The 144,179-nt window shown below is 42.3% G+C and overlaps 1 protein-coding gene across 4 annotated transcripts; it reads right to left on the bottom strand.

The window, feature by feature from the left end:
* Positions 1 to 68,772: 68,772 nt before the first annotated feature.
* Positions 68,773 to 128,573, bottom strand: FAM107B (family with sequence similarity 107 member B). 4 transcript variants are annotated; one of them, XM_017807852.1, is made up of 5 exons: positions 128,422 to 128,536; positions 126,502 to 126,622; positions 77,958 to 78,141; positions 73,784 to 73,937; positions 68,773 to 71,794 (listed from the first exon to the last, which is right to left on the bottom strand). In XM_017807852.1, exons 3-5 carry the CDS (start codon positions 78,083 to 78,085, stop codon positions 71,678 to 71,680), a joined length of 399 nt encoding a protein of 132 aa, XP_017663341.1. In that variant the 5' UTR covers positions 78,086 to 78,141; positions 126,502 to 126,622; positions 128,422 to 128,536; the 3' UTR covers positions 68,773 to 71,677. The 4 variants fall into 4 exon arrangements, with proteins under 4 accessions (XP_017663341.1, XP_017663343.1, XP_017663340.1 ...); XM_017807854.1 differs by lacking the exon at positions 126,502 to 126,622 and having other exon boundaries at positions 128,422 to 128,573; XM_017807851.1 differs by lacking the exons at positions 126,502 to 126,622; positions 128,422 to 128,536 and adding an exon at positions 84,029 to 84,128.
* Between the last annotated feature and the right edge of the window lie 15,606 nt (positions 128,574 to 144,179).

The raw sequence follows: 144,179 nt of genomic DNA, 5'->3' as shown, positions 1-144,179 counted from the left end.
CCTCTCATCATTTCAGTTGTGTCACAATCAGCAAGGGCAAAAGCAGGAGAAAGCAGGAGGATGTGGGAATTCAAGACACTGATATAATGAACAAAATGAAAAACTGCAGCTCAGAATAAACCCTGAATGCAAGTGCCAGCTCTGCCGGAAAGGTGACTTCAAAATCCTGCCTTGAGCATGGGTCTAGATGCACTAAAACCCATCGTGGGAGGAATGTCTCCATGCAAGCCCTACATGAGCCCTTTGCAAAGTTCCCTGGGACCTGTAAAAGCCAAGCAGCAGCTCGCACAAAATCATCCCGTGGATTTGGAGCCCTGAATCCATGCGGTGCAGCTCCCCTCTCCCACCCCCCCTTCCCAAATGGATTTCAGCAAGCACTCACCATCAGCAGGCTCAGAGCAGATTCGGGAGCACGCTGCACAGCCATCTCCTCTCTTCCTACATACAAATCCTCCCCACGACTCGGTCAGCCCTCGGCCCTTCGTCACGGCAAAGCATCCACAGAGTCCACAGCTAACTGCAGGGAGAGAAACCCCAAATCAGGGTCGGAGAGCATTTGCAAGAGGAGGAGAGGATGGATGAGGGGGTGGGGAGGAGAGGAGGGAAGGAAATAACCTTCACAGCCAGGGAAAGAAGCTTAAGCTAGGCCAAATTTTACACTAGAGAGAAGAGGAAAATGAAACAGAGAGACGGCTGGAGAAACAAGATATCGAGAACTGCAGGATATTTAAAGCTCAGGCACACGCCACCACAGAAAGCTGCAGCAGCACAGGACACATATCAAACACCTACATGACAGGTTAGGTCCAAGCCATCCTCCCCCTGCACTCGGACTGTCATTAATTGCTCTTAATTGCCACTCTCCTTCCTCCACCTAAATAAATCCTAGGTAGCACAGAACTGCCGTGCCCCTGACTCTGCATCTTCGTCCCTGCCCTGGTGATGCTAGCGCAGAAACAACGTCAAACACCGACACGTACCGCTTCCAACAGGGTCAAACCTCTTCTCTCTTCTCGCAAAGCCCTGCTGCGCCTGGTTTGGAGAGCAGACGCCTGCATAACACAGACATGAGCAATAAGTGAGAGCAGCCAGAGCCAGGAAGCACCCGGTGCTCACTTGAGAGCAACAATTACCTTTATCGTATTCGAGAGAGAGCTGGGTTACCCACTGACCCTTTTCACCTTACTTCCCCCCCGCCCTCCCCAAGAAAGTCTCTTCCTCCTCCTCCCCTCTAAATGGACTCAGCTCCCCATGGAGCTAACACACTTCCCAGAAACATGTAATTACACAGGCTGTTGTGTTAGCGCTCTGATCACGCTGCCTGTACCGCATGGAGACGGCAGCCAGGCAGCCCCCCCTTCCCTCCCTTCGCAAGGAGATGCTGCAGCCTCCCGCCGGGCTCCCGCGGCTCGGGGGGGACACAGACGGCTAATTGTGAAAATGTGGCCGGTTAAGACGGAGAGACAAATTAGCCTTGAAAATAAGCCCCTTGTTTAAACGTTGGGTGTAAATGGAAGATGGCTTTTTAAAGCCTTCAAAAATAAACAGAGCACCCTGGCAGGAAGGCCAGAGCTCTGATGCAGGTGTGCCCTGACAGACCTCTCAGACCCCTGTTTTGTGGGGCTCAGAAGCCTCCTGGATTTCGGTCTATCCACACTCATATCACCCCTCTGAACAAGCAGAAATTTGGCTTCATTTCCTAAAATGTTAGGCTTCATCTAATGACAATGTCTGTTCATCTTACAACTCCCACGTGCATGTTCCCCCCCCTCCCCCCATGATTTTGGAAACCAATTAAAAGTTTGAGACAGATTCAACCAGAGTTGAATTCTCTGACACATGTCATTCCTGCAACTTTTATAGAAATTGGCAGCAGGATAGAAAAGAGAATCAAATTACTGTCTCCATGTAGGCAGCAGCAATCCTTCCTTGTGCTCTGGAAGTTACATCTGGCAGGTCAGCTCTGGTATGCACAACATCAGAGCACTTGCTTGTCCAAATTCTCTCACTCACCTATCATCTTGTTTTAGCAAAGGGGACACAGTGACATGAGAGATTGCAGACATTGCCCTAGGAAGGTCGTCCAGGATATCTGTGGCATATCCATACCTCCAAGAGGTCCAAGGGGGATCGCCCTTGTTGAGAGGGGTGTGGCGTACAGGAAAACTCGGGGTTTTTTTCATTTAAATCCACAGACCAGGTAAATGCACTCCCCTCCCCACAAGCTGCAGCACCAAGCCTGAGTGTTGTGTGGTGATGACAGGGGTTTCCTTCCTCCCAGCAGGTTCTCCATCAAGAGGTGTGCGAGGGGGAAGCCACTTGTACACAGAGGGGTCACCTCTCAAGGGATGGTGTAGAAACACTCATGGGCACACAGGAAAGCATTTTCTGGGGTCCTCCCTCCTTGGTTTTGCATTACAGATATCAACATTCAGGGAGAGTCCCTTGTCCTACACCTGGGGGTGGCATTTAGTGCATTGTTTGAGAGACCTGATTTTTTTCACTGCAGTGAGTGTAGCTCCTGTGAATGCACACGTGCCAGCAGTCATGCTTGTCTCCACCCTTGGATATAAGTAATCTCCACTGACAGAGAACAGGGTCTCAGCTTTGTTAAATGCATTAAGGTACCTAAACACTGAAGAGCTTTGGGCTTCAGTGATTTTCTTCAACCAGACCAGAGATCTGAGGCAAAGATTCATGGTGCCTTCTAATCACAGGGCCCATCTTGACTGTTTGCAGTGGGTCACCCTTTGCCTCACAGCCATCTGAAGCAATGAACTTCATACAAAATGATCTGTTCCCATCCCTTCAAAGTGATTTGTCTTCATCCCTGAAGATGAGCAGGTTGTTTGCTGTTACAAGGAGCAGAGAAGAAGGCTACTTAAATGTCTCTTGAAAGGGGAAAATATGCATAATACAAGATTAAGGTAAGTTTTAAAATATATCTTAAGGCATCAAATTATAAAATATGTAACTAAATCTATTTCAACAGCACTATGACAAATATCCCAAGGCTATTACATTTTTCCCTACACTAACCCAACCTGAAGTACTGTAAGGAGGGACTTCAGAAACAACACATTCAGCAACTCTTGAGTCTGACAAGCAAGGTTTCTCCTTTGCCAAGTGATTTTAAGGAGCCAGCCTAAGCCTACATTTTTGGACGAGGCTAAAATGAAGAATCTGGAAGTGTGGATGTTTCTTCCATCTTTAGCTCCTGAATTCACTCTGCAGTTGAGCAGGGTAAAATCCATCAAACACCGGGAGCTAGTTATGATTTGTGGTGTCCTTGAGAAAATTCTAGGATTTTCCTGAGCTCTGCAAGTCTCAAAGTAATGATCATCTGTAGGGAGCCATCTGTGTACAAGTATATGATCTATGACTTCAAGGTATATTTGCAAACTTACCCACAGGTTAGCTGTTTTCTACTATTTAGGTGAATAAATTTTGCAGCACAAGAGGAAAAAACTTAGATCATTATTCACTGCAGATTGTCAAGAGATAAGAACAATTTTTAAGAGGAACTTGCTGGACTAAAACTACAGACTTGTGGTTTTGTTTCAAGGCCTAAAATTATTAGCAAAAGAAAAGAGTTGATTAGATGTCTCGTTTTTTTTTCTCCCCCTGCATTTTAAGATAATTAGGTGCTACAATTGGTTAATAGATTAACTGCTTGAAATTACTGAAAGAAAAACTATTATGGCAAACTTTGGATCTTACTTGATCCCAGTAAGAAGACATAAAGCACTGCAGACTGGTGTATATAGAGACAGATCCTCCAAATCCAGTGTTATCACCATTGGTGACAGGGACAATAGAAGCATAAGTATGCCATGCATCTTTAGGGCTGGTGGTTGCTGGGCTTGTAAGTTGAGGCTCTGGTAATACCAGGTAGTAGGAAAACCCTCTGCATGTTGTTTATTCATGGACATACAGAACCCAATGGGCACCTGTTCTCCTCAACAGGAGGCTGAGGAGAAGTTGTTATTAAAGGTATGAACAAAGGCAATACAGAGCTCAGGGTTAACTGCAAGACTTGATTTCAGCTGGTACTGAGCTTATATTTCTTATTGTTTCCATTTTTTTTTTCTTCAATGAGTAAACAGGAGCTCAGGTTTTCAGTGAAAGTAAATTTTCCATGTATTGCTACTATGTATGTTTAACCACTAAAAGTCAAAGTCCTCCCTCCAGTCACCTGTGACATTTGTGAGAGATGAAAATCTTGATATGAATTGTGATTTGCCTTCTTCCATCACAGATGTGGGTTAGAGTGAAATGCTGTCTAGTGACATGACAAGTGCTAGGAGGCCACTTGTTTCAGCAAAGGTGTAGACAAACAAAATTATTTTATCAAAAGAAGTTAAAGTCTTTACCTCAATTTACAAGGAGTTAATAAAGCAAGTCCTGTTATTGTTGTGGCAGGAAAATAGTATATTAAAGTTGATGATACTACCATAAGAAATGACGTGACCTGAATCATACCCATTTACAAGACAATCACACATCCAAGAAACCAATGGATAGCCCAACAAGCATCTTTGAACCTTGAGATATGTGAAAGTTCATGCCATGCCTGTAAATATTTAACCTGAAATTTAAAAGACAAAGAGCTCTCAGAGGTGTGAAAAGAATATATGATGTGAAAGTATGAAAAGCTTCTGAGTTTATTGAATTTCCTTTAGCCACTTGAGTGTTCCTCATGCATCTCTATTGTTTGCTGAATGTTCAATGATTATTTTCAAGTATGTGTTAGTCCCAGAAACTGAATTTGCATTATGAATGGCCATGGTAGAAGTGCTTCTACTTTAATCCGCAAAGGAGGAACCACTTCATACAACAAACTGCAACAGGGAACACAGATGGGAAGTCTAAGATGCTTATCCAAGCTATAGGGAAGTACACAAAATAAATATTCACATAATTCAAACACACAAATTTGAGGACCTACATTTTGCTTGTAGCTTATCCCCAAAGAAGATAAAAGCCTGATGCCAACAAGTAAATTATTCATTGTGAATTATTCACTCAGCTTTAAAAAAGATCTAGAAGGAACTTACTGAGTTTGCTTTTCTTCTTACCTTCCTATGCTCCCGTCTATCAACCCAATTGGTCTAAAAGTCATTCTTGTCATTCCCCGCAAACAGATCCCAGCAGGGTTGGGACTGTTCCTTGAAAACTCTCTTAGAAGCTTTTGATAATTATAAATGCAGTGATAAGGATGATTCTTCAAGCTGCCAAAGAAATACTATGTAGGAAGAGAAATGTCATTCCTGGAGCCGTCAGACTGCCAAATGAAGCCACCACATGTAGATATATGAGGGGAAGGGTCTCAGGTTAGCCTCTTCCTCCACTTCCTTCACTCTGGAGGGTGAAGTTAGTGAAGGATTCCCTTCAAAGTGCTAGAGAAATTATTGTCTTTCCTTCCTCAATGAGAAGGTATTACAGAAAATATTTCTAGAAATCTATCCAGGTTGGGTGGACACCTAGAATATGACACAGGCTGAGAGAAGGATTGATTTCAAACTCATCTCTAATTTGCTGATTGGCACATTTCCCTTGCCTTGCTTTTTTTGGCAACTGTTCACTAAGAAAGTAGTGCTGTTCATGAGTGATATAAACCAGAGGCTCTGGCTCCATCTGAGTGTTGAAAGCTTCCCTGATTGAACCTCTCTGAATCATTTGTCTGTAGATCTGTGCAAGCAACCCACAGGCTGCTCATTCATTGCTAAGCAGTCTCACTCCCCAGATGACTTATGTCTGAACACTAATTAGGTTTGACAGACACGGCTTTGGAATAAGAAGAGTCCTAGAAATATCATCTGTTGTAAGGACAAGGGCAAGATACAACAGAACTATCCTGATATACCACCATAGCTAGAGACAGAAATATTTCTTGGACCCTCTGAAGACACTTCCTTGTGATGGTGATTATCACTGGAGTACAAAGATCCTTCCAAAAATTTCCACACTTCTTCCACAAGTGTGAGGGTGAGACCTGGCAAAACAAGAAGACTGGTCCAGAGTCCTCTAGCAGACAGCTACCTGGGCTGGGAAAAGAACCAAGGCTTCTTGTGGCCTCTGTGCCAATCACAAGGCAATGTCCAGCCTTAGACCACTTTCAAGACACCTCAGCAGGCCAGAAAAAATTCTTCTGTGTAAGTATGAGAACTGAAGTGTCCAGAGAGAGTTATGCCAGTAGTAAGAATTCTGGTTTACAGCAGCATACCATACTCACATACAAGAAATATGAGTGGGAAGCAGGGTGGCTTCCCATCAGCAGCAGTGGATGTACTCTGACCTATGAGCAGACCTACTGTCCTTGCACAAGGCTAGGTAAAATTGCATCTCTCAGTTTTGAGATGAGGTTGGTCTGCCGCCTTCAGCCTCTCAACATGAGAAAGATGCCTGTCTTCCAGGTCCCCCTTCAGCCTGTGCAAGATATCTGGGAGACAAAGCATCTCCTGCTGGTCATTGGGAGCTGACACGCAGTTGCACCTCCTGCATCTCCCATCCATCAGCACCAGTTTTCTGTTCTGAGCTCAGCAGGAGCTGGGCAGCCTTGGCCATGAGCTATTGCTGTCCTAAATGGGGCAGGTTCAATCAGACTTGGCATCTCCCATCACCCATGAACAGCTGTTCCAGCCCACAGCTGGGCTGTCTTCTGTAATGTTTGGCACTCATACAGAATTTTGTCTGAGCTCCCATACTCCTATGTACCCTCACTCAGTTATCACACCCCACACCAAGCAAGCCAGAAAAGGAGTCCAGTTCTCAGCAAAACTCTGAACTTCCTCTACTTCATGAAACAGCCTGTGGCATTTAAACCTCTTGAAAGAAAAGACGTAGATTAAAGGAAAAACCTGACATAAAAGTATTCTGAAAGCTGATCTCCAATGTTCTTCCAGCTTATGTTCTATTTAATTAGCATGTGAGAACTTAACATTAATGGTGTACTGGGACAACCCTAATTTAAAAAACCCTGAAGGTTAATAACTAGAAAATAAACATGTCATAACTCAGAGTATGACTTAATAGTGGCATAGTAATTAACATTCAATAACCATCTTACTCAATTTGAAAGCCCTGGGTTTCATATTATGATTGTTTAATATTAATTTGACATTTATACGATTATGGCCTCAGTGGACTCAGATATCACGAGTCCAGCTGAACACAGAGTCCCAGTACAAGCTGTGGAGTCTGCAAGTGTGCATCGCTGCTGCAGTTATATTTGTTTTCTGGAAATGCATTCCCCAGTGCTGTGGCATGATCTGTCGAGCTCTATTTGTGCTACTTGACGTAATTTGCACCTGAGTAATTGAATTCAGTGAAATTAAGCAGTACTTTTCAACCAATTCAATTTTTTGTCGTTGGGGTGGGGTTTTTGTTTGTTTGTTTTTAGTTATAATATTCACTTAAAAGAGCCTGGAGGGAGTGATCTCTCATCCACAAAGCTAGTTCCTCTTCTGCAGTCAAGCTTTGCATAGTTGTGCTGAAAAACTTTTCAGGTTTTGTTTTACTGGATAACTAGTACTTAATCTTTGTGCTGACACTATATTTCAAGGAAGTAGCTCTAGCTCCTAATGATTTACCTCTAGATGCCTTTGAGATAACCAAACTTCTTCTGAGCTTTTGTTTTGCCTTCTATGGATTTTCCAGCAGTCTGCTGAGCAAAAAACTGTCTCTTTCCATTAGAAACCCTTTGCTACCCAGATCAGTTAGGATTTATCTTCCCTGAACAGCACTAACCAACACCATGTACATTATTTCAGATGAGACCTGACACCTTCGCTACACTGTGCCTCATATTTCTACATATCATGCAATTTTCTTTTCCTCTGGGAAAGACTTGAGCATTCAAATCCTTTTCTTCTCAGTGCACCTCATTATGCACTCACTCACCTCTCAAATACATTTTCAGGCTAATGCATTGCACCCATCTTTAGGACCATCCCATTAAAAAATCAAAACACAGAGATGAGTACTTATGTACAAAACTATATGTAAGAAGCTAGGGATTATGGAGGGTCTGGAACTTCCAGTCTTTGCCCCATGCACTGTCCTTGGGTCTGAAAGGTGTATTTGACCTTTGGAAACTCCTTTAACAAAATCCTCAGTACATCAAGTTGACCAGTTTCAGTGCCTGGGAAGTCAGGGTTTGAAGGCTCTACACTTTGAACACAAACCCCATGGGTTGCCTATATCCTCAGAGACAGTCTGTAATGCAATCAGGAGCTGGGTGTTCCTTTCTTCAATCCCGCCCATATCTCCCCAAGAAACTCCTTTCTTCTCCTCACAGAGCTTCTGCCTTTCAGTCTTAGAACAGCTTCTCCACAGAGTGGACTTCATTCAGATTTTGTTTGGCTGGATGTTAAGTAAAGTGACTTCTGCTACATAATGCTTTAGGGCAGAAAGTCAGTCAAGTTAAATCAAATAATATGTACCTGAATGCAAGTGTCACTGAGAGCAGTCTATTTTCAGCTTCTGTCCTTAGACCAGGAGTCACCTAACATAGTAAAAACAATTTATGACTAAGATGTCTAGCCAAAGATAACCCATTAGAGCTTCCTCACCAGTCAATGGACTAATACATGCAGCTCCAGAGAGTAGGTTACACACCCCATTAATCTTCAAATGGAACGACTGGTCTCTGGAGAGCCTGGACTCTCTGGATACTACAGAATCCTAAAGGACTATTTTAACATTGTCAGCAAATCTCAGCTTGAGCATCAGCACTGGGAGCTGCCCTCAACTTCCAGTGTTGCTGGTTGCACATGCTGTGAACATCCCAGATCAGGCCTTGCAGCCTGAGCCAGGAAGCAGCACTGCAAGTGCTGGGTGTGCCTTGGGAGGTGCATGCAAACCACAGACTCAGGTCCTGGGGGCTCTGACTGCTCAGGATGCTTCCATTTGTTTACCATTTCCTTCTGCCACAACTTAAGGCAAACCCAGAAAGAGACAAAAGTGATTCTTGGGAAGGTTTCTGTAGAAAAACAAGAAGACCATACCAAGAGCTGTAGCAAGGATGGGATATGCAAAGAGGTAGGTCATCCCTGTTGTGTTGAGGAGTTAAAATAGCACAGGCTAAAAATAGAACATCTGCTCTTGATCTCCCTGTCAAAATTATTTGTTTGTACCACAGCTGCATTTTGGATATTCATCAGAGATTTAGCTGACCCTGTGGCATTAGGTGTTGTACATATACCTTACTAGACCAGAGATGTTACTATCTTTTTACCACTCACACTTCAGGTCAGATCATGAGTGCCCTTCACTTCAGAGCGAAGTGTGGGCTTAAAGAAAGGGAAAACAATGAATACTTTCAAAACCCATTCACCTGACTCCCAGCACAGTACTGGAACCTCTCAAAGCACCGCGGCTGTTTCGGCAGTGATTGCTGAGGCATGGCCTAAGTAAGATGCATTGCTCACACTGTGGAGTTGACAATCCACAGTGAGATGGAGGGACTAACAACGGTTTTAGAAGGGAAAAAAAATTGCACTCACGGCAGTAAGATGCAAAGGCTTTCTGCATTCAGAATATTTACAGCAATCCGTATATTGGTGCTTGCCAGTGCAAGTTACCGAAGCGTTAAGAGTTTATCATTCAGCTGCTGTTTCATAATGTAGTCTGGGTAACAGTGTCATATTTAACAGAAGTTAATTTTAAAATAAAAAGGAAAATTAGTTTTATTCATTTATGAATTACTGCTACAAGTAACTAATTTATAGGACCAGTAATAAAAGCAGAAGTGTGTTCACTAGGTAACATCTACAGTTCCAGAGGAGTACGGCCATTAACAAACAGAAGTGAGTGCAGAATTTTAAGTACCCTTCCTTAGCCCAGAAATATGTTCTGTGAAAACCTCACATAAGGGAGTGAGCAATTCAGCTCAGCCCATTAATTGCCTTAAATATCATGGCTGGTAATCTGCAAATTAGATTATAAAACTTCATTGCATATAAACAAATGCCAGGATAGATTGCCTCTGCTTTCTCGGCAATTAGTTTGCAGAATAGTTACTGTATTTTATGTTTAACAGTATTAAAGAGCCAACAGTGATTTCACAGTAAAGCAGCTTCATAATGAATATTGTCTTTATGAATCCTAAATCCAGTCATTTACGGTTGCCCGTCTAACTCAGTTTTGAGAGATACTTCTGCTCTTTATCTAATCAGGTTCTCCCTACAAAGCTCTGGGCACTTTCTTTTTCTTCCCTTCCCTCCGCCCTGCCCTGTGCCCCCCTCCCCCCCCCCCAACAACATAAACTGGTGCGATATTGAGAAATTACCACATCAGCCAGGGATTTCTGGACATCTGGTGTCTCTGACAAATGATGTAGATAGATAAGGCTCTGTCTGGGATGTTCTACACCTAGAAATCAGAGGTGACCATAGAGCACATTATGCATAGTAGCTTTCACATTCTGGGGAAAGCTAAATGTTTGTAAATCCTCTTCTAGACCACAGCAATTAACAAGTCCCCAGAGTGACCACCCCTTCAGATCTGCTGTGAGTGTGAAGGCAGTGACATAGGTCTCTGTACAGACCTGTTCCTCACAACTTCTCCTCTGTTGGTCATGAGTGTGGCACCTCACACATGAACACATAAAGAAATTAATCTCTTTTTTAGGAGATCAAGTTAAACAGATCCATTTTAAACCATTGGAGAAACTGTTACTTATGTAACCAGTGTACCAGTGCGCAATTGGGAAGGTCACTTCCCAGCCCTCCTGCAGTTGTAGTTTATTGCCAGAGAAACACTGAATGTTGGGCTTTGCCATTAAAGCAGCTTATCAAACTTCTCTTTCTCACCATCTCTCAACCATCAGTTACTGGCCCCTATCTCAGGCACAGGCCAGAGAAGTGACAGTTCTTAAATGTTAGTGTAGCGTGGGGAGGACACTGGAGGGCTTGACACCTCAAATCACATCAGCACAAGGAACAACAGGATGCCTTTAAGCTCCCTTCAGGAACCTAGGGCTGCCAAATGGAGGGCCAGCATGTTCCATGGTGCTGAGCAGTATGGAAAGCTTTTCCATCTCCTCATATTCAGAGATGTTGGCATCCAACTGAGCTGATGTGGTATCAGAGGAGTCTGCAACCCAAAAGCCCCTTCTGGGCTCAAGCACCCCAACGGATCTTTTGGAACCCTGGAACACTGCTCTTTTCAGTGCAGGAAGGTACAGATGAAAGATACTCAAAAGCATTGCCTCAGTCAAGCACCAAGAGGCTGAAACACCCCAAACAGTGTGTTACACCATGGACTGGTGCCCACAGTGGACCACTGAAGTTCCAACTCTTGTGATTCTATAGCAACCCAGCTTGGTTGTCTGCAGGACTTTTTGGCAGTGCTTAGCCACCCACAGTTACCTCACCCTGCCTTGCGGAGCATGGATGCATCATCTTGCAGATGGAATTCCAGGGGACTCTTCCAGATTTCAACATCTGCAGAACAGCACAGAGTTTATCTCCAGTCTTCCTCACTCCAGAAAAGGAGCTCAAACCAAACAACTTGTCTCCAAGATCCCACAGAGGCTTTTCTTTAGAAGACATCTTCTTATACATTATTGCAGTGTGCTCTGGGTGGGATCTCCCACTGAGTTTCAATAAAACATTTAACAGCGTCAACAGGGTGGAGATGGGAGAGCTGCACTTCACCCTCCTAAAGCAAAATCTTGAGGGACACTGATGGCCCGTTTGGCTCCACATGTACATATAACCCTGATGTTTTATAGTGTAATTCTGTTGCATTTTCCTTTCCTTATTTTTCCAAATTCAAATGAACATGGAGTTCTCTCCCCCAACTCAGACACAGTTGTTTCAGTACTGTCAGCCTTGCACCAGCAGTTTAAACATGTCATTTCACTTGCACAGACAGCTGAAAAAACACAGTTCGTTCCTTCCAAAGCAAATACATGTGGAATAATATTTTACTCTGCATTTCAAGCTACACTGGGTGTCTAAATTAGAGTATGCTGAGCTCAATGGATTTTCCTACTGAAATTAAGGAGGATTTAGATCAACTTCTCACTGAGAAAATATATTTCAGCTCTTCTACGTGCACACAAATAGCCGGTAGCTCAGAGATGTGCATTTTGCTTTGAGTGCCTTCCCTTGGATAAGCAAATGCCTGTTAATTTCCGCAAGATGTTGCCGCTCGGTGAAGTACATGCTTGAGCTGAGGGCAATGTTATCTCTGTGACATTGCACGGTCCCAGTGCTACAATGTCTAAGTGCTCAGATATGCAAAGGCCGTGCTGAGACGCAATATTCAGACCATGAATTTTGCACCATTACCACAACTTGACAGCTCTCATTTCCCCAGTGTCCTCAGCACAATGTGGAGTGGCACAGGTAGAAGTGTGGAGGAACAGTGCCTTTGGAGTGGTTGTTAGCAAAACACAGAGTCAAAGCTTAAAAAAATGTGGTGTTACCTTGGGTCTGTGTCACCGGGGAACAACACTCCATTTGCATGAGTAATACATGGGATTTTTAGAAGAGAATAGGAATATTTGTCATTGCATTTCCTTGAAATCCTGAGAAGCGGTTCTTCAACACAGTCTCTCCGAGTATCTGTGCCATGGCTCAGGACTCCTGGATGGACTCCATACTCAGAAATGCAAGTACTCTCCCTTCTCAGTGGAGGTCTACACCACTGTTCTTGTGTTCCACGTGTCCTTGAGGGCTCCACTCCCCTCATGGTCCACGTGATACATGAGATCATCACGGCACATCCAGGGTCATGGTCAACAGCCCAATCCACCCAAAACCCTCCTGAGCAGAGCTCCTCTCCAGCCCCTCAGGGTAGATGTATCCTGATTACCCTCCTTGGGTTCAGTGACAGAGTCACTCTCTTGGCCAGTATTGCTTTATAATCTGAGCAGACATGGGTGGTTATAGTTGGGCTTCCCCTGTTTGAGCTCTTTATAGCTCCATGCAGGAGCCACCTTAGAGGAAAGACATCCCACTGAGGTATAACAGACAGCTTTCCGTATCCTGGTTAAAAATCAAGCAAATAAACAAACAAAACCCACACCAAGCTCAGTTGGGCCAACTATATTTTCCTTGGCCAGGAGTTTGACGAATTGGATGTCTTTGGGAAGGAAAAGCCAAGCCCAGCATCTGGAAATTAGGAATCAAGCAGATGAAGATCATCCATGAAACCTACATCTCCCCTCTCCTGGCCAGGGAAGTGCAACCCATTTGAATTCTTCCTTCAGGGTATTAGATTTGCCATACAAACATAATGTTGTGAATTTATACCAAAACAAAGCTGTTTCCAAGGCCAATGAGATGATAGACACCTCACTAGTATCTCTGATAAAGACTCTTCCTTCTTTCCCAGAAACCTCTCTCCACATCCCCTTTAAATGAAAGAGTATTCATTTAAAACCTTCAAAGGATTTTATAATCTGTGGGTCAGTCTCACCTGGGAGAGAACACCTGAACAAGAACAGGTGCAGCTGTGTCCAAACACCACCAAGGCACCAGACATCTCCTGGGAGTGAGAAATAGCTGGGGAGATGCTTTTTCCCTTGGAACTTGAGACAGTGCTAAGGCACTTTCCTATAGGATGTGCAAATGCCAGGCAGGATCTGTGTACATGGATGGGTGCAGGAAGTCTCGTCCTCTGGGATGACAACACGTAGAGTAACCCCAACCTCCTGGGTGCAACATCCACCTATTTGTTAATAGATGGCCTTGTCTTTCCTTGAGGGGCAGTATTTGAACAGATAACAACACACAGAGGTGAAATAGCCCCTTTTCCTCCTTGCACAGAGTTTAGCAAGAGGCAGGTACGTAAATGAAGAGAGGAAGGAATTTCTCTGCTTTGTATCATCAAACAAATGGTACCAAATAGGGATGTTACTTCAAGCTAAGAAAAAGTGAATTCCTACGTACCCTGGTGGAATCTTCATCACTCGGAGACCACTGAAATCAGTGTCCTCCAAAACCTCATCTAACCTTTTGTCATTAAGGATAGCATTGAGTCTGTGTCCCACGTCTCCTTCCCCACCATGATGAAAGCACCTCAATAACTGAATGCATTTAGTCACTGAACATTTTTTTTTTTGATGTAAGGAAACTCCTGTATTCTTGCTAGTGAGAAAGTCTTAAAGAGAAAACAAGGGAGAAGTCTGAAAGTGTTTAGATGTGTTCCAATGAAAGCATTGAGGAATGTGGCCATGTCAACAAAAGACACCAAAAATCCCACAGAACCAGACAGACTAGAGCTGTTCACAAACTGCAGTCACATTTGGCACACAGTGTCCAGAGGAAAGTCAGTTGGAAGAAAATAAAATGGGAACAAAATATTTTATTTCAGTAAATGTTATACTTTATAATGAGGTTTAATGTAGAGATTTAGTTAAAGTTATACCCCATAACATAGATGTAAAAAAATTAATTAAAATGAAAAAAATTACTTTTGTGTTGACCTAAAATATTCTTTCTAATTCTGAATTTAATTAATTAGAAAAATCAAAAAAGTCAGTTATATGCTAAGCCTTGTGAGTGACACACACAGAAACAGGTGATTGAACTTCAGCTTCTCAGATTTACTATTTCATCCTCCCTTTCTTCAGAGACAAAGAACGCTGGCTCTTTTCATTAACATACAGTTAAACACACTAATTCTACTAATGCAAATCTTTCCAAGTGTTTTTGTTATTTAAGGAGGTCTGCTTAGAAGTATGTGACCTTTTACAGTGCTGGATCTAAGCAAAATGAAAACAATCTTCTTTACAGTCATTCAGAATGGGTCCTTGTGAATTAGATAATGACAATTTCCTTTAAAATGTCAGGTTAACTTACAATCAATTTAGTGCTCCCAGTCTGCATTATGACTCAAGTGTTCTTAGGAAAGTTCTTATCCAGACAACATATTTAATGCTATGTTTACTGCACATGGCATACATAAAAGCATATATAGCTCAGATTAGGTAGTGGTGTTTGTTAAACAAAAATGTGATGTATTTGTTTTATGTTCTGGGAATACATCTAGGAAGCAATTTGTAGCCTCAATATTACCAATGGCTGAGTGATTGCTGCATGAGTGTAAGTGCTGTGTGCCTTTTCACAAATAATGAGCCAGAATGTCTTTATTGCTTTGCTAATTAATACAAAGTTTAGTTTAGGGCTTTAACTTAGCATGAGATGTCATGTATTTCCTCAGCACAGGAGTGCTCGAGTTTCCCTTACTGAGTTGTAAAGACAGGAGTATAATTTCTACAGCATTTCTGGGATACTCTGTGGAAATAAACAGCTTGGATAAAATTTTCTGTTTTGTTTTATCAGAGACTGTAAAATGCTAAAAGTGAAATGGAGGGTCATGTCATTGCTGTTGCTACTAGAGCCATTTAATAAGGCCAACAAAAAACCCCACAAGAACAAAAGAAAGACAAAAAATCAGAAAGGAAAAGACAAAGAAAAATCAGATAAGGAATAGATAAAGGAAAATTTGACAGCACTTTTTCAAAAGAGTGAAAAAAAGCCATTGAAAGAACAAAGGATGAAGAAAGATTTTAGAAAAAAAAATAGATTTTGGCCGTTGTTTCATCCAGAAGCTCCCTTTGAAATCAGAAGCACCAGTAAGTCACTCTGAGCTCAGCTGACACTAGTCAGCATGGTTTGAAGGAATTATAACAATGTATGTGTTTGTGTGTGCCAGAGATGTAAGAGTGACATGAAGAAAAATAAAATGAACTCTAGGAGATCAATAAAATGTAACCCTTTGAACCTGTAGACGATCACTGTCCATTTTTCAGTTGGGTGATAAGATCAGTACAGTATAAGGTTTTAATCTGGCCATTACTGCTATCTTGCATCTGTGAACTTGTGCATTCATTTACCACACAGATCTATTTTTGAAGGTAGATATAGTGACTCTAGAGAAGAAACCAAATTCCCAATTGGTATTAAAACTGGCTTCAGTAAGATTAACATTTGTACTCAAACTGTTACAGTTCTCAAATCTTATCTCAGGAAAAGAGAGGGCTCTGTCTTTTCTGCTACAGAAAAAAAAAAAGGCAAGATAACAAGGAACGGAGCAGATGGAGTAAATTTTGAGAGCTGTGTGTAGGAGTCAAACATTCAGATCCCATTAACTAATATTGGAGTTGGAAGATCAGACTCCTACTCACCAGGCTTCAAAAACAACAGGTTCACATTTCTCCAGTTTCACTTGTTTCTTACGTGTCCCTGACGCCATCCTGGCTCCTCTCTACCAGGGTGACATTTACACAACAGCACAGGGACAAATGTGTTTTACGCTTGGGACAGGACTCCTCAACCAGCAAACAGAAATGGAAATATGTGAAGAATAGGTCTGAGTTTATGTATAGACCACATGTGCTTATGAATGTGGTACAAAGGACCAAAAAGGTGCAATGTCTTCATCCCACAACCAGAAACAGCCATACATCATCAGTATTTTGGTAAAGACACTCCTTTGGAACACACGAAGGCTGAAAAGCAGGTAGATGCAGTTGGTATAGGTGTTCAGTGATGTTCCAAGGTCTCTTAAATAATGTCTGACTGTATATATCTCAACCTTGCAACCCCTTAACCATGAGAATTGCACTATTCAGGTCTATGCAATGCCCTCTGTCAGTAAATGTGTCTCGTACCAACCTCCTGTACAGGAGGAACTAGTTGGCACAGCTTTTCCCATCTGCATCCAACTCCTCCATGCTGGAGATGTGCAACAGCCCCACACATTCAGCTGGGATGGGCGTGTGTTGTCTAGGACTTGTCTCCTCCCCTGGGTCATCTCCACAGTTTTCTATCATGTGACAAAAGATTCTCTTCTGAAAAATCAGGTTCTCTGTCCTTGACAGGTAATGGGAAACAACCATCTTCAGCTCCACTGTGTTTTATCACAGTAGCTTTATTTTTGACTGACTTTAATCACCTAATTATTAAGAGTGACACAGCACTTACACCCTATCATTGCAATCTAATTAATTTCTGATCCTATAAATCATTCTTGTAGTTCAAGAACGTAGTATCTCTGGGCTGAATCTCTTATTTGCTCCACAGGGACACTTGGTAGCATCAGTTACAAGCAAAATGCAGTAGAAATGAAGAACAAAACAATTCCTGAAGAGGAGATAGAAGAATTCTCTTTCTTCCCTCCTGCTAAGCTTAAAATACCTGCGGATGGGCAGGAAAAAAAAAATTACCTGGCTGCTACACAGGGCACTCCAAAACACTGCACCTCCCCCAGAGACCTGAGGGAAAGAGGGAAGACAACTGGGATTACTATTTATTTCCCCATTTCTCTGCATGTAGAGGATCAGCAAAGATGGCACAGACTCAGGTTTTGGTAACTTGCAGCATGGACCCGTGAGATGTGGTCTCTCGACCTGTGTGTGACAGAGGCAGATGCCTGGTCCTTGTCCTCTTCAGTCTGAACTAGGAAGGATCCTGGGGTCACTTCTTCAGAGACACACTTTCAACAGCACCCTCAGAAGTAATCTCTTTGAGTAACAGCATCCTAGAATTCCTGCAAAGCTTCTACCAGCAGGTTTAATAAAACATTTGTTTGTAAAAATACTGACCAGCACAAAATCCTGGGAAATCTGTTATAGGAGACCTCCTGGGGACATTCTGGATCCAGTCTCCTTCCTCACCCCAAAGGCTCTTCTAGACAGCTCTGGTTATCAGAAGACACTTCTTCCTCTTCCTGACCTTGGAGGAGCCATATACAAGAGATGTCTTACCACTTCACATGCAAACCAGAAATCTCCAAAATCAAAACCAAAATCAAAAGCCAAAAAAAACCCCAACTAAACAAAAAACCCAAACAAACCAAACCAAACCCCAACAACTAACAAAAAAAAACCCAATTCAATTGTGATTATCAATACTCATAAATTATATAGATTGAAGAAATGAAAGAACAGAAGGAATATGCTTGAACAATCTGGTCATAGGGAGATTAATTCTTCCTGGTTTCTTTGTCTCTCTCTCACAGCATCTCAACTGCATAAACCCTCCTGAGAAATCCTTTGTCAGGGGTCCAGTCTGAGCTTCACCCTTCAGAGAACCTGTTCAGGGTAGATGACACCAGATTTTATAGATAATTTTCCTTTCGAAACCCGCAGGAATGTCTGGACAGATTTACCCCTTCCTGTTGAAAGATATTTATTTCTAACATCTCCAGGAGAAAAAAACCCTGATGTGTCTTTAATACCACCAAGCATTGCTCAACTTGCTTGGAGATGCCAGCATAGCCTTGCTAGGGCAGATGTCACATCCTTAACAGTCCTGGACTCACTGAGAGAGAAAATTTCCCCTCCCTCCTCTCTGTATGAAGTGTATCCATAGCCTGGACCTTATTCTTTTGTATTAATCTGCACAATAGCAAACTTAGTCTCAACATTTGAATGCAGTGACAAAAGTGACTGGCTACAAACATCCTTCTAAGTCTGTGGGAGTGGTTAATAATCCCTGCATTAAAACATGGGAAGTAGAAATGAGGAGGGGGTTTTGACTCACCCTGGCAAGGCAATCAAATGCCATGGGGTTCAACAGAAGCCATGTTTCCAACATGAGACACTTACCCCAGAAGGACATGGGCTCTGATTTCATCCCTGGAGGAAGGTGATGACCTGAAGTTGCAAGCAGAGCATAAACATCAGGCAGGAAACCCACCTGAGGAGCAAGGCTGAAATATTGCTCCATGCAACTGCATCCCCCCACCCTCGGCCTGAAATTTTACAGATGTGGGTGCAAGAACGTCCACCTGTCACTGCACCACACTGTCATGCAACTCAGGGTCTCCCTTGCCAGCGCATGGTGGTTGTGCTGCTGCAAGCTTGCTCACTGCAGTCACATCCAATGAAATATGATGGCCTCAGTGAAATCTATTTTGCTTCCCTTGACTAGATGATCAGTGCTCCTAGCAAATCTGACAGCTTCAACCATCATCAATTACTGCTTTCTCTATGCAGTGACTCTTTCTGTCAGACTTTCTATTACAGAGACCTTTGAAATCTGCTTTGTTTAAAATGGGTAGAACTAAACCAGGAAAGTTCAAAGTAATTCCCCTTTTCAAATCAGTCTCCTACCAAATATATTGCACCTTAATAACAGGAACCAAACTAGAGTCTTACCTGATGTGGGAATTCTTCCTCACAAAACTGGCGGGCTGCCTGTTGCAAAGCTATTCTCAGGAATGCAAGGCCATTACCCACGTCATTTTGTTCTTTATAGCTATGGGTTTACTGCAGCGCAGAGTGAAGCCACCAAAGCAAGTTCCTTGCCTGCAGAAATACCCTGCAGAAAATATCCTGCAGAAAAGTTTGGTGGTGTTCTTGGAGTATCACTGTTCCCCTGTTCCCTGGGTCCCTCCACAGCAGGGTCTGATGCTGCTCATCACAAAGGCAGATGTTTTGTGAGAAGACTGAATATGAACAGCCTGACAGGCATGATACCACTGAGAACAGAGGGCTACATCTCCATCCTGCATGGCTAGAGGGAAGGGCTTGCAGCGTTCCATCTCTCCACTATGTAGGGACACCCACCATGTAGGGTCTCTTTCCCAGGAGGGAGAATGAAACCTTTGCCATAAGCACTGCATTGAGGTGAAAGAGAGCTGAAGGGCTGATTTCTCCCAGGACATGCCTGAGGTACCTGGCAATGTCTCCCTTCTCCACAATTCCATTCCAGGAATAACCACTGCAAGGCCAGTGAATGTGCCAAGGATGAGGCAAAACAGAAGACCAAAAAATCACCCTGAGAGGATGCTTTGCTCTCAGGCAGCAGCACAGCAGGATTATCTGCCATCACAATTGCTATCTGGGAAGCAAAAGAGCTTCAGTCTTGGGAAATAAACATTTACTCACTTCAAACAAAACAAAAAAAAATCAATGCAAACACTAAGTTGGAGTATACAGAGATCAGGAGTCTCAACTGAACTGAATTAGGCTTCAGAAGACCTGGGCTCCATTTCTAGCAGACCCACTGGTCTCTGAGTGACAGGTTGTTTTCCTGCTCTGTGCTTCAATTTCTCCTCCTGTGAAATAGGGCCAGTGATACAGATTTGTATCCGCAGTTGAAAAATCTTATATAAGTACTAGTATTATTTTTCCCCACCCAAACACAAGCTGTGATGCTTTTTTCAAATATCCTTAGCAATAAAGAAAATATGATCTTGCTCCCTAAGTGTAGGTCTGTATGAAAGCATTTCACAACAGCTTTTCTTCAAAGTGATCCAAAGCACTGGGGTCTTTTTAAGGGATGTGATTTTCCTTCATATTAATTTCCTGCTTAAGGATTTTTCACAACAGTTATGTGTTATGTTTTCCTATATACAATACTGAGCTACCAGCAATCTCAGTTAGAGTGGTTTAATTTCCTAGTATGAAGATCAAAATAAAAGCCAGTGAGGAGGCTCTACCATGCAGGACAGTGTGTGTCACAGCTCTCAGCCTCTGAGCAAACCTGGCAGCTGCCTCCAACTTGCCAGCTGCCTCCCAGCTAAAGAAAGGGCAGCCCACAACACCCCTCATGCAAGACAAAAAAGGAGAGGGACACAAAAAATTATTTCACAAGGTCTCATTCAGATTGTGAGAATTGTGGAGATTGTGGAGATGAGAAAATTCTTGAAGTTGTAACACTCTTAAATGTCTTTTAAAGGCATAGATCTATACCTGCCATCTCCAGGGATACTGAATCCCATGGTTAAGGTTGCTGTTAAGTTTTGGACATGGGGACATCTTCCAAACATTGCAAACTCAGTAATTAGACATCCTCAACTCTGAATGCGCAGGGACTCAAATCTGTCTAAGTTCAAGTTACCTCCTTCTGTCATAGGAAGTTACAGGAAAAACACCCAAATCCCTCCTGTGCCTGCTGCATGCAGAGCAGAAATCCCTGTATGACTTCCAGGGCTTCAGCTTGTCCACAAGTCTTCATATAAACTAATCACTGTGCAGTATTATTCCACTTGTCAACAGATTGGGAGGAATTGACAGATTCTGGTTTAACTATTTAACTCTGCCAGGGGTAATAAGTTCCCTCATGCATTAAATTAAAAATGACACTTGAAAATAAGTACATTATGGACCAAATACAGCACACAAATGGGGGGCAAAGATTTAAACTGCTGCCTGGTGGAGGATTGACACTGAAGCAATAAGGATCTCATTATCCAGACTTACTCTGAGCACATCCACCAAGAGGGCCCTTTGCATATAGATGCATTTGCTGTGGGCAAATGCCTGCTATCAGCCTGGACAAACACAATTGTTTATTTTCCATTGTAACGATGTTTGAGTTAAAAAACCTGCCAAGGGCTCCTTATGGTGGGCAAACTCTGTATGAGGCTGTCCCTGCTCACACTCAGCCCCATCATTCGTGCCTTACAGCCCATGGTCTGTTGGCAAAACTCTCCTTCTGCAACCATTTGACAACCAAGGGAAAACTGAACTCCTAAGACACACTTACTTAGTAGGATGGGATAAGAGAAGCAATAACATTAATAAAGACAATTTTCCTTGTAAGTGGAGTTCCTTTCAGAGAGAAGGAAATTTCTTTACAAGCTTTTGGTTTGTTGGTCTTGAGTTATGCCACCTTCTTCCACTGTTCAAGGTTTCTCTTTCTCTTGCAGTGTCCCCCATGCCATTTCATACACAGATACACACCTCTATTCACTCCTGGTGCTTGAGCATGTTTCCAATCCATTGATAGACCTTTGAGGTGGGGTTTGTACCTCTCAATTCAAAAATGCTGTCATCTCTGTGAGTTGGTGCCCTTGAGAGTCAGTGTGGAGTTACAGCAATCCGAAAGGAAGAATTCACTCAGTCTTTCTGAATGAAATTAATTACCCGGGCAATAGGTAAGTCTTATGAGCTGAATCACTCCACATTTTTCCAGGTTGTATGACGGAAAGACTACGAATAGAAAAAAGCCAGTTGGCTCAGGTTTAGCCATCACTTCTGCAGACATCTGGAGTTAGGCCACAGGTATCCCCTAAGTTATAATTTTGAGTGAGAAGACAGCTCAAAAAGGAAATGTTGGTTGAAGAACATGTGAATTGCTCAGGGCCACTAACATGAGCTGAAAAGCAGGAGGTAAAAGGAGATGTGATGAAGACTCAAGTTTGCTAAGTGCTGAGTCACAGGCTGGAGTTGGGACCATGCAAGGACCAGCCTTCATAGTCAGGTTGGCAGCTGTGACAACTGACATAGGTATTTATATACCTTCTATGGCAGGATACAGACATACTGAATTGCTTAGGCACTTCAGGCAGAAAGCAAACTCCTGCAGGCAGGTATGTGAGGGTGTATCCAAACACCCCCAGTTAAGTGTTGGCTGTGTGCTGTGCCCATCTGTTCCAGGAGGAGAAGAAAATAAACACCAACAAATTATTCTTGCAATTGCTGCTACTTTCAAATCTTGCGTGTTCTCCCATAATAGCTTCAAATCTTGCATATCCTTTGAGAAATAGTCACAATTGCTAAAAGGTTGCAAGCTGATTATACAAATGCTATTGAAAATCTATGCCCTGGGAGAGGATATTGAAAATTCTTACTGAAAATGTGTTCTCTATTAAGTGGTGAAGATTTGTAGAATAAAATTGTTACTGATTGGACACCCTTTCAATTCTATGAGGAATATAAAAGGAATTATCTTAATGAAAACAATCCTAGTCAAAGTACCCATTACACTGAGGTTGCAAGGAGATATTGGGATATTTCCTTTGACCAAATGCCCACTGAAAGTAGGAGAGAGACATATATGAATGTTTTTGGGGTCAGTGCCAAAGGACACTGAAATCGTAATCCTCTTTCTCTAGAAACTGAGGGGGACACCCAAGCACCCCACTCACAGCTGGATCATTACTTTACATTAGCTGAGCTCCTGGCAGAGCATCCATGGTGACTGGTTCTTACAGGCTGTCGTGATTTCATCCCATGAGCCAGAGAGACCCACTGGCAGCATTGAGGGTCTGGTGGGACTTCACTGTGCAAGAACTCCCTGAGAGGGACACTCACCTTGTGTGGCTGAAGGGGAGAAATTAAAACAAATTTCTTCTCAGCAGTCCCTGTGTGTCGTGTCTCAGTGCATTGCTGCTGTGCTGGGCTCCCTCAAACAATGCCTCAGGTGCAAACAAAATTCTCAGAAATCCTTTCCTGGATTACTCAGAGACATTCATATTCATTAGGAGTTATCAGCACGCAAGCAAGGCTCACATTAATTAAATATCTTTGGCATTTGGGAATTGAGGAGTTTGGTCTTGTTTTGTTTAAGTTTGCTTATTTATTAGAAGTATTAACTTATTCTGACCCAACTTTCTCTGAAATCTTTCCCAGTTGCAAGAGTACGGGCTTATAAACCCAATAGCTGAAAATGCATCCACAAAGATGCAGACAGCATAGAGAAAATGCTGTAAATGAAAACTCCTACCTCCATTTTTTAAAGCTCATTTTAAGGCATCACATGAGAAAAACATGGGGGACATTCTTCCCCCCTTGACTCTTTCTCAATAAATCTTTGTACCAAGAATGCTAAGTAGCTTTGAACCTGCATCTAAATAAATGACTTCCACTATCAAAATAACTTATATAAATAATCCCATTTCACTAAAAATATATTCATAATGTTAACACTGTGATGGATGCACTGAACCCCTTAACCAAACAAGCAGAAGTTTGCTACAGTCTCCAAGGGAGGTAAAGGCCTGCATGTTTTCAGGGACATGGTGTGATTCTTGAGGTGTCCAGCATAGGGACAGGAGTTGGACTCCACCCAATGATCCTGATGGGTCCCTTCCAGCTCAGCAGGTTCTATGATTCTGTGAGGCATAGCTGGGCCAAGAACTCCTCCAGGAAACCCACAAAGGGACAGAGTGATCCAGTAGGCATCATGAGCTGGATGCACATGAGCTTGGAACACTGATCATGAATATCAAGTGATTTTTCCAAAACTCATTTGTCAGGGAAAAAAGAAAGTTGTGGGCACAAGGAGCCTCATGCATACCCTTCCCATAGGATGCAATTTGACTATGAGTCAACCACTTTATCCCATAAATGTGACAGCCTGAGTGAGCCTTCTTTGAGACCTCTCTGCTAGGCAGTGTGTCTATTTGGTGGGTGATCTTCCCTTGAGCTGGGACACCCCTCAGAGTTTCTCCTTGAGGCAGAGAGACCTTCTGTCAACAACATGTGTTTGGACAAGTCCAGTTCAAACTCTTTCTCAGTTACAACGGGACTTCATGCTGGTGACTCTCTGCTTGTGCTGGGATGTCTCTCAAGGTTTGAGATTCTTTACCTGAGGCTGAGACACCCTTCCTTTTCCAAGGTGAAAAAACTCCTTATTCACAACAGATCCTCAGTAAGTTGCTGGTAGCATGCCAAATCAATGCTAATCCATGTAGTTCATTTCTTTAAAAACTGTAAATAAAACAGTGTGAATAAACCATTGTCCAAGTTTGAGACTAAGATTGGGCCTAGCCACACTTAAGCTCCATCAGAAGTTTAGAAAGGAAGGGGATCTACTCTGGACCTTGTGACTCAATGGTAGCATCTGCCTTACCCTTTTGCATCTCTGGTCTCTATGTAAATCATTCTAAATTGATTCTTACTCTGTTTTTCTTTCAATGTTTCATGCATGTAGTAATAGTGTGAAACTTGCCATTGAAATTTGTTAAGGCACATTTTGATAAATTCATATAAAAACCATTTTATCAATACCTTTAGTGGTGATTCTTGGAGCGACCCTAAATCACTCATTCACGACAAACACACCTGGCAGTTTAACAGCATTGCAGTCAGAGGTGTGCATCTCCTAACAGATCTGCTGTAAAAAGGCACATTCCCCCTGTTCAAAACAATCATTTCCACAAAGTTTCATTGCCTGATTTTATTTTCTTTAAAAGCATTGGTCTTTGTTCCTTAACACAATACCATTATCTACATGGCCTGCAGGGGCCTGTTTCAGCAATAATCCTGCAGTGGCTGCACCCTGGCATTGATTTATGCTTGCATTTTTGTAAGATAGAAAACCTTTCTATCATAATAGTTTCCTTGTTTACTGAAGGGCAGAAAAACCAGCTAAATTATTTCAAAAGCATGAAGTAATTTGTAACAGGTGCTATTTTACTGATATGAAACAACTGCTCTAATGGGGAATAAACTGCAAAAATATTAACCATTACACAACTTTGCATCACAAAGAAACCATTGCAGAAATCTTTTCTGCAGAAAAATGCTCAAGCCTACCTCACCCATGAAGTCACACCCGTGTCATTATAATCCCTCACCTCATGCAGCCTGAGCTCCTGGAAGGGCAGAGGATTTGAGACAAGGGTTGAGACTTACAATTAAAGGTGAAAAAATTATATAGGAAAAGCCTCCTAATGCTGCTGGATGAGACTTCCGCAGCAGATGAAGGGAGATGAGTGGGAAAGAGTAAAACATATCTCAGTCCCAAAAGGAATAGCAGAAGATTTGGACTACGGAAAATCACTGCTTTTTCCCTGCTCTTTTTTTTTTCGCTAATACCAATTTCTGCTGCTCCTATACTAATAGCACGTGACACTCTCCTCTGAGCCATGAGAGTTACAGATGCTTTATACACATATTCATAATGAAGTAGAATTTTTATTAAACTTGTCTGTGGAAGCTATTGTGGAGTCTGAATTTTATTTACTACTATATAATAAATTTCCGAAGCAGTGGTGACACCATGGTAACAATATTGCTAATGTAATTATTCCTACCTCTAAAATAGTCAAGTCTTTGTCACATGTAGAACTGCTACACAATAATTGAATACAGTTAGGTTTCCTTTCTTCTAAGCAGGAGGTGAGGGACTGAAAATACACTTCTCCATGGTAATTTGAATCAGTAATTATTTGCAGAAATCAATGTGAGGAATTACCCATTCACACCTATTGTCTCCTGTTTGGTTGTTTTCCCTAAAACAACTGCAACTTAAAGGAGAGATTTTGAACCAGGCATCCTACCAACTCAGGAGTGAGGTGTCTTGTTCAGGTGTGTGCACACACACAGGGAATTGTAGCTGCTGCAAATACAAATTTTTGCAGAGCTAATCAAATCAAATCTCTTCTATAGTTTGCATTTTAACATTGTGTGGCAAATTTCTGGAATATAATGAGGAAGAAAGACAATCTTATTCACGTAGTACGATGAAATGTAATTCCTTAGCTACACTGCCAAATTTAAACTTCACATGGAAATACTTAATAGAATTTTATAAGCCTTCTTAACGGCACTGGGAGAAATGTCTGAATGAGGAGGAGCCATGAAATATCACCAAAATGTTCATCTGTAAAATAACCAATATCAGTACAACATTTAGAAGTCAATGGTAATTTTTTACTAGCCTCATTAAATCAGTATAACAGTAATCACATATCTCTGCTCCCATGATATAAAAAAGACATGAAAAAATGGGCACATGAGCCCCTCAAGAAACATTAACTTTTTAAGCATACATTTACACATACAGCCACCAAATGAAGGCTGGAATTACTGTGCTGGGACATACATTGATGTGGCTCAGCTGAAGGCAGTTAAACTCCACTACAATCTGCATGAGAAGATGCATCTCCCTCATGCATTTTGCTAATGAGGAGAGAGAAGTCTTTCTGAAATTATCCGTGTTAAAATTCAGTTTCCTCATTTAGTTTCACCTGTACAGAGAGAATGTATTGGATGGAGTGGAATGGAAATCTCATGGAAAAGGGGCCACCTGTGGATTTCAAAATGTTCTATGCACATTTGCTGAACTTAGACCTTGGCCTCAGAAAGAGTAGGAAAACAAGAATATTATAAGGACTGTGATTAGAGGAAAAAGCTGTATTGCATGTGGAAGCATGTTAGTCCCTTGAGTGTGGCAAAAGAATTGGCTGCATTTTAGGAGGTGTATTCATTGGTCACCTTTGTCCGTGCCCTCCACAAAGACTGCTGAGCATTTGTCACACCCCTGTAAATACAGTCAGGAAACACCTGAAGGGAGGCAATAAAGGGACCTCTATCAAAGGAGACTATTTTTTCCAAATGCCCGTTGCAGTCAACAGCATTACTTGCAAGTTTAATGTTAAACATGCGCTAAAGTGCTTTGCTGGACAGAGGCCAGATGGCTCGATGCTTTACAAAACTGAGCTCTAACCAAGGCTTCTCTGGGGTCTGGCTGTCCTTCAGTATGGTCCTCCTCGGCCTTGTCACAGCACATGTCTCCAGAAACCAAATGCAGATCTGTTTTTCAGTTACACTGGTTCAGAAATGGCCCAACCTCTTTGCTGTTGTGATCATGGATTACTACAATAAATTGATGCAAGTAATGTATTTGTTAAGAGAATATTAATTTGGGGTTACTTTGGCCTCTGATAGTGTAATTAGACATTGTAGAGGCTTCGCTGCAGATAGAGGGGCACTGCAATTCCCTCTGCAAAGTGTTTGGTGGGTTGGGGTCCTGTTTCAAAGGGAGATGGCAACTGGAGCTAAAAGCTCCCTATGGGTAGACAATGCAACTGGTGATCATGGGAGTGCTTCCAGGCCTGCCAACAGAAATCTCTCAATTTTTGGATCCCAATGAGCACTATTTCTTGAGCCTAGAAGGTCTTTATTTCTCACAAGAACTGAGCACATTCCCATTTTCTCTTTTTAAAACACATCTTGTGATGTAGTCCATCTTCCTGTCTTTCACTCTGCGACCAGCCTGGAGGCTCCAGCTGTAGGAGGCTTCCAGTAAATGTATGTGCCAGGGAGAACCCATGTCTTTCATGAAATGACCCCAAAGACAGGGTCAGAGCAATGTGTGCTGCAGCATCCTCCTGCAGAGTCAGCAGGAGAAGCACTCAAGGCCAACAAAGAGCAAGCAAGACTCAGCAGCAGGACACTGGCCTGGGACTGACAAGTCAGGGGTACTCCTGGGTTTTGCTTCATGTAAAATATATAAAAGATTCTGAGCACTGACAGTCATCCACAACTTTCCTTTTTCAGGTAGATGTGCTAATGGTCAACTTCAGTTTTTGTGAACACTCTTTGATCCTTTGCTTTTTCAGAGCCTAAGCAAACAGAGACACTGAGTTACTTCCATTTGGATTACAGCTGGTGAACTGCAGCCAAGCGGTGGTCGAGGTGATGTTGATATGATTTCCTGTACCCAGCCCAGAGATAAAATTTCAGGAGTTCAAGTGCAGGGGAAGGGAAATGAGTCCTTGCACAACACTTTGTACTGAAAAAAAAAAAAAAAGAAGGGTTAAATAAAAGCTTGTTTTCAACTAAAATTAAAAAAAAAAAAAAAAAGAAAAAGAATTATATTGTTTCTTACCTTTAATTTCTAACCTTACTGCGAGGGTGATTCATACAGGGGCTATCTGACTGTGAAGATAAGGATAGATGTGATGACTGGTCTGTACAGTGATATATACTTTATTGTGAAGCCAGGTGCTCACTGAAGTCAATAAACCTCATAAGCTATTGATCATGCTGGAAAAGGAAATTAATGCGGACAAGGCTTGCTTTTGCAATATGATAGGTACGTCTGCACATCATCACCTGACAGCCTCGAGCTGTTTGTCCTTGTTTGAGTTGGATGGGAGGCAGCTATCCAAAATCTCAATAAATATAAAAATCAGCGGTGACCTTTGTGAAACTTTAGAGTTGTAATGAACATGTCGAGAAAGGTATCTCGGAAGTAACTTAAGGAATCTTTTTTGTTCAACATGGCACATTAATTGGAATTGGAATAAGCACAGTGAGAAGTGCCCCAGCCAGCATCCTGCCCCATCTGTCCACGTGAGCTCTGATTCACAGTATCTACAGACACCCAGGTCCACATGATTTGCAGCTCTCATCCCCTTCTTTTCATGTCTTCCCCATCTCTTTGGCAGTCCATAGGACCAAACTACTCCCTGTTACGGTCCACTCCATGGCATTCTTAAGTAAACCATCCCAGGACTGTCACCCAGGTGGGCACCAGTCTCAGGTGCCAAGCAGCAGTGCATGGAACAGCCAGTGGAGCACCATCGGCTTGTTTAACAAGGGCTTTTCATTCCCAAGCCTCAGCCCAACTCCTCTGACCTGCTGTGAATCTGCAGGTCCTCCCCTGCAGACAAGAGATTTAGATGGATGGAAGGAAACTCTGCCTCTATGACCACTTATATCAACCATACAAGAGACATGATTTCCATGAGTTTGAAAGGTCAGCCCATGTGTTTTGATTTCTGTAGGCTTAATAAGTGGAGCTTTCCCGTGTGGCTCTCCAGTGCTGCTTGGAAAAGGGTACTGTTGAAACTGGCTGTTTCTAGCACACAAGTCAGGCAGCTCAAAGGAGTTTAAGACTATCTGAAACTGTGCTGCACGGGGGGCCTAAGTAAACACAGAGCACCCTAAGTTCATGAATTCATATTCATACTGCTCATAATTATAAATCATAGCAGTATCCCACTCCTACCCAGTCTCATATAGATTGGTGTTTTTATTCACAAGCACGTCTATAGACACCAAAGTCAGTGGGGAGAGCATAATATTTGCAAGATGCTTCCTTTACTTTGTTCAGGGTGCTTTTATGAAAGATATTACAGATATTATAATAAAGTTCCTGTTTTTACACTTTGGTACATTCCTCCAGTAATCCGTCACTAGCTATGTCAGGGAGAAACCCAGTGAACTTATTCAGGTGGAAGTATTTTGTTTTTCAAAAGAAGAAATTTCCCCTGAACCACAGTGCATTATGGATTTTCCAGCCCTACTAGACCGACAGAATGATATTTGAGTCACAGTGAGAAATGGAGTTGCATGGTTGGATAAAAGCAGTAAAAACAATCAAGTGCCTTGCTGAGCATGTGGTGCTGCTACTCTGCTTGCTCCAGCTCTCCAGGAATTATTTTTAGTTTTGCTACATCAAATGAAGGAAGACACATTGGAAAACCACTGTGCAGAGAAGTCTCAAGTCTGCATAGATTTCTGGACTTCTTTGGTAGGTCATTTAGGTGCAAAAAAATTCCTATTCCAATCTTTCAGTCTACTAGTTTGCAATTTCTGACTGGTATCACACAGTCTGTACAGAATCAGCATATACACACCCGAATCAAAACAAAAAATCACACAGTTGTACCGGTGCTGGGTGTTCCTCTTGCTGGTGCTTACAGCAGTGGAGATGGGATTAGTAACAAAGGACACAGTTACGGCTCCTTGCAGTCTCCGTGCTGCCACAAGGCAGGAATCATGATCCTTTTATCTCCTTTTGCAGCCCTGACAAGTCTTGGGCCTGCAGAGGTTCTCTGCAGATATTTACTTGTCCCATAGCCTGTCCTGCCCTTGGGTGACCAGGCACTTGTCAGAGATAGGAAATAGGAGCCATCAGAATTTGCCTATTTTGGAGCAGGGAACCTGCTTCCCAGTGCAGCCAGTGGCTTCATGAAGTGCTGCAGACAGGAGAGTTGGACTGGAGTCATCATGTGCCGATAATTCTCATTTACAGCCTTTGTAGTAAGCTTTAATCTTTACTAAACAGCTCTCTATGGCTCCAAAGGGATGCATCTGAATGGCCCTAATAGGTTGTCATCATTTCACTAATAGGGGTTTATTGTTTGACTTATGGACAGACCTAATTCCACCTCTCATCACTGCCCTGCAGAGTGTGGTCCTGATTCACCTTTTCCCCTGCCCATACCTCTCTGCCAATAAGTATGATTGTGCTGACATTAGGAAGGACTTCAGATGAAGAACCCAATTCCCTTCCACAGTTTAACTAAACAGAGGACTTTGACCTCCAGAGCTTTTAGCAAAGATAGGTGGGAGGAGAATTAAAACCTTTCCATGACCAGATCCATGCACTATTTCTATTATTTGCTTCAGTAGTACTACAGAATCAAATGAAAGCTATCTACAATGTAATGTCCAGTATCTCATTAGAGCAGACATGCAATGCCAGAAGGTGCAATGAGAGGATAAAGCTCTATTTTTAAAGTTTTTTGGGTGGCTGCTGTACACAGAGACTCCAAAGAGAGAGAGTGGACTGGGCTCTTGAGTAGGTCTCCCTTGAAAATTTGCTCCTCATTCCCTGCAGGTCACAAATACCTGGAAATCTTTCACTGGCATTATATTTACCTGCTGTTTTGCCTATGGTTATTTTCTATATTTTTTAAGGGCCTTCCATTGGAAGAGACATCAACACTTTCTGGCATTAGGGAACAGAAATATTTTCAGGCTCCAGGTGCCAAAACCTACAGCAGGGCTCCAGGAGAGTACCTGTGCTGCAGGATGCCTTAGAGCTCTGTGGCTAACGCTGGACCAGTGAAGACACACCTTTGTCTCAGACCTCTTTGTTGCTAGCTCTCCAACTACCTGCAAAAGAGTTTGTACCCCGTTCCTCCATAGATGCTTTGAAGAAAGTTTTGGGAGGTTGGGGATCAGAGTTCTTCTTTCTAATGGTGAGGATATAGATGAGACAATCTCAGAGACAGTTCTCAGAGTTGTCCAGTGAAAGTCAAAAGTTACTGAACAAAAGCTGGAACGAAGAAAGATAGAACTGGTCACAAGAAAAGATTCTTCCCCACAGGAGTGGTTAAGCACAGGAGGAGGAAGCCAAAAGAGACTGTGTAATCTCCAGGCATGGCAATCTTCAGAATTCAGTTGGACTAAAAGCCCCAAGCAACTTGACCTAATCTGAAGTTAGGTCTGCTCTGTGCAAGAGATTGGACTTTGGACTTCCTGAGGTCCCTTCAACTTTTATTAATCAATGAGCTGCATGGGTGGTTCAGAAACTGGGTTACCAGGATTAATACATTCAGAATTATAGAACACCTTGTTGTCAGCCTAGTCTTTTAAAATGACCCTAAACTTCGGAGAGATGAAGCTTAATCCTAAATCTAAAACTCAAAACAAAGAAGACCAAACTATCTATGCATTCAAAGATCTAATTCATTCATTCCTTCCTTCTCCATGACCATTTGGGAAGATGAAGACATACCTCAGACAGAGTATGGTACCCCAGCCTTTGTGCACACAGTGTATCAGGGTGCAATTACAGGTGAGGAATCACTGGCAGTAGATCTTCATATTAAATCATTTTCCTGGAGGGTCTTAGAGTTTTAGTTCACACTTTTCCTTCTCAGTCCATAACCCCCTCAGCAGGCAGATTTAGCACTCTCCACTACAAACATGGGGTTGTCCTCACTTGGGAGATGCCTGTACTCCTTTGAGCGGGTTAGATCCTATAGCCTTCACAAAATCCTAATAAGGACTCACCCCCCTTCCCTAAGGAAGTGATGCAAATATCTCAGTGCAAACCTTTTCTATGTGTGATAGTTTACACCAAGATGTGATCTCCAAACCTAATTTTTGATTACTCTTCACTTTAGAGGATGCCATTTATCCCTTTAGCAAAGGCTGGACCCACCTTGCATTTCTAGGCAAGAGAAGAGAAAAGGTGGGGACACTGCAAACATCAGTAAATGAAAAGGCTGTGGATGTTCATCACTGTTTAATGGCAGCACACTGCTCAGCATGCACTAATTGACCTAGTTTTTCAGCATCATGTGACAGTAATTTCAGTTAAATTGCTCTGAAAAGAGTGCCCTGACCTCACACCTTCTGCTGGAAGGGAAGTCCTATGTCAAACCCACATCCTGGCCTGAATTCACCGGGGCTCTTATAAAAGCAGGAAACATATTAATGTTAAACAATGCTAATGCACAAATGTCAACCCAGCAGTGGGGATCAGCTGTAGAAAAGTGAATCCAGAGTATAAGCTGTAATTGCCAAGTCCTGTCTATGCCTCTATCCCAGCTCCAGTCATTCCCTAGGCTTCTACCTGTAATTTTCCCTCAGGTTTCCCAGCTATCTCTTTTGCAACAAAAATGTGAGAGGCTTCTACCCTGTGGGAGAGGTAGGGGAGATGGTTTGGGAAAGCTGTACTTACCCTGCATCCACTCTATGCTCTGAAATTGGTTTTTCTCACAGTTCCACGACCCTGTAGCTCTAGTTCACTGATGTCATGTTTTTCAGCTCTATGTGCTGTGGAGTGTTGTGTTGCATTGCTGGAAAAGTGCATCTATTTTCTTTAATACCCCATCCACATAACACATGTATCAGTAAAGAATTCAATTTCACCGTAAAATCTATGTGTTTCATTACGTGCTCCATATGATCTATATATTCAATCATGAAATGTTGCCCTCTGTTTGCTACTTCATGTTACATTTCTCATGAGGTTATCCTGACTTTCATGTGGCTTCTATACTAGATTTTTTTTTTTATGTCCACATAACCTTTTAAGATATACATAGTTTTTGTTACAGGTACAAAAAGAGTTAGGTTCACATATTGCAGCTTTTATTAGTGCTCACAGAGAGGTCTCATTACCCTGAAAAAACCAATAATACCTGCTTTAAGGCAAGACTTTATCTTTTCAATGGCCATAGAGGTTCCTGTTGTTTGCAAAGTAATTTTTTTTCCTTTGGTACTAAACCAGGAAATGTGCAGTGAAAAAAATGGCCTGTTCTTTATTGACTTCACACAGTCTTTTTCAAATCATTTCAAGGGAGGTAAACCATTGCAAAGGCAGACTTCACATCGATGGTGGGAGCAGCATGTCAGATAGACAACAGTCCTGAGACTTTGCTGCTGAAAAATCAATTCTGGTCCATTGGAGTCGAGAGCCTAGAATGGCATAAATGAGAGGAGCAACTGACCTATTTTCTTAGCACAACTTTTCTGACATGACTAATTAATTGGCTTGTGGACACCCTTTGAAATCACAGCCCTTTGTTTTCCTTGACCTTGTCCCAGTTTCAGATTGTTACACTGCCACTGCCAAAGTCACACCAGTCAAAGTGGGTAAGATGAAGTGCTGAACCATTATCCCAAAGTGCACAACACGAGCATGGATGTGATGGCCAAGGAGAGACACAATTTCCTTGGCATTTTGTAAAGGTGTGACCAAACCTGACTTCTTCAGCAGGCTACTGTGTACCTTGAGCAACATCGTGCAGTGGTAATGAAAGGTGACTCCCACACATGATGTGTGTGGCAGCAGACAGACCCTTATTACAAAGAGCTCTAAGTGATCTTTCCGTGGGAATTGCAATGTGGGAAGCTGGCAAGGTGTTTGAACCCATGTTGTGTAGACATTGTGTATGTTATTCCAATCCTGATAGTTTTTAGTTTCTCTTCTTATCTGAGATGAGAGCCCCACAATTACCCTAAATCAGCTATTTTGCTCACTTTTTAGTCACTGGACAGAGAGACGTGTCCAGGGGGCAGTCCAGATCTAAGGGAAGATTAATTTCTTTCTGGAACTGTCTCAAGAGGGAGCAGACCTCAATGGCGTTAAATAAATGTCATTAATCATGAGACAATTCTGAGCCACTTCCCTCAAGGTCAAACATGGAGCATGGGGTAGAAATAATGACACAGAAGAGAAGTTTTCAGTTTAGGTCTTGTCAGCAAAAGGTGTTATCTAACGTTATCTAATGCAGGCATCCACATTGCATCTGGATTTTAGGTACCAGTGGAGATGTTCTTTTAAGTGTCCATATACAATGGTGAAGGGAAACCAAGACCTCCAGAGTCATACCAAAAAATCTGTTTGGCTCTTTGATCTCTGTCCCTCCACTTTCCTAGGATTCCTAGCCCATGTAGGTTTTTTCTTAGGGCAACAGGATCAAACTGTGTGATGAGTGGTCTGAGCTCTGTTGTACAATGTCTAATGACTGAAAAGAGATTCAAGAGGAAGCCAAAGAATGTTTCATTTTTATCTGTCCAACACATTTATCATGCGACTTGCAGCAAGGCTTTTTTATTCCTTCTGGGTCCCAATCCCCTGCTAGTATAGTAGAATTTATACTTCTCAAACTCAGAGGATTGTTTTAAGGTAGAAGAAGCAATATTTGTGAGATGTTCAAGCTTCATACTGAGAAGCTTCACAAAGGTTGTATGGGAAGTTCTCTGTTTTCAGTGCAAGAGAATTGTTGATTTAATTTTTTGTTGAGGCATAAATACACTGAATTTCATACACTGACTGAAGAACATGTGAAGAAATTCAAAACTGCTACACTGCACACTGAGAGCACGTTTTTTAAAAAGATAGTGAAAGTGCATATATGAAAAGGGGCGGAACTGGGATTAACCAAGTTATCCTCATTTTGCCATTTATTAACTCCTGAGCTCAGGGTTAAGCTTGCCTGCCCTGGTGAGTGGAAGAGCTTTGCCAGGAATGTTAATAAGAAACACCGTTTAATTTCTCTTATTTATGTGCAACTCCTATCAATGTTAATAGGACTCAGAAAAACAAATGCAGGAAGGAAATGAGGAATAGGAAGAGAAAGAGGAAGGGGCAAAGACAAGAGAAGAAAAAAGAGAAGGGGGAGGAATTTTGATATTCAGATGATATTTCAGTCATGGAATTTAAAAAGTGAGCTGTATGTTCAGTTCCCTTAGAAAAAACAGAGCCTGGAACCCTTGATGTTCCCTTGTCTTTCAGCTGGTATCCTCCCTGCACATCTGTGGAAACATTGCCATTTTCCCAAGATGTTTCGTGCTCATTTCATAGTAGTCATCAGCTAGAGAAGATGGACAAATAGAACAAAGCTTTTAGGATTAAGAACAGAATGCAGATCTCAAGGGTGATTCTTTCCCCCAAGAAGAGTTTAGCCCCGAAAAATATTCATAACCAAAATACTGCTAGCAGTTAAAAGTTCATATTCCTGAAAATGCCTTTTGTATGAAATTCCTTTCATGTATTTACAAAACCTCTGCCCCTGCTAGATAATAACAGATTACAAATTACAAATGAATGCAGCTGTATTTCATTATTAATTGTTACATGTTCCCAAGCTGTTCAGTCTCATGGTCTGCTGATCATGCCTGACCCACAAATGGAACTCTGCAGCACAATAAAATTTCACACACTCTCGGTGTCCTTTCTAATTAGTGGATGAGTCATGCCCTATATCTGCAGAGCGGAACTGCACTTCCTTTTCTAAGAGCATCTATAGATCGGCGTGCAGATGTCAATTCAGGCTGCACTGCACGACACAATTTTGGAAAGGATCAGCAGATTGGAAGCTAAGTTTTATCCTGAAGCTGCCAGCACCTCCATGAGTCTGGTTTTTTTTTTTTTTTTGGAGCTGGATCCTTCAAAATATGGTTTGGAATTATATTTTATGGTTTTTTATATTATATTTTATATTTTTTTTTTATGTTTGGTACACTTGGGAGGTTTGGGTGAGGCTGAGCACTCTGTGCTTGTCCTTTTGCTTGTGTGTGACAGTGAAGCACCCTTCAGCTGGAAGGGGGTGCAGAGAGGCTGTTTCTGGGGGTGTTTTCTGGGCAGCACCACACAATTAGTTGTGATGTACAAATACTACCCCAGCTAAAGGGCTCTCTGCTGACAGCCAGGCTTGATCTGCGACTCGTAGGCTCACTGCCAAACAGTTCCACTGTTCAGGAAAAAGAATAGGCTAGTTTAAACGAGGTCATTAAGTCACTTGGCCAAATTCCTACCCCAGGCATTTATCCTATATGTCTCCTCCAATTCTGCAGCACAGTTGTTAATTGAAAGCTGGATTTTGCCTGGGAGTAATGCAAATCTCACCCTGCCAAGCTCTCTGAACCACCAGGGAACTTGTAAATCTGAAATGCCGATGGAAGCCCAAGTGACCCTTTTCCCATACCCTGGGGCGTTGCCTCAGTGCTCATGGCACAGACTTCCCTGCCTGGACAACATAATGCACAGGCAGTCAGAAACCTCCCATTAAATTACTCCAGAAAAAGTCAAGCTGCCTTCTCTAGCAAAACATTCCAGATGGATTTCACCTGATAACTGGTCAGAAGGGCTGATGTGTTTCTGACCACCTGGCAGTCCTTCCTTCCTCTGCAGCTGCTGAATTGTCCTCTCAGCCTGCCCATGGCTTAGAGAAGAGTGGCAAGGGCACAGCAGAAAGGGAAAATAGCTCTAGGTGATGGATTTAATCCAGCCTCATCTGATTCGCTGGACAACAGAAGCTAAATTTTTCAAGTTTTCCCAAGAAAGGGGCAACTCTTCTGACTAAAATCAGCTGAATACAAATACCACCACTCCACTGGGCAACCGAGTATTGCTGTTGGCCACTCCACAACTCTGTGAGAGCACATGAACTACCTTCTTCTGAGCAGAGGTCTAGGACCGCACAACAGCTTCATTTTCTGGCCAAATGGGTGGCTTGCCTGTTCAAAGAGCTCAGCTGTTTTGTTATGAAGTTACTTGATTCTATCATCCCCACAGATATAATTACCACAGAAGTACACATATTGGCATATAGAGGGTAAGCAAAGAGAAATGGAAATTAGGCTGCCTAGGATTTTAATGGCACCAGCATAAATTAAAATGTTATTTTTCTATCAGTCTTTTCTTTCTGCATTATTTTTTTCTATTGGTTCTCTTATAAAATTACATCTTAATCTAGTTGTGTTTCTCTCAGTTCAGTAAATTTCCCTGGTGGAATTACTATTCTCATTATTATCAGCAACTGCAGGCTGAAAGAATGAGAATGAAAGGAAAACACACACGATGAATTCATGAGACTGAAGTGAGCTCTCACACAAGGTTACCAAGTACTGCCCTCAGAGCAATGAGCCATAAATACAATCATAGAATCACAGAATGACTTGGGTTGGAAGGGACTTTAAAGATCATGGAGTTTAACCCCCCTGCCATAGGCAGGGACACCTTCCACTAGACCAGGTTGCTCAGAGCCCCATCCAGCCTGGTCTTGAACACAAATAGAGCACAAACCACAGAGTGTTGTGTACCCTGTGCAGTTTCTATGTCCTTGCGCTTCTCATCTCAGAAGTTTCTGAAAATGGTCTGATTCATGTAAGTATATACAAAATGCCTTTGAAAGTCATCTCTGCGTGACTTGCTTAGAGTGACCCACATCAGTGTCTTCCGTGTGCTGCCCACATCTCCTGTTAGTGAGAGATTCCAAGAGGATTTTCTTAATGACATCATGGAAAAAAAATTTTTAAAAAAAAAATCCACACATTTTTTCATAGTTTCACATTACATGGGCTAAACTGCTTTATGAAGACACACACATAGGATGACTAACCATTTTCTCATTCTCACACAATTACAACTTCCCTGATGATGGCACAAGGGAAACAGCTGGTTCATGAATGCAGGGGGATAGACACAGCAAAACTAGAGTTAATTACACTGTGGTAGATCTAGGGCTGCACTGATTTAGACCTGCCAAATTTAAAAAGACAGTTCTCAAAATGCGTGCCTGGAAGTAATCATCTCTTGATGCTTCTGATGTAGAAAAAAAACAACCAAACCCCCCTCTGCTAAGACCCCACTCATAAATTGGGCCATAAGATTCAGTACATGGGAGCACTGAAGGATGAATAATTCCTCCATAACTAGTACCAATACTAATGTTTTAATATCATGATAATTTTACAAAGAGTGGAAAAATGTGCAGAATTTGGTATAAACTCAAAAGATCCTTTCATGAGTACCTCAATAAAATAAGTTGGAATTCATTCCCTGAAGCCACAGGACAGAAACAGTAGCCACAGCCTTCTGATAATTGGTAGCAGTTAATGAGACAAGTCCATTATTTCCCACTTTGAAATTTTTGTCCATCATCAAAGGGATGGAAAGATGGCTCAGGTACCTCCCTCAGCCCTAAAGCACTTTCTACTCTCAGTCCTTGTTGAAGGGGTGACTTTGTGTAGGGAAGGCTTGAGTGGAGTCACTGCTGAAGCTGCAAATCAATCAAACTCCTAATTAAAGGCTAAAGGGGATTGAAATTAATTCCCTTTTTGGAGAAGAGGTTGACATAAACCCCTCATTTTTCTAATGAAATAATAACTCTGCCATATCCCATGAGGAGCTGTGAGGCATAATAAGCATTTTAAGGTACTTAGTCTGGCAGCCAGAACCATCTGTATACAAGAAATCAGCATCATATGGACCCCTTCAGAAACAGGAAGAGGAGCCTCACATCACAAAAGCACAGATCTACAGACAATTTAGGTTGAAGGTACCTCTTGAAGTTCCTAGGTCCCTTCTACAATGGTGGGGTAACTCCCTAGTTAGATGATGTTGCTCAGGGCTGTGGCCAGTTGAGTTTTGGAAGTCTCCAGGTGTCCAAGAACTTTCTTCCAACCAGCATGTGACTACTGCATCTCTGAGAAGAGCCTGGGTTCGTCTTTGTGGTGTGCTGACCCAGTACAGTCTTCCATATCAGCCCCTCCAAGTATCAGAAAGCTGTTGTTACACCCTTGCTTATCTCTTCCAAGTTAACCAAGACCAGTTCCCTTTGCCTCTCTATACCATGTGCTCCAGCCCTCTAACCATCTTCATATCCCTCTATTTGGCTCTCTCCAGTTTAGCAATAAATGCTTTCCTTGGTGTAGAAATACAGTGTTCCTAGAGCCATCCCACCTGTCACACTTCAGAGCTGCCCTACAATTGTGTGCTTGAGACGTAGTTTAAGTGATTTCATTGGCTTCTGAGTGTATTAGTTATATATGTCTCTATTTTAATGTTCTCAAGGCATGTAATGTGGACACCTGGCTTTACAGATGGTCAGACAGTAAAAATATAAAAATATTCCTGGTACATCTGTTTAAACATTTGCAAAATAGCATCTCCTTAAAACCTACAGCATCTGCAGCCTATTGCTAATATCCCAAATGTATAATAATTTCCAAAGACCCCACACAGTCAGGGGGTGCTGCTTTCTGGGTGCTGCAGGAGAAGACCAATTTGTCTCAAAGAGCTCAGCCCAAGGAGTTTGCAAACTGGGCTACACAAATGCAGGAGAAGACACAGAAGAGGGAAATGGAATATATTGTTCACAGAAATTGTTAACTGAAGACCCAGAAATAAGACTCATTGATCACTCTTCTATATGCCTCCCCTTTTCCTTTCGCTCATCTTCAAGGATTTACTGGCTTATCTGGAATGACACTTACAGAAAGCCTCTAAAGTCCTTAGCTTTTGCAAGAACTATGAAACATGAAGTGTCTGATTTCTGACTTAATTCATTAAAACCCTTATTTTCCTTCTCTCCCTCATGTATGTTTCTGCTGTGGATTCCTTCCCAGTACTGTGTTTGTGCAAGGGCCTATGCTGAACACCATAGTGCTACCTTAAATTCCTGTATTTTGAAGTGAATAGAGAAACCACAGTCTTGAATTAATTTTATATACATAAATAAAGGCAATATTGCTGACCTTCAAAATGAAACTTTCGTCTCTGCACAGCAGACCGTGAGGCTGAAAGGGGTTTCAGAATTCAGCAGGAAAGTATGAGCACCAAAAGCCATCAAGGGGATGTTTGGCACTGCTTGTAGGAACACAGGACAGAGGGACCCCTTGACTCACAACCTGAAGACAGAGATTGTTGTGATGGAAAATGGTGCCATATAATCTCATTCAAAAGTTTGAAATTGTTCTTCCTCTTCCTTTATCAGCTCTGTATTTGGCAACCAGCTTAGGTGGAAGAAGACTGCAGAAGCCAGACCCTCATGCAGGATCATCATGTGTGAATAGCAGGACTTAGAAGCTTTCTCCTGTGCCTATCTATATGACAAACCAGTTAGTTGTCCCTTGACATATTCAAGGAGCCTGCTATTTATATCACAGTAGTCCCCCCATCCCATCTTCACATAATCTCTTCATCCCCTGTGAAAGTCTGACATATTTAATCTAAATCCATGATCTTTCATACAGAGGAGGGTTCAAATGCAGATGGCTGCTCTGGTGTATATGATCTGCTGGTGTTTCAAGGGTGTGAGTTAATAATTTTCCTGCCTCTTCTGACAGTCATTTTCCTTACACAGATCCCACCCACTACAGTCTCTGGAGCACCTTGGTGGCAAACTGTCCTGTCCCCTCATACCAGGAGCCCAGAAGTAATTAGAAAAACTGTTTTGAACCATGGCAGTTCTTAAAACAAGTGGCAGGATGGGGGAGACCTGCTCACTCTGGTGTATTTTAATAACCCTCTCTCCTGCCCACAGCACCTGCTATTGAAACGCAACCAGTTTAATGGGAAGGCAAACCACAGGCAGAATGAGTAGGGACCCAAGAAACAAATCTCTTTAATATATAAAATAAAGCTTTTGATATTGTGATGCCAAGTGGATTATCCAGGAGAGTGTGCTGAAAGGAAACAAGCATCTCCCCATTCAATATTTATATATCCCTAGATAACAGCCTTCAGTGAGATGGATTTGTCAGAGTTACACTGCTGAGCATCCTTTTATGGTTAGTTTCTCAATTTTATGCCTAACAATAAATGGCAGCGATGCTTTCTATTAGAAATGCACAACAGCTGGATTTGGCATGGAGTTCAAAACCTGATTCCAAAAATGGCAGCAATTTATGAAGCTTTGACAAAAATACATAAACGCAATAAGAAAATATTGATTCTTCTGACTTCCGCTTCACAGATTTGACACATGCACTTATGGCCCAATATAAGTGAATAATAACAACAGTAAGAATGATTAATTTCTTTATGTCCTTTCAGATTTCACCTTTGAAACTCTGCATGGCTTTTTCTTACCTCCATTACTGTTCAAATTCCCTCACGTTAATCTTCCTTTTAACACTGTTGGTTACACTGCAACACCTCCAGAAGCTGCAGGAGTTTGAGGCTTCGTTGTAAAAAAATGGGACCTATTTTTTCTGTTGTCGACAGACACAGTCCCAGATGAAGAGTTAATGACCTAATAACAGGTGAGACAGAAGCAGTCAAACATATACAACATGAGAACATCTCCTATTGGTTTTTGTAATCTGCCTTAATACCTCGTTTCTCTCCTTTATTCCTCTTGTCATTCCATGGATGGATGGGATGTCTTCCCATTGTTGGTGTACGAGACTTGTACCAGCTCAGTTCAGACCTTAGCTGAAAGCACAGCTCTTTGGGAAGCTCCTCGTTGCCAGTTCACCAGAGGAAGCCTTCATGCTGACAGAAGCATCATGACCAGGATCTTAAATTTGGGTTGACACTGAGCCTCAACCCAGGAGCAGCCCATGATGGCTGGTACCAATCTTGGCATCGCAACTTACCCGGACAAGAATCCGTTTGCTCCACAAATAAGATGTGAGATAGTATTGACCAGAACTGCTGATAAGAATCATTGCTTCTGTTTGCTTTAAATTAAGAGGTTGGAGTCTTGGGAATCTGCATTATTTTTCCAGTGAGGTTTAAAACAATTTCCCTGAGTGAGAACTTCTGCTGACTTAGAGTTTCCATAGTTCTCCAGATCAAAGAGGGAAGCTCAATGAAGTGAGTTAAGAAGCAAAATCTCGAAGATACAGTACAAACCCCTTGTCTTCTTATTTATGACTTCTTTTTTTTTTTTTTTTTTTTTTTAACCTCATAATTCTTGGGCATCTTAGATCTTTTTGTAAGGGCATAGATCTCACAGCATGAGAGTTCAGATTCTTGGTCTAGAAATCAAAAAGGCTTTAGAAAAAGGGATTTGTCATGACTTCTATTGAGTTGGACACTGCATGGAAACAATGGCACACTGGATGGTCTTGATCAGTGCTGAAACTGGGCAAGTTCATAGACATTCCTGGGAGAATTAATTAAAAGGACACCAAGGAGTACTTTTCCAACCACAATTGAAGAGTTTAGATTAAAGTCTTGTCTTTTTTAGCTACAAATTATACTCTTAAAACTTACATTTTATTAAAAAGTCTTTCAAATACTGGAAAATTGGCATAAAAGAACAAGCTAATGAAATGCCTAAGAGGAGAGATGATTTTTAGGTTTTTTTTAAAACTACTGAAATCCAATATATTGAACATAAATATTGCCACAAGGCTCAGGATTTCTGCCTTATTTTTCTGTGTGATTCCATTATTGTCTTTCATACACCTGGAGGGGAAAATTGCTCAGAAAAAAGCCTTTGATGGAATAACATTATATCCCTACTTTTTCAATAAATGTTGAAAAAAGTTGATGATATGCATCAGAGATCGCTGAGTCACTCTCCAGAATCAAAGTACTTTCTTAATATATTAAAATGCCAAAATAAAGGCATCTTTTTGAGGACAAGAAAGACAAAAGTACTTCTATATTTCTTTTGATGCACGGAGAGAAGCAAACCTTGGGGGGAAATCCTGGTTACTTTCTTCCTTTGTGAATTACCTTTAACTGCTGCAGAATGTCACCACTGACCCACAGGTGACAACTGCATCAGGTCTTGTCGTTTTTGCTGATGTCAGTGTTTTCTTACTGCTCCCTGTTCGCAGGGAAGGGAGGGAACAACAGGAGCCCAGCGGTTCCACAGCTTTGCATGAAATTGCTGGGTGTCTTTGGACTTCCATCTTAAGTAGTCCTCATCCATTTCAGAGCAAGTGTCTCAATTTCATGCAGTGTTTGGGTGTTATTCGTAAGGTGCTTTGAGCTCCTCCGACTAAAGCTACTTCTGGAGTGCATAATATTGCAAAGACTGTTGAGGGCAGATGACTGTGAAAATCTATGTTTTAAACTAAGATTTCAGAAAGAGAGAAAGACAAGCATCCGACAGCTATGTTAATCATATGACTTGCAGCGACAGGGGATTTTTTAAATGTATCAGGTCTTTGTGGATATTTCTAATGGATCAGTCTACTCATTGGTATTCTGGAGGGGCTCTACAGGAATTCAACTCGTATTTCTTCCGTCAACACATTTTTTCAGCAACTTCTTAGCACATCTGACATATTATGAATATATGGTTGTGGAATCAAAAATATATCAGAAGTGAGACATACACTTCTGACACTTGCCATATAGAGTGAAGGTATTTTACTCTCATAGGAATCCCAGCATCCTTTTGAGAAATGTCACTCATAAGAAAAGAGAACCCCACACCTTTCCTAGCAAGCCTTTTAAATATCAAATATAGCACTTAAACATGTCTTTAATTTCCCCACAATCCTAGTAGCTCATACAATGCTTCTTTTGATTAGAAAAATGTATTATTTTACTATAGTAATGAGGTTTGCAGTGCTGCAAATATGAAAACAATAAAATCTTCTGTTTCCATTCAGTTGCATTTCCATATCACTGCTTTCTACAGAGCTGAACCTCAGGCAGACCATGGACTTTCTCCCCATTTATCTTTATAGGGAAGTAAAGGTTTTAAAGCAAATTTGCTATGTGTTTTTTGTGGAAACAAAAGGACTTTTTCTTAAAAGTCAGTGAATCCAAGATTTCCTACTGAAAAGCCTATATGTTATCAACACCCCCTCCCAGATTAGGGAGCTGCAGGGATAGAAGCTGAAGTTAAATGTGCTTGCCTGGGTGAAATCTCTTTAGAGAAATGCTGAATATACTGGCTTTATAATACAGTAGCATCTTCATAATGCCAAGGTATTTTTAAAATAAGCTTCCTTTGCTATGAAATATCTGGTATAGATCTTGCTGTCTAGTCATTATAGATTTTTGTGCAGCTTGAAGAAATGCCTTTGGTTTGCTCAAAGGAAAATTGTTGTCGGTGTTTCAGGTTCAGTTTGAGTAAAATTTCCTTTGTGGTGTCCTTCCTTCCTGGAGAAGGCTGTGCACTGAGTATTCAAAAGACAAGCTGGATGGAGGAGACTGGACCTGTACCACCTAAAGAGATGACAGTTTAGTAGTTCATCTTAAACTGAAGGCTCAGGTTTCCACTTACACTGGGCTTACCATAAGTGAGTCAATAATCACTAGATAGTTGTACTTGTGCCAATGCATCATTTCCCCACCTGGACATTTGGGCTGGAGCCATTTCTCTGCATGATAAAGGCTTGGAGTTGATAAAAGCATGTTTTCATGGGATGGCCATCACAGCTAATGTTTGTGGGCCCCTGCAGCAATGAGAGATAAGATAACATTCTTTAATGTGGTCTGCTGAAATGGATGTTTTAGTTTTTTACAACAGCTAATACTGGATATTAAGAGAGGAGATAAGAAACTGTGTGATCCTTACCCTTGGCATCTCCACAGAGCTTCCAATCACCAGCGGCACAACCACTTCCAAGGCTCACGCTGCCTCTGGGCCATCATGTTTTACAGTACAGGATGGATGTACTTTCCACGGAATTGTCCAGCTTCTTTTCAAATCCAGTTTAACTTTTGATTCCCTGATAACTTTTTACAACCGCCACAGTTTTGCTGGTGTTTTGAGAACACATATTTCCATTGCTCATTTAAAATACACTGCTCAGTCACCTTGAAGATGACCCCTGAGCACTGTGCAATAAAACCATAAGCATGGATACATGGGTGAAGGCCAAAGGACAGTCCAGCCAGTGACCATGAGTTTTCCATGGAAGAGGATGAGGGTAGGACACTGAGAGGGTTGTGAGCCATACCTGAATACTTTCCCCTGACCCAGAAATCTGCGACTTAAAGGCTTCCTCACTCTGACTCAGTGTCATTGTATTATACAGTCTTCAACAAAGTTTTCTTCCATTGACTTGTCTAATTTCTCTTTGTACCCTCATAATTTTTCAAGATCATCCCACGGCAATGAGTCCCCTAATTTAAGTCTATGTTGTGTGAAAAAACAGCTTAGTCCCCGCAGTGCACCCTTGCTGCTGCACACTCTTACTGCAATGGCTGTTCGTGTGTCCTTTAGCTTTCTTTCAAAAGCCTGGCCCCTGCAGGTCTCTTTTGGTGCAATTCTTGACACCAAAAGAGAAAGCAGCTGTGCCTCAGGCACCTTCTGCCTTCCACTGAGACATTACAGCTTTGCTCAGCTCCTTGGCCCCCCAGATACCTTTTTCCAGCTACGAACACTCAGTTATTCTGTACCCTATACACATCCTCTCTGAGACTCCCAAAGAGCTCTGGCACATCTGTGGTGCATGATTTTTCACTACATGCCTATTCCCTTAAGTATATCTATTCTTGTGTCCAGTGATTATTTTATATTACAGTTTCAACTGATTTTCTTGGTGTCAAATACACTCATCAGATACATTGATAAACAAACACACTTGCACAGTTATAGTAAATAGCTATTCTGGTCCATGTAATAGTTCTCTGGACTCCCGAGAGTCCTTTTTAATGCAGAACTGATTTTAAACAGAATTTCTCTGCTAGTGCAATTGATTTCAGCGATAGGTTACACACCGCTGCAGGTAGTTTAGCAATTTGCTATTGGAATTCCTTTGAACTGAAAACCTCCTTTGGCTCACTTCCATACACATACCTCTCAGAAGGACTGTAAACCAAGAATTTGGGGCTCACAGCAGAGTATCAGCTCATGCTAATTGCAGGGTCCTCTCTGCTCCTGGGCAGCTGATGATCAGTACAGGAAAGTGTAATCAGAAAACATCTATATTCCCTTACTGGAAGTGATTCAGGGATTTAGGTCCTGATTTCTTTCCTTTTTCACCTAAGGCTTCACCTTCACTATCAAGTGATTAGATGTGGCGGGGTGTCAGGGGATGTCAGTGGTGAAACCCCTGCAACTCTACTATGGGCAGTTCAGGGGGATTCAGTTTAGCCCAGCGCCTTACACTGAATATCTCCACCACACAGGTGTTTTCAGGATATCTGGAGGCCTCGTTGGACCTGCATATCCCATAAGAAATGTCTCACTAGCAGTCATAGCAGAGCTTGTGTTTCCTCCGGAAGGAATTCAGCCTATGCACACCAAAACTAATATGAAAATCAGAACAAATTTTACATGGGGACTACTGCTGGAGGAATTAAATTCCAAATTTCACCAAGTCTCTGAAGCAAATGACTAATGACAATGCAGCTTTAGACTACATGTTTTCAGAAGAGTTTGCCTCTTACCCAAGCAAAGCTTTGATCCTTGCTGAGGTCTCTGCAGGCTACTTTGATACACATTACCGTCTTGACAACGCCACTCTGTCCTTCGGGAGCAATGCACACACCCAGTTTTGATTCTATTTATGCAAACTGAAATAGGAATAGCTCCATTTCCAGGGCTATCGGATCCCCATCTGTGTGGCTGGAAGTTTAGGGCATTTCTAAGCTGTGTGTAGGAACATTCTCAAAACTCCTGCCCTTACTGAACAAGCCATTGCACAACATCTTTATCGTGCCTACAGCGCTGTGGGTCCACGGGGTGTCTGTGTCTACCCATGTACTCATTGTCTGAAAGCTGGTCCTGGTGTGTGGCTGCTCCTTTGCTGGTTGGGGAAAGCGATGGTCACCCCCCTGCTAAAAGGCTTTGGAAAGGAAGCTGGAGAGACAACAGGGCACAGCCCTGTCTCCCTGACCAGCAGCACAGCCTGGTCAACAGCACTGGGAGGAGGCAGAAGCCCCAGCTCCCTCCTCGGCTTTGTTCTTCACCACAGCCTGTGTTCCTGCAGCCAGCTGTAGCCATCCTGGGTGGCCCCAGACTCCCTGTGCTGTGGAGGGAGAGGTGGGCTCACCCCATGGGGGTGTCTGAGTCCTCATGGGTGGTGGATGTCAAGAGTTTCCTATTCCCCTCTGTTGACCACGCAGGAGGCCTGGGGCAACAGAGCAGCTTTCAGACTCTGGAAACCCAAACAGGAACCTGGGTGGAAATGGGCCCTTTTTTTTTTAAAACATTTTCATCTCTTCAGATGGAGATGTTTATAGACAGACAAAATAGAGCTGTGGGGAGCTGTTTCCTAAGGGGGCATTCCGGGAACGAGAGACATGTGTGCCACTATCCATCATTAAACGCTTCATGCAGGGAGCTGTCCCAGGGATACATGGGATACAGTTCTGAAGGGCAGTATTTGGCCCGTTTAGCTATAGGATTTAAACCCCATTTGCTACCTTTGCAATCACCTGTGCCTGCAGCCAGCAAGGCAGGATACCATAAGCTACCAAGCCAGCCTCACTCATTTCTCTGCACGAAAATGGTAGTCAACCACTTAAGAAATAATTACAGCAGCACATGTGATAGCGATCAGATTGGGTTATAACACTGATCCTACCCTTTCCTTATATAAAGTGCCCTATTTCTTCCAAATTAATGTTCCAGATCTGTATTTCACGTGCTGTGTGCAGGAACCAGGTATTTACACACGAATCCTTGTGTCTCTCCACCTCAAGAAAATGCAGTCTCTGTGTGTATCAGGTACTTGGACTAATATCTGGGATCACAAAGAATGCCACACACTGACCCCTCCCTATCCTTTTGGAGGTATCTCCTAATCAGGGATGGGTCCTGACTATCACCTAAGGACAAAGCAGCTCTGCTGCCTCCTTCAGACCTGATGCCACACCAGCGTCCTCTTAAGAGCAAGACATTTGCAGATGACAAATAGGAGAGGGAAAAAGGGGAGCATAATGAGGGGAGGAGGTGTGGGGGAAAAAAGAAAGCAGCAGTGCTCATTAGAGATACATGGAAATGATGCCTTTCGTACCTGCTTCACTCCCTTTTGCTCCTTCCATTCTTCAGACAAATGAGATACCCACGGCGCACGCAGCGCACAGGCGTGCTTCCTCAAATATTAATGGCAGATGCTTTGTTTTATTTAATGCCATGGTTTTGATTAGTTTATTCTCCTGGGATACGCTTTTTTTCCCCCCCACACCTTGTCTCCTCCTTTCTCTGATCTGCCTCTAATCCATTTTTTTTCCTTGCAGAAATGAGGCATCTACGCTGCTGCTTCTGCCGCCAAGAGCTTTGGTAGCCTGAGCTCAGGTGAGTCAGGCAGGCACAGTGTTCCTCCCAAAGGCCACACACTGTCGGAGCCCCTTCTTGGGAGAGAGTGAGCCTTGCTAGAAAATAATGAGAACTGGCAGGTCTGATGATCCAAAGCCGAGAAGCATATGCCTGGGCTGCCTCTTTCATCTCTGTAATTGGGTTTTTCTACTCCTGTCAATTAGGGCTTTTTTCCTCTTCCTCCTGCCCCGGTGTGTCTCCTTTCTCAGAGCACAGTGTGAGTGTCTGAATGGCTGATCACAAGGGTGGCCCTGGGGTAACTGGCACTAGGGTAATGCACAGAGAGGTAGGTTTGTACGGGATCACAGTATCCCACTGGAAAATCCTACAGTTACTTTGACAGAAGAGGGAGGATTACTTTTGCCAGAGAGAGATTGACACCTCTGGGCTCAAGGAAGTGAGGGTCTTATTTTCTCTTATCTCCAGAACAGTCTGGATGATACAAAGACAAGGCAAGGTTTTTTCCTGCTTCCACTCCAGCCAAGAAATTTATTCCCAGTGGTGCATTTATGGAGGATTACTCTTAGCTCCTGCACTGATGGTCAGAAAGTGACTTAAAAAGGTAGCATCTCTTTTGAGAGAGCGGTGTCTGCAGATTTACACTTGCACCTTTCCTCAAGCCCTGGCCCCAGCTCTTGGTACCCGGGGCCATGAGGCTGCAGACAGCAATCAAGGCTGCTGCCAGAGCCAGGGAAGGCCACTGTAATTCAGCCTGGACAACCTGTCTCATAGTGGGAAAATGTCAAACTCAACAGCTCAAGAGTTGGTGAAAAAGGGGAGAGCTACCGATTTAAATTCTGCCATATCATGTGAATAGCTCATCCCGTCCTTAAGCAGGACAAAAGCTCATGGCTTTCATCTCCATCACGAACAGCAGCTCCTTTCAAAGGGGAACTCAGGACTGGGAATCTCAGCTGCCAGGCTGGAGGCAGTGACTCTGAGTCAGCTGCAGCAGCCACCCCTGCAGTCACCAGCTCAGTCACCGGTCTGCATGCACTGGTACAACTGAAAAACACTGAGAATTTTTTCCATGAAGTGGATTTGAAGATATTTTTGTCCCACAAAAGAGAGGCAAAAGCTATTAACTTTGAAAAGTATTTTGAATTTCACATTGTTTAAGAAGACCTTTTGCCCCCTCACTTTTTATTAGAAAGGTAATGTTAAAAAAAAAATATAGTATTTTTAGCTTTTCTTGGCAACTGCAAAACAAGATTCAAAAAGGGCTACTAAACATCAGTGTATGCAAAAGTTCCAGTTATAAATGCAGATGCAGAAAGCTGGTAAAATCCTTTCTTCCTCTTGCTGTCTCCTTCTACTTTTTGATCTGGTGTTCAGAATTCAGCTGAAAGTATTTGATATTTTGTGATTCCGGGCAGATGGGAGCAGAGGGAGAGCAGCTGCTCTGGGATCCTTCTGGACTCTCCATCTCATACTTGGGTATCTTCAGTAATGTATCCATCAGCGTCCAAACCCTCTGCAACCTTCCAAAGGGAAGGATACTGATTTTCCAGAGAATTGGGCTGTATTACAGATATTGTAGCTAAAGCTCTCCTCTCCTAACCAAACACAGTGGAGTTGCAAATTAGACTTAAAAGATTGCTTTGTATGTTATATAAAATACCTGCATGAATTTTACTGCCAGGCTGTGGCCAAAAGGGGCACATGGGGTGGGTGGCTCTGCATGTCTGTACGTGCAGGAACAGAGACAGCCACATGCTCCTTATACTTCACCAACTTTTCACCTGAAAAAATACTGCAGTGACCAGCTACTGTTGTATTTCATATAATACTCATCTTTGCACAACCAAAAAGGTTTATCTGAGTAGCTGTCGGCATCAGACATGTGGGGGTAGTTATATATCGGCCTTACTGCTTAAAAAAAACCACATGTGGTCAGATTCAGAGGAGACAAATTATTCCACAAGACTGAACAGCAATTAAACATGTATTTCATCTTCGTATAATATATTGCAGGTTTCTGCAAATAGAGTAAAGGACGAATTGCTGGCTGTCTCCTTGGCTGTGTACATGATTCCCCCTGATCTCCAGGAAGGGGGATGCAGCAGCAGAACACGGGTCCCTCCTCACACCCTTGCTCTGAGCACATGTGCTGGTTTTCCAGACATTCATGGGGACTGTGAATGCAAGCACAATTTGGAGGACGTGAAAAAGGGACTTCCCAGAGTCAAGCTCTAGAGTAATTAATGTTCTTGAAGAATGAACTCCGAGGAGTCTGTGACTGAGAATAGAGATGCACTGATGTGTCTGTTTAATCAGGGCAGAGTAATGAACAGATCCACTGAGTCTGTATAGATTAAATTCCACATGGATACTGTGATTGAAATTATGCCAGACTCTGTTGAATATTGAGGAATTATTCTAATTTGAGAAAAGATACCCTACCCTGCAGGGGACTGACACCTCTCTAAATCTCGTGGGAGCAGGTGAAAACAAGAGAAGAAAACTGAACATCCCACCAGAGGCCTTCTGGTGACACACAACAGCACAGTTAAACTAAAATCTTTAAAGCTATATCAAGGTAAATAAGCTGCTGTTCTTGCTGGCCACTCTACCCAACCTCCAGGAACCCAAATAGCAAGCCAGAGAGTCAGGTTTTAACCTGAACCTCTCAATCTGTCAGAGGACAGTGGCTTGAATAATAAGCTCAGCCTTAAAGCTATAGCTGGCATCATGCTGCCAACCCATTCTTCACAAAATGATGATCTGCATAATTGTTTTTTTAAAAATTGGCAACAAAATGGACTATATCAGTTTAAAAGCTAGCCCTGAATTCTCTTTAAGAATAAATGAGGGCATAATTTTAAATATTGGGCCTTTAAATAATTTACACCTTTTAAAGTACATATTACATTTGTATAATGCCTTACATTTGTTACCCCTCCCAAGCTTTCTCATTTATTTCCCCTTCTTCCATCATCTCAATTATCATGGAAAGTGGATAAATGCCAGCAAAGACAGACACAGCTTACCACATCTCAAAATGCCCAGGAGGAAGGTACATCCCTGGGGAGGCAGGAGCCTGAGTTAAATGCAAATTTCAAGCGGAGCAGAGGAGGGACCAGCACCTGGCTCCTTCACACTCGAGAGAACGATCTAATTGCTGGCTGTTAGTCCCCTACATGACTCAGAAATCTCTCTGTGCCCAGTGCCCCTCACCAAATCTAAACCCAGGACCTAATCACTGGGAATTGAAATTATATGTTGAAACAGTGAAGTAGATCTAGCAATAATCAAGAAGTCAGGGGAGGAAATCTGGCCCTGTCCTTTATTTCATGTATTATTTGCCTACAGGAAGCACTGAGTTTGTTTGGGCACAACAGCCTCAGGATTTTCTGTCCCAGTTTGCAGGCACATCAAATTCTGCATTGGCAAGTAGACCTGTTATCCAGAAGAGATGTCACTGAATACTCCAGAAATGCAAACATCAGTTTCAGAGTCAGACTCATGCTTTCCAAGGCCTTGATCCCTTTCTGAGAAGTGCCCTCAGGTGCCCAGGTCACATTCCCTTTTTTTCTAGTGAGTCTCAAGGACCTTCCTTGATCTCACTTGTCCAAGCACTGACCCCAACCAAATTCTGACCCCAAACAAATTCTGACCCCTAGCAACCACCTTCGGCGAGATGAGGGAGATCAAAACCACAGAACATACAGCTTTTGTAGAAATTAAGTGCTCTGCCATCTCTTTCACCTTTTACCAACTCTTACTGAATAAGATTCCATGTGCAACACCCATAAAAACAGCAGAGAGATTGATTTCCCACTATAGCTCTGACTTTATTTTCTTTCCAACTTGTCTGAAATCCTCTGATCTGCTTCACTACTTCTTGACAGCTCCAGCATCTTGTGGCAAGAGAAGGGGCCCACTGAGAAAGGGCTGATACCTTTCCTCCTTGCAAACCCTGTCACACAGCGTGGACCTCCCAGGTCTCTGCTGCCTCCTGGTGAGTCCCATCTGTGGTGGATGGCGAGCCTGTGCTTGGAAGGGGCAGCAGGATGTCTGAGAAAAGCCAAGTGCTGGGCAGCGCCTGGGCCGGGAGCCACAAACCCACAGATGAGCTGGGACTCCTCGGCCTCCTCTCCAGCAGCCGCCGTGCCCACTGTGCTCCCTGGGGACGTGGTGTCTTCTTTCCATCCAGAATAAACACGGGAAGGCCATGCTGTGCTCGTGGCAGCAAGTTAAATGGAACACCGGTGTTTCATATCTGAGAAATGTGCAGCCGCGGGAGGCGGCGGGGAAGGAATGGCTTTGAAGTTTCGTGAGTCAACGCGTCCCTCTGGGTTGGGGTGTTTTTTTTTTTTTTCCTTACGCTCATTTTTCGCTTTTTAAATGTATGTATTTTAAATGGCTGTGTAAATAAATGAGGGTCTGGGAGAGGATCCGCCACAGCACAGAAAGGAAAGAGATTTTTATGCATCAGACAAAGAAATAAACCATGAGAGGACGTGGTACATCCCCTTCCCTTGGTAGCAGTCATTAATAATACCAGGTTGGAGCAGTGGTGTCTGGATGTTTACAACTTTCCATGGTGCACTTTGCTGCACCCTCATGTATTCACTATTTGCAGCTCATAACTGAAAATTTTCTCATGCTCAAAAACCCCAGGGAGGAAATATCAAAAAAGGAAAACTCTCCCACTTGCTAATAATCCAGAATTAAGGGGGAAGACACCCAAATCCCTTCCAGTCTTTCCTACAGGCTGTAGGGTGAACCATAAAGGGCTCCTGCAGGATCTGGAGCTCCACTAGTTAACATATATTCTCCAATAATTTGGGATAAAAGAAAAAGTAGAAGGGAAAAAAGCAGTAAGAGGAAAGAGATTCTTGCTCTATTCCGTAAGATTATATTTTCTTACTAACTGACTTAAAAATCAAAGCTGAATATATTATCTTCAAATGAAAGCAAATTTTAAAATTGTCTCTCCAAATTTGTTGGTATTTTAAAAAATCAAAACAAGGAAAAAAGAAAGTGTTAAATCACTTAAAACAAACTGAACAACGTGTGGCTGAGATCATTCAGTGCTGCGATAGGGATGGTACTTTTTGTTTTACATCTTCTCCTTTCAGACTGGAGACCAGAGGAGAAAAAAAAAATGCTCATTAGGTGATGAAGAGTAAATCAGAATTGCTTCAGCACTGGAGCTCAACACATTCTGAGAGATTTTAAGGTCATCTTGCCAGACAGAAAAGGAAATGATTACAGGAAATATTGCACTTCATGCTTCTGCAGCTGGATTAAGTGTTTTATTACTTACCACTGAGGACACTTCTGTTTGACACAAATATATTTGTTAGAGTATTTTATTAAATTACAGCAAACATCTGAATTCAGAGTGGGGCTATTGAGAAGCTAAATGTAAGAAGAATTGACATTACAGTGTCTCAGCAGCAGTAAAGTTGTAATCAGTGTTGACAGATCTTACTCGTGCTTTAGGTTCAACAAGAAGCTGTTCAGATACCACCACGGAGGAGGAGAAGAGAATGAATTATCAGGAGTTCCCTAGGAACACAGCACCATGGAGAAAGGCTCTCCAGAGACTTTTTCATCATGACTATTTTTCACCAACAGCACTACAAAACTGAGAGCTAGACGTAAATAACTGGTAAATCCTTTGGTATTTAGAAAGTTTTGTCATATTTGTTAATAATTCTGCCTCCTGACCATACATGACTGCATAGACAGCTTATCCATCACTTTAAAACACAAGCTTCTGGCCCCTGAAGCTGTAGACAAATAGTAGGCAGAAAATGCAATTATTCCACTGAGTGTTTTTCAAGCTTTTTTTTTTTTTTGAGGCTTGTTTCATGAATTTTTTAGTTCCCATTTGTGTTTTTGAATGTTTGGGAGCAGTAATTTTATTTCCTTGATTTGCTGCTTCTGGTAGGAGAATTGGGAAGAGCTGGTTGCTGGTGCCTGATGAACTCTGAGAAACCCTGCAACTGCCTGGCAGGACCAAATCCCAGGTCAGGGCAGCTGAAGGGCAGAACATGGGATACAGGAAAAGAGGTATAAAACAGTATCATCAGCAGGGAATCTGCACTGGGATCCTCTGATTTAAGTAATTTCTAATTACAGGCCAGAAGGAAATTCTATTCAGCAACAATTAGACCAGTGGTTCTGTAACAATGTGGGTGCAATACGACCCCATTTTTTGCTAGCACTCACATGAGAACTACCATGCAGGGAACATTTTCCACATCTCTAGTTCATTAGAGGCATTTTCCAAGCATTAGAGGCCTCTTGCTCATCACAGGACAATGAATTTCCCAGAGGAACATTCTCCGGCTCACCCCTTATTCCTTTCACTCTGCTTTGCAGTCCTGGGAGTCATTAGTGCACAGGTACATCTCAAGACATTTTTGCAATACCTTAGGAATTGCACAACTGAGATTACTTCCCCCCTCCAGCATGCAAATCATCCTTAAAAGGGTTTTCTTGGAAAACAATTCCTCACATTTTTTCCCAAAGGTATGTGCTCTTTTATTTATCAGAGATCAAAATGCTTATGTGGCAATGCATAAGGAGCTATGTAAACCTAGAGTACTTTGAGGCAGCAGCTTTTCTCCATTTTTTCTTATTCTTTTTTCCCATTCATCAGCTGAGCTGGAAGCTCGGGAAAAAAAAAAAACAAAACACCAAAACATTTAGATGGATGTTCAATGTCTTAGTGCGCTGAAATCGTCCAGTTTCTCTGCAAAATTCACTTAAGCACCAGATGATTACCTGTTACTTCTTGTTGTGGACAGGTTTTTTCCTTTATAGACTCCTTGGACTTTTATTTTACTTATTCAAAATTTGCATGTTTGCAAGAGTATCTCTTGCAGAGAGCTCTGTCCCACCTGGGTTCAGTGGTGCAGGACTATTCTCAGATGTCTGCTACATTTCTGTTGAAGTCTCTTGACCACAAGTTTGTCCTTTAAGTCTCCATCTTGTAGTGAGCAGCAAGTGCCAGATCAAACAAGGTACTACATATTTGCTCCTAATGAAAAATCCTCTTAAAGTATCCAAATCCCTTGTGTAGCCAATGGAAAGGGAAAGGTGTCTTGGAGGATTCCCAGGGACCCTTAATAAATTGCAACTCACTGAAGATAGACACAGATGGTCTTTTCCAAGGTTAAATGGTCTAGATGGTGATGTTAAATGCAGGCTCATGTTCAAGCAATTTCGTTAGGAATTAAAAGCCAAGACCCAGGTCACTGGTAAATTGCAATTTGGGCACTCTCATCTGGACTGAGATTTACATAACTAAGCAAGAGAGCTTTGGTGTCCAGTGAACAGATGTTTCAAATTCTCCAGCAGTTTATGAGCTCAGACAGACCATCAACCCCTCGGGCTGGGTCTCCTGCCCACTGCTAAAAGCACAGCCTGAGCTAGGGCAGAAGGAGCTGCTCCATTGATTAACTCCAAGGGAGTCCTTCCTCCAGACTTTGTTTTGCTGCTTCACAAAAATAACAGTTACAGTTTAGGTGGGATTTCTAGTTCCTAGAAGTCTCCCTCAAGAAAAAGCTGACTGATAAAGTTGTGCCTTGTTTTTCCTGGTGTCAGCGACCCTGAGTCAAAGCCACTGGAAATGATAGCAACATGCAGGGAAGTTCAAGGGTCTAATGCAACAAAGGACCTGTGTGTTCAGCTCTTTTTTTCCCTCACAGGAGCAAAGTCTTATTCTTTTTTAGTTTCCTCTCTGGAGAGAGCTTTATTTAAAATTCTGTTTGTACATTTTTTTTTCTATAGTGCCTTTGGGCCTTGAGAAGTCTGGAAGCTCAAGGATTCAAACTTCAAGGAGGTTGTTGAGAAAAAAACTTCAGTGTGCTACAGCATTTTGTAAACCCCAGATGCAGGCTGGTGCCTTTGATTATTCATACATGCCATTCAGGCTTTGCCTCTGTCAAACATTTTTATTTCCACACTATTGGATGAAAAAATTCCCCATCCAGCAGTTGCCTTGTGAGGCAGAAAATGCTAATGTTTGTGTCTGTTGCAGTTCACCTCTGGCAGGAAAAACGAAAGCTCTATACAGGGAAATCTTAGTGTTGTCAGCCCCTCCTTTTCAGGTAGAGTGTGCACCTGTGTCATACTTTTATATAATCACTGTAGGTTGGTCTCAGCAGAGAACAAAGAGCTGAAATTTATGGCTTGTCTGACTGTGGTTGTCCCCTGCAGCTCGTTTGACTATTCATCATGCTCCAAGCCATCAGCCCTCTGTACAGCTGAGGATGTCACCTATCAGAGGATGAACCCTTTGGTCGTGTCATAAATTTAACATTATACATTAAATATCTGTATTATTATAATACTGACAAAAGGTGTTTTATATGTATTAAATCTTTAGAACTACTTACAAAGAGTTTTTGACTGTCATGTCCCGCTCAGGTTGTAGCCCCAGTAATTAACACAATATTCCTGTCATAACGGACCAGAGTTCCAACTGGTTGAAGAGCCAAAATCAATGCAACGCCATTACAGCAGCTCTGCCAATTCACATTGTGGACAGGCAGCACCTTCCTCCTCCTCATCCTTTACTCCAGCTTTCCAGGAACTGAACCCAAGCTCAGCATTACCTGTGAGTCTCAGGCAGCATAGCTTCTGAGCCAGGGAAAAGAGGGTTACCCTCACCTAAGTAAGCCCCAAAGGAGAACCCAGAAAAACAAGAGAGGTACCCAGCTGAAGAGTGAAGAATGTGATCAGCCACTGGACCAGGCTGCTCTGAGAGGTGGTGAAATCTCCACCCTTGGAGATTATGGAATTATAGAATATCCTGAGATGGAAGGGATGCACAAGGACCATTGTGTCCATTGAGATACTAAAAACTCAGCTGGATGAGGCCATGAGTGATCCCCCCTAAGCTAACCCTGACAAACAGAGACACTCAGAGGTACCTTGCAAGCTGAATTATGCTACAAACCCATGTTCATAGATAGGATAAGTCAAGATGAGGTGCACAGGACAGATTGGGGTTGTCAATAAAGGCCTTGCTCTGGACCCTCCAAAAGACAGGGAGGGAAAGATATGCATCTCACTCAGTGTCATGTTATGGTTTGATTTTCCAGAGAGAAAACACAACTTGAGAACAAGTGTATTTATTTGATTTTCATTAACTGGGCACAGAAATAACCCATGTCAGTTAAACTCTCCTCGAGCTTTTCAGTTTCACAGATTTTTCTCAGAAAGCTTCCAAAACTTAGAAATATTCCCAGGCAACCTTCCAAAACTCAGAAAGCAGAGAATATTGAACATCATTTTCCATCCTCTAGACTCCCTCATTAATTTTAATCAGCGGGGAATATATTTTCAAAGTGGCACTTAGAGGCTGACAAATCATGTTAAAAAGTAAGGGGATTTCCATCCCTAAATCACCATGACCAGCTTTAAATCATACCTGAGGGCAGCTCATTTTTCTGTCCAGGCAAAGAGCAAGTCAGAGGGAGAAGCTCTGGGTGCAGGAACAAGTCTGAAGCTTTCATGCTTGAGGAACCCACATTCTTTTCTCATGTCTAGGAAGGACCCCAGGAGCAGCTGGGACCTGTGTCCCACAGGACCTCCATGTAACCAGGTTTTTGCTGCTCTGGAGCACCCACTCCACACAGCATCAGAGTCTCTGTTGTTTTAACACAGGATGTAAGAACAGATGTTAACTCTGCAGGTCCACACCTATATGAACAATTCATCAGCCAAAATGTCATCTATCTTCTCACTGCCACAGACAAGATGTCAAGTTAATTGGTGTTCTGGACTTGTGTTCGCACGATGCATTTTTGTTTTAATTATTCCTCATTTATTTTTGCCTTTTAAGCTTACAAATGGCAGTGAGAAACCCATATGTAATTACACTCACCTCCATTTTTCATGCACCCTCATTTTTTTCCACTCTGGGTAGATGACATACACAACATATTGACACCAGAACATTTGGTACCAGAAAATTAAGACTCAAACATGAAAGCATTTATTCTGTTGACTTCCCACTGAGCTCAGTAGGCCGTTCAGAGTCTCAACAGGAGCAAAGAGCTGCGATGGTTGGCTGAATTGGAGCCTCGAGCAGGAGGCCAGGACCGCACAGTGAGCTAGAAAGTGTGCCAAGAATAAAACCCAGGAGCTTCCTGGCTCTTTGTTCCCTATTCAGGACACAGGATCAGTCTTCCTTTCTCCACTGATTCCATGAAAGAGCAATAAGGGATGACATAGGAGCCTACATGTGTGATTTGGAGATGACCTGTGCTTCTTTGCATTCACAGTGATCGATGCTCCAGGTAACCAACAGAGAAAATATTTGAGGAGAGGGATGTAACAAGTCTGAACACACCTAAGTGAGAGAAAATAAAATACACAAAGAACTGTGTTAAAAGCTAAGATCTAAAAGTAATGAAATAAACGGGTCACAATGTTATCTGTGGTCACAATGTGTGATGAAAACAATGGACATCATGGAATGTGACATTTGTAGATTTTCAGGAGTACTAATAACTTTGAATGAGGCTTATGTTTCCTCAACATAAGAATGTTAAAACATATAAAAAAGAACACTAAATTTTTAACAGAAGAAACTGTTAAAGTGGCCATTCATGACACAATGCCACGCTTTAAAGCATTTTTTTTTAGCACAAAGGAAAAGAACAAACTACGTATATGAGATGATCTAAAGAGCAGCCTTTACTTTGTTTTTCTTAATGGATTATCCTGAGGCAGTTTTCCCCTGGCACACACACAAAACCTCACGCTGCAGGAGCTCTGTTTGTACTGCTGTGGGCTCGAGCCACGTTTGAACACAATGGAGAGCGTTGCTGGAGCTATGTGTGTGTGGAACACCGTCTGCAAACATCTCCAGAACCACTCCCAGCAACTCCTGGAAAACACTGACATTCACACTGCCTGTAATGCAAATATTTCTGAACTTAAATATCATCTGAAATATTTCTGAACTGCCTTCAGTGCTCTTTCCAGGAGACAAAATTTGCCTCAAAGGGGGTGAAACACAATAATCAGTCAGTCATGGCTGGAAGAAGGATCAAGCATGTCCTCTGGTCCCATTCTTTCTGCATTTGAGATAATCATGACATTTTGAAGACAGTGGGTGATTTTTGAAACTTCCCTGGCTGAATATGGGCCTTTATGAAGATGGTGACTTAGAAGGAGCAATATATACAAAATGACTTCACTGAATACCATCAGTTAACTATGTAGGTATTTTCTTAGATGATTTTGTCTTATTTGGAAGCTTAGATATTCCAAATATCTTCAATTTTATATTAGCTTAAGTTTAGGGATGCCATCATTGCTGAATGTTAACTCCCTGGTAACAAAATCCAATTACAAACTTAGCCTAGAATCCAGAATGAAATGCAGTAGACAGCGCTAAAATCTTTAGGAATTAAAATAACTGCTGATAAAAAAAAAAGCCATTATCTTTTCCTGAATGCTTGACTGCACAAATCCAACTCAAGGTGAGAACAAACAAATTTGAGAGAACTCCTTTGACTTATACTAGTTCACAGGGGCTTGTAAAACAGCTTTTCAGAAGCATTGTTCTTAAGCAATACAAACTACTGAGCCTTAACCCCCTCTCACACTCCTATTAACTACCCTACATATCAGGATGACTTAAAAACTGGGAATGGAAAATAGACACAGCCTCAGAAAGCCACAACTTAATGTAGGCTGGCAGGGTTAAAATGCCCTTGAAATGGAAGGTGGAAAGCCAGGATCCATCATACACACCTATTTGGATGGGCTCAATGACAGAACAGTACTTTCCCTAGAGAATATAGGTGATGCAGGATCGCTGGTGTCAAGGTGATCTGCTGCTGGGATTTATTCCGTTTCGCTGGATAAGTCAGCTTGGGTGAAGGCATGTCTTCTGCTCAGCAAATCATATCAGTACTTGTGCTCTTGCCCCTGCCTCTGGGGCATCCCACTGGGGAAGGAAGGCCAGTACCACTGGATGTGCTGATTTGAGTGGGAAGCAGCAGGTTGGTTGATCAACCAAGGTGAGGACAAGAACATCTGAGCCTGCTTGCTGCTGTCAGGATGGCACAGCCTGGACCTGCTGTGGATTTCAGCTGAGCCTGCTTAGAGGCACAGAGTGCACCTCTGAGCCTGCAACAAAAAAAGGGCAACTGAGGGTATCCACTTATGGGAGCAAACCTCTCTTTAGAAAGAGAACCCATGACATTTACCAGCTTCATTAAAGACAGTCTCACTGCTTCCTTGGAGGCTGGAAAACTCAGCACAAAGGGGCACCGTCCCCTGTGGTCAAAGGAAGAATATATGTTTCCTCCTGGCGGAAGAGTGGCAGTAGTAGCTCAAATTTGTCCTGAGCCTCTTCCCAGTTATTAAAATCAGGATGTGTGAAAAGTCCATCTGTACACTGAGCCAAAAGAATTTTACATCCAAAAGTAATTTTTTTTAAAAAAAGATAAGATCAGTAGCTTTGGAATAAAGGTCTTGAAACCAGAAATTCGAGAAGAACTGAAAGAACAGCTCTATAACTCAAAGCTCCATATATAAAGTAAATTCATATTGTGGTTGAGGCCACCAAAAATACCAAAATTATCTGTAGCTGATATGTAGTTCCAGCTGCAGCCATGACCAGTTCATTGCTACAAGGAGCAGAAATTGCCATAAGTATTCTAGAGCACTTTTCAATTTTCTGGTTTTGAAGTGATTTCATTTCAGTTAGTGAGGATGAGACAAAAATGCCAAGGGGCTGGAAAATTAAAAAACAAGCATAAAGGTACTTTTAAGGAACAAACTCTCAGCAGACCTCCTTGGCCATGTACCTTGCTTGTCAAACAAACAGCACTGGAGGAGAGCAGCTCCACAGCCTTGCCAGCCCACTTACTAGAGGAAGCTACACTATTTAATATTTACTTTGTGAAATCCCCTGACCTACAACCTGGCATGGGAAATGCTACAGGTAAATGATCAGGTGCAGCACTTTGATATCCTGAGGTGATGAGATGGCAGAGGACATAGAATCATTCAGGTTGGAAAAGAGATCATTGAGTCCAACCATTAACCCAGCACTGCCAAGCCCACCAATAAATCATGCCCCCAAGTGTCACATCTACATGGCCTTTAAATATCTCCAGGGATGGTGACTCCAGCTCTTCTCTGGGCATTCTGTTCCAATGCTGGGCAACCCTTCTAGTGAACAAATTTTCCCTAATATCTAATCTAAACCTCTTCTAGTCCAACTTGAGGCTGTTTCCTCTTGTTCTATACCTGGTAGAAGGGACTGACCCCCACCTGGCTACACCCTCCTGTCAGGGAGTTGTAGAGAGCAAGAAGGTCCCCCCTGAGCCTCCTTTTCTGCAGGCTGAGCCCTCCCAGCTCCCTCTCATGGGACTTGTGCTCCAGACCTTTCCCCAGCTCCACTGCCCTTCCCTGGATGGTCTCCAGCACCTCAATGTCCTTCTTATAGTGAGGGGCCCAGAATTGAACTGAGGATTCAAGGTACAATTCCAGATGCTTGTCCCATCTGGCACAAGCTCAGGACACTGTCCCAGGTTTTTTTCAGCCCAGTGACCAGAAGCCCTTGTGATGAGCCCTGGGGACAGCAGTTTGCCCAGGGAAGGGGCAGCAGAGATGCAGCTTGAGACAAGGAGCCTGGTGCCACACTTTGCCAGAGAGGAACTCACCCTTTCTCATTTGCATCTTCCAGTGTGCTGCTGCCAGCCCTCAGAAAGGCTTGGAGAATGGAGTTTTTAACTGGAGCTCATGACAGGGTGGAAAAGCCACCACAACTGTCTGCTAGCAGAGCCCACATGAGCTCAAGGGTGGCAGGGCTTGTTCCCCTGCTCTCTGCAGGGCCAGCAAGCTCTGCCCACAGCACCCACACGCAGCTTGCAGTAACAGAGGGGATTTACCAATACTACAGATACTCCCTGGGCCGGACTTGAGGCTCAGGCCACAGGGCAGGGACACCCAGTGACTTTGCTTTAGAATTATTTTATTTCCCTGCAATTTTGTGCTAGACACACCTTCCAGCTTTCAGACCAGAGCAGGATACAGCCCTGGACACCTCTTTTCCACCATATTTCAAGCAATCCTTCCCATTTTCATGCATTTGTAACTTAGTCTGCATAGAGTTTGTGGGCCACAACAGTGGTGTTTTGGCTTGGAGGGTGTGTGGGGCAGCTGATTTGGTCTGTGTCACATGTGTGGACCCAGCTGGAGGGCTGCAAACTATGCACAGAGGGGAAAAGAGGCATGTGGGGTTTGCAGAGCACCAGCTGCCCCCAAACAGAGCAATCTCCCCCTTGCAGGCAGATGGCAAAGACTTGAGGAAGAAGAGAGTGTGTTCACACATAGGGAGGTGATTTGGATGCAGGCAGGGAAATGTGGCAGGGTCTGGCCGATTTGGCTGGGCTGCTGCTCGTTGTTATAGCAACAGGAGGAGTCTGCTGTCAGCCGAGAGGATGGAGCTGAGGATGGAGAAGGGGGACATTTTTAGAAAGCAAAGGAGGGAGTTTGAATGGGTAAAAGGAGGGAGAAGTTGTAGATCTGGAAATCAGGATGGAAAACACAGATGGATGAGTGGGATATGTGGGAATGGAGGATTCTCCCCACCTGCAGTCAGATGATGTCCCATTGTTCACCTTCCCTGGGGCAGAGTGAGGGGCTAGCTGGGGTCCCTCTTATGCCGAGAAGGGCTGCCAGGCCCATCAAACGGCACATTAGTGCCCTCCAGGGTGGCAGCAGGTTGAACACCACTGCTGGTGGTGAAGGCAGTTGAAAGGGGCAGAGGGGAGATAGCACAGAGACGTGCTCACTGCTGGAATTGCAGCGGGAGGTAAATCCTCTGCAGCGACCCCAGAGTAAAACATCAGTGGTTGTAGCCATGTAAGATAAAGGACAGGCTACTGGAGAAGGCTGTCCTAAACACAACCCTAGCACATTCGGGCTCATCACACCTCCGAATCATCCTGAGAACACCTTGGATCTCTGCCGGTGAAAAACAGCTCCGGTGACTCCACAACAGCCATCACAACCCCTCCATGGCAAACCAGACTGAGCGTTTTAACACAAGAGACACCAAATATCCCTTTGTGAATCCAGCCCGAATTACTAGGATCTTGAAACGCACTCAATGCTTTTTAACACGATGTCTCAGCGACGTCTCAGCGCAGCGGAAGTGCTAATGACATTTGCATAACAAAAATCACGAAATATTAATGCATTTCCCCAGGAAAGCACCGGTTTACAACACAGCCGGTCTCGAGAGCTCAGCGCTGCGGTGCTTTTGGAGGAAACCTTTGGAGGGGGAAGGAAAGGTAACCCGTCCATCCCGCTCCGCTCCGCTTTGCCCAGGAGAGGGCAGCAGGAGGTGGGAGTTCAGCGCGGGGCTGCGGGACCACCTCCCTGTGACATCTTGTCCCCGTGGGGACCATCGCGTCCCACCCGCCCTTGGCAACCCCCCTCGGTGCGGGCTGGGGAAGGGAGGCAAATACGTGCACGGCAAATCCTTCAAAGAGGCTTTTTGTGGCTTTAAGCAGAACAATTTGACTTCACCCAGGGATTGCTTTTAAGTATTTTAGGCTCCTTGCTAATCAGAATGGTCTGGGTGGGAAGGGAACTTAACGATCATTTTGTTCCAAACCCCTGCCATGGGCAGGGACACCTCCCACTAAACCAAGTTTCTCAGGGCCCCATCCAAGCTGGCCTTGAACTCTTCCAGGAATGGGGCATCCACAACTTTTCTGTGCAACCTGTTCTGGTGCCTTGACACCCTCTGAATTAAGAACTTCTTCCTAACATCTAACCTGAATCTTTCATCTTTAATTTACCATTCCCCCTTGTCCTATGATAATCTGCCTATATAAAAAGTCACTCTCCCTCATTTTTATAAACCCCCTTTAAGTACTGGAAGGCCACAATGAGGTTTCTCTGGAGCCTTCTGTTTTTCCAATTCTCTCAGCCTGTCTTCATAGGAGAGATGCTCCAGTCTCCGATCATCCTTGTGGCCTCCTCTGCACCCGCTCCAACAGGTCCATGTTTTTCTTGTGCTGGGGACCCCAGAGCTGGATGCAGCACTCCAGGTAGGGTCTCCCAAGGGCAGAGGCAGGAGAGGAGGAATCACATAACAACCTTTTGCCATCCTCCTTTTCACCCCTATAGGGCTTTTCTCATCACGAGCCTTCTGTTTAATTAAGGCTCTGAGATAAAAACTTTGAGATGTCCATGCTAGTTGCTCATTTATGCTCTGTCAGACATCGACTCTGAATTTTTATTCCCATCTGCTCCTTCCCCCTGCATACCCAGTATTTCTCATATCCACTCCCCATAGGCCAAGGGCTCAGGCTGGCTTTCCCTTCACTCTGCAGTCGTCAGCCTCAAACAAAAATTTTAGGATCCATCCCAAGGATTCCTCGCTAATTAAATGCCTTTCATTACAGACCAGCCCTGGGAAATAATCCAAGGGCAGGGAGGCCTGAATAGGCAGGAAGAGCTTGGGGTGAAAGGAAACAATAGAAAAGGAATCAAAAGCACAATGAGGCTTCAGGGGGAAAAAGAAGGCACACGGTACACTAGATGTGAACACGGATTCAGGCTGAGTGCATCATCCCAAGAGTTGTTGTAAACCTTGGGTATGAGGTGGAAACGTTCATCAGTCAGGCACTTGCCTTCCCACTGTCTGTTCCTCCTTTTTCCTCCCCAGATAGCAATCCCTGCTTTCCAGCATCAGGACTGAGTGGGTCTACCCTCAGAGGGGCCTGTAGGTAGCTTGCAGTTCACCTCTAGTCTGGTTATCAGTGGCAAAATTTCCTAATAAGCAGGGAATAGATTTCTTGGTATAAACCAGAAGCAACTCCCTTGCATCAAGGAAACAATAAAAATTGCAAGATCTGTGTTTGAAGAGAATTTACTCCTCGGTATTTAAAGTTAATTCAATTTGTATTAGAAATGAGAGGAAAATTTCTGTAACAAACTACAGGTTGTGAGGTATGGAGCCCACCTGCTTAGCAAATTCCCAAAGGCCACTTTGTTGCTGAGCTCAGCTAGTGAAGGTAGGTTCCCTGAATTTGTATGGAGGAGAATTCACCTGAACCATTGGCACCAAAACAAAGCTGGATGAAGACAAGTGCTGAAACTGAACCTTAGGAAAAAATCACCCCTTATGGTCCATGATCACAGTGATGAAGGGCTTTCCAGGTTTGACAGTGTAAGTTTAAAGGGTGTCTGTCTTTTCCTGTTGCTACTGATGAAAGAAAATTCCTGGTCAGCTTTTCATCAGAGAATCTTTTAGGCTTTATTTACAAAAGGAAGAGTTAAAGGACAGATAACCTGTTGGACACAACCCCTCCTTCAGGGAGACCATTTCCCATGGGCTGGGCTGCCATGTCCTGACTCCAGAGCAGGTGGGGTTCAGCTCCCTTTGCCTTTCTATAAGGAGTGATGCATCCCTCAAGCAAACCTCACTAAAGGGGTTCAGGCTTGCTGGGTGCTCTTTAATTTTTGAGCACAATGAAGCAGACTTGGCATTTCAATTTCATTATGAAAGCTTTGTTTCCCTATAGCTGAAGAAGAGGAAAGAAGCACGTTTCTCCTTCCCACCTAATCAGGCTGAAGTTTCCGGGTGCCAGCCTCAATCTGTGTTAAATTGCTCATGCCATCCACCCGGAGAGATTGGACTTGGGTGCATAATAGAAGTTAATTCTAAAAGTTATTACTCAGATAATTAAATACTACAGCTGTAGTGGGTGATTCTGGCTCCTGGACCCCTCTCTCAGGTGCTTTGCATTTCCTCCTTCCCTCACACCACTGTGGAGATGCCACCTCCCCTCCCACTGGCCGGTGTTTGGCCTGGGGCAGGTCCCTTCTCCCCAGCCCCCTGCAGAGGCCACATGTCCCCAGAAGCACCAGGGCTGAGGACTCCATGGCACCAAGCACCAGAGCCGGTGAGCACAGTGGAGACATGGGCTCTCTATCAGCCAAGGAGCTACAGAGAGATAAAGGTCCAAATTTACTAAAGTTATCCAGGTGCCTCAACTATCCCAGGGAGCAAAACTCCAAGAAAATAAGCAGGTGTTTTTGAGGTGCCATTCGAATTGCCCAGCTTCAGAATCCTTGCAGTGTAGACAATGTTCCCTCTGAGTCAGGGAGTGTGGGCTCCAGCTCCACAGGGCTGCTCTGATATAAATGAAAAGCAAATGATTAGCTCAAATGCACATACCTGAGGTTCAGCAAAATGGACCCCTGGGTACCCAAAGAACAGGAGCAGCCCCCACTAACCTCAGAGAGGCACCACAGGCAGTGGGATGGACCCAGAGCAGGCCTTACCTTGGTCTGAAGCAGTGCCAAAACACAGGCTGTGGAACACAAGCACTGAGGTGGCAGTCAGGATGTCTGTGCTCTGTCACCATCACCAAATACTTCCTCTGGCCATGGTTTCTGCCACCTCCATCAAAAATATCCATCCTTATTATTGACAAGAGCACCACAAACCTTTAATCTCATAGGTGAAATATTCCAAGTAGAACACAAACAGTTTAAAGTGGAAGGGGGAGGGCGAGGATATCTTGTATTTCCACTCCTCCAGGTCTCATTAAGTCTGTGCTCTTCTTATTGCCATGACTTGAGAACCCAACTTGCCCTTCTGTTCTTCACCCTAGAGACGTCAGTTCTGACCCTGTGGAAACTGCACCACGGAAGCTCTTCAGTCTCCAGTTATTTTCTTAAGTGCAACTGGTCACCACACGTGCCATCAGCCATTTTAGGTTACTAACACTACCCACTGACCCTGTAACAGCACCTAAGGACCTCAAGGTCCTTCTTTCCACATAGCTGTGGCATGACACAGCCCATCTGCATATGGCCACAGGAGCACAGGCAGAGCCCCCAGCAGACCAGGACTCGCAAAGCCACATGACAAAACCTATTAGCTCAATACAATGCAAAAAAGCACACAAAAGGAGCATCATCTTTTCCGCTGGACACGCTACAAAAGCAGATCACATGCCCTCACTGTTCTCTTTCTGGAGCTGGAGCGAATATCAAAGGATAATTCAAAACACATTTGGATGCACTTGAGGTAGGAGAGCACAGGGCAGTATCTCCAACAGGCCATAGAAACTCACCCCTTATTAACTCTGTTCTTTCTTACCTCCCCCATATTTGACAGCTCCTGGAGTGGGTCCAGCACCATCGCATCAGCAGTACTGCCAGGACCCATTCCACATGCTGAGCAGTTTCTGAAGGAAAAAGCATTTCCTGACATCTGTTCTGAATTCACTGCTCTTCTCTTTCCCCACGTTGTTTCATCCTGTGCTCCTCTCCAGCTCCCCCTCCACTGCCACCTGTCCCTGGCTGACCAGGGCTGTCCAGTATGAGTGAGGATCTTTGTGGAGATCTGATGACCCACATTTCTTCCAGCCCTGTTCCTACCCCTGCTACCTTCCATGTCTGCTGCTGACACAGGATTTTGCTCTTAATAATGGCACTGAGCAATCTGACCCTAACCCAGCAAATCATTTGTGCCTGCACTTTCTTTCACATGCCCAAGTCCTTCCTACTACGACCATAGGTTTGAGCGTTGGCTAAATTAAAAGAACCTTTGTAGGACTTGAAACCAGGACCAGGCTCATTGCTCTCTTCTCACTGCCTTTTGGAATGGAGCTTTTGCAATGCTAACAATTCTAAGGATAAGTAATGATTTCCACAATTATTTGACTCTCATCTGAAGTTTTCCCTCATGCTCCGCCTCACCTTGTGCTACCTGAACAGTACCTACACAGTCCTGTTAAAAACTGTCTGCATAAAAATATTCAAAATATAATACTGCTGAGAGACACAACCAGCTCTTCCCGCCAATTAATTTGCCAATAACTTTGCATATACAAACAAGGATCCATTTTTAAGGAACCAAGAGTCATCATGTTCTTGATACTTCCCCCTGCATTGCAGAATTTTAAATAATCCAGATGTCTCAGCACGCACCCCAACACTTTGCTTTTAGCAGGATATGACAGGCACCACCACATACACCAAGCATGTAGTAGATTTTATTAAGCATAACTTTGGTTCTAAGTATTCCACCCTCATTCTCATAATACCTTTAGTTAAAAACAATTATACAAGAGCAAATACAAAAAATATTAAATTATGAAAACAAATCCATTAAGGCTCCCTTTTTATATTTATATATATTTATATATGTACACTCAAACAAGTGCAGATATTAACAGAAGGTTAAAGCCACAAAAATGCTAAAAAATCTACTACTATACTATTAAAAGCAAGAGTTTTAAAAAAGTACAAAGTGGTAAGTGAGCAATTTTCAAATCACTGAAGTATTTGTTGGATTGCTTCAAAAACCCACATAGCTAAAGGGCAGAGCAGGAATTGCTTACGCTCGCTGGCAAGCAGTTTCTTACTTGAGTAGCTGCACAGGACACTTGTGGTGTGACTAGCTGGCCCCCCACTTAAGGGTTGCCCAATCCTGACTTTAAAGACAAGCTTTTGCCTGTCAAAATGACATGGAAGTGGCTGGGGTTCCTAGGCTAAAGGGTTAGCAGGATTCAAAGATGTTTAAACACACACATTGATGTTCTGTTCACACGGAGAATTAATTCCACTGAAAAACAAAAAAAACCAACTTCATGCTGTATGTACAAGGGAGTTTTCTGGTCTCCTGTGTTTCAGAAAGAGAAACTCTACCCTGAATCTCAACCTAGCTGGGGGAGAAAGCAGAATGCCCTCAGCCTTGAGGGGCCCAATCCAACACACCTGCTGAAGCCAAAAAAAGGTCTCTGTCCCCCACCCACCCCAGTGCCACCGACTTCATTTCACTGTGCACATGTGGTAGGAGTGCCATGTTCAGCAAGGGGAAATGGCTGACAAGGAATGGTCTGCTCAAGCCAGAGGAGGATTTCCTCACTGACTTCTAGGCTTTTCCATACTGAGCAGAAGGTTAACATGGAGTTGAAAGCAAGAGACTGATGTTTGGTAGGCTGAGAGTGGCTAAGACAAAGCATGAGCGTGGTGTGGAAGGCTCCTATATAGTGCTGTCTCAACAACATGAAACAAACTCAATCAGTGCAAGTGTTTGAATAATGTGCTGCCAGAAAAGAAGATCCTCTCCTGCCAGGAGAAGGGAAGGAGAGAGCGAAGAACCTGCAGCATTCAGGGTGCTCCTTTGTTGAGAAAATACATGGAAGAGTCCTATGTTTGGCCTTTGTCTTTTGTATGTCCATAATCTGAACAGTCTGTTAGACAATCTTCACATTTAATCTTCTAGATGTGAGTCACACTGCAAGTCTAAATCAATGGCAATACGCTTATCACAATTCAATTTACTCTCAATCTGATTATGTCGTCATAAAAAAATGCCTGTATCTTGACAAATTAAAGTCTGTATCTAGGAAACATTTCTAATTGTGAGCATTTTGTCCTAAGTGTTAGGCTGAAACTGTATTTAAAATGTCCAATACTTACAGGAAAAGCAACTCAGAAAACAAACCAACAAACCCTCCCCTACCACCTTCACAATACAAACACACCACTGTTGATATTAATAAAAAGTGTTTTCAAACAGTTATGTCCAATGTAATTACAAAGTAGAAATTATTGTGTTTAGCATCCTAAGGCAAAGGCTAGGGATTAGATCCTCAGCTGATATGGATGAACACAGCTTCAGTGAAAGCTAGGACTGTGCAGAACAAGAAAGATGAGGATTTCTCCCCAGATATCTGCACCCAATCACACCAGGTAAGAATCCAATTCTGTAATCCTACATGGGCAATCTGTTCCCCACTCCTCCTCCCAGGCTTTCCTGGATAACTAGTAGTCATAAGCATGAAGGTTCAGATTCTGTCATCCCTGTGCAAGCTGAGCAATATTTTATTTAATGGCAAGTCACAGGGGCAACTTGTGGAAAGGCAGAAGATGACAGAATTGGACCTGAAGACTCAGTGGTAACACATTTGCCTTCCTTCCTGAGGCTGAAGGAAAGATGGGATAAAATGAATTTCATTTTATACCTCACTTTGGGGAAAAAAATCCATTTCAGTATATTCCAATGATCAGTTTGTTCTGTCTTAGACACTGCTCTACTGCAGAAACTGCAACACGTTCCAGCAAGCAAAGATCAGGAACTGATTGCAGATAGGATTCCTGATTTCAGTTCCAGCAAATGAGTTTAAACACTCCCAAGTAATGTGTTAACACTGTACTCAGTTCAGCATGTCCTTGCAGGAGAAAGGCCACAACACCAAAGTAAGCAGGATTTCAAAACACAGAAAGTAGAAGACAGGTCATTTTGCTTTGAGAGGTAAATTCACAGGTAGCACTGCACAGGCCTGTTCACAACAGTGTAAGTTATAAGACAGAGATACATCAGCTTCTGGAGTCTCTCTGGTGAAAGGATCATCAGATTTCTGCTCTTTCATAGCCCAAATTCTACATGCCAAACAGCAAATGGGCTTTAAGGCTGCTTAACTTTTCACTGCTGGTGAATTTTAAGCATTTCCATCTTGCCCATACCTGCCTATCCTAGTGGGGATGGGCAGCAGTGATCAACATACCTTGTATCTTCCTAGATTTGATAAAAATTCCAACTAAACACAAATTATTCTGGGATATGCACAGGCTGTAGGTCTAGATGGAGGAAATCTACCTGCACAGCAAAGCTTCATAAGATATCACAGGAGGATTTTTGTTCTGTTTTAAAGCAAAATATAATCTGTGTATCTCCACTCAGCTAGGATCACAAGAGTTAAAGCAGTGCAACACTGAAGGAGATTCTCTAGTATCCCTGGTTAAAATCTCTGAGTAAGCACGTCAGCCTGGTCCATGACACTGAACTGACAAAGACACTCCTTATCCATTGATCTCAGGACTGTATTTGGCAAGTCGATCTGTTTACGATACTGTCTTTTTAATCCACACGTCCCAGGAATTAAAAATCTCATCTTCAGTAAGTGTCAGCTGGATGCTCTTATTTTCCCTCTTGAGGAGCAAATGTGAGACAACTTGCAAAAGCCTCTCTCTGCAGGAAAGCTGGAAGTCTTAGCAGGCGCTGGCTCTAGGAGTCCGGTGCTTCTGTTGCTTCCTGGACCGTCCTCCTCAAGTTGCCCTTGACTTTGACAAATTCAGGCGCGTTTTCCTGCTCTTCCTGTATCTTCTGTTTCTCCAGTTCCAGCTTAAAAGGGAATCACATATTAAAAAGAAAAGTATAGAAAACAGATCACTGAAACACAAGACACAAAATTAAAGGTTTCAATAACTGACAATGCCAAATGCTTTAAACTGCTTCCTTTCTTTGTCTCATGGAAAAGATAAAGTTGCATTTCTTTGGGAGTATCTGTTCTCATAAACAATAAATCTTTTCAAATCCTTGGCTCTAGCATGTTCCAGATGTCCACCTTTGCCAGATGGACAAAACTCTGCAAGCCCAGTACGAGAACAAGATGAAGCATTTTTTAAGAAATTCCTGGACATCTTCATTAAAGAAACAACAATATTTCCCTTCTCTGGCTTTTATAGCAGAACAGGAATAATGTGCCTTGTGGGAGAACATGTGAACAGCTACTATAAGCACACTCACAGAACTGACTTCTGAGTGTTTAGGTATGGAATTCTGTATCTAACCTGAGCCTCTTTAGGAGTATCTGGTTTGTCTACCAGAAAAAGCAATAAAAAAAAATAAGAATCTTCCTTGGCCGTTAGTTGTTCATTTTTGAGAGCCCATTTGCTGGCTTTTTTTAACCTAGCTGGACTCCTGCCCATGCAGACACTTGGAATTTCCATGGCAGGGTAGACATGGCTATACAGTGCCCACAGAGCACAGGCTCACACATGGCACAGAATATGGATTGCTTGGTGATCCTCAGGGAGGGCAGATAAGTTGGCAGAAAGGAAGAAAAAAACTCTTTAGAAAACTAACAAAAGAGCCTGAAAGAAGCTTTCTTTTTTTTTTTTTTTAAACAGACTAAGGTCTCCCTCATTAATAGGGACCACGTACAGCTCACCTAAATAATCTCTCCTTTGTCTCTGGTTCACTGGCAAAGGGGCATGCCTTGTTTCAATAAATCACAGCAATGTTCCTCCATGAATCATGTTGTCAATTAATGCCATTTCTATGATGTTTCCAAAGTCACAGCACTGTTTGCAATAGGCAGGTTTTTCCTCTTCTAACAGAATTTTATCATCTACATAATCTACACTAGATAGCTCAGTTTCAAATCAAATCTTCCCACAAGCTGAACCATTCAAAGCCGTGCCCTTAGGAGCAGATAAGAAAAATGACAGGATGATATACTTAAAAATACAATAACTTTTTCCAAAAATATTTCTAAGCCTAATTATAACAAAAAACCACCAACCTATAATAAAACCCCAAACTCCAAATAATTACTGGATTATATGTCATTTTTAATAGAGTAATTATTTGGCTTAATTGGTTTCCACTGAGAAAAACAGGAGATACTGTTTTAAAGCATGCATTTATAGCATTCATTTATTTAAAAATAAATGGAATGCTTAATGCACAGTGACTTCTCTTATGAGGTGTTTCACTGTAGAGATATTTCCTTGCAGGCACACAAAATGTTTTCAGAGGCACAGAGACATTTGGCTGGCCCTGTGCCTAGCAAAAAGCTTCACCACAATGAACTCCAACTCCACATCATCAGGTTCTGAGGATCTCTTCCTTCATTTGAAAACACCAATGGGCTCACACGTTTTAAGGCTACAAAAAAAATCTTTGTAAAGTAATCTAGTTTCTTGTATAATGTAGGAGAATCAATTGTTTTTTTAAAATTCATTAAATGTAGTTTTGATGCATTGCAGTCTAACAGCCATTCTTAGTGGATCATAGTTAAGACTACAAAAATTGACTAATTCACTACCATTTTAATGGTTAAGTAATGTCAGTGCTCCACTAACATTCTTGTTGGTTGGTGCAGGATTCGTTTGACCAAAGGCAGACCCCATAGGCAGTTCCTACACAGCAAGTGACAAAAAAAGGGTAATTACAGACTGTGATTTGACTTATCCTAAAAGAGATATCTGCTGTGATCAGAGGAAATATGCCAAAAATTGGCTGCTGCTTCTTTCCTGTCTGCAAAGGGAGCCTCAGGTGAGTAGTTCAGATGCAGATATTTACAGGTAGTGTTATTCTCCATCTTACCTGCTCCAGTTTCTGCTGTCGTTTCAGTAGCTCTATTTCCAAGTCTGATTTCTTCTTTTGTGCTTCCTCTTCTTTTTGTTGTTTAATAACTTGATCTCGTTTCCTTTTCTCCATCACCTTCTGTAGCTCCGGTTTGTTCTGAGGTGCAAGACCCCTTCAAATTAAAAAAGGGGGAGGGAGAGAAGAAAGATCAGTTTTAATTAGCAGAAATTCACACAGAATTGCAGGTGGGTTTTCTAAACTGAAGCAGTTGCCTATTTAGATATATTGGGATATAAATAATGAATTAAAAGGAAAAAAAAACATTCAGACGAGTGCCTGGTTTCTAACCAAAACCTTAGGCTAGAATTTAAGCCATATAACCCACTGTGGATATTTAGCATGCACGGTAGTATTTCTCCTGTATAATTCATTATTTTAACTTTCATCTTTAGTCTTCACTCTATTCTCTCAATTCCAAAAGAATGGATTAAAAAAAAAAAAAGAAATCACAAATCACTACACTAGCAGAGCTAAAACCAAATTTTGGACAAGAGAAATTCCTTTGCTGGATGATAACTCCGAATGGCTTTGTTGAGACAAAGCCCTGTGCAGGGTATTCTACCCATAGAATTTTGCATGGACAAAACTAAGAAGTGGTCTGTCACACTGCTCCGGGAAATCGTGGATTCTCTCCTTTCCTTGAAAATGTGACTGCTTTACCCATGCTTGGCTGTGAAGCTATTTCCAGTGAGAGCTCCCAGGCTACACTCAACATCACAAAGAGCCTAAGACAACAAAAATCCAGAAAAAAAAAGTTGCCGTCACCTTGGAGACCAGACAAAGCCTGGAGGATTCTCCCTCTCACAAGCCTTTGGGTACTACATCAACTGAATGTTTCAAGTCTGTTCAGCACAAATTGCTTTCCAAGCCAACTACTGCGAAATGAGAAAGCTCCCTCTTAGGGAAGACTCATGACATTATTTATACAGGCATACACATGGATACTCACTCCTACTCATTTCTGTGACTTCAGCTATTTCTTTTATCTCTGTTATGCTATGATGGTTTCAAAATTTGTTATGATAAGATTCAGAGCTCTCCCTGTTATTCAGGTATTAGTGTCACTTAAGGCAGAGCAGAGTGATCCCAAATCTGTCCTTGTTATTGTCATCTTCCCTCTGAAGATGATTATGTGAAACTGTCCAGCATTAAGTTTAACATCAACCATTTTTCATTTCAACTTGAAGAAATTCAATAATGTGAATAAGCTTTCAGAAAGCGTATTTTTACCCTTCCCTACTTTCTATACAACTGTGGTTGCCTAATTATTCATTAGTATGCATATCTGACAGCATGTCCAATAAAACATTAAAATGCCATTTTATGGTGGCATCTAGGAATGACTCCATCTATTATGCAACACTCTATCCCTGCACATACCCTGACAGAAAAATCAAATATTTAGCAACACCAAATGCTGTTCCCTATTTCTCATAATAGATCTCATGGCCTCAATGCAACAGAAGCTACAAGATCATGTTCATATTTTATGTTTCATGCTATTTTAAATACATTTTAACACATAAAACTGAAGTCAGGCAGGAAAAGCTGGAGTGATTTTTTTTTTTTTTTTTTACTACTACTGCTACTACTACTACTGGATCAGTGAGAGCAGAATCAGTGGAATATTCCACACTAGCAATCAGCAATCAAGACAGCCACAAACCAGAGTCCAGCTGCTAAGTAACATTACTTGTTCCTGCTTTTTTCAGTCAGGTTGCACCATAACAAAGCAGAGGCACGAGACTGATTTGGATGTGCTGCAGCTGTAACAAAGGGGACCTGCAGAAGCTATGAGTAAATGCAACCTCTCAGTCTAATCAGATGGGGTTGCCAGTCAGATCTGTAACAGAACCATAATGTCAATCCTATGTCCACTCTCTTATGTAAAAAGGAAAAGCAACAAACTGGCAGATACTGGATTAACTGGGGTCTTGTGTCACCTCCTAGTGATCATTCTGGTTAAATCAGAAATCCTAAAATTTCGATGTAGGGGAAGCAAAATGTGCTACAACACTGGTTAGAGATGATAGGGTTAAAATCTCTGGAAGGGACAGGACCAATACTCCGCAGAGCTGAGGCTGACTCCTAATAATTAAAATAGTTTAAGATAAGTTACCAGTGTCTTGAGGTAGCACTACCTGAATCTTTGTTTGCCCAAACAAAACTCCACTTCTGCAAGTAAATAGCTACACCAGTTCAAGGCCCAACAGACACTGCTCACAGTGGGCATGGAAAATGATCAGACCAGTGCTGGCTAATATCTTCCAACATCCATTTCTGGCTGTTCAGAGGTAACTGGGCAAAAAAGTGAAACTGCTGGTGTCTACACTGAGCCTTCACAATAAAATAAGCAGCATGTTGAGCAGCAGAAGAGCAATAGAAGTCCTCCATACCTATGACAGTTTGCTGTAACAAAGCAGAACACAAGCCTAATACCTACATTACTGAAAAGCCTCCTAACAGAGCTGGTACAGTGGCACAAAGCACTGAAGACTAACTCTCTTCTAAAAAATACCATTTTTTCTGCTGGTGAAATCCCTCAAAGTATTTAATTTCTGCACCAATAAATAAGACTCTAAAATTAACAGCTGCAGCTAATCAAAATCACAATAAGAGTGGGTACTGAGGGCTGCACAACTTCTCTGTGTAATAGGATATTCTCCTTGAAGAAAAGAACTCCATACGATTTAAAAGTGCTTTATGCTTTCATAAACTTAAAAGAAAAAAAAATAGTCTTAATTTATTGCAGCCTCCACATCCTTTAGATTAAGATCATAAGTCGGGAAACTTCAACTATTTTTCTTTCAATGACTATAAACTTCTTGGTGCTAGAAAGTGACTTTGATGTTTAATCCCATTAACGAAAAATAGGACAAACACCTATTTAGGCCAGTTTCTTCCAATTCAGTTGGCATTCTTAAAACATCTTCATCACTAAAGAAATGCTATGTTGTGTATGCAATTCATTTAGAATTAAGTCTCTAAGCCTAGCATTTGTGAAGATTTTGCTATTACACATAAAAAGACCCCTTCTTTCCTCAAAATACTATACTGCCAAAGGATTACGGGAAAAAAAAAAGGAGAAACTTCCATAATGTGACTATTCCTACTAAACAGACAAATCTAGTTGTGCTGGAGTAGCCAAAACCACAGCTTTCTACTTGCTGTTGTCAAGGTCCTGAGCCTCAAAAAGCCTGAATGGCTGCTACCTCCAACCTTATTCTCAAATGAACTCTGAAATACTGCTCTTCCACCTCTGTTTTATAGATCCCCAGATCTAGCCTCTGGAAAGTCTATTTTGGGTGGCTTAAATGCAGCAAATCATTCATTTATGTCGTAGTTTCTGTTGGTTTAAATGAAGGAGCATCAACAGGCTTGGTGGCTTTTCCTCCACTATGTGTTTTCTAAATGAGTTCTCTGTTGCTGAAGAGATTTAATAACAGAACTTCAGCTATTCCTGGGCCAGCTGGTTGTGTCTCTGAAATTGATGAAATAAAGTTACTGTTATTTACATCCTTAAAAGCAATATATAGAGCAACAGCTGTGCATCCCACCCCAGAAGGGAGGAGGCAGCATTTGTGTAACACACAAAGAACCACTTGTGCAGCAGCAGAGCAGGCACCAGATTATGACACTGCATTGTGAGACGGATCAAGCAAACAGACAACAGTTTCATGTGAAATAAACTACATGATTTCTTTGATTTAAAAGTGGCCTCATAAACTCAATGCACTGGGAATGGTGAAAAACCACAGATTTTATCATCTTGCTGTTAATAGCAAAATTTTGTCAAATACTTGATAAAGTGAAGAGTACAAGCCAAATTACAGTGCCCAGGTAACCTACATAAAACATGACAGGGAGAAGTGAACTCCTTCCTCCCAAAACCGACCCTGTGAATATTCACAAAGACAAAATAAGAAGACTTCTATAGCAAGCTTTTGCAGAGAAACTGAAATTCAAACAGAAATAAATGCTACGGTTAAGAATCAGAATCTTTTAATTTACAAGATCTGAAACAACAAAAAGTGTCTGCTGGGTTTGGGGTACAAAGTCATTCTGATGAAACTAAAACTCAGTCTGTGTCTTTGGGGTGGGAGGGTGGCACGAGGGATTTTTAGACTCTTACCTTTTCTGATTCATAAGTAGCTCTCTATGGAGATCCTGATGATTCCGGGATGACTTCACAGGATTAATTAATTTCTGAGGTCTAATTAACTCAGGATTGTCATCGTCTATGTAGTCTGGTTCAGCCATAATCTTTCTTGGAATGGGATATGGATCTTTGGGTTCAGTGTCCTTATTCACAGTATCTGTAAAACAGGGGAAAATCTGTACTAACTCTACACCAAAAGGCCTTTTAAAGACATACTAAAACATAAAGGCAGCATGTTCCTTTGTCAAGTTATGCTTTTCCTGGATTTATTTTGTCTGTAGTACGTAAAGGCTCTCAGAGCAAACATCAGTAGCTTCTTTTTAAATAGACAGCAATTTCATAACAGTGGCATCTTCAACAGCCTTCATCCAGTGACTTGGATACACAACCTCCCACCATTTTATGAGGAACTAGACAAATAATTCAGGGTAAGTTTGGGAAGACCCCTATTGATTTTAATAAGCCTATTCTGATGAAGCATTTTTAGATCAGCAGTACTGAGTCCCCCAAAGACATTTTAAATACTGACTATATTAAATACTATGAATGAGACTCATTTTCTGCCATCAGCCTCATGTCAGTTACAGGGAAAACACCTGTGGATAAGCCCTGAACTGTGCTGAGCAAAAGCTTCCGTGTGGAAATTGCCAGATCTGCAACTAATGGGGTGGGGGACTGATTTCTGAGTGGAAAGGTTGAGGAAAAAAGTTAGGTGAGGTTGTTTCTTTAAGGCCACAAAAAAAATCCACAGCAATCCGCTGATCTGAAAGCAATTGATGATTTATATCATTTGGAAATGCGGCATTTTCCTATTCTGCTATGGAAAACCTACCTATAGAAAACTTATCTACACATCAAATCACAACATTTTGAATCAAAAACTGACAAGTAAATTATAGTTTTCAAATAATTTATATGTAACCATTCATACCTCTTTCCATTAAAAAGCCTCAATCACAAGAAGTTCAGCATCCAAAACAAAGTACATTCAGAGCAATTCTGCCTGCACCAGAATCTGCTGCACCAGTCAGTTTGATGAAACACTGGCCTCTCAAACAGAAATGCAAAATATAATCTCACAGCCTGTGGGTTTGCAGAGATGCATCAATGGGACATGAATAAAAGGCGAGAGACTTCCACCCTCCTGACAGGCAGGACAGCTGAATGGTGCACACTGTACACATGGGGCTACGAGACAGATCAGAGAATCACTGGGATTTGCTGTGCATTTTCCAGTAAAAGCTGAATATGCACTTTAATTTAGACCAGCCCTTCCCTCCCTTTCTCCCTCCATGGGCTACAAAACCTTTGTTCAGTTGCAGTTTAAATCTGTACGCTATTTTTTTCAGTAGGAATCTCATATTGTTGCTCGAGTCTGATTGAAATCCACTTGATACAGTCGAAAGATTTCCATTAATACTCCAGTACATTAAAACTGAGCAGTACCACATCACCCAGCTTGGGCTGCTAACAGGCGAAGAAGCAAAACAAGATTAAGTCTTCAGCAGATGCAGGGAGGACACTCTGGATTGTCCAGTGGACCCAGCATAGACCTTTCAGCTTCTTTGTTTGAATGGATGATGGGGACTGTGTTTTCTTAGTGATACATCTCACACACCAAGTTTCTGTGAAGTAACTTGGATGAGAAACATCAGTGTGAGCTGCTCTCAGGGTGGCTTCCTTCATGAGTTTTTTAAGGCAAGTTCATATGCAGCATTTTTGAACATGAGGGGATGTCAGGTCTCACAGGGACCTCTCAAATTAATATAAAAATTGTCCACAGTTCCAAACCATGGAAGTGTATTGCTGTACATGACATAAACCTCTTACTGACACTGATCATGCAATAAATATACTTCTCCCATCACCCCTTCAGAGTCTTCCCTGCTTCAATCAAGCAGCCATCTATCACCATACATGCCAACGATACAGGATCACTGGAAAACTGAGGTCAGAAGAAACTTGAAAGACTTCTAATGCAACCTTCTGCTGAGAGTAGGAACCGTTACAAACTCAGACCAGATCGCTCAGTACTTTGCCCAATAAGGTCCTGAAGTACTCCAAGGCTGCACAGCCTCTGTGGGCAACCCTCTCACCTGCCTTCATGGTGGTTTTTCCTTACACCCGCATGAATCTCTTGTTTCAACTCCTGCCTGTTGCCTCTCACCCTCCAACCATGCACTCTGGTGAAGGGTCTGCCTCTGTCTTCTTGGTAAGCACCTCCCAGGCACAGGGGGCTGCTGTTTGGTCCCCCCAAGCCTCTGCTCTGGGATGAGCCAGCCCAGGTCCCTCAGCCTCCACCACAGCACCTGGGCCCCAGCCCATCTTGGTGGCCCTTTGCTGAACTCATAACTCAAATCCCTCACTGTTCAACAGCATGCTATACAAACAAAAAACAACCCCCTCAAAACCTCAAACCTCAGTAAACTTCTCAACACACACCACACAGAACCTGTTATATGCTGTTGATAAAATGTTTGTAGAGGTCTGTTCTCTTTACCATAGATAGTGAATAAACTAGCTACAGTTCTTTTTTTTTTTCTTAGATAACTTTTCATACTTCTTCGGTGTTCATGTCAGGCTTACCACAACTAAAACAACTCAAATATTACACATCTATCCTGCATCCAAAATAAACACTCCCTGTAAATATTTGTTTTGCTGTACTCCTCTATCAGTTCTGTTGCACTGATGGGGCTGTGAGTCTTCTAGAAGCCATTTATCACGAACAGCTCTCCATTAAAGTAAATCTGAAAATAACCTGCTGCTGCTTCAAGATAAGTCTTGTTTGCTTAGACAAAGATGAAAAATGCAGAATTACCTACAACTGTCTGTCATAAAAAAAAAAATCTACTTTTTTTTTTAACATAAGCCCCTGAAAAACAATTTGATTCAATCATTTCTCAAAGTTTGATGCAATATTTTGCAGCATGTAGATTTGGTTTGAGCAAGCCCTTAGAGTGAAGTCTATTTATTCTTCTTTCTTCTGTCCCATCTCTATTTTTAAAACATGTATTCAACTCAGAGGTCAGGAATCGTGGTTTTCCACTGTAATATGAACTCTACTTGCAGCAAACATGAATGAATAAAACTCCCCTGGGAAACTGAAGACTCTTTCCATGTGTGATTAAGCTGCAAATGATTTCAGCTAGGATTTCCAAGCAGAGCCAGCACCACAGGGCACCCAGTTACCACTCAGTGAATCCTCTCATACCCTTTGCAAACCTCAGCCTGGCTGGAGGACACTAACCCAGTCCTGTGCAGTCACTGTGTAGTATTATATGCAAACAATACAATTAAGATAGCGTGATCTCTACCCACATCCTTTCAAAGCAAACATTTACAAAAGAACAGGCAAGTTTCCCATAAAAAGGAAATAAAAAGGAAATTGAGGCACAAAGGGCAGACCAGCACCACACCAAAGGCAGACAGGAACAGAGCAGTTTAGTCCCAGAGTTTCATCCTGAGATTCAGGCTCACACCAACAAACCAGTCAAGCTCGATGACAGAATCCCCTAAAAGTCCTTACACAAAACTTAATCAATGTTCAAGCAATAACAATTAAAACATTATTAATTCCACGAGTCTCTAGTGCTCATCACCACAAAAGTCACAGCCCATAAAGCTGCTTCAGATCATCACTAGGTGCTACAGTGGGACATTAATAATCCAAATAATCACTTAACAGGAATATGCTGCCTTAAGAGCATCCGAGAGGCTCCTTTTAACCATCTGCTGTTACAAGATGAACTGAGAATGCACAATCCACTTCTGTGTTTCCCCATTACCTTGCTCCAAAACAAAGGAGATCTGGATTCAGGGGATGTTTTAGCTCAGCTTGACTCAATTTTAATACACCCACTAATTTGGCAGGTCCTTCCCCAGTGCATTTCCTGAATTAGCTGTTGCTGCACAAGCAGCACAAAAGCATTTATCTATCTTATCTTGTTGTGCCTGAGTAACTCTCACAGTCTTTGTCCACGACTAATCTTAGGTACACGTGGATTTTCATCGAAAAAGGCAAAAAGGGGGATCCTGCATGGAAGAGGAATTTTAACTCCTCAAACAGAACTGTGAACCAATTTCAATATCCCACTAGACAAGGAAAATGCCTCTGTAGAAAAATTACTTCAAATATCCTCCCAGAAAGAAGTTTAATGTTTCCAGATGAAAAAATGCTCTTAGAGGAAACAAGTACTACCATACAGGTACCTCAGGCTTGAAGAGCCAAGACCAAGTGGTCACATACTCGCAATTCTCTCATTTAATTTCCTTAGAAGGCAAGTACATTCAGAAAGAAGAGAAGACACCCTTCAAAAGTTGATCATACTGAGGAGATACAACCAAACCAGAGCATGCCAGAAGTGTGCAAGTCATTCGGGGGAACTTGTCCAACCAGATACATTTTCTTCCAATGTTATTTATTTTTTATTCTATCTACAGAGTTGGGTTTTTTTCCACAAAAGTCCCTTAATGGTAGTAACACTGGAAACGTGTACAAAGAGAGCTGCAGACAGCCACTAGTGTTTTTAACAGATTCAAAGTAGATCTTAACAATGCCAGGTTGATTCAGCAGCTGCCAGAGCTTTTGCTACAACAGAGCTCCCATGGCTTCCACAGGAGAGAGAAGTTCATGCAAACTGCCCCCCCCCAAACCCTCATGTTTATATGGCATTCAGGGAATTGCATTTATTTTCTATCTGATATTCCTCATACCAGAAATCACCCTCTACATATGGAACCTGAATATAAAAATTCCTGTGAGACACCATATATTTATATTATTACACACATATATGGCATTTTCACCCTTCAGATGATTCCCACAATTATTTCCAGCTGTGAAAGCAGAGGTAGAGTTGAGGCCCCTTAAAAAGCAGATAAATAAATGCCTAAAAATACCAATGGACATGAAAATAATAGACTAGATCAGATCCAAAATTTACATTAAGGCTAAATTCACGTGATTTCCTTTTTGCCTTAATAAATTCTTGAACTAATATCTTCCACAGAAGCATTATCTCAAACACTGAATAACTCCTGAAAAGGATTTTATTCTCAAAAAAGCTCCAACATCTGTTCTGAGCTGCACTGTAAACCATCAGACGCTATTTTTTAAGACTTACATTTTTAGCTCTTTAAACCACCGCGTAGACTTGCGGTTTGTTACAAGTAACCCAGAGGCATTCTTTGAGACAAAAATATTGTTTTACTCTGCCCTTTCCAATTTCATGAGGAATTGAAGTAAAAATTCTTCAGCATGTCTCTGCTCAGATGTTACTCGACCAGCACCACCTCGCATCAGCCAGCTCGGGTGGAAAGCAAAAGAGCTACTTAAATGCAGAGCGTTTTCGAGGCCCCACCTCAGCACTGTTTGCACATGAAAGCTCACACAGCTTTCGCCTTTATCTATCTGTTCTCAGTGCAGTAAGAGGCACTTGACTCCAGAGATTTACTTGATTAATCCTTGATTATAGATATCATTAATAACTTCCCACAGTTCACTCTTTAATTCAAAGTAAGAGTTTCTGAAATCAGAATACAAAATACTCTTCCTAGCCAAGATGCTCAAGCCAGACACTGTCCAAGGAATTTGGTTCTTATTCACACTGTCTTCCGTGGCTAAAAGGCACGATGGGGTTTGAATCATGGTAAAACACAGCCAGACTGCCTGTGGAGGGAAAGGGGAGGACCAGAGAGGTCCTGGTGGCTGCAATTCCTCCCAGCACCTCATGATTTGTTCAAACAAGCTGCCACTTCCCACCTACAAGAGTTTTGCTACTAGATCAGAAGAGTAGTGTCTTCACTCACCTCAAAATCAAACACGTTTAGGGCACTGTGAACTGCTGTGCCACAGGGATTGCTCACTGAATACTGTCCTGTTACCGGGTTACTTACTACATTACTATTCTTCAAACAAAATTAAGATTGTTGGACTTTTAAACCCTTTGGCAGGCATCTGGCTTTTGTTTACGGCTCCAGCCTTGGCTTACTGCTCTTAGGAAGGTTATTTTATCCCAGTGTGCCCCAGCTCACATACATACAAGAGAAGAGCATCTTAGAAACCACCACAAGCTTCTGCAAGGCCAATCTCGCTGCTTCCTGTCACACACTTCAATATCTTTGGATTCCACCAGGCAAAACGAAGTAGCAAGACTGACAGACTTCTGTCCATACCATGCCAGGACAGTTTAACTTACAGCATCTCCCTGACACTGGGGTATCATCAGTTAACAGCTTCATTAGTTGCATGGCTGCCAAAAGACTGACAGACCGTATAGACTTGTCTCGAGAACAAGGGTGCTGCTCACTTGATCAGGGCAGCCCATAGCAATCTCAGTGATGTCAAGGATATGAAAAGAAGCAGAGCTTGCTGGCTACTGAAGCTATTCCTGTTGTCACTTTAGAGGACATTAAAATCAACAAAACTACTAAAAATCTCACAGAAACCCAGTTAACGCTCATTTTCATCCCTTAAGTACTGCTGAGATTAATGTCAACAAAGCACAGATAAAATATCCACTAGATAAGAAACCAGAAGAAAGAGGGTCATTTTAAAGATGTTTGCATTGGCACTGACACCTAAAGGAAGGCAGGGTGCACAATCTGGGGCACTGCTCCACACTGTTACAATTCTCTCAAACGCAAAGAGCTGCTTATGGCTCCCATTCAATTTAAACACCACCAGGCAGTCTCTGTTCCTGTGCTTTGAAGTTCAGTCAAGTCTTGGGTGCGAAGGGAACAGCTTAGACACCCTGAGAGGCTGAGGGCTAAAGAGCAACGCTGGTAAGGACAGAACGGCTGGTTTCTTAGTCTCTACTTCGAAAAAAGATGGAGGAAGACAGCTTTAAGAATGGCCTCACACCTTCCACCAAAAACTCCAGGCCCAAAGAACAGGAATTTGTATTAATTCAAAAGACATTTCCCTCAAGCTGCAAGATCTGCAATGAAACTCTCTGCCATTGACTTTGAAAACAGCTCAAAGTACCAGCTCTAAATAGTTGCATTTCTTTCTTCTCTTGCTCAGTTAAAATGCTGAGGTGTCAATGCAGCTGCATGATGAGAGGTGAAAGTGCCTCTCCCCTCCTACCACAACAGGAGGTATAAGATTTCTGGGAGAGGAGATGGAGATCTTCCAAAAGGTCCCCTTTTTGTCATATACAGACTAAACTCAGATATAGACTCACCCTGCAACAAAGTAGTTAGCATCTGATCTTAAATACAGGCAGTAAAAAAAGACAGAAAGACACTGGATGAAGACCAGCACACTGTGAACAGCGCCCGTCTTCCCTAAATCCCGGTCTGTAATCCACCCACTGTAACACTGTGATTCCAATCAGGGACTATCAGCAGATAAAACAGACAATGCATCTTACACCATTTATCTTTCCAAACCTTCCAGCATGTTTATTAAAAGACTTTATATTCCCCATACTCATTTTGCTCAGGACATTGTGATTACTGAAATCCCTAGACAGGGTTAGGGATGCAGAAAGCCATCCTGATGGCAAGAAGAGGACCCAGTGTTTTTGGACACCTCTCAACAAAAAGACCCTTAATGTTTTCATCCCACAGAACAGCATGTGGTGCACATCCCACACCATCTCATCTATGTCATTCCTTTGAAAGGAGTAAATCATGACTAGCAAAGGCATGCAACTGAATATACAAATACTTGCACAGGTAATTATTACACCGCAATAAAATGACTTTCAGGAGATAACAGAAATTATGCCTCTTAGGAAAGGCACTCAACAGCACAGTTTGCCACTAGATTAATCCCCAAACGTAACGAGCAATTTATTTATACATGGGTCAACAGTGACTCACACGCAATTTTGAAATGACACATTTTTTGAAGAGATTTTAAGATTAGAAAAGCAAATAAGATCAGTTTATACACCCTGCAGCTGCAGTGTAGCATCAGTGTTGTAGACCAATCAGTGTGGGCCACTAAATTAAAAATCAGGGCAAGTTTGGTTGAATAAAATTTAACTACATTAAAAGATAGGATTCCATATGAAAATTGAGCCTTGATTCAAAATCAGAAGTCCAGAGAGTGAGCGGACAGTTTCTTCAAGGGCTTCACTGTTGCAAATGTTAAGAACTATGAAACAGTGGCACCCAGTGGTAAAGGACTTCCTGCAAATAGGAACAGAATAGAAAAAGTCAGGGGGGTGAAATGGGAAGACTGACCCAAATCCATGTTTACATACAAAAACGCTAAACTGAAAGAGCAAACAGACTAAATCCCACAGCATTTTACAGAAAAATCTCACTTCTAAGTAATTTTATTTCTGCAAACATCAGCATTAGAGGACAGTGATTCTTCAAATACAAGGGGTTTAACACCAAACAGGTGTATTTCTGAGGGAGAGGGGGAAATCCAGAGCAGGCAGTGCCTCTTATTAATTGCTGAGTGGAAATATTTCTAACATCTGACTTGAGATACCTAAGAGGAGACTGGGGAATCCTGAATGCTCTTGAAATCTAGTTCACAGGACTTCAGTACAATTCTTTCAGGGAAGAGAGAAATGTGGTTTGTTTTGCACTTGTTCTGTATTTTCTTCACAAGATCTAGAGAGTAACATGTGTCCCAGCGAGGCCAAGCAATGTCCAGGATCAAAAGGGAGTATGTCATACTCCTGAAACAGAAATCCTCTTCTGAATGCTGTGATGATAATGAGGATGACAATGATGGAGGGTCCTAGCAAATATTCAACCATTCGAACCATTCAAGTTTATGTCAGATATAAGTCAAAAAAGGTACAATTACCTTTGATATATGTGGAAAAAATATTCTGGAAAAAAAATATTTTGGAGCAAGAGAAGAGGCAGGTTACTTGGCACCCATATAAATATGACAAATAGCAAGTGAACAGCCCAGCAAACACAGTTTTCTTAGTCATAAAGAAAACAGGAAGTTAAAAAGCAAATGGAAGAGCAACATCTATGAACTGAACATGCCCTATATTGAGGCAGTTCTACGAGCTCTGCTCATTTGATTTTTAATAAGTGAAGATTGATACCAGCCTGATAATCCTATAAGCAACAAGCCTGACAATGGTTTAAGAAATTTTGATCACTGTCTAGAAAACAAATCGCTTAAATAAAGACCACATTTCAAAGTGAAGGGAATAAACCCCTAGATTAAGTAAAAGATTTTTTTTGTTCAATTGCATGGAGAGACCAAATTACAGGATCATAATTATCCCTTTCAGTTCTACAAATTTAAAATCCATGAGTGCAATTAATAAGTGTTTGCAAGGGGGTCAGAAGATTAAAATCTCTGCATTAATCAGGTAGTTATGCATTCAGTAGCTTGAGCAGCAAAAAATGAGACTGAGCAAAGTATCTCACATGCTGCCTCAGTTACTCCAGCACTGTAAATCCCCAAGTCTTGCCAACCAGAGCACAGCGGGGCTGCTGAACCAGATTTTGCTTTGTGCCACGTGCTGTTCCTTAGGGCACAGCAGCATCCTGCCTGGAGTTCGGGCACAGCACGATCTGCTGAGCTGTCACAGCTCCCCTCCCCTCTGGGGCTTTCTGAATGACAACTTGAAAGGAATTCTAACCACCCATAAAAGAAGCCCATTTTCAACAAGTTTAAAAACACTGACATAATGAAAAACATACAGTCCACTGCAGCTTGCCAGCTTCCTAAACACTCATAGGTAGTTATGTAAAAGTTAAGTACTTCTTCAGACAGAGCAGATACGTATCAATTACCTGCCAACTCAACAACTCAAGTTCCTTTCATTTTCTAGGAATAAACACTTTTCCTAGGAGGAAGAAAAAAATCAGCACTGGTAAAGATTGCTTTTTTCTTCTCTTTGGTGACAAACGGCTCAGAGCAAGCATCCAGCCTGTTTTGATTTCTTAAAACAGGATAATTTCTTAGAAACAGAGAAAAGGAAACAAAAAGAAATAATTTCCCTAAACCTATTGCTACTCCAAACTAACACACTCCCAGCTTAATCACAGGAAAGAAATAAAACATTCACCTCAAGGAGTTAGTCTTGGCTCAGGCAACTACATCCACATTCCAGCCTGCACTGTGTCCACAAAGAGACACCCTTCATTGCCCAAACCTGTTTTATCCACTCTCAGCTGGCAGAGATACATTTCAGGTATGTGGCTCCTGACTGCAACTCAGTTGAAAAAGAAACCACTACAAAGGAAGGCAAGAAAGACACGAAGGAAAAGGCAAAAAGAAAGAGACAAGTAAAACTGATGACCAATCTTCCAAAAGTGAGGTAGAGTGAGAAATTAAAGAAAAGGCTGTTCCTCACCCTACTCATGACCTTAACCAAAGGTATGATGCCCTAATGGCTTAAAAGCAGTGAGTGGGTGTAACAATGTGTGGCAGCCAGAACAAGCCTCCTGGAAGTGTGTGCTACAAGAGGCAGGGCATACACCATACGTGCCTAGAACAGCCAGGCCTGATACACATGATTTTATTAAACTGCAACAGTGATCCACGGGAGTTCTGCAAAGAACATGACATGCCACAGGGCATATATTAGCACATCTTCTGCTCACTGTTTGCTGGAAGAAATGAGAGTTTTGAAAAAAAGAATTTATAGAAAATAAAAATGGAGAAAAAATGTTGACACTGGATTACATCTCTCAAAGCTCATGACTTTTTAGTGGTCCTCTCGATGAGCAGCTACAATCAGCAGCTTCTACTGCAACCTCATAACTCAGGAAGCTGTGACACCAGGGCAGGGCTGAGTGTTGCACATGAAAGTGTAGCACAGCCTGCCCTGCTTCTCCGACGGAAGGGCGTTGTTCTCTAAAGAAACATGCCTCCATCTCAACAATATATTGATGTGTTGCTCACACAACTGAGTTGCCTCTGGCTTTTCAGCCTCCCTGGAATAAAGAACCCAGAATGTCAACACCTAAAACAAAAGCAGTCACACAAGCTTAGCGTGTATACAAGGGTGACTTCAGCTTATCCTCTGGCAGAAGAAATTAAGTTGTGTATGGTGACATGGGACTGTTTCCAGGATGTTTTCTACATTGTCTTCTTTCTTTGGCCTTCTTAGGCCTGAAGAGGTTCAGGAAGGGAGAAACAGACCACCACTCCCTAATCCCTCAGAAAGGAACTGTTCAACAAATTCCAAGTTAACAAAGAATAAGAAACTAGAGGGATGACCCCAGTGTCTCCACAAAGGGATTGTTTGTTGAGCTTGTGAGCTGGTGGCAGGAAAGGAATTTCCTACAATTGTTACCTTTCTGCTTGAGAGACCACCTGGAGGAAAGTCTCAGGCTGTCCTTCCCCAGCAGCACTTATGAAGAGGGCGAGCTGTGTCACTGGAGTTAGTAGGACCCCTCTGCCCTGCTCCTCACATCCTTCTCCAGGGCTTGTGTAAGGATGGCTCACTTGCTTTATGTGCTACAGAAGTGGAATTGAACTGGACTTGAACTGTAAGAGCTCTAAAGTATGTAAGTTGAACAAGTGAAAAACCCTCAGTAGCCCTGAGAGGCACTTCAGGGATCTCCATCAAACCGTTACAATAAACCACTTTTATCTCAAAAAGTCACAGACTCGCTCCCAATGGTGGAAATGAGGAAAACAAAACGTGATATCCGTGTCTCTTCATGCCCCCAAAAATAAAGAAAAACCTTAAGGAAGCAAAAAACTGAAGTGCTGCAAAACAAGACCCCAGTAGAGCCAAGAAAGGGGCTGAAAGGCTTTATCATAAAGCTCAGGCTTTATCATAAGCTGAGGAACAAAAGCAGCGTGAGGTCACAGCCTGGCTCTCACTAGTCAAGGTTCACAAAAGCAGCACACAGAGCCTCCAGAGGAGTGAATGCCATTTGTCACTTGCAGACAGACAGCCTGGCAGCCACCTCTCTGAAAGGGGGTGCTGCCAGCCCGAAGAGAAGAGGGTTTTAAAAAAGCCTCCTCACAAGCCTTGGAGCCCTCTTATTAACATCATTTCACAGGTGACTCAGCTTACTATACAACAGGCAGGCTGAAAAGCTGTCCTCTAGCTAGGTTTTAACAGCAGCAGCTTAATTAATAGGATGAATACCTATTGATGGGCAATCCTAACCTCCACTGCCAGCTGCACCTCTTCATGCCTGAAGCCAGCTCTGCTCTTTGTTGTGCTGCTGAACACAACTCGGGGGGCTCTGAGCACCTGCTGGGCCTGTGACTGAAGAGGGAGACTTTCAGGTCAACAAACTTTCTATGCTGGCAATAAACTGCATGTGAAGGACTCCTTAAAAATGTCACCATGCGGTGTCCTCAGCAGGACATCATCTCACTGTCTCAGATGTTTGAAGAAGGAAGAAAGAAATGGCAAGAGGTGTTTCTGCCATCCTCTTCCTGCACTCCTTCAATAGCTAAATGGGCTATTAAAGTAAAAAACCAACCAACCAACCAACCAAAAAAAAAACCAAAAAAACAAACCCAGAAAAATTATCACAAAAATTCCAACGAGCCCATATGAGCCCCAACACTTTTCAAAAGGCATGTGCTGCATCCCAAAGAGCACTGCCTCTTGTGTTTCCTGTAACTAAATTAATTTCTTATTTTCTCCATGACTGCATAACCTACAAACATGTTATGGACTTATCAGAAAGAGAAGAACTGTTTTTATGATCAAGGGTGAAAAGTGAACTGGTATTTCTGTACGCATCTCATGCACTGCTGATTCCTGGGGTTGTACCTCTCTACAGGAAAGGTGGTCTGCAAATGTGAGTGCCCTTTCCTTTACTGTAAATTCTTGACCTGTTACTAGTCCCATAAATCTGAGTAAAACACACCAACCTGCCACAACACTTAAAAAAATTTTGACCCAAGTTGCTCAAGTTCCTGCACACACCACAACTTGTCCATCATCTTACAACACGATTACTTTCTCAACTTGGTTGCTTAACAAGCAGTGGAGAATTCCAGATTGCAAAGTAGAATATTAACACCTGCTTTGTTGTTTTTTTTTAATTAGACAATCACATATTTGCCATGATTGACTGAGGAATTATGTTTTAAAGCTTAAAAAAAATGAGTGAGTGTGGGGAATTAATCAAAATATCAAGTGGGAGTGTTCATTAGAATGGTCTTGGTCACATCAGAGGCTCAGTAGGAAGGCTGCTCCGCAATTACAGTGAGGAACTGAGTCAGGACAGAAGAGAGAGGCTCTATTCTCAGCTCTACCAAAAGCTGGATTTGTGATTCTGAGCAAGTTGCCGAGCCTTAAATTACTCTGGAACAATCTGTTGTTGTCAGTGGAAGACAACATGTTGGATACCAAGTGCAGAGAGAGCAAGACAGGCTTTTATGGATGAGCAAATCAGTAAGAAACATCATAAATTACAACAACACTATGCTTTGTTCTATTATAGGCAGCATTTTGTCAGAAGTTTTGGAGCTGTTTCATGTTAAGCACTCTTTTTTTTTAGGATTGAACAAATGCTTGTTTTAGAATCAAGAGGAAAATTCAAACAGATAATTTGCTGAACAAAGTTTAGAAAATTAAATAGATGATGGTACAAAGTTATGGATTAACAGAGGCACAGAAGAAAATTTAGAGACATATTAGAGCTAATAATACAGAGGCTGTGAACTTGGTGCTGAAAGAAATGCAAAGGATTTGCAAGCCTCATGCCTGAAGGACTGACACCATTTTCACTCCAAGCCTATCTTTATGAATTTCTTCCTTCCCAGGTTATTACCAAAGTCCCCAGTGTTTTCTTTTATTTATTATTTGTCTGTGGATTTATCATCTCAACAACAAAAAGAGACACATTAAACACATGCTTTTTTAAGCTGCACTAGTAAACATGTTCTCAGAAATGACTCCAAGATGAAAATCCACATTGAAAAGCCAAAATGAGAGCTGGGAGCCTGAGGGCTTTCCTATCCCACTGCTGAATACAGCATGTTCTTCTTGAGCATGTTAGTAATAAGACAGAGACATATTTATCAAAATCTGTCCTCTTTAAAACAGCATGTATTCCTCAACAGCCTGGGTGCTCAGCAGGGTGTAAATGCTGCACCTTCAGCCACTACCCCAATGCGAGTTTATATAATGTTATACAAATTAATGTTTAAGATTATGGCAAATGTTTGCTACAGTTAAGTCCCATTTCATCAAGGGATGTTAATAGTCATCCTTTAATGTGAATTTTTACAAGTCAGCCTTAACGTTTTTCATATCATCAAAGATAATACGATGTTAAACATAATATTCTGACCTGCTACACTGAACCCAGCACCCAGCCTGCACAGAGGATGTTGTCCCACCTGCTATAATATTGATCCCCAAACAAGATTGGAAAAGCTGCATCAGAAATACAACAAAGGCAGCAACAGCATCCATTTCCAGTTTAGGAATGCATTTGGCTACGAAAGCAAACAAGCTGGCAGAATTAATCCAGGAGCCTTCCCCTAACAGATTGTCAATAATACTTCTTGTTCTCTCATCTGCACCTTTCCAGCACTGTTGAGAGCCAGCAACATCACGGGTACCAATGGCACCACTCTGCGACTTGTAAATGTTTGAACATGGTGAATATGGTTTGAACACAGTGTTTGCTCATCCAAGTGTGCGTCTTAAGGATCTTTCCAGCAGAAAATGGTTTGCTCCAGCCAGTCCCAGATACCCATACTAGTGAAAATCAGCACATGGGTCTAATCCATATCAGTATCCAGTGAAGTTACTCCAAAGTGGGAACAGCCATGCCAGCATAAACACAGTCAACTACTGCAGAGAATCCTGCCACTTCAACCCTACAGACAAAGCAGAACAACTTGCAGGAAAAGGTTAGAATCCCAGTGATGCTGGACTGACAAGATTTCAATCATATTGAAGTTTCATTGGAGCTCATGTTATACATTTATTTTACAAAAGGCAATTGGAATCAAAATTAGAGCAACCTCACTGTTCACACACACTTGAGGGAACCACTATGCTCTATCAGTCTACACAGAGGGCTGAATCATTATGTCCACTTTATATTCTGTACCTTCCTGGAAACCAAAGGCCTCTGGGACATAAAATAGGAGAATTTTTGTAAATTTTCCGATTGCTCGCAATGTTGCATCCCTCCAGAGAGACACAACTGTCAGCTCATCTTTCACACAAAGGTAACATCCCATATTTTAGGTAACTGTTTAGTTCAGATTTTCCAGATAAAAAAGATGTTGATTGCCACCTTCATCCCCAAACCTCACCTTGACAGCACTATGAACCTGTTTGCTGCAAACTGGGCAGCAGGAGGTGCAATATTATGTGCCTTTGAGTAGGGTGACAGTAACCCCCATGTGAGTCCAGCAACACAGCACCGTCTGGTATGTGGCTAAGCTAGCAACCCCACAGTTTTGGGTTAAACAGCCTCTTTCAAGAGCCATTTCCCTCTCACCAACACACCTAATTACAAATACACCTCAGGGCCTGGTGGAGCAAACAGTAAGTCTTTGTGGTTGGACAGGGGTGCAGGTTTTGACTCAGGAAGTGTATGTCTGCAAATAATTTTTGATTCACATCCTACTGTGCTCAGTGCTTTCCTATGGCTTCTATTCAACATAAACATTTACTACCATTGAAAACTCAGTGCTTCCAGGACAACAATGTTTAGTTAAATTCACACAGTGATAAAAAAATTACAATAAGACCATGAGAGGTTTGAAATCAGTGGATGAACTTTGCCAGACAGCAACAGCAGGTTTACTAAAGTGCATGCCAGCAAATGTGCCTGTTCACCCTCAGAAGTACCTCTCTCACTATTAGGGAGGTTAACAAATTTGTTAGTTGTTTCTAGCAGAGCCAAAATGGGTATGTCTGTAAAGGCTAGAACACAGACACTTATCAGGAAAAAGAGATCTATGGACAATTTCAGAGTTCTTTAATGTCATCCAGAGAGTATTCCTATTGCCAAAGGGTGCTGACATCCATTTAACAGAAGACCTCTGAACATGACTTTTAAATATCCCTTCCCAAAAACCTCCCGTGGGACAGCTGCATTACTTCAACAAGTGACTCGAGAGGCAGGAGGAGGCAGTACGTTAAATAAGGCAGACACACAGAAGGCCACAGCAACAAGAATTTCATCCAGTTTCTCACATCTCATTCTACCCTTCTTTACATCAGATAAATCAACGTAGTTCAGCTGTAAATGCCTTCTGTTAATCTACCCGATACCACAGTTAAAAGCATCGACTGACTGTGTCTCTCTTAAGACTTTTTACATATCCCATTCTAACCCTTATTTATATCATTATGATTATTATCTAATTATAAACAATGACTTGATTAAAACATACATATTTATAGAAGCAGTCATGTCACCTACCTTTAGGCCTTTAACTGCTGCAGCTAAAATGGGAAAGCAAGCTCCTTATAGCATTAGCATGGTTATCCAGAGGGCAAATGAAAGCAGTGCTAAAGTCAAATATCATCACTCTCAAGCAGCTTCCAGACACCCCTGCCTTCCTCCTCTGGCGTTAGGAGACGTCCAAGGAACCTAGAGTCCCAAACTGCTTTTTAGCAGAAGTGGGCAAGGTCCCTTCAAAAATCAAAATAGTTAGAAATTCCAGCCCAAATTTCATAAACTACAGTAATACTGAACAAATCAAACCTGCCACTGCTTTCTACAATATCTCCAGTATGCCAGTTACTTCCAGCTTCACAAACTGTATGGTGTAAAACCATGGAAAATACTCGGTTTAATCACTTCCTGTATTATTCACCACATTGTGTGCAATACCTTGTGGATTAATTATCTAGATAACAAAGTGACTGCAAGTGCCACTAATGCTGTCAGTCTGAAGTAGTCATCTAAAGAATGAGAGCAATGTGCCCCTGCTATCTACGGTGTGAGAGAAGCTGAACCGAAGAAGAACCCCCTCCTACATGCTATATATAGGTGAAGAAAACCCACCTTCCTCCCTGTGCAGGAAGGTGACTAAACCTTATGCAACTGTGGAAAGCCCCAGTGATTAGGAAAATTGAAGAGGGGAAAGAGTTTTTACACCTGGAAGCCGAATGGTTGAAAAGAATTGAAAGAAGGGTCACCAAGTCTAAAACATCTGAATTTCCTTCATTTGAAATCCAATGAGGAGCCAGAACCTGTGAAGTAAATGCTATATGGTGAAAAGTATTTTTTAGTTCTCTGTGTAGAATCCCAAAGAGCTGTGCAATACCATCAATGGCTGAACTCACTGCAGAGCCCAGTGGATACCCAGCACTGCCTGGTGAGAGGGTGGCACATATACACCCCCCCTGCCCCAGGCACCCAAACTGCCAGAAATGCTCATCTCCTGGCATGGAAGTGGCTAGCTAAACATCAGACACAGGGCAAGGGTGGAAGAAAGACATGGTCACTCACTCAGCAGGACAATCCACTTCCTCTAACAGTGACATCTAAAAGATACGTGCCCAGGCTAAGCTGGTCCTTTTGGTTGGTCTAAACCAATCCAGACTTTTTAAACAGAGGGGGGAAAAAAAAAAAAGAGAACAGCACTTATGCTATAAATAAATGCTGAAGAGAGTTGGGGCTGTTCAGCTTAGGGAAGAAAGGCCCAAAGAAGACCTTATTGTAGCCTTTCAATATATAAGGGCAGTTCATAAGAAATATGGAGAAAGACTTTTTACCAGGGTCTGTAGCAACACGACAAGGGGCAAAGTGAAAAAGGGTAGGTTTACATTGGACACAAGGAAGGAATTTTTAACGATGAAGGTGGTGAGACACTGGCACAGGTTGCCCATAGAAGCTGTGGATGCCCCATCACTGGAAGTGTTCAGTGTCAGGTTGCAAGGGGCTTTGAGCAACGTGATCTAGTGAAAGATGCCCCAACCCACTGCAGGCTTTGGACTTGATGAACTTTAAAGATCTCTTCCAACTCAAACACTTCTGTGACTCTAGACTGATCACATTTATATTAGGATAAGATAAACATGTGTTGGGGGTGCTTGTACTGGTGAACAAAAGCAGTCCAATACTGAGAGAGACACCACACCCAAAGTGAGAGAGCTCCTCTCTGGACCCAGGACACCCACACAAGCAAAGGAAGCCCTCAAGAAGAATTACTGCTCTCCCTAACCACAGATGTGGCCACATACCACCACTGGGAACACAGCTGGAAACATCTCATTTCCGGGTGTCCTGGTTAGGCAAGAGGCACGGACTTCTGTTTGAAGGCAATCTAAACTGCACTGCTGGAAATAGCAGTGGAAATATTTCTGTTATTTCCAGACCACCAAACACAAGTAGCACTTGCTAGTTTACTACTCTGGTTTCCAATTTGAGAAATGCCTTTAATGGAAGCTCTTCCTTTAACACAAACCAAATGCCACTGAACATAAATGTGCCTAAACTATGTCTCCAAGAGAGCTCTGTTTTTAAATTAACTGAGCATGTTCTAATGTAAAAAGGGGGGAGAGAAGTGAAGGAAAAAAAAAAACAAAGAGGAAAAGAGGAGGAAAATCTCTCTTATGGCATTTTTCTTTCTGTGAACACAGGAAGAAACAGGTGTTGGTACAAGCAGAAAGGAAGACAGATTTACATCTCAGTCTCAAAACAAAGTGCTATCAGCAAAAATATTACATTATTGAGGCAGAGAGAGAGGAAGTTGCAAAACTGCTTAACATTTCAAGAAGCTGTGGGGCTTTTCACTCAGTGCTGTAGCTGGGGAAAATAAACATATATTTTAAATATCAAAGAATGGTTTGGGTTGGCAGGGAACTTAAAAAACATTCAGCTTCAATGCCCCTGACGTGGGCAGGGACACCTTTCACTAAGCCAGGTTGCTCAAAACCCTGTTCTGCAATTCACCACCCTCAAAGTAAAGAATTTCTTTCTAATAACTAATCTAACCCTGCCCTCCTTCCGTCTAAACCCATTCCCCCTTGTCCTATCATCACATGCCTTCTCCAGCTCTCTTGTAGCCCCTTCAGGTACTGGAAGGTGCTCTAAAATCTCTCCAGAGGCTTCTCTTCTCCAGGCTCAACAACCCCAGCTCTCTCAGCCTCTCTCCATAGCAGAGGTGCTCCAGTCCCCTGATCACCTTCGTAGCCTTCTGTGGGCTCACTCCAGCAGGTCCCTGTCCTTCCTATGTTGAGGGCCCCAGAGCTGGGGTAGGGCAGGACTTAGCAACTCAGTAACAACAGTCAAACAAATTAAATGCTGCATCTGTTGTTACAATTAAATTAAGCAAGTACTGATAGAATCGTGTATGTTTTCCCCTTGTGTACCATACCCTGGGCAAAGATATTCTGTAGCTGTACATGTTTCCTGGGCTACAAATTAAACACAAGCCAAATTCACCCTTTCCATAATGCTATTAAAAATTGAGGGAAATTACTCCAGGGATAAATCTGGCCCGGTGATGTTTTTCAATACAACTGAGTTTCAGAATAAATTCTACTAAAATAGGGCTGTGTGGAAATACTTGAAACATTTTCACTTGTGTTCCCAGAGCACTTGTTTAAAAATATATTGGAACAGATAGTTCCCAGTATTAAATAGATGGAAAATTTGAAGACAGTATTTTCGAATACTCTATTTTCAGGTGATCAGTCTGATATTCTTTTTGTTTGGTTTTATGGCAGATGGTTGTATTGTTGTTGATATTTCAAATTTGTGTGTGTGTGTTTTCTGCTTTTTTTTTTCTGGGTGTGAGGAAGGATTGCAGGGTTTTTTTGATTGTTTTAGGGGTTTGTTTCTTTTGGGTTTTTTTTTAGTAATTCGATATTTGCAGTCTTAAATAAAGGCCACCCTATGTGCAGCTCAGGTTGTGCGCCACAATTTGAGGAGCTCAAAAATTACAGGTGTACATGGAAAATCAGACCCATGCATTCAAGATTTCAAATTTTTTTACACTGAGATTACACAATCTGACAAAATACTACTACAAATAGCATCAGGTTAGACTCTCAGGTGGCATGAGCCAGAGCCAGTCTATTGAAATCAATTAATCTTCCTCAACTTATCTGACTCACTCAGGGAATGTGGGCAATATTAATATTGCAGTTATCCACAAAGTCACACGTGAAGAAATGCTGGCAAGAGCAATGGCCTCAGGTAACCTCCACACACAGCAGCACGACGCTGCAGGCCTGCATGGATGCGCCCGGAACGCTGCTCCCACAAAAGAGTGCATCAGCTAGAACGATGAAGACAGTCATAAAACACAGAGTTGCTGAAAGCAATTTATCTACAGCAATTTGCACAGCCAGCAACCATTGTAATCACATTTTTGTAGAAACCTAGAACTTTGAGAGGCCACTCACCCCTTCTCTGCCCCAGGGTTAGCTGTCATACACCTACACACCCCTGATGTCTCCTCCTTCTGAGGAAGTTTCTGAGCCAATTTTTTTCATTCTTGATCTTAATCCAAATATGTGATTTAAACCCGGTTGTTCATCTCATTTTAAGCTCCAGGCGTTGATATTTAAGGCTAATAAATATACAGGACGTCAAACTGGCTGGTTAGTTCCGATGTGAACATGGAGTCGAGCCTTTTTCTAACATGGGAACAACAGAAGATATAAACAGGTAGGATTAATGACTTCTTTAGAGCAGGAGTCAGAGGTAGCAGAAATAAAAAAATCTGTTCACCAGACTTTTTTTCTTTTTTTAACTCCACTGCTGGAGATATTTTTACCACATCTGGAGGAGACCACAGAGGTCATGAGAAAACCTGCAATGGCCTCATCGAGGCCATCCTCTCCTCCACAGGCACCGAGAGGCAGCGGGTGTTCCCACTGCCATACAGAAGAGGCCACTCCGTTCCCAGAGAGAGCTCTTCTCTCCAGCCTTGCTCTGACCAAGCCTGGTTTAGACCCCCCCAGCTTTTACAAGCTTGTCACAAAGTCCCCTTGCAGTGGCAGAGGGGCCTGTACTTCTCCTCTCCTCTGTTTTCCCACCAGAAAGTCACAGGCTCCGCAGAGTCCCACAGAGCAGACAGCTCCCAGATCTCCTGCCTCCCAAACCTCCTGGGGCACAAATCTGGAGAGAAAGTCTGTGGAGGGAAGAAAGGGGCGGCTGGCAGGGGAAGCCATTAAATGTGCCATTTTGCAGAAACAGCACTTGGATGGCTCTCAGCAGCACAGAAGGATTCAGGACTAACAGTGCTGCTGATGGCTCTTCTGTGGTAAGGTAAAGGGAGAAGGGTCTGGACATCAGATCCTGGTCTTAAAAAAGTTTTAAATTATTAAAGCAATGCCTGAATCCTTGTAACAAGCCACTGCAGCTTATTTAAAGAAAATAACGCACTAATAAGAACATTTATTTCCCTCCACATCTTCCAAGCATGGAATCACTAGGATCTGTTTGGAAATGTTTCCATTGCTTCTGCCACAGTCCTGAAAACAATGCTGCGCTTGTGAAGAGACTCAACCCAGTCTCCTCATTGAGATTCTAAGCCAGAATATCTATTTCTTCTATTTTTCCCCTATATATTTCTTTGCATGCAATTATTCAGAAAAATCATACTCTTTAATCTCTTGGGACTCAGCTTATTGCAATAACTGAGAGGGTTTTTTTCTTCTCTGATGTTCTGTTTTTCAGGGCAAGATTACTTTTTGTGTGTATGATCCTTTTTCAATTATGCAAAACCCAAGGCAAAAGTGTAATAAAAAATGCAACAACTCTGTTGCTTATTTTTGTGGTTTGACATTTTCATTCCACGTCATAATGAGTCTAATCAATCTCTCCTGCATTACACACATATCGTATTCCTAACCAGTAGCAATTAGAAATAGATAGCCATTTGCTTTCTTCCAGAATTGTAGAAAATTAATGTCACTTGTCACAAAAGAGTTCAGACTACAAAGAGCAATACACAAAACACTAAGTATTTTAATTTAACACCATTCTTCATGCAGTTGTCAAATCAAAAGCAACAGTGTTAAATTCTATTATTAGTCATCCTGCTTGGATCACCACTCTGAATAAAGGCATTAATGAGATGGAGACCTGCAAAGCGTTTTCTTAGAAGCCACAGAATCACAAAATTAAACAATTTAGTCCTTAGCATTAAAAATCCTCAGTAAATCCCACAATCACCAAGAAAAGACAAAAGTACTGAACAAGAGGCACCTGTAGTGGCTCTGTTGCTTCCTGTACAAGTGACGGGCAGGGTATCTCTTGGGTGACAAACGCATGAGACTTCCCGTGACCCACGTTAGAGATGTTGTACCCGCTGTGATCAGGAGCCCCACTGGCAGATTTCCATCCCAGAGCTCGAATTCTCACAGCTGCCCACACACAGGACTTTCCTGCTCTCCTCCAACATGCTTCCCCTTGTTTTTGGAAAGGCAACAAGCACAGTTGTCCCAGTTAAGCCAGAGGTGTCCTGCACCAATTCATGCCCTCCTGAAGACCCAACTGGTCTCACACTGGCAGCTGCAATAAAAGCAACTGTTCTACATCCACGAGCAGCATCCAGTTGCTGCAACAGCCAGCTCTGTCCCAGCTGACGGAAAGGGGAGATGGCAGTGCTGTCTTCATATTGGTTACTGAAGTCTGGCCTTTAATTTCACTTGGAAGCTTGTCACTGCCTATTGGATTTGCTCACTTGGTCTGTCAGACTCTTATTCTTTAAAGAGTTCAAACACTGGGAAAAAAAGAGGTAGAAGCTGGAGTAAGACTGAGCTGTTTCATATCTGTGTCTCTAGAAGTGGCTGTATCACATCCAAAGTCTGTTGGCCTTCTCAGAGGTCAGAAGGCCACTTCAGTTTCAGTTCCCACTGCTGCCTGTCAGTTCCCATTCCTCAACTCTCAATCATCTACTCAGATGTGACACCCATTTCATAAAAACATCCGCCTGTTCCACATCCGTTAATGGGAAGAAATAAAAAGCTGAGTTTTGCAGATGTGCAAAGCTCAGACAACAACAGGTCACTGATCAGAGAAGCTCTCCAGGTGTATTCACTGTGAAAGACGGCATGAATTTTGTTCCCTCTCAAGGTAACCAAACAGATAGCAATGCCTATAGCAGAACTGCTTCACGAAAAGTGAGTGACACAATGAGGGATCCAAGACTTCTGCACACAAACCCATTTAGTGTGAAACCCAGACAGCATAGACAGGAGTGGGGGTGCAACTGTTAGCTGGCATCTTGGACAAAATGTCCATGGGCAGCCATCCCAGGGATTTCCAGGGCTGACTTAGAAAAGTCTAACAGCTCACCAGCTGCTACTAAAATCTGTGCTCCACAAGAGGCTAAAGAACCCCAAAAACCAGGTGATCTCTTCTTATTAGATCCCAACTTGCCATTGAACAAAGTACCAAGACAGGCAGGATCCAAGGAATATCCTTTATTACAGAGATCCCTTGAGTGAAATAAAAAACTGTAGATTTGAATACTGATGGTTATTCCTTACCCATATTTGTACATATCTTCCAAGTGCTGAGTAAGTCAAAACCCAGGGAGAAACACACAGTGTAGGCCAGATCTTCCATCAGGTATACAGTCTGAGCAATTCTTCATACATAATTACACTGCCAAGTACTTGGTGAAAAGAATTGAGTGGATGTCAGCATATGCTTCTTGTAAAGCAGACAAGAGGACCTTTGTCAGACAAGAATTAAATTAAGATTCACTATAGGAACTGTATCATACAGCTTAAAAGAAAACCACACTATGAACACATGTGCAGGCCTGAAAGTGGGGGTAAAAAGCTTGAGGAGAAATGTCAGCTGAGGTCTGCTCCTTACACAGGAGATTCAACAGCAAGGGACACTATTATCCATTGCATTCAGAGAACTGGCAGGCTTGCTGCTCTGAAGCAGCTGCTTGAGTATTTAGCTTGAAAGTTGAACTATTCCTTGCCTTTTCTCTGGTGTGGCTTTCAGCTGCACTACTAAACCCTCTCTCTGGTGGCACAGCAGTGCCAAACATCAACGTGCTTCATGTGGGACCAGAGCGTCTTTAGGCTGAGTGAGGGCCTGGGACAAACTGCACATGGTTTGTAAGGCACCCTGAAGCGGAGACCACAGCACTGTGCTGATGCCAGAGGCACCTGGAAGCTGTCATGGAATTTTTGAGGACATGGCTCAGTACATTCACACCAGCAGGCTGACACGAGCCGTTCTCAGTGCTGGCTACTTGTCACAGAGAAAGACAAAGAAGGAAGCAGCCAATGAGAGACAGAAACTTGTGCAGTCAGCAGAGCAGCAAATGACTCACACACTGCAGAGGTGCACACAAGACTAGTCCATGCTTGTCAGTGCTGGGTATTACAGATAATAACTCCAACAGCCTGCATGGTACAGATACCAGGTTTGCAGCCTACACATCTGCCAGTTTTCTTGCTAGATACTGAAAACCAGCATACCTTTAATCACTCATCAGCAATAACTCCCTTTCCTGCTTCAATCTTCTGTTACACAGTGTCATCTGCTCCCAGAGACTTAAAATATACAATATCTGATTTTTTGGTTGGAATAGTGGAACAAAAAGCTGATACATTAAAACTTTAAAAGAAAAAAGGCAACAAATTGACATTCACCAACTGCAAATAATTTGCAAAGCAATGATTCAGCTTAGTGTGTGATTTTACACACACGCAGAGACACAGGTTTTCCACATATTAAAATAACACTACTAATTAAATGCTACTAATGAACAAAAGATGTTCTCAGCTCTCCTTTGAAAAGCCTATCACGCAAGTAAGGCACCTAATAAATAAGGAGACAACTGTAGTCAGATAAAATATGGCAATTTCATTCTAACACAAATCCTGCTGGCACTGAGGCTGAAGATAAACAGTTTCAAGGAGAGCTTCCAGACCTTTCCTGGTGTGAATATTTAATGTTTTGAGAGAAGCAAGAGGATTTTGTATTTAGAAGTTACTCCACCAGAAGCACACCCTTTTCTCTTTAATGTTTTGCTTTAAATTAGGGATAAGCGACTTGTAAGATTGCTCAAAAATCTTCAACCCCTGAAGAAGCAAATCAAGAACTCCGTTAGAAAAGCTGTGGGCAAACAAGACTACCAGTCTCGCTTGCAAGTGAGAATTGCCTGTGAAAAAAAGGCAGAATCACGTTTCCATGTGGAATATTTTAAAAGTATTATTACTAAATATAATACAATAACATTTCAGATTTTTCCTCTCTCTTTTATTTCCAATAATACGCACACTCGTCTCTGCTTGTTCCATTAGATAACAACAGGTAGCAGAGCCAGTCGTGTTCTTGTTCAAAGTCCCATGGGATTTGAGCCTTTCCTTCCAGGTTCTCCCAGAGGGGAGCAGACCACAAGGAAACAGCCAGGCACATGCCAGGGGGAGAGGAATAGGAAACACCTGCATGTGGCTTTCAGACCCATCTTCATCACAGGCCTCAAAATATCCCCACAGCTGGCAGAATTCCCACACCAATCTGAACTGGAGAGAAGGGAGGGAAAGGCTGAAATATCAGGATGTTCCAATTTGAAAATGTCATTAAAAATTATAATTCTTAGCTAATTATATGGGCAGGGAGGGAATAAAAATCGAGCAAAGAGGTGCCATGGCTAGATGGTAAGAGAGAGGCATTTATTCTGCCACACTGAGATATTTTATATTCACAGTCATCGCCGCAGTGCTGAATGACGTGAAGCAAAGTGTTGCTGCTTCTTCCTTGTACCATTTTCTGCTACAGCACCCTCTGCCATCCAAATTCCCGCTCCCTCTCACACCTTTACAAAATGTCATTGCAGTGACTTTCTAGGAATTTGGGCCAAGTTCAAGAATCCCCATCTGCTCCCACTGGAGAGGGATGAGATCAGACTGTAAATGCATGGCAGACTCCTCACAAGGAGACATACGAATACAATTTGGACACATATAAAAGTCAGTCCCAGCCTTCTCCATTTAAATTAAAAACTTTAGACTCTCATCTGTCTCTCTGTAATGAAACATTCATATAATCAGTTATTCATCCATTTGGGTTGAGTGCATGTATAGGCAAGCACTCTCAAGACATTTCATTAATATACATTTATCTTAAAGCTGTTTAGAATTGCAGACGTGCATGCACAAGATGAGTTTTTCAAGACTTAAAAGCAATTAGGTCTTGAGAAAAGTGGCTTTGGTAGCACATGTTCTCACAGTTATTTAAATAAATTCAAATTAAATGTATGTTTAAATCAGAACAAGACTTCTCGTTAGAACCAGTGTTTTTTCCAGTTTCAAGAGCTTTTTGGCACTGCTTTGCACTGCATACGTAGGAGCAGGCACCTGTGCAGGTAGTCAGCTTGCAGGATGGCTCCCCTTGCAAACCTAAACACACACAACATGGGTTCAAAAACTGAATTTGTAATACTTTTTTGTTACAGCTGGTAGCAATATGGAAATAAATATACAAAAGATATCACTCTCTGGAGGTTTCTCTCCACACCTGACTGGTTTTCACGATAGCCCAATGCTAAAGTCAGGAGCAGAAGCATAGTGTTCATCTACTAACTCTTCCCAATTTACCTTCGTGGCACTCTCTAGAGCTGAGATCAAGCTTCCACATTTTGTAAGATGGTGAACATTAAGAAAAAAAAACAGAACAGAAATCAAGTTACTTGAGGAATTATGTAGAACTGGAAACTCAAGTTGGATCATGTAAGTCCCAGCTGAGCCATGTAAGATAAGCCCTTCCCCATTTAACCAAGTCCTACACTTCTAGATGTGTGGTACTTTCAAATCCTGCCTACTTAAAATCTAGCTGAAGAGTCATGAATTTTCCACCACTGGAAAAAGATGACCCTAACTCTGGCAGAGACTTTTAAATTTCTTTATAATCCCAAGTGTCTCTCTTGCTTACATCTATTTATTTTCTTTTTAAGTCCACTAATGGACTTAAAAGGAGACGAAATAGTTCATTTCTTGCCCACAAATGTGGCCAAGAAAACATAATGTGATTACATTCTGTGTGTGGCTAAAGACTGAAGCCTGCTGTTTTAAAACATACACATAAACACACAAATACATATGTACATACATACTCGCACACGCAGACTTTGTTAATAATCAGAACAGATCTTGATGAATCACCTCTATTTGATATTTTTACAGTGTTTCATGTAAAAAACATTCCCCAAATGTGCAAACTATTATGGAAATATGTGAAAAACAAAGTCTGACTGGCAGATTAAAGTTGTAGGCTGAATAGCACATAAGCCTGTTTAGCATTAATGCCAGAAGAACCCTTCTCACTCTAAAAATCTGACATATCATTTGCTTTATTAGCTCTAAATCAACTATTCATTTAATTTACATTAAAAATAGGAAATTATAAATTAATACAGATTATTTAGAACTGAAGTCATGCAAAGACAGCATTTCTTTTTCAACAGACTTTCAGTTTGGAAGTGAATATTACTGCACGCTGCTGAATTGCTACAACAGTCCACAAGGCCAGCACTAAAAGTCTGTCAATTCAACCATTAAGATTTCATTTACTAAGAGTTGATTAACTCATGGCTTCCTTTTCCACTAATTAATACCACAAACTGCCTCCAACTATTATGAGTTTAGATCTGAGTGCATGATCAAGGAATGACTATCTTAAACATCCCCTAGAATCAGAATTTCACAGATTTAGGAAATGAAACCTCTTTAAATTGGGAAAAGAAAAAGAAAGGCAGGATAGTGCTTCACTCTAGTCAAAAAGTCACTGCAGCTCAGATTAACTTAGAACTAATGAAACTCTAGTCAAGAAAGTAAAAATTAAAGTCTGACCCTTAAAAAGTAAGGCCAGATGTTCCAGTCATTTCCTCTTACATTTTTGTGAACCACGTGGTTCACAGTCACAGAAAAGTCTGTTACAAGTCACAAATATGCCTCCAGAAGAGATCCAAGAATTTCCCTTCCAAGCTAGAAACAATTCCCAACAAAACAGAAGACACCATTCCAGCACCAAGCCAAATAAAGTGCGCCAGAGGTCATCAGCAATCACATCTAATGGAAATGAGGATACAGGGAAACAGCTCTGCAGGCAGAGCCTGTGGCTGGCACTGCTCCCAGGGCATCGAGGTGATTAACTCCAGCAGAACAACATTACAGTCACTCAAGCCCCTGCTCACTGCAGGAGCCTTGCTAACATTTGTGTTTACTACTCCAGGTCAATGCCAATAACTTCACAGTCCTCATCTACTCAGAAGTGCTATCCCACTCTACCTTTAAACTGTCCCTCCATGTTCCCACACTACTAAGGACATGCCTCTTACTCCAAGCACCTCAAAACTTCATCTAAGACCATTTTAATCACACGCACAGAGGCTTTCTTCCCTTCCAAGATTTTCAGTGAACATAACATTAGAAGAGGCTAATAATTTTTCCTTTCCTGCTCTTGAGAAAACCCTTTTCCACTAAGTCCTCTGTAACAGAGCTGCTGCAAAGCACTGTGGCTGGAAACAAAGGGTTTATAATGGAAATGGTGAGGTAACCTCAGACACTGCACCGAGCTGCACGAAAACCCTGTCATGGTACTGGAAAGAAAATGCATTTAGAGCCTAAGAGGCTCTGTCATCACTATAAAATGCACACGCTGCTACTGCTCTCAAACTTTATTAAATGGGCCTGGGCACAGCAGCAGTGAAGTGCAGCCTGCCCTGACTGTACAGCACGTGGGCTCACTGCCACCACCAGCTGTGACCACCTCCACACTAACAAGGAAGGGGAAGAGAAAAATCTGCACTACATTAGTGATCACAAAAAGAATAAGGGAAAAAAATTGGTCTGAGTAGAAGTCAGTGCTGGAGGGTTACTCTCACTACCTGGCCACTATATGCTATTCTTTGCTCAGCATTAACACTTACCCATTTCTCCAACCCAGTGACTCTTTTTCTCATTCCTTTGTTGCTACCAAACCAGCCTTCCTCTGGGGAAGGTCTGTCAGCTGCAATAAATGCTGGCCACTGTATTTAGTGTAAAATTTGGAAATTTTGAAATTAAGACAGTAAATCACCACTATCCTCTGCACATAAGAGACAAGTCCTGATGTGACAAAAATATAATGATGTTCTTTTATTAAATTGGTAAAAGAAAACTGAAAAGAAGTGAACGAGATTTGGCTTAGTGAACATCTGAAATTTAATAACACTACATTAATAACCCTGACGAGGACTGCTGTTACAGAGATCTCCAGGAATTTAACACAGGATAAGTTTTATTAAAACTATACTTCCACCTAAAGTGCTCTGGATTATTTAAGATTTATCTAAGTGAGAGTAAGGAGACTCCATCTAATCAGGAAAATGCTGTAATAACCTATGATTCAGAAGCCATCAATTTACTTTGTGTTCACAGACTATGTGCAAGATACCATAAAATGAAATAATAAAAAGCAGTAAAAGGACAGAGCTTATATGGCAAAAGACTCAAGCACTAGCAAAGAGAGGGAAGGGAGTGGAGGGAAGGATGTTTTTAAAAACAAACTACCTGCATGTGCAGTTCTGAAATTATAGCTCCCAACTTCCCTATCTCATTACTGTGTGAGCTGCAGATGAAACAAAGCAATGGAGAATAACTGAGCCATGTTGCCTCTTTTGAAAATAAAACTCCACCATCATGGAAAGCTAATAAAGAAAATAAAAGCAACAGGCAAGATTAAGAAAGCAGAGTATGAAAAGTAATAGTATTGATTTAAGTGGTTCATTTTTTATTCATGAGTATTCTTTCCAGTGGATATCACAGCAGCATTTTATGCCTAATAGGTGCCATCACTGTGTAAATGTTTTCTAAGCAAAAAAAAAAACAAAAACCAACCAAAACAAAACAAAAAACCAAACCCGACTTTTTACCAAGGCAATAAATGGCTTCATAGCAGACAGCCAGATGCAGAATTCAAGAACCAAAATGAAGCATGGACAATGTGAAACAAAAGAAAACTTACCCTCTGTGAAAGCCCTTCTGTATTGAAACAATTTAATAGAAAGTGGGTGCTATAGATTATATGTTTTCATTTGGTAATCCTGGTTAAATTCTCAGAGAAGGTGTGTGTATTACTGACCACCTTGCCAAGGGCTTCAGATGAAAAGAAAAAAAGGACAAAACAAAAAAGAAATTAAAAAAATATGCATTCTGTGCCCTCAAAGGACCATTAAAAGCTTAATCCAAACCCATTCTGGGAGCTCCACTGAACAGCAGATGTTCTTCCCACTGGGTCTAGACCAGTGACCCCAGTTCACTGCAGTTGCTGAAACAGCTTTCTCACAGACTACAAGGGAAGACAGAGACTGAGTTCAGCTGGATGGGCAGTGCTAGACAGGATGAACACAGGTCTGTGGAAACTCTTGTAGAAACCACCAGGTGCTTATAGTACTGACATGGCACAATGCTGAAAATCACACACTAAAACTTTGGCAGTTAAAAGGTGGTGCTTTCCTTAAAAGAAAAATTAATATACAGTAATCAACATGACTAAAAAAACCCCCAAAAAACAACAAAGCAAAACAAAACCCCCCATTGAATACACAAACACAAGTCCTAATCTCAGAGCCTTACAGAGAGCCCAGTTGCTTCCTACTTCTCCCCCTTCCTATTCCCACTTCTAGTTTAAATTCTTACAATACTTATGTTTTGAATATTTATCGCCAATTCACAAACTTTAACCATAAAACCCTAATTCAGATAACAGATTAAACCCCACTGTTTAAACTACAAATTTTAATCCATAATTAATATGTAAACCAAGATCTCTATTTATTTTGCATAAATTGTTCTCCTCCTCCCTCAGTCTCCATGAGACAGAATGTTCTTTCCCAATACTTTACTCCATAATCTCATTAGCAGTCTCTTCTTCCCTCTCCCATTGGGCAGGTTTTGTATTCAGATAGAAATGTCTTCAGATACTGCCTGGCGGTATCCTGGAAGCAATCACATCCGGTTGGAATTGAAAATGTTATTTATCTACTGTGATTTTGCTGATATCAAATATTCAGGTTAATAGTAAAGACAGTGGTGGTAGGGAAATTGTAACAGCTTTGGAAGGATGTAACATACCCATTTCCTTCGTTTACTGAGCAAACATGCTGCCCTTGGGCAAACAAGTATCAGATGGCTAATAGTCTCTGTGCCGAGGGGAGACAGGAAGCAGACGGTTAATGAAGCCCAAAGGGTACTGGAAAGAGGCACTGGGGTAGGATTGGCAATCTTCTTTCAAAAACCAGAGCCTCACTGGTGCAGCTGACCTACATTCTGCAACTCAGGGTTGAAGGCCCAGTCAAAACATGCATAAATTAAATAATGGGTCCATTTCAGCTGGATCTCCAAGCATCCCGTGCTGGTGAGAACAAGCCGTCTCTCCTCTCGTGTACTACTCCAGCACAAGCCACAGATGCTAAATGTGATCCCAAACCACTGTTTTAACTGGCCTTTTACAGACCAGACTCTACCTTGCCAGAGCTTCATGTAAGATTGCTATTTATTGACTCCAGTGGTGGTGAGAAATCCAAGGTTTTAAATGACCAGCATAACCCTCGCCTTTGAAATCTAATTCGAACCAGTTTTAAGACTTCCTTCTTATGAGTAATTCCCTTTAACCAGGCATCTATTAGATTTAAGGAAGAAATCATACCAAGCTTCAATTTTCAAACCCATTTTTACCCAGTGTAATCTTTCCTTAAAAGACTACAAATTTTCTTCATGATCTGCACATCTAAACATCTTCTTGCACAGCCAGGGGCAACGTCCGCGTATCGAAAGCTTGCAGTCTGTGGGTTTCACTGTTTTACATCAAGAGCAAAGCACATGCAGGCTCAAAATAATCCCATGCCTCCATTTTTCACTTCAGCTAAAAAGGGTTCAACAAGACACATCAGAGGAGAATGCACTGGTGTTGATTTGTATTCCAGAAATGAACAGATGCTAAAAAATGAAAATTATTTAAGCAGAAATCTTGATTGCTATTCTCTGCAGAAGGGTTGCTGTAACATGAGCCTTTTGTTTGCTGAAGAGGCAGATAAATTGCACCACTAATTTGTCCCATATAACACACACTTATTCAAATCTTTATAACACATGGAAAATGACTCAGTTCTAACGCTCTAAGTGAACACGCTTTCAGCTGTTATTCCTATCAGCATTGCATTAAGAGAAGTAAGTGAAGGCAGAGTAGGCCCACAAAACCATCAAAGCGAAACTGATTTTATTTACTTAGATAAAACCCCCGAAGCAGGCTGGGCACAAAGTGGAACAGACATTTTGTTTATAGATCAAATTTATGAAAGTAATTATTATCTCAAGTTCATGAGTTGATTATTATTGGAACTGATTCCAGATTTTAGAACTACTGGAGTTATCTTTTTCTATCTTAATCACGTCCCTGATTTTTCATCACTTTCTCAGCTTTGGAGTAACTGTTTATTGAACTGAAATAATTATTTGCTGAATTCATTGAAAGAAATAACAATCAAAAAAATATCTCCGAATTTGACAGAAAGAATACTGAAAAATTTTGCTTGTTTCTCAAAACATTTATTTGGATCTCTTAATCAATAAATTTCAACAGGTCACAAAGAGGGAAGCCTTAAGGTGCTTAGATCAGGGAGGAGGGAAAGTTAAGTTAGACTTCATTATGGTTAGACTACACATTTATATAAAACTTATTTATAAATAAGAGTTTTCGCCGTTACTTTTACGTATATATAATCCAGTTAAAATTAATGTTTTGATCTGCACAATCCTAAAGTCCTACCCCCCTTTATACATTCAACAAAATACTTAAAAATTGTCTTAAAGCAGACAACCCAAGGCATTCCACCCTAAACCAGCTCTTTGCCAACCTTGAATTTGCAGTTAGCATTTCAGTCTTTTTGCCCCAACTGAGAACCTAAAATAAACTCCCCTGATCTCACCCTGGACGAGACTCACTCCTGTATCACAATGATGCAAAGACAAAGGCACAAACACAGTGGATGCTTCCATACCTCACGGAGCCACCAGTTAGACCTGCAGTGAAGACCACAGTAGTATGGCTTTACCACTTACCAGAGCACAATCAGATTCACACCAGCCCTAGGTCCAGCAGAAGCCTTCTGGCTCTGGTTACCTGCACTATTCTTCTTTGGAGAAGCAGCAAACAACTCTTGGAGGCACAAGGCCCCAGGAGCTAAAGTTCTCCTCTTCTTCTTGCGACAGCCCAGCTACCTGCACTCGGGCAATGGATACAGGTATAGGATGGCCCCTCTTTCCTGGCCTACCTTTTATCCTCACCTTTATTGGCAACAACAGAAACCACCTGGGTCCCTATATCGGATAGCAGAAGCCATCCTAATTACCCTGCAGCAGCTGCCACCCGCTCTCCCCCTCACTTCTCCCATCTCCCTGCACCAGCCCTGCTTTGGAGTCAGTAGTTGCAACGGGAATGAAGCTCCGGCTTGGGAGGCTTCAGTGCCAAGAGGAGTCCAGCACAGAGAGGTGGAGCCACCTTCTAACCTCAGCCTCTGTTGGCTAAAAAATACCAAGCAAACATGGGATTACGTGCTTTTGTGTACACACCAGGATAAAAGGAGGTAAAGATGGTCAAAAAGATATGGCTGCATAAGTGACTGCAGGCGTACAAATGCAGGTGTGCCAGGGGGATGTGCCAGAGGCTTGGGAAGCACAGCAGATGGACAGCCATGACAGGCATGTTACAATGAGGGCAAAGATTAGAGCACTGTAACAGAGAAACCTGAACTGGTTTAACTGGGTCCTTCTCCTTATAAAATAGTTATAAAAAGAAATGTGAGATTACAGGACCAGCTGAAACTGCCGTGCTAATAAAACACAGGAAACCATTGATCTCAATAAGAGTTATTTGCCGAATGCTTACAGAGAAATGAGTCTACAGGGCTAAAATATCTTATTAGTTATCATTAAATTTTTTTAAACATGTACAGATCCTTGTGAAAGTCAAAGATAGCAACTGGAGAGAACCCACACCCAAATGATTCTACAGTGATAGTGGGTTTGCTGAAATTCTGAAGGCAGAAGATACTGAAGTGTTTCCTGCATAAAAGCAAGGCTGACCATTTTAAAAATCTTTCCACAACCTGCCAAAATAACTTAGACAATATCACACCATCTCAAAAAAAAACAAGGGTAACAAGGAGTTCAGAGAAAAAAACCAGAAGTAAATACAATTTATTTTTTTGTTCACATGAATGACTGTGCAACTGAGATCCCTTTAAACCTAAGCATCTCTAACAGATTAGCCAGTAGCATAGAAAGCCAAAAAGCAGAAGTAGAATACAAAAGGAGAGATGGAATTTACTTTAACAAGGTCTAAAATAGATCCTGGCACATCTCTGCCTCAGGAAAAAATACTAAAAGACACTTACCACAGAATTTTGTAAATATGGGTTGATGCTCACATACCACTCAGTGTAACATGCAAAAATTCACTCTGTCTCACGAGCTCAGATGCACACACATACACCCGAAAGTACAAATTTATGCCAGCTTTTGCCAGAACCAGTCAGACGTTTTCCTTTATGTTCACAGCTGCTGAAGTACTATTTCATCCGCACCCTATCATGTCCAAATTCTCCTGGCTTTTGAAATGATGCACGCTTCCTATTTAAAGCTTTGAGCTGGAATGGATGGTTAACTCATTTCACAAAGAGTTTGGTTATACATCTCCCTTGATGAAAAATTTAAATTGTTTGGCTAAGAAGCAGTGTCTTTTTACCCCAAGACGCTCCTCCAGCAGCAGTTCAGTAAATAATGCGAAACAAAACCAGGGAAAGGAACCAAAGTGTTTTGTAACACAGAGAGGGTTTTGGTTTGTTTTCATGAAGTTCAAACAGAAGAATTTTTATGACTTAAGTAAAAGGAGTGCAAAAGGGTTTGGAGAAGGAAGGTTTCCATTAAGCAGATCAGGACTGGTTCAACAGTAATTTGAGCTCCCCATGAGCTCACTTTTTGCTGTGCCACAGTCAGGAGCAAAGCAAAAACTTCACAAAACACAGGAGGGAACTGATGACAGATGAGAGGGCAAGACGCAGCGCAGGGGCCAGCTCTGAAGTAGTTACTTGCACTATATTACAGCCTGCCATGGGAGAGCCTTTCCCACATTTTTAAAGCTGAAAACGTAAAGAACACATTAAAGGAAATTTAACTTGAGTGGTGAACCAGGAACTAAAAAAAATGGGCTGGAAGAAAATGATGGATTTTCCTGTGCCTCAAGGAGCAGCCCTGGGAAGTCCGAGCTCTCAACAGAGAATCCCACTTGTGGTCACCAGGTCTCTCCATCTGTAGGGAGTGGATTTCCCTCACCCTGTGCAGGCTGTCACAAGAGGCTGCTATCAGCTGTGGCAAACCCCCCCGCAGGGACACAGGGATGATGTAAGGTAGCTCATGTGCCATAAGCTCAACTGCTCTGGGGGTCTGGCTGAGACACCTCAGCTTAGGGAGTCATGTTTCACCTGCATCTAAGTCAGCTCTGATTCATGGCAGAGTAATCATTTTGATGGTGAAAAGCAACTATTAAAAATGCTTTCTTGCAACAACACTGCCAAGAAAAAGCCGAGCCAGGAGACTCTCTGACAGCATCTGCAATTTATGGGAAATGGGCAATCAAGAAGCCCTCTTGGGCCAGGCTCAGTGGTAGGTAACATTGCCTGGAGTTCATCCCTGGCCACCAGCACCCACACTGCACAAGGGCAACCCAAGTACAGTCCCACTGGTTCCTGCAGTAGGTGATGAACGTGACCCTTTGGAAAGAGGGCACCACAATCCCACAGCATCAGCCCACAGGAGGGTGACTAGGGGACAGTCACATCAAAGATGCAGCCAACAGGAGTCCCAGCTCACACCTCGTACCAGGGCTGCACTTATAACAGTGCAGATGTTGTCTCTGTACTCTCCCCTCCTGTGATACACACAGGAGGGCACCCAGGGACCACTGGGCTCTGGGAGGCCACAATAACTCCTGGTTTGTCGGATGTGGATCTAAGAAGACACCACCTCATCTCAGGCAGCACAGCAAGTCTCCCTTCTGACAGCTTAACATCTGACCTGCAGATCTGTGCATAATCAGCTCAGTGTTAGGACCCACAGTTAAACCTCATTCATTGTCTGAGCCTGAAGATTAGAGACAAAAACCAGGAGATACAAGAAAAATTAAAGCAAGACAGGCAGAGTTGTTGTTTCCCTCATTACTCATGACTGTAACTGCAAGCCTAAGGACATCCACTTGCAGTTAGCACCGATACTGGTTCAATCATTTCTGGAGAAGAGGGCAGGCTGTTACTGGTCTCCAGCAGAAAAAGTTGAGAATTATCAAAAACCTCACAGAAGTTTGGAGCAGGGAGGTTCATTCCTCCTGGGGGAGGAAAGATGAGTCGCCATCTGCACTGAAAGCCCAGCTGCCCAATTCCTGCTCAGACAGTTTAAATCCTGAGTTACTCCCTTCCCATGAAGACCTTACGTCAACAGGAACCAGGTTAATGGTACAGGAGGAGGCAAGGCACAGGCTTTGCTGAACAGGAGTTTTTCTCTCCCAAGAATTCTGCAGGTGGCATCCTGGATACTGCAGTAAATTGAGACAACCCTGGAAGTGTTCAAGGCCAGGCTGGATGGGGCTTGTGGAAGGTGTCCCTGCCCATGGCAGGAGGTTGGAATGAGATGATCTTTAAGGTCCCTTCCCTTTCTGTGATTCTACAAACCCTGGGCAGACCTTACAAGAATGTCAGCAGGAATTCTGCTGTGGAACTCATACTTTTTGCAGGTACAAAGGTTTTAAATATGGATTGGCTTGATAAAGGCAACTCTTTAGTACACCAGTGCAAGCATGTAAATGTAGGGAAATGCATAAGCTGAATAACCAAGATTTCTTTGCATATTGAGACTTGCTAGGCAATTCTTCTTCAGCTTCACTGTGGGATGGAAATGTAAGTATTTTTGATAACCAGTAATAATGACTTACAAGAGTCTCTCTGATTTTTATATATTACATGGGAAAGAGGCCAGACAGAGCATTTAGTTAATTAAAGTTTTATTGATAGTAGTAAGTGGTACCTTTCTGACATCCTCCTACCTTTTTCTCCCTGTACAGTGTGATCCTTAGCCTTCCTTTATGTACAAAACAAAATGAAAAGAAAAAATAACTATGTAACTTCCTGCAAGAGACAAATAAAAAGAGCTACTACAAATATAAATAAATAACAATCAAATTCAACATTCAACGTAGCCATATCCATAGAAAGACTAATTTGCAGATGAAATGGGAAAGGACCTTGCCTAGGCTGCTAAGGCAAAATGCTGTATTAAACAGATAAATTTCAAATAAAAAAAACAAAGGCAGGAAGTAGGAAAAAATAATGAGATCCTTATAGTCTGCAAGTCGGCCAAATGTATCAACCCTTGTTATATTTGGTTTTCATGTGTTACTCACTAGGCATGTTCGTGCACTGGGAAGAATACCAGATAAAACATGTGGTTATTGGCCCGCAGAGATAACAACGCTAGAATGCAAGCTCTGGTCTGCAGCAGCTTTCCTTAATAAGTATTCCCTATTTAAGCAAAGATTGATCCTACATGATGTGACAGGCCACTGATACAAATAAATTGCTTTATGATATAATCTGTGACTGTAAAAAAAAAAAAAAGGCAGCCAACATATACTCACCGTGAGCTTACTGAGTTCCACACAAGTGTGTCTAAGTTTCCACTTCATGCAAAATCAACTTTTATCTCTCTGTGATACAACCCAGCAGCACGTTGTAATCAATTTTTAATCTTTCAACTCAAAGGCCTGAAGCCAGTTTACAACTACATAACAATTTGAAATAATAGGAGTTTCTGATCCATTCCAATTTTCAAGCCTTTGTGTTGCACATGTCATTGAATTAACCAAGTAGCTCATGCAGTTACAGAAAGCTCTGAGAGGGGAGTGATAAATTAACATTAGCCTTTATTTTTGTAACCAAAGGAGGGGACTGAAATACACTGGGTTTTTTCCCACCTTTAGCTTTACAAAATTTAATATGGTTCATTGGTCAGAAAGTCAGCAAGAACGAAAGCACATCTACTGTTCCCCATCTCGTCTACCCACGAGTTGGCAGTTAAATAATGCTGAAGGAAATCGGTGTGGTTTGCTTGCACAACAGCCTTTCTAAAAAGGTAGCAACCATGTTGTAAAGCATTCACATAAGAAGTAGGACAACTCTAGGACACTATTCTGATGCCCCTATCTTAGTAAAATCAGTATGGCTCTAGCAAAACCAGACTGCGAGAGCCACCACAGGGACTTCCCTTGGTACAAAGTTAAGCTGCAAAAACACAGCAGAACACACAGTCTCTCCAGAGAGAGACTTGTACCATAACCAAGAAGCAAATAAAGGGCCAGGTCAAAATTTTAAGAAGTTAAGAATTTAAATTAAACAATCTTCTTGGATTTCTTGTGTGATAATTTAAGTGTGCACTGGCACCCCTCCTCATAACTTTTGGCTGGTTTCAGCTGAATTTTTAAAGGGTTTGAAGGTTTTAAAGGGTCTGAAGCCTTCGTGAAGCTCTCCTACAATGTAAACCGGTAGCTGAGCAATGAAAGACTTCAGCCAGGAGTCCAGGTTCTGACAGGCTTTCAGAGACAACACTTACAAGTAACAGCCTTTGGAAGAATGTTAAAAGCAACAAACAAGCAAACAAATTTTTGAATTTGAATCAACAGGAAATTAATTGTCAGAAAAACAAAACCAAGGTTTATGGAAGGCAAAACTAGGGGATCCCCACACTGACCACACGTGAACTGCATGACAAAGGGATGTAGTTATGCAACACAAAAGAGGTCAAATATGTGATGATGGAGTGAAAGATTCATGCAAGCTTATCTCATGCAGATCAGCTAGAAAGTTTACAGCTTCAGGCAGTAGCAGAAATATGTATGGTACAAACATATGGTACCAGCCATTTTTTGTAGTTGTTGAAGTTATTTCACATTTCATTTTCTTTCCAGGCTAGTATTACAGTCTGACCCACTTTCTGTCAAAATTTATCAAACGTGAAGATGAAGAAACGATCAGCTCTAATGTAACCTACCTACCTGCCTGCATTCCTTCTGAAAGTAGGTGTTCTGTAGGACAGTTCTGGCTTCTGGTTAAAATACAAAGACCTCTTCTATTAGGAAAAACACACCAATATGATGAAAGAATCTGAAACTTTAGTCATGTTCATAAACCACTTTCAGTCATTCTACAAATTTCCTGTTGTTTGTTATTTACAGAATTGGCATCTACAATCTAAAGCATCTTTCACTTTAGGGGAAAAGAGACAAACTACTAACCTTTAACAAATTGTCCTGTATGGGATAATGTAACAAGGTCTAACTCTGCCACAATGAGAATAAATCCATTCTAATCCTCCAAACCCTAGATTAAATTATAAACCCTAGGCAAAGGTAAAGAAAGCCCTTTTAAAAACATTCTTCTACCCCTCTTCTAAGGACTTCAAAGTAATAACACTTAAATCTAGTCTAGACTTTCAATGTCCCAAACTTGAATGAGTCAAGCTTTTCAGCTTCCATTCAACCACTCTTCATTCAACAGTTTGTTTACAGAAAGATATTTAAATTGTTGTGAAGAGCACCACGGCTCATAGTAGAGCCTTTTGATTCTCTAGCATGCACTGTCACTTATTTACTTTAGGTTTTTCATTATTCAAGTGCTGGCTAGTTCACATTCAAATGAATCACAAACAACAGAGCAAACAAGACAGTTAAGGCAAAGAAACTCAATTCAAACAACATCCAGTCCAGAAGACATTTAGAAGCCCAGAATACTAAGAGAAGTTCTCTTTGCTTTTTAACTTGGCAAGCTTAGAAACGAAAAATTTTCATTATGAAAGTCTGAAGTTGCTTAAAGTTATACAGAAATGCCACTAAAAACCTCCTACCTCTCAATTTTCATCAGTGACACAAAGGCATTGACTGAAAATGCTAGATACTACAATTCATTAAATTCTTTCCAAAATTATTTCCAAAGGAATTTCCAGAAAGGGGGGGGGGGCAAATCCCAAATCTTGTTACAGGACTGCGCTGTTCTCCCAGAATGCACAAAACTGAAGTAGGGCAGTAACTGTGTGAGTGTAACAGAATGCAACTTAGAGAAGCAAGGGAAAACTGTGCTTTGAGATCCATTGTCCTTTACATCAAAAAAGTAAAGGTGATGGCCCTTGGGATCCAGAGAACTTGCCAAAACCAAAAAACACATTTATGCTATGCTCAGACTAAACTGCAATGAAAATTAACATTTGACCAAGACGGAGAGAAAAATGCCATTTAATGAAGCTGCAGTTGGTGACATCCCATAAAATGATGCCAATCACTTGTCTTTGAGTCAGCTCCATTCCCACATTTCGTACAAGTGCTCTGAGTGACTCACACCAATAATCTATGTGGGAGATAAGTAAAGGAAATCTCTAACATGATTTTGCTGCAGTTTTTCAAGATGAAGTGTAATTTGCCTGGTTTTCTTTATATGAACTTCAGTTATTTGAAAATTTAATTTTAATTCCAATTTGTCTTTAGGAATTTTCTCAGAAGCAACAAGCTTAATGGGGGTAATGCAGCACAGACAAAACTGGCAAATAAGGTAATGATCTGGTCTAACCAGTTCATGTTTTCAGTAAGAAGCAGCTTTTTAGGCTGCCTACTTGCCTAAAGGCATTTACAAAAAGATAATTTCTGTATTAGGGTAGTAGTTTATGCTTGAAATGTAAAGTTTATATTATCTGTTCATTATGTTTCCATTTGCAGTGTTTCATCTGTTTATTCTTCTCTTGGTTCAAAGTCCCAAGTTCAAATTCTATCCTTGTATTAATTAGTTATAGCTGTAGGCAAGTCAATTCAGCCTTTGTTCCTCAATCTGTAAAAGAAGGACAATAATAAATATTTATGTACTTTAAATAGATATTGGAATGATTTGTTTACCCTGACACAGTCAGTTTTTCAAATATACCACTCTAAAATTCTACGCAAAAATTACCTACTTTAACCACATTAACCGGAATGATTGTAATTTTTGTAAATGGCTTGTTGAACTCTCATATCCTTTCCTTCCTCAGGGAGACCATTTCTTACAGCACACTTCTAAAGCCTCCCATTTAGCAAGCCATGATACTCTGAGCTGAGTTCACAGCATCCTAACAAACAAGCAAAAAAACCCACCCCACAAGTATATTGATTACAAAGACATTTAATCTTAAGATTTTTTTAGTGTGCAGACTTTTTTTCCAGTCCCCTTCCTGGGGAAAAATACCCAGAGGAATACGAGCTCCTTATGTCATTTCTTTTACAGTGATAAGTTAATTGTGCTATTCAATGTTTTGTTGACCAGTATGTGTAATCTGGTGTGTATGCACTTAGAGAGTAAATTCACTGCATCTGTGGCTGTTTTAGCAACCAATTAATCAGCTTCCTATTAGGAAGAGGAAATACCCTAAACCCAAGTGAGATTTTGGAGACAAAGTAAAGATGAATCTCGAGCCTTGTGAAGCATTAAACCTGAACGGGAAATCAGCTGAGGCTTCTTCATCATTAGAGATAAAATAGGAATAAAAGAACTCACCACCGGCTCAAACTTTAATTCTTAATTCTACAAGTGCTGATGTTACTTGCAATAGGGAGATTAATATCCAATACTAAAATGGGAGGAAGGGTTTGGAATGATCCCTTAAAGCAGTTATTTAACAAAGTACCATTTTATCAATGCATGCTATGCCAAATTTGATGGGACTCTTTGTTAATTCAATTTCAATGCTGAAAGGAATAAACTCTTCGAAAACACACACTCCTCTACTTCAAAGTTCATTCTGAACTCTTGCCTTTTGGTGCACAGAACAGGCATTACACATGCAGCCTCCCTCTGTATGCTACCAGATGCTGGCCATCAAAAGAATTAAACATTTAAACAAAGCCTTCCATCAATACAAAAATAAAAATCCACAGGACAGCAAAACAGGTGACAGTATTGTGCTTCAGGAACCAGTTTCCTTTTCTTGCATAATTCTGAGGCAAAGGAAAAGGGGAAAAAATGATTCAAAGAACAACTTTGCTGAAAGCTGATATGAGGATGCTTCAGCAATTAAAAATTATGTACAGCAGACACCCAGACCTTAATTAGCATAACATTGTAAACCTGGGCATCCTTCTGGGGCAAAGCTGTGTCCAACCCACACTGAGCAGACCACAGCCTCAGCACCACAGAAGTAAGAGCCTCTCCCTGGCAGATGCTGCCTGCAGTCATCCCGTGCTACCAACTCTGTGACAGCTTTGAGGGAAGGAAGAACTACTCAGCCATAGGAAATCATGGCAGCGGATTAGGAAGAGACTAGACAGACACAGGAATTACAATTTGAGCAGAAAATTTAGCTACTTAGGTATCCATATGGCTACAGCATAAGAGGTCCTCCAGGTTTTAAATACATTACTCTCTTTTCAAGTTCTTCACCCCATTTCTTTAAAAAGCTGTCTCAGTATCCCTGACCTGGCTGACCTTTGACTCTGCATTTCAAACTGGCCCCCAATTTTTAGAGTTGTCTAAGACTTCACAATTAAAGTGACAGCAGTTGCAGAAATTTTCTAGAAAAAAAAAAGCACTGGTGCAACTTTTATTAAGCCTCGTTTTCTTTGAAAATAAGATTTACTATATAGGCCTGTGCTTCTCCTTGCAATATTTTTGGCTGAAGCTGGCAAATGGATTACATTTAGCTAAAGGAACACGTCGTCTTGGATCTGTTAATCCTATTAGTTACCTGGAAATAGGTAACAAGGTTGAGGAGATGCCTTTTTAGTGCTTCTACAGAGAAAAAGTAGACCTAACTATCTGGAAATTGTATAGATCCCTATGGGACAGCTTACAGTGTCAAAATTTCTCCCTGCAGTGCAATAAACATGAGCAATGAAGCACCTTTATATAGACACATAAAGATACACTGGAAGTTTCACTAAAAAGCTGTCTCTCCAGCAAAGCAGCTGCATTCAGTGCAAACTGATCTCTGATGCAAGAAAAATTTTTCTATTTCAACTCTCAAAACTACTGAGCAGGTGTCACAAAAAAACCCAACCCACACCAACATGCTTCACCTTCTGTGTCCCCAATATCTATTCACACACTTTTCCTTATTTAAACTGCAAATTCCTCAGGGCAGAGACTGTCTCTTTAGGACAGTGCTAGGCAGGAAGGGCCCTTAGGCAACTGGAAAACAAAACAATACTTGGCACACTTATTTTCCAACTTCATGTGCTGACTTGTCCTCACACTCTCAAGCAAGGAAATTTATATTATTCTGTTTACACACTACATTAAAAAAAATATATAATCAGTCATTGCACTTTGAAGGTTCAGCACTTTTGCATGACTATGAAAAGGATGTAGCATCTAACACAACCAGCTGATGCCTTCAACCTTTCCCTCTTTTTGTTGTTTCATGATTCACTAACTACAGAGAAAGCAAGAGGCCCATGAACTCAGATTTGAACTTCCCCAAAAGAGGGTTTTGATCCAGTGGCATCTGTAACATGTGCTTCAGCCTTTTAAACTAAATCCTTCACTTGAGACTGATTGGCACAGACATTCACAAACTCCAGTCTTCATAACAAGCTTCAGGGCTGGCTTTCTTGTTGCTAAACTTCAGAAAAATATTTTTTGAGACTTTTCGATGGGATGCAGCTTCACACCAAGAGGAAAATGCTTTCTGCTCTTCAGAGACATTGAATATTTTTAATTCTACAGCTAGCTTTTAAGGTATTTTCTGAAAAAGGAAGAATATGCTTATATTTTGCGTAAGAGTTTTATGACTTGTCCAGCCTTCTCGTACTTGAAAGAACAAACAGATTAATGAAGAGTAACAGGCATGCCAAGACTGCCTTTGGAGAGCCACCCTGCTCCCACAGTTGCCATCTGTGGTAACAAACAGCACACAAGGACAAGCCCTTGCACAGCCAGGGCTTCCTTCCAGAATACACCAGACTCCCTGCTCCTGAACACTTCTAATCAAGTATTGTATCACTGCACTGCTCAGTATGACAAAGGACACAGGAGGATGATGGGACAGTGGAAGGCAAGCCGTGCTCACCTTTGAAAGGTCATCTCTTTGCCTGGCAAAGCCCACTGCCTACACAACCCGAGACATCAGGTACATTCCTGTTTGCTTCTGCACATTACAGAGAGAAATGGCCTCAAATATACTTGAGGCTTGGAAGAAAAAGGTTGTTTACTTTTAGAAGTACCAAAGTACCACCTCCCAGCCAAGAAATCCCAATACTACCATGACTCTTTCCCTATCCTTTCCTCCATTGTCACCCAAACCTGGGCACAGATTTCTGACAGACTGTTTTCAGTGAGCAGCAGTGACGTGCCAGGTATTTTGAGAGTTAAACATGTGTATTACAGCTTGCATTATATGTCAGAGCTCATCCTCAAGGACAAGTAACCTCAAAGTTCTAAGATTGAAAAAAAACCCCCAATTGTAGTATCATAAAAGAAATCATAACCCAATCAAACTCCCCCCTATTCTCTCCAAAAATTAACACCACAAATCCCAGTGGCTTCACATGGAAGTTGTCTTTCTTCTTCTTCCAGCAGCCAAGTCCCTAACTGCACCTCAGGGCGAGCCCAGGCACCCACTCTTCCTTGAAGTGGACCAAGGAGCTCATCTACCACAGCAAGTCTGAAGGACATTGCAGCAATGCAGTGCAACACTGAGCAAATCACCTTTGTCCCCAGTGACACTTCAGAGGAAACTGAGGTAGCAGAGACATATTTCAGTGGAAACAGCAGAGCAGTGCACACATTTGAAAGGCTGCTCAGCAAGTTGCCCTGCCAGAAAGAAGAAAATTTCCTATGGCTCAAACTAAACTTCCAGCTCTTCAGAGGTACTAAACAGTAAAGCTGTACCTCTGTGGTCCTCCTAACATGCAAAGCTACTCCAGACCATCCATTCTGATCCCTGTCCTTAAGTGCTCCACTCAGCTAGAGGTGCACTTCATCCAGCTGACAGCATAAACTCCAGCTTCCCTGAAATCTTTTCAGCTTGTTTAGAAGCATCCAGCACAGGCACTGGCCTAGATTAGGAGTGCAGTTATGCACACACGAATGGTCTTGACCCACTTCTCGCCACATCGTCCTGACTACTCAGAGCTGTGAACTCTATTTATTATTAGCACCAGAACAAAAGCCTGTGTATGTCCATAAGGCCTGACAAATACCCACTCACTGTACAGGCAAGGAATGAAAAGAATTGTTCTATTATTTCCCATCATCATCCTACCTCTTGCCAACCCACTGAGTGCCATTGCTGCTGAAATACCTTTGACTGGCAGTACTTGCCTCTACTTCAGAGCAGATGCCACAGGGCCTGCTGAGTTAGTTGGCACTAGTGGGCACTGGTGAACTGAATGTCCTTGAAGATGGACAGAAGAACTCTCAATATGCAAGTAAGCAGAAGCAGCTTAATGTGGGTTTCCCTCTATAAAGCAACAAAGTTTCCCCTCCATAAAATATACTATACTGCAAAGCAGAGCTTCAACCAAAGTCAAACATGAGCACAGTTTCTCCTTCAGAAGCATTTGTGGGTTTCAGCTCTACAGCTTACAAGAAAGGTAAGCAATTCCCAGGTATAAGGTAAAAAATAAGACTCATCCCACCACAAAAAGCAGCAACATTGCTCTCCAGTGCATTAAAGCACCCCTGATAGCAGCAGCACTTTTCATGCTTTGTCATCACAAGCTCTCTACAGGACTCTAATGCAGCTCACACTGAGGGGCATTAAATGTAAAAGGTTGAGATTGGCTAAAGGGCAGAACAGAGGTTTTACAGTTCATCCTGAGGGCACATATGCTGCCCAAAACTGCAGTGTAAATGTAAAACTAAATAAATTGAGCTTGTCTAAAAGAAAGAGATTTGCTCCCTGTTCCTAAATGACTGTGCTATTCCTCTTTTTGATGAGGAGCATGTATGTGCCCAAAAGGCAACCTTCTGCCTTCACATTGCCAGAGAAATTTTTAAAATGTAAGCAAATACAAGAGTTTTGCTTCTAGGATAAATAAAGCTAAATAAGGCAAAGGTTATTGCATTTGTGCTCCCTGATGACACCATGAAACTAGGATCCTCATCCCGTCTAAGCAAGCTGATGACCTGCTAAGACTCAGTAAACTCCATGCCACACTAGATCTAGCTACCACAAAACCTGCTCTTTCAGCTGTAGACCCAGGCTTAACCATTAGAGTAACTACTGATTTCAAGAGTTATTTTAATATATGACACTGACCGGCAGACAAAGCACTTCACACAACTGCTCCAAAGTCTTTGTGACTTGTTCTTTTATAGACACAACTTGGAAACGCTGTTCTCCCACCTGTGAGTTTCCTACCCTTCAGTACACAAAACTTACAGCACTGGCCTAAACACAAGACGTAGTCTGTCAGCTCAAAACATGTTTTGAAACCAAAGTTACAACTGTGACAGATTTCGCAATGATAACCGTCAAGCACCAAGCACAGCGCTGTAAGGAAAAGCATTTCTTCAAACTTTTCTCAGAGTGAAAAAAACACAGAGGTAGCAGGTACCCTCCAGTGCTTCAAACTGTATAGAAAGAGTAAGAAAAGACCACATCCTTCCTTTTCTTGCAGACACCAATGCTCATTGCTCATATAACCCCTGCAACATTTCTGCCACAGCAGAACTGCCGCACGCAGCTCCCCACTGTCATGCAACACCCACAGCCCTTCACACCAACACCCTGAAGCAGAAGAGCAGCCACGTAGCAACGTGAGTGCCTGTGCATAGCACAAGGAACAGCAGCCACCCCTTTAGAAAACACAAGACTGGTCTCTCAGGGTGGGGATCTGCACTCTCATCACCTCACCCATCTGGTGTGGTCACAGAAAGGCAGCCCTGGTCTTGCCATGACCCTCTTGGCTCTGCAAAGCCTTCTCTGCCCTTCTGCTGGCACCTGACACAGCTCCACACAACTGTACAATGAGACAGATGAAGGACCCCCCCAAAGATACAACCAGAGACTCATCTGTAAAAACAGAACCCTCTATTTGAAGGCAGGTATAGAAAGGAGGAGAAAAATGTCCCTTGTTTTTTCCTCTCCTGTGTATGCCAAATGTCTTTGTTTAAGCATTTATCATTACACAAGCTTTCTGTTTTGCACAGTCTAAAAAATACCTACGTGCATGGGGGTGGTGGAAAAGCAGTCAACCACTGGTTGCATCACAGCCAGGTAACCCAACTAATTTTCATACCGTGCCTCTTCTCTTCTCCTACTCCTTCTTGCAGGGGGAAAGAACTTTCATTTCAACACTAGCCAGTGGCTCAGGAGATACAAGTTCAGGTTTTTGCACCACTACCCAGTTTGTGGGGTCACAGATGACCCATTTACTTGTTTGTGCTTTTAATTCCCATCTGCAAAGGGAAGGTGTCTTCCCCACAGTGGGAAGACAGGGCACCTTTCCACTTCAGTATGATTTTAGAAGATTAATATAAATGAAGCCCGCTTAGAGATAAGCTTGGCAAGAGCATGCAAGATGTTGGAAGGGGAAGGAAGTATCACCAAGAAATGTAGTTGTAGCCACAGAATTTACATTTCTCCTAAAGATATGATATGTTTTTCCTAACAAATTTGCAGCTTTATGTTCAGGTTAGCATGTGACCAATTCCCTTTCCACAGCTGAACCCTTCCACTGTCTTATGTCAAAACAAAACATCAAAACCCCAACTTACAAGCTTTTCAAGTAAACACAGAAGAGCTGCAGGCTCTTGGCAACATCATGTTAGCTGCAAACCATACTTCCACTGATACTCAAAAACATGCCAGGTCTGGCCAAACCAGAACAAACTTTAGACTAATCACTGGATTGAAGAAGCACTAAGAACATTTTCTTCCCCTCCACAGTGAGACGGTGTATGAATTTTGCTCTTTGATTCTGTGCCAGAACGGCATCAGCCGTGAGTTGTGTCTCACATGCTCTTTTTGTGTCCTTATGAGATGCAAATAGATACAAAGTTGTTCAGCACAGAGACATCAGATACAAAACTGCTCAGCACAAGCTGAGCATTGAAATTTGGTCTGTTTACAACTACCACAGCCCCAGAACAGACTAAGAGTTGGCCACATGTACTTAATACTGTTAACCACGTACAAAGATAACACAGTTTTATTCAGTGAAATCTTTTTTTTTTTTTTAAACTTTGATGGAGCCAAGGTTCTGTTAGAGCCAATTACTGGTTAAACAGTTCCACTCTTCTTCCCACAGCTAGTAAACATGAATATTTCCTTCCATCTTTCCCCATTTTTCCTTCTGCTCCAATTTTTAGGTAGTTTCCCTGTCCTTACTGATGTCATGGAGGAACGTTCTCAAAACCAGCTGCTTCTCAACATCCTGAGTAGTGGCTTTATGTAAAAACTGAGTGACTCCCCCACCCCCAGCCTGGTCTATCAGTCGCTCTCAAGCCAGGCTGTTCCACTTCGTGACTCTGACAAACAATCTGCCACTTCAGCAAATGCACGACCAAAGCCACCACACAGATCAGCCTGTAAAGGAGAGCATGTGTGAGAAGGATCTCCCAACTGCAGCTGCCACACAGCTCCTCACTTACCCAGTCGTGCAGGGATGGTGCAGGGTTCAACACCGGCTGCCTCAAAACCTCTAAATGCTCGAGGGTGAACTGAAGTTCAGAGAAGCTTCTTAATTTTGAAGAGAGAAAAAAGATGCTAAGACTGAAAAAAAGAAGGAAGAGAGTAAATTAAGGGATATGAGATCTGAAGCAGAAAGGAGAAAGCAAGTGGGAAATTATTGTGAGGACCTGATGAGATGACTCTCCCACCTCTAACTTTTGGGAAGCATAAGCATACCATTTTAATTAACAATATTCAAGTGCTGAAGACAATACAGCAACATTACTCTTGAGCATTATGGACACAGAAGTGACAGTTCACCTGCCAAAATCATCCCTGGCAAAATTCCACCAACATCAGTGGAACTATACCAAGCATGAAATTGGCCCACAGTTGCATTAAGACAATAAAGGCTTTGTTTCAGGAGATATGGGGCATTTGTAGTTCTTTATAATAAAGCCCAGCAAACAATTGTTTATTGTCCCTGAGCAAATATTGCTGACAACAAGCAAGCAGCCATCACATTCATAGTACACGCTGTCTGTCCATATATTGCTAGGAAAACAGCCATCGGTAAAGAAACAGATTCTCAGTGTCCTGCTCATATCGCAGGGAAATTAAAGACAGTTTAAATGCCTCTTAAATTGCCTACCAGATCCACAACAATCATTCTCATTTTCAGCAATGTTCTTCCATGCTTCTACTTCTCTTGCTAAGTCTATGAAAGTTGAATATCCTGACTGGTACTACAGGACTTAGCACACACATAGGAGTACCACAAAGGCATAGCAGCTCTGCTGCCAGAGTTATTCAACAATACTCCCACCACAAACTATACACAGCGACCACACTATGCTCACACAGAAGCATCTTTTCCTCCTTTTGTTGCATTTTTGTGTGACACAAAACCCCAAAAGTTCACATGTTCCTGCCTCTCTCTTGAGTTTGCCACAAGCATGCCCTGGACTTACAGACTCTGCTCCAATGCCAGCCACGGCTGGACACCGCACTCAAACAGTATTGATTTATGCCAGAACTCATTAAGCTATGAAAAAAAATCCAATGGCCGAAGCAAACAAGTAGTTCAGTCACACAGAGCTCCTGCGCTGCACCGTTTCCCCTTGTGCACCCCCAAAACACGTTTATCCACGCAGTTATCCTGGCCAGCTGTGCAGCCTTTCACCCCAATGCACAGGAAAATCTGGATATTTGGACTTTCCTGGTCCTTGAGGGAAACTTTGACAGATCCAGGTTGGAGCGGTGGGAGCACAGGAAAGAGCAGGTCCTCGGGGCTTGCCCCGCTCCAAGCTTCTACTTGTTTTAAAGATTTGTAAGGAAACATCCACTCCCCACACCAGAAGTTCAGCTGCTCTGAATACTCATTTCACAGGGCAGCACTTATAGGAAACAAAACATGTATAATACTTATCCGCCTTACCTTTTCTTTCCATCCACCACCACACTCCCCCGGCCCCACCAGCCCGCACCCACAGACCCGGCCGGGCTGTGGGAATGCTCCCACTGCTGCAAGAGTCACCAGAGAATCAAAGCTGCCCCACGGAGAAGCTGAAACACCCACAGGCTCCACGGCCCCGCAGAACCGGGGACACCGGCGGGGGGCGGCGGGACCGGCAGCACCCCCGGTGCCCCGCACACCCTTCTGCTTGCTCCCCCTTCGCTTTATGCAGAGCAGCGATGAACTCCTCGTGTTTCCCTTCGCGACTGAAGGCGAAGAGACGTGGCTCTGCCACGGGACCCCCACGGCCCGGGGGAGCCCCCCGGGACCCCCCCGCTGCCCGCTCCCCTCCCCGGGAGCCGCCGTCCCTCAGCCTCCCCCCGGGCTGGGCTGTCCCGTCGCTCCGCGCCAGCGCCTTTGTGTGCGGAGCAGACACAGAACCTACCTCGGCGGGGCGGCTCTGCCCGCCCGGCAGCGCGGGGGTCGAGGGCAGGGGGAGCCGAGGAGGAAGGGAGAGAAGAAAGGAGAGAAGCGGCAGCCACTCGCTCGATGCCCGACGGAGTGTCCGCCCGGCCCCGCCACACGCGCGGAGCCGGCCCGGCCGCGCCTGAGGGGAGCGGCGGGGCGGGCCGGGGGCGGGACCGGCGCTGAGTCACCGCCGAGGCCGCCCCGCCGCCTCCTTTGTTGTCAGGCGTGGAGAAATCCGCGGTGGCGCGGATGGCTGGGGGGAAACCCCGAGGGAAACGGGGGGAAAACGGTGTGTGTGGGGCGGCGGGGATCCCGTGAGGCACCTCTCCCCGGGAGGGACAGCACGCGTGGGGCACTGTGAGAGACCGGGCTCACGGGCGGTCCACAAAGTCCTGCCGAGGCCGCAGGTCCGCGGAGCGGCCCCGGTCACCTGCTGGAGACACTCCTCCTTCCTCATGGAAGAGAATCATCTCCCAGCTGTGCCTGCCCTTAACTTTCCCTGAGTGGTTCTTTTCCCCCTTCTCGTGTCTCAGAGCCCTGTCCGTGTGGATATTCCCACCGGTCATTCTATAAGAATCAGGGTCCCCATGCAACTAAGAGGCCAAGAGGTCACGGCCAGCCAGCAAAAACGTGCCTCAGTGTACCCAAAATCTAGTCTCCCAATGAGTTACTACACGATGGGGACATGAGAGAGAGCCTGGGACACAGAATAGCGTGCACAGGCTTTGGGAGTGAGCCCAAACAAAGACAGACTTTTGGGGATGAAATGTGTGTTTATACACTGGGCTACATGCTGGAATTAACTAGATTTCTTTTGTATATTTATCATTAGGATTCTTTCATGTTTCTTCAAAGCAGATGACTTGAATCACAGCATAGCAACTGGAGTCATCTCAGGGATGGAAAGCTTCAGCCTGATCTCAGGAGCTCAGTAACTTGAGGAGCTGAGCGTTCAGCATCCCTGGGGCTGCACAGGCAGACCCTTCCCCTCCAAAAACCCCAGCCCCAAAAGTCCCAGCAAGAAGGTTGTTGGGTGCTCAGTAGATGGTGCTGTTTCCACCGAATTTATCCTAAATAATCCACAGCCCCTGAACTATGTTGTCCATGTTCACAGTGTCAACCCTGACAACGGGCAGCTTCATTTCTCAGTGCCTTTTCCTTTATAGGAGTGTTGTGAGATACAGTTGCTCTGTATGTGGTGCTCATGGATACTGTATGGAGAGAAACCTCATAAAAATTGATTTTTTTTTTTTAATAAATGTGGTAAAATGATGTGCCTAGGCGAATGAGGCAGTATAAATATTGATTAGTTCCCTGTTCTGTGAACAGCCCTCAATCTGAGGCATGGGAGGGGGAAATGGTGTGTGACTAGGGAATTGTAAACAGCAGTGAAATAAAATGAACTGTAAGGCCAGTGGAATGCTGGATTTCCCTATCTTTTGCATTCTTGACCTTACAGACCTCTCCATATCATTTCTGTATGCAAGCATTAACCATGTCTATTCTGAAGACACTTTGTAGCCCTGATCGAGTTTTTATCTCCCTTACTTAGCTACTTCACAGGCAGTTCTCCCTGCTCCGAAACCTGACACTTTACATCAGTGTTTCCCAGCCCTTCCTCTGCTCGGACAGTTATTCTGCTGTGATATGTATGATATTCCCTGCAGATCCTGCACATCCACACCTTTAAACGGAATGTAACATTTTGCTTTAAGAAAAATTAGAAAAAAATTCTGGATGTCTTGCCATGGTTTGTCAAGAGAGCACAAGTGTTTTTCACGGATGTAACTACTTTGTGCCAATGTTACATTCAGTTCAGGTGTGTAGTACGTGGCATTGTTGGCAGGTGCAGATTTAGTAAAGTCCCTCCACACACAGACTATTATCTTGTGCTCCGTGAAATGCTGCGCAACCCGCAAGCTCCCATGGCTCTATCCAGACTTGGAAAGTATTGCTGGACATAACCGAGAAAGGAAAAGATGTGGGAGGGGCAGAAAGTTGAAGGAACTTGATATGAACCTTGATATGAACCTTGGCTGATATGAACCTGCTACTCTGGTGTCTTAATTCCTCACTCAATGCCTCACACAAGACAGTGGTCAAGTGATAGCTCTGAGTCAAACATCTCACAAGCAATTGAAGGGATATCTTGAGTCATCACATTGCCTGGTTTTGGTGCAAGAGCTGCCTGGTAGCCCAAACCCCTGAGTCAGTCCAGCTCAGCTCCAGCCCGTGAATGAGGAACAGGGTCATATGAGGAGTCAGTATTGTCTCCCATCTGTGAGCCACTCCAGTTTCTGGCTTTCTTATTTCTCCTTTAAGGCACATCATATGTGTCTCTTGCCTTTTGACCACATGAAAATTACAGTGTGTGGCTCATGTGATGAAGAAATTTGGCCACAACTGCATTTTATTCAGGACAAGCCTTCTCTCCCCCAACACTTTGGGTAGTGAAACTCCAGAAAGTGCTCGAGAAGGCCTCAGGGATCCTTCTAGATGAAAAGCAATATATAAATGTAAGATATTACCAGTTTATTTTAAATGAAAAACAGTATATTGGAATCCAAAAAAAAAGAAAAAATAATAAACTGACTGCACTTTGGAACCACTCTGAGACAGAGTGATGCACTGGAAATACTTAACATGATAAATCCCCTTTTTATTAACATTGCAGCCAAAAGTGCACAGTCATTCTATTGTATAAGTGTCACGGGACATATGTGGTATGTAGTTTGGCATTTTGGTATCCCATGAATCAAGCATTATGTACTTTAATTGCATATTGCTTTTTGCATTTCTTTTTAGTCAAACTGCAGAAATAAAAGCAAAATCATCCTTTAATTATTTGAGTTGTCCTCTTTGTGAGGCAGGGAATTGCATTTTACTTCATGCCTGCACCATACCTGGCCTTTGAGTGTTACCACATTATAACCCTAAATAATAGTAATAACAACTTTACTGTGGCAGAAACAAAGTGGAGTCAGCTGCTGTGGGATTCCCCTTGCTTAATTTTAGCTGTTTGAAAGCAGACATCTCATCCAAGCAGGTCATGTGAGCTGGGGGAAGAGGTAGGTACCTCCAGAGGGAGACTTGTGCTTCCTTCTTCAGGTGTCTGTATTAGAACTGGATTCATTTCTTCTGGAGGTGCTTCTGCTGGTTAAACAAGGCAGCACCTGACCAGCTTCAGGTAGATGCCTTCCTCAGAATTTCTTTAGCTTTTTGTAATTCCTTTACCCAAAGTGGACAAATGCCTCCCGGTTGCCTGCTCCCATTGAGCGCTGCCTGTACACCAGGATTTTTATTCCATATAATATGGTGAGGCACTCACATGAATCACAGGAGAATGTGTTTTTTCTTTATTCCTCTGTAGCCACTTTAAATGTTATTTTTTTCTACGTTTTTAATTTAATAGAAGTAAATCAACTGTAATGCAGGTTGTTATGAAGGTTTTTCCATACCATAATTCTGCAGAAACATCAGTTAAGTATCTGAAGAAACATCTGCTATGCACATAGATATATGAATGTATATATAGGAGCTGAACAATATGACTTTGGAGCTTGCAGAGTTTTCTTTACACAAAGCCAGGGGCATAAAAGGGATTTCCTCCAAGTTTTCCTGTGTATTAATAATGAAGATCAGGATGCCACCTTTGTTTCCTCCCTTCTGAGCATACAGTGAAAGGAAATGGTTCTGGATAGAATCATGAAGAGCAGTGGAAAAAAACACACTACACTCCACGCTGGCACTCAGAAGTTTAATTATCCAGCATGCTGCATCTTTATGGAAGAAGGAGACAGATAAATCCCATATGTTAATAGTTGGCCCCCTGTGGCTGACCTTTGGCTCAAATATTCCATATTGTGATTAATGTCGCACAGTTGGATCCAAAACATGCTCATTCCCCAGACTGCAGAAAAAAAGGGGGATTTAATTTACCCTCCAACAGCAGAGTTTCATTTGATCGCTCCTTCAGAGACTGATTTTATCCCTGCCTGTAGTCTGGCCTCTAAAAAGCTGTTCTGTGCTTCCTCTGCTAGGACTCTTAAGACCCAGCTTCTCATATTGCCTCCACTACTGGCTCACTCAGCAACCTGAAATAAGTAATTTTGCTTCAGGTTCTGCTCTTTTGCTCAAGTAGAACAGAAAAAATAACCATAACTTCCTTGCTGGCACAGTTTGAAATTTGCAGATAGAAGACACTAAGCAAGTTCATCTTCAGATAAAATTGGGTATTGACCTCTAGAATCTAGAGGTCTCACAAGATTAGGTCAGAAAATCATAGATATGTTTGGATTGTGGGTTTCTGGACACCTTCTGCCCTAATCTTGCAGTTCTTACGTGCCATAGGTTGTGTTTGCCTTCTCATGTCATTGTAGTAATTTTACATCATGCTAATAACACAAACTGTACCCCTGGCCCTGGCACAGGTAAGCAGGCACCAAGATCTCTGAGTTGATGTGTCAGTTTGATCCTGAAGGACACAGGATCTGTGGACAAGGTGTACATCCCACATAGTACAAATACACGGTGCCTAGAACTTCATGGCGCTTTTCTGAGGAAATCAGATCCTCAAACATACAGCTATAGGTGGGCTCAGAGTTGTAATGAAGAACATTTAAACAGACTCAACAGCCTGTCCCTGGCCCCTGCTGTAGGGTCAAAGCCTTGAGGTGCTGCAATTAATAATGCTAGAATTCCTCCCCATGTGACTTCTCTAGGGTGAGGTCTGACACAGAAAGGCTCATCCATAGCCTAATTAAAGGCATTGCTAAAATTGCCACAGCCCTCAAGTGAATTTAGATGGAGCCCTCATTTCTGCCTGCCTCCTAGATGAGAGGAAGCAGCAAAGCCTGAGGAAGCTTGAAAACTGCTCCTGCTCCTGTGGAGATCATAAGGAATTTTGCTTGGACTGGGCCTATAAAGACATGCCCAGCTGTCTTTCCATGGATGACAGAGAAAAGTCTGTGAAAATACAGCTGTAATAGCTGGAGATACAGAAAAATGTGAGACAAAGCCTCTGAGGAGGTCTATCCCTACTTCCAGCCAGGACACATATGGATTGTTGTGCAGGCTGGGCAAATTTTTCCATTTCCAACCTTGTTTATTTACCAAAGATGACAGGCTGTACTTGGGCTGGCCATACAGCAATTGGAGCAGACAATCTCATATAATTTCCCACTACAGAAGATAATCAAGTGCTCTTTCCCCCATGAAAGGCAAGATGGGCAGATTTCTCTGTGCTCTGAACCATAAAGTACATGCAAATTGCAAGGAACAAGTGGTTTTATTTCTGTCCTTTGTGTAGGAATGATTGCACTCCAAAGACTTTCCATGGGTCACATAAGTGTTTGCAGAGGACCATGCATATGGATCAAGAGTCCACAGCATCTTCCATCACAGGATCTTAAAGTGCTGTTAGACCTGACAACTTGTTCTGGTTTGGGCTGGGATAAAGTTAATTTTCTTCCTACTAGCTGATACTGTAAGATATCAACAACCACACTGTTTGCAGCATGTCCATCACCACAATATATAAACGTGTCTAATTAGAAGATGAAAAACTAGAGAAATGAAAAGTACAGTTTTCCTTTTTTTGAAAACTGCCAACCCTAGTTGGAGTAAATGGGAGACTTAGAGATCATCACACCTAAAAATGAAGTGGAAGAGAAGAAGAAAAGGGAAGGGAAGGGGAGGGAAGGAAAGGGTGGGTTTTCCTATGCAGAAATCCATGAATATGGTTATGCTGTGCCGAGCAGAGAGCCTTGAGCAAGCTCAGTATCTCGGATCTTCTGTGCAAGCTCTGAAGACTTGGTGGGTACATGCCCAAGTAATTTTGAGTGTGTCCAAATCCCTTTGCATGGACAGGTTTGACCAGCTTATCACACCACAACAGTTGCTGAGCACATAGAAATCCTTAAATTTAGCCAAACTGCTCTGGTTTTCCATAATTTCCTAGAAAAACAGAAAAAGCCACAGGATGGCAAATAATTCAGAGAAGTGGTAGGGTTGACAGAGACATCCAAGCCAACACACTGGGATAGTAGCTGTTCTGGGATCAGGAGTCAGAGCTCCAGGTTCTCACTGTCTCAGTAACAGGTGAGTTGCATGCTGGAGTGTGTCTCCACCACAGAACTGGTTCAGGTCTGTGATCTGCATTTGGCATCTCTGGTTGACTCAGGCCCATGTTAGGCAGTTAAACCATGAAGTTCTGCCTGGATTCTCTCTGGCCCTGCATGCTACTGGGATTTCTGGGGTCATTCTTCCTGGGGAAGTTGTGCTAAAATAAGTTCAAAGTCGCTCTGATTCTTTCTCAGTGAGTCATTAATCATGGGAATGATGGTCTTGGTCCTCCAGACACATGGGGGAGAAGTGTGGGAAGAAACTGAAGAGACCAAGTAAATGTGTTAGGATCCCAGGGGAAAGCAGAGCCATAGTTTGCACTTTAACTGTGGCTGCAAAGCCCAGTGACAGTGTATTGTGTATGATCTAGGTAGAAAATATGGGGAACACTGTACCAGAGCCTTCAGCTGTGGGTAGTGAAGGCACAGTGTGAGCACAATAGGTCCATTTCAGCTTAATCAGTTTACAGTCTCAGCTGAGTCTCTGGTCACCAGTTCTACCACAAATAATAACAAAGGGTAATGACAGCAACATGAGCAATTAACAGAAATAGGTTTCAAACTTTTTTCCTGGTTTCCCACTTGAAATAAATAATTATTCTGTCCTTAACTCTTCATTTTTATTGTCTACCCCCTGTGGTTTAGTAACCAGCTGGCATTCCTTACAAAGAAATCAGCAGGTTGATTGACACTGTGGCTACCCTGAAGTCCTCTGAGGCTTTCTTATTGACTGACCATATCTTAGATAAGGTTGCCAGTAAATTATAGTTCTGCTTAAGAGCATCTGCCTCAGGGCTGCTCTTCCCTCATTATAAATCCTGATCTAATCCTGCACGTCTCTTCAATTATTGGAGAGTACAATTCAAGAAGTGGCTTCCCCAGTGAATGTGAAATGAGATAAACTATTCCTAAGTAGGGTAAACATGAATACTGTAGATTGAAGCTAAGCATTTTCAGGCCAGTCTCCTTCTGATTATCATGTGGTTTCCAAAGGAATAACATGTCACCACTCCTGTTAATGTTGACTGTTATTTCACCACAGTCAATTTTAAAAATCAGTTTGAAAGTTCTACCTGTCAGTAGAATTTCTTGTAAGTGTTTCTGTCTGCAAGAACCACATGTATGACAGCTCAGGTGACAACCTTAGGAAAGGTATCGGATAAGTCACTCACTTTAGAGTTCCCAGTCTGCCACAGAAAGTCTTGGGAGATGCTTCATCACCAAGATACAGGAAAGACATTTAATTTAGGAAATCAATGAATGTGAGAGAGCAAATGGAAAAGGAACAAGCTTATCTTAACATTTTTGCACATTAGGCAGATAAATTATGTCCTGGGTTGCTGGATGTGTTCAACACATCAGTGCTGATGGAGATGAGTTAGTCCATGTCACAGATCCGTGAACAAAAATACCTCATTTGCGGAAGCATCCTACCATACTGAACAAAGTGCTCCTGTTGGATCAGTACCTGTTCCAAGTTCCAGTAACTGAGACAACTGCCATCACTTTCTGTGGTCTTCCACACACATCTCAGCACAAATATCCAGCTTTGCAGGTCCTACCTGAGCTCTAGGCCTTTCTGGAACCTCGCCTTTCATGAGCACCCTTTCGCTGCAGAATGCATTATGTTGCGTGTTGCCTTTATACAAATCTAAAACCTGTGTTTGAGCACTAGTAGATAGGTGATTTTTATTTATAGCTTTGTATTTTCATCTGGATAAATAGGAAGAAGCAGAAGGATTTTTTTCTTTCGGGGCAAATGTGCATCTAGCAACGAAATTAGTGGAATCTGTGAACCCACGCCAAGGTTATATGGCAGTTTGACTCAAAGTAATGTTATGACTTATTCTAATTGTGCATTAAAGCCCCAGATTTTGTTTTACAACAGTATTTCTCTGTCTAGGGGAAGTTTGTTGTTCACCCGGCTCCAAATACAGAGTGAATTTTGACATCTCTAGTGGGAAATCAACAGCGTGTCTCGATGCTGCTGTCATCGATGTGAGCTGTTTGTTAGATCATTAATTTGTGCCAAGGAAGGCAGGATAGGTTGGGATGTCAGATGGAGCACTCATCTGAGGGCATGGTGGGACTAGACACAGATCATTCTTTCTCAGCCTCAACTTATGTTGCCAGCCCAAGGAGCCTGTCCTGTGGACAGGACTCATAGGATCCCTATGGGAACCTCTTTTCTTGCACTTCCTCCTGATCTGACATAAGTATAAAGACATCAAAAAACTGTAAGAGTGGCTGCAGTATTCAAATTACAATTCTGTCTAGACCCATCTTTGGCAGTGAACAAAAGTAAATTCCCAAGGAATACTACAAGAGAAGGGCAAACATACATGATACCCCAATCACAGCCTCTGGACACCCAGAGCTTCCTAAGCTGACTGTAGATTTCTACTAATTTCTGCAAATAGATGAAGATTTATAGATATAACTGTTGATAGATCTTTTTTTCCCTTGAACCAGTTCAGCCTCCCCTTAAGTTCATGTAAGATTTTGGCAGTATCTTCTGGCAAGAAATTGCAAAGCTCAGTGATCTCTTCTCATTCTGGAGGATACTATGCTATGCTGGTTAAAAATATTTTTTGTAAATAATAATCACTATCACTGAATACAATTTTTAATGTAGGGAACATCCACAGACTTCTCTGGTGTTGGATCTCAGCAATATTATTTAACCCAGGCCCCCTCAAAATCAGCAAGAGATTTTTTAATTTAGTCAGATCCACAATTCCCAGGAGACGGGAAAAAATAGACCAAATTACAACTTAGTCAAAGTGAGGTTTGACCTCTCCTAAGTACCCAATATCCTTTATTACAGTTCTGGCTTTGTAATCCTGCTTTAGTTTCTAGCGGGGATTCATCAAAACATTAATTTCCCTTCAAAAAAAGCTACAGAGTGTTTCTTAAGGAAAGATAAAAGGCTGAATGGTGAATGGAGCTGCTCCACTGCAAACAATTACTGAAACAAATAGGTCCAATAAAAAAAGATCTACTCTCATTTACATGGCTACAGCACTCATCTAGCTAAATTGTGGGCCCTTTTATCAAAGGTTCTAATCTGGATGATCTCCTTGTAGTTCCCTCAGATTTATACGATTTGTATCCTTATTTTGATCAGCTGTTTCTTCTGTGCTATTAACTAAGGCAGAGGCACCCTGTAAACACAGTATACTTCAGCGGACTCCCTTATTTAAGTACTTACAGATAATTTCAATATTTCCCCAAACAAGAGGTGCCACTGTGACCCATAGAGTCAATACATATTGCATTTGCATTCTTTTATAATGCAAGGCAGTTGTAGAATTACGTACAAATAGACCTCCAGGGGCCTGACCTCCCAGCTGTATTAAATAAACCCCCTTAGCACAAAAGAGGAAGAAAAGGAAACAAAGAGCTTCCTGCTGGCTTTTCCTGGAAGCATAGAAGTGAAATAATTCACTTCAGTGTCCTGTGGAAATAAAGGGTGGTTAGAAAAGATCAGAAATGAACCTTTACAAAAATACAGCCCTAGAAGGGACAGAGTAAACATCTTGCCTGTGGAGAGGAGTGGAGTTTTTCCAGGGCATTCACTCACCATCACAGCCCCGCAGAAAGCATTTAGTCTTTACTCAGACTAAAAGTCCTTGTGCTGTGGAAATCATAAGGGGAAGTGTACCACTTAGATGGACATAATTCCAGGGTGGTTTTTGGCAGTAGTGTTTATAAACTTCTCTGAGATGATTTATACTGAGCTGCAAATTTGCATCTTTATTGGTACCCATACAAACAGTCAATCTGACTCTGATCTGATAAAAGGAGCTGTTTAGACGTAATTTCTGATTTTCTTGCAAAATATTTAAATGAAAGTTTCAAAACAATTTTGTATCAGTGTAAAATCAAACATTTTTTTCGGGTTTGTTTATATATTAACCAAAACCCCTATGCCTTCCTAAAACTTTTAACAAATATTTCCATTTAGTCAAAAAAAGGTGTTTCTGGAAAAGTCTTCTTTTGGAAATATTGATCTTCTAAAAAATCTGCTGTTAGACTTTTGGTGATCCTGGGCAGACCCTGTAATGTGGGTGATCCTCAGTTTGTTCTGCCTTGCGGGCATCTTATGCTCCTATGTATTAAATCTGGACAATTGGCATTTCCATTGCCTTTAAAACCAAGTCCTCCCCTGTCTGTGTTCCCTTGATTTAATGGCAGTGGAGGGATATCTCATTCATGTCCTATGATGAGTGATGTTTTCCTATATATCTGTTCCCAGAAAGAGACAGAATGGAAAATCAATGGGTTTTTCTAATTTATATGTGTGTTAACAGGATGGATCTGGAGAGGGAAGCTCAGTAGTGCTTACTCATGACCCTTTGGCTTTGTCCACTGATGCCATTGTCCTGGTCTCACAGCATCCAGAGCGGAGACATACATTTTATCAGCAATTAAGTGAATGGAAAAAGGCTGGCAAAGGTTTACCCCGTGGCTCATTTCATTTCAGAGACCATTGAAATCAAGAGATCAGAAGGAGAAGCTGAAGCTTAGAATGTGTCATCAGCCCTCCTAGGACCTGCCATGTCTTGCATACAAATGTGATTTTACCAATCCAAGCACTGAATCTGAAGCCCTGTTTGCATATGACAGCATATGCCAGATTTTTGTTTGCAAAATCCAGAGTGGGAATGACCGGGACATAATCAAAAGCCCCTGATTGGGAAGTGTTAGATGAATGATTCTGGTTCTGGTTTCAAATTCATCTCCTTTGTTAATCTTATTATTCGGTGGCTGCTTAGAGCCATCTCATGCTCATTTAAACTAAATACATAACCCAATTAAAACAATCCTGAGCTATTTAGATCTACAGAATTAGACTAAATTTCAGTCCTTCTGACAGTTTAGATCACTCAGAGCTCTAGAGTATGAATATCTATATGGTTATTTTGTCTTCTCTCATCTCAACCATCATTACTAAATTGTACATATGGGTTGGGAGATTCTCATATTTCATATATGACACAACAGTTCCAGCCAATTTCCTTAATAAACCAGCACCTAAATGACTGGATACTGTAATCCCCTGGTATGGCTCTGTGTCTGACTACAGGATACAGAACTTGGGTCTGCAAATCCACTTGGGTGCCTGGGATCATGGGAATGTGCTTGATGTGATGGCAAGAAAGGACAGAGGAAAAGGGTGAGGCTGAAAGCATTTGGTCCATCAGCACAACTTTCCTAGCAGAGCTGGAGCCTTACCAAAGGCCTGATGGCTTTTTTCTGCTGTAGGAAATAATCTGCTAACTAGAGAGTTCACAGTGGAAGGAAACAAGGAGAAGGGGATAGACTGAAACAATGAAATGCTTTTCTCATCAACTGTGCTTAAACCCAGCTGCAAGTTGATCTGTATTGCTAGGAACAGGCAAGCAAGGTATTTCCAGGGGATTCTCACAAGGTTGTGATTAAAAACAAGGAATATGCAAGAAATTAAGGTAAGAATTTAACTAAAACAAGGGCAAAAAACTCATGGCAAAAGGGGAGCTTAGCAAATAACCCCATGCATAATTTGTTCCCTGGATTTTGTACTATTTACATTCACAAACTGTTCATGAGCAGATGCAAAATTAAAACAAGCAAACTAATGAGAAAACGTTTATTAATTATGGAATAATTAATATACAATATGTTATGAATTAGAGATAATTCTTGGTCTCCAAATTGGATGAGCCAGGATTGTATGAGTCATACTTTGAACAGTGTCACTTTGTCACAGGAGTCAGATGGCTCTGCAAGGACTCAAAACCAGCACAATTCATCCCAGCAGCAAACAGAAAGCTTTGATGTATCCTCAGGGACCCGGTGGAGCTGGAGAAGGTACAGGGAAAGACAACTGAAGTCAAGGGATTGGAGCAGCTGCCTCACAAGGAGAGGTGGGAAACACAGAGACCCTTCGGTTTGGAGAAAGGGCAGCTGAGAAGGGATAAGACTGAGATCTGCCAGTTCACAAAGGTGAAGGTTCAAAGGAATAAGTTAGACACACATCCCTCAATATTGTAACAAGTACAACCCAAGAGCATCAGCTACTTCTTGAGGGGACCCTTGAGCTGATGCACCGCTGCCAAGGGTGTTCTGCCTGGGGATGTGACAGCAGCAGGGAAGCAAGGCCTCCCAGATAAAGCAGTGGTTATGGCCGAAAGGTGGTGGAGAAAGACTTGCAACTGGACCCCTGCTCAGAGCAATCAGGCCTTTCTTATATCCTCAACTCATTTGGTGTGGGATGCCCTTCACACAGGATAACTAAGCTGCAAAAAAAATGAGTCCCAGATGTACAAATTTTCAAAGATGTGGAAGAATGTGTGTGAATATGTTTGTTCAGCCTCAAGAAGAGAAGACTTTGGAATGACCTAACTGCAGCCTTCCAGTACCTGAAGGGAGACTACAGGAACAATGGAGAAAGTCTATTTATGGCCAGAGAAATTGTGGATGCCCCATCCTGGGAAGTGTTCAAGGCCGAGTTGGATAGAGCTTTGAGCAACCCAGTCCAGTGGAAGGTGTCCCTGCCCATGGAGAGGGTTGGAAGGGGATGATCTTTAAGGTCCCTTCCAACCCAGGCCATTCTGTGGTTTGAACAGTTCAGGTCAGATTCCACGTCCCTGTCCATGGGCTTGGACTAGTGCATGGATTCTTTGCCAGTCACGCAGGAGCTGGGCTTCCCAGCATCACACATGCTATGAATTAGAAGTGGTGTAATGAGTAGGATTCTACTACTTTCATTAGTAGAATGAAAGAAATTCAAAAAGGCAGAAAATCAGATTTAGTTGCACAAAGGCTCAGCTCTGGGACACTCCTGTGCCCGTCTCTTTGGGCAGTAGCAGACATCAAGGGTGAAGAGTTCATTAATTGTCACTCAGCCCTCTGCTCTGTGTTTTACCTTCTCAGTTTGCTTTCTTGTCTTCCTGACACAGCTTTAAATTGCTTGAAGGTACTTCTCTTTCTCGTCCATGGCTTCTCCTTTCACTCCATGGTGCCCTTTCACAATCTGAATGTGCATTTGAACCTGACAGACACAGGTCCCGGCTCTGCGACAGAGCCTTGACTTTTTTCTTCCTTTTTAAAATATTTTCTTCTTTTGTACCCTCAAATTACTGTGGGTGGGACTTTCTGTCATCAGGTATAGGGGAGGATAATTTGTGCCTCTCGCAGGGCTTAGCAAAACTGCAGGCACTGGTTCCTTTGTGCCCAGTTCTGGAAAACAAAACATACCTGCAATTACACATCCACAGATGCAAATTATGAGGATAATGCTTAGACAAGACTGGAATTTTCCACTGAGGTGGATTTTTTCTAGGAAACAAAGAAAACAAAGCTGATCCACCTAAGCTGAGGAGGTTTGTAGGAATTTTCGCACCAGTTTCAACAACAATGGCATTTCTGGGAAAACCTACATACAACATAATAATCAGCTTGTTCCACCTCAGAATAGCAAGAATTGAGAATTTAGAGCATTTCTTAAGATGAGGGAGCCACTGTCACATCCTGTTGTGCCTGATTGACACTGAGGTCTCACATCTCAGGGCATGCCCTGCCTGTGAGGCTACCAATGACTCCACAATGTCTCCATTTGAAGTTGTTTCACCTAAAAAATTGAGTCAGCTTTAGGAAGTGTGGCTGAGTGCCTCAGCACTCACAGGACTTATTAAGACTGAGGTTCACAGCTGGGTTTTCATTTAGACAGGGCAAAATCAGTTCTCCCTTTAGACTGAAAATGGTGTAAAACTTTTCAAGCCCTAAACACATTATGCATCACCCTATGCACTCCCATCTTCTTGAGGTAGAACCAGAAAAAAAATTGCTGGTGTTGTTTTCTTAAAATGTCTGTTGATAACTATAAATAACTTTGAAATTCAGGCAAGGGTTATTCCAGATGGATCCAGGTACTCCACGAGTATGCTGTGGGCCATATCTGTCTCTTTTTTCCAGAAGGAGGGTTTACATGTGTCTTTCTCCATGTGAGAAAACATTACACATATTTTACAACCTATTTCCCTCTTCTTAAAGAGTGAAATCACATGAGAAGAAACCAGCTGGTCTAGCCCCCAACAAATAGCCCTGGCCAGCTGTAGAGGAAGGAATCCTGGTAGTGAAACCATATGAAGAGGTGTCTGTGGCTGTACATTGGGCTCCTGCTTCCCTTTCCATGCTGCAACACAGCTGAGGATGGAGACAAGGCCAAGACAGAGATTTGTCTCTCACAAAGTTGCTCATGTAGTTCCTTTGTCATGGATGTCCTCTCTTAGATTCAGAAGTCCTAGTCCACATCCAGGACCAGGTGGCAGCATTCTTTCCACCACTGATGCTGCAAACTAGTCCTGACCTATTTGTAAATATGATGGTGAAAAGCTTTGTTGAAAGACATGAGGAGTTTGGAAGGACCTTTTATTTTTATTTTTTTTTTTGTGGTAGGAGCCTCTTGCTTCTAGAGAACTGATCTGAACACAAAACCTCTTGACTTGACCACTGCTCAGTCCTCTGAGCTTCATTGCGCAGTGACAGATGACATTTCTCAGCCCTCTCAAAAAACGACAGCACTAAATGGAAGCTCTGCCTCAGCCCGCTTCATTAGAACATAATGAGGCAAAATTACAGGGTTTGCTGGCACCGCTCAGCAATCCAGCACCTCGATGAACCTCAAAGCCAGCAAAGGAGAGAGCTACCAGCCCCTCCTGCAGCACCTGGCACGGACTTGGGTTCAGTGCAGAATATCCACTCAGGCTTTTCTAAGGAGTCTGCCATCATGATAGCATCTGGCATACTAAAAAAATCCTAAATAGCCCCAAAGGGACCAGGGGCAAACAGAGCAGATGTGGCAGCTGAAAGACACTGGAGCAGAGCTGCTCTGGCATTGCCGTTCCTAAGAGCTGTAAGGAGCGTTAATGGGCCCCATGTGCTGCAGGAATGCAAAGCTCTGCGTGGGCTGGGAGATTTATGCTCTTGACATTGGGGGGACTTCCTGACTGAGAGCTAATTGCTTTGGACTGTGTCTCTGCTCTGAATTACCATCACTTTATTGAACAGTTAAACCTAAGGAAGCAGCAAAGCCAAAAACGGACACTCGTCCTGTGTAAGATGCTACTGGTTTAACCTCATATTTCTGAGGATGTGGAACATGCCGTGTTTTTGTTTAATGACATTTTTATTTAGTTGTCATCTAAGTGTCATTAAAAGAGGAGACTGGTCTTATTATGGTTGTTTTCTAGTTTGTTTCTTCAACAAGGTCCAACAGTGAAGGTATGTGGAATAATGTAGGGACAGATGATGTCTTTGTGTTATAGTAAGTTTCAGTCATTTCAGTGATTTCTATGAATTTGTCCATTAGTGAACTCATGTAAACTGCTGGCAGTCAAAACATCCCATAACTCATTCAAACATGGAGTGATTAACTGTCTACTTTCCTTTGATTTGTACTTGCTATTTGGCAATATTACACTTCTGACATGGTATTTAGGTAGTTGTGTAGGTTGTGCTGTAGTTTAATTGACAGAATTAGTCACTTCAGACTTACAGAATAATATACTGAGACCAGACTCAGAGATCCAACTCTCCCCTCTTTTGTTCATCTCAGATTGCTGACCAT

Source organism: Lepidothrix coronata, unplaced genomic scaffold (assembly GCF_001604755.1).
Source record: "Lepidothrix coronata isolate B3197 unplaced genomic scaffold, Lepidothrix_coronata-1.0 Scaffold20, whole genome shotgun sequence".
Classification (NCBI taxonomy): domain Eukaryota; kingdom Metazoa; phylum Chordata; class Aves; order Passeriformes; family Pipridae; genus Lepidothrix; species Lepidothrix coronata.
The sequence above is the reverse complement of the archived record's forward strand: the minus strand, read 5'-3'. Positions and strand labels throughout refer to the sequence as shown.

Coding starts and splice junctions, on each gene's coding strand:
- FAM107B (XM_017807851.1), bottom strand. Junction 73,938..77,957: donor CTACTTATGAATCAGAAAAG/GTAAGAGTCTAA, acceptor TTTAATTTGAAG/GGGTCTTGCACCTCAGAACA. Junction 71,795..73,783: donor GACAGCAGAAACTGGAGCAG/GTAAGATGGAGA, acceptor TTCCCTTTTAAG/CTGGAACTGGAGAAACAGAA.